The 120,484-nt window shown below is 40.0% G+C and overlaps 7 protein-coding genes across 12 annotated transcripts in view; 4 read left to right on the forward strand and 3 right to left on the reverse strand.

Annotated features, from left to right (window-relative positions):
- The window catches only part of rgmb (repulsive guidance molecule BMP co-receptor b), a 16,308-nt gene extending 14,392 nt beyond the window's left edge, over positions 1-1,916 (forward strand). The window contains exon 3 of the mRNA XM_035435472.1: positions 1-1,916. This exon is cut by the window's left edge and continues 1,843 nt beyond it. The gene's annotated coding sequence lies outside the window, so the exon portion shown is untranslated.
- A 2,751-nt stretch (positions 1,917-4,667) lies between these two features.
- LOC118206710 lies at positions 4,668-7,610 on the reverse strand. Of its 2 annotated transcripts, none has more exons than XM_035379716.1 (2): positions 7,422-7,610; positions 4,668-6,609 (listed from the first exon to the last, which is right to left on the reverse strand). In XM_035379716.1, exon 2 carries the CDS (start codon positions 6,574-6,576, stop codon positions 5,842-5,844), a length of 735 nt encoding a protein of 244 aa, XP_035235607.1. In that variant the 5' UTR covers positions 6,577-6,609; positions 7,422-7,610; the 3' UTR covers positions 4,668-5,841. The 2 variants fall into 2 exon arrangements, with proteins under 2 accessions (XP_035235607.1, XP_035235608.1); XM_035379717.1 differs by having other exon boundaries at positions 4,668-6,612.
- An 865-nt stretch (positions 7,611-8,475) lies between these two features.
- Positions 8,476-12,358, reverse strand: LOC118206711 (pre T-cell antigen receptor alpha-like). Of its 2 annotated transcripts, XM_035379719.1 has the most exons (6): positions 11,977-12,358; positions 11,424-11,588; positions 10,748-11,056; positions 10,461-10,502; positions 10,044-10,149; positions 8,476-9,736 (listed from the first exon to the last, which is right to left on the reverse strand). In XM_035379719.1, coding segments are annotated over exons 2-6 (495 nt in total). In that variant the 5' UTR covers positions 11,461-11,588; positions 11,977-12,358; the 3' UTR covers positions 8,476-9,735. The 2 variants fall into 2 exon arrangements, with proteins under 2 accessions (XP_035235610.1, XP_035235609.1); XM_035379718.1 differs by lacking the exon at positions 11,977-12,358 and having other exon boundaries at positions 11,424-11,647.
- A 350-nt stretch (positions 12,359-12,708) lies between these two features.
- On the forward strand, positions 12,709-23,619 carry LOC118206709 (endoplasmic reticulum aminopeptidase 2-like). Of its 2 annotated transcripts, none has more exons than XM_035379714.1 (19): positions 12,709-13,109; positions 13,532-14,186; positions 14,490-14,628; positions 14,955-15,089; positions 15,298-15,418; positions 15,866-16,020; positions 16,433-16,546; positions 16,793-16,924; positions 17,428-17,559; positions 17,754-17,822; positions 18,162-18,337; positions 18,822-18,901; positions 19,015-19,198; positions 19,562-19,718; positions 21,133-21,317; positions 21,547-21,708; positions 21,882-22,022; positions 22,193-22,274; positions 22,586-23,619. In XM_035379714.1, the coding sequence occupies exons 2-19, from the start codon at positions 13,708-13,710 to the stop codon at positions 22,742-22,744; spliced, it is 2,802 nt and encodes a 933-aa protein (XP_035235605.1). In that variant the 5' UTR covers positions 12,709-13,109; positions 13,532-13,707; the 3' UTR covers positions 22,745-23,619. The 2 variants fall into 2 exon arrangements, with proteins under 2 accessions (XP_035235605.1, XP_035235604.1); XM_035379713.1 differs by having other exon boundaries at positions 12,711-12,906.
- Positions 23,620-24,131: 512 nt separating this feature from the next.
- Positions 24,132-33,716, forward strand: LOC118207036 (endoplasmic reticulum aminopeptidase 2-like). Of its 2 annotated transcripts, XM_035380297.1 has the most exons (19): positions 24,132-24,441; positions 24,718-25,361; positions 25,711-25,849; positions 26,023-26,157; positions 26,723-26,843; positions 26,972-27,126; positions 27,446-27,559; positions 27,667-27,798; positions 28,025-28,156; positions 28,282-28,350; positions 28,552-28,727; positions 28,954-29,033; positions 29,781-29,964; positions 30,229-30,385; positions 30,737-30,921; positions 31,525-31,686; positions 32,095-32,235; positions 33,098-33,179; positions 33,369-33,716. In XM_035380297.1, the coding sequence occupies exons 2-19, from the start codon at positions 24,859-24,861 to the stop codon at positions 33,525-33,527; spliced, it is 2,826 nt and encodes a 941-aa protein (XP_035236188.1). In that variant the 5' UTR covers positions 24,132-24,441; positions 24,718-24,858; the 3' UTR covers positions 33,528-33,716. The 2 variants fall into 2 exon arrangements, with proteins under 2 accessions (XP_035236188.1, XP_035236189.1); XM_035380298.1 differs by lacking the exon at positions 24,718-25,361 and having other exon boundaries at positions 24,135-24,441.
- Positions 33,717-34,413: 697 nt separating this feature from the next.
- Positions 34,414-51,592, forward strand: lnpep (leucyl/cystinyl aminopeptidase). The gene is made up of 18 exons (XM_035378634.1): positions 34,414-34,840; positions 38,049-38,874; positions 39,650-39,788; positions 40,204-40,344; positions 40,688-40,805; positions 41,168-41,319; positions 42,373-42,486; positions 43,764-43,895; positions 44,221-44,352; positions 45,438-45,604; positions 45,713-45,804; positions 45,922-46,102; positions 46,250-46,406; positions 46,644-46,828; positions 47,752-47,913; positions 48,039-48,179; positions 48,447-48,528; positions 48,647-51,592. The coding sequence occupies exons 1-18, from the start codon at positions 34,822-34,824 to the stop codon at positions 48,776-48,778; spliced, it is 3,072 nt and encodes a 1,023-aa protein (XP_035234525.1). The 5' UTR covers positions 34,414-34,821; the 3' UTR covers positions 48,779-51,592.
- A 3,132-nt stretch (positions 51,593-54,724) lies between these two features.
- slc14a2 (solute carrier family 14 member 2) lies at positions 54,725-77,414 on the reverse strand. 2 transcript variants are annotated; one of them, XM_035378636.1, is made up of 9 exons: positions 77,304-77,414; positions 59,332-59,515; positions 58,460-58,649; positions 57,811-57,939; positions 57,175-57,367; positions 56,425-56,572; positions 56,037-56,171; positions 55,655-55,704; positions 54,725-55,439 (listed from the first exon to the last, which is right to left on the reverse strand). In XM_035378636.1, the coding sequence occupies exons 2-9, from the start codon at positions 59,498-59,500 to the stop codon at positions 55,062-55,064; spliced, it is 1,392 nt and encodes a 463-aa protein (XP_035234527.1). In that variant the 5' UTR covers positions 59,501-59,515; positions 77,304-77,414; the 3' UTR covers positions 54,725-55,061. The 2 variants fall into 2 exon arrangements, with proteins under 2 accessions (XP_035234527.1, XP_035234526.1); XM_035378635.1 differs by lacking the exon at positions 77,304-77,414 and adding an exon at positions 61,729-61,795.
- Between the last annotated feature and the right edge of the window lie 43,070 nt (positions 77,415-120,484).

Raw genomic sequence — 120,484 nt, forward strand, 5'->3', positions numbered from 1 at the left:
TTCTTACCTGTGGATATTTTGCCAAAACCTTCCAGTTATATCAATACATCCCACAGGCCTTTTCAGCAGGAGCAGGAAGAATGATAGATGATGGATGAATGACCTGTTTCATGTTTCTGAAATATGAACATGCAGTAATGGGCACGTGTGGCTCGGTATGATTTTGGGCTATCTCTAAAAATAGGACGAGTTCATCTTAATTTCTCAAGGGAACAGAATCACTCTGACAATGTACGTCAGACTAAGGAAGTGGGGGTGGGGGTGGAATGACGTCTATGGTACGTATTTTATACAGCTGAATTGGTCTTTGGGTGTGGCTGGTGCGAAGGTATCTTGTTCATGTTCTATACATCTAATGCAGTTTTTCCCAGTACACAGGGTGCTCTTAATCCAGGTGACAAAAACTTGCGTAGAGGCCAAACAGACGGTTTTATCAGAGTGGACTGTGCCAGGAAGCCCTTCTGCTATTCGCCCAGAGAAGCAAACGGAAACAGAAGACAGTCCTCTTCAGAGCACTCCCATAGATTCTCTGTCCTCGGTGTGTTTGTTTTCTCCAGCGATTTGTGAAGGACTCTTAGACAAATGTACTTCAAGAGCATGCAGAAAATTGACCCTGTAGAGTGGGTGATTTCTGCACTTTCCTGCATTTGCCTCATTCTAGGGCTTCTCTTCTGTCAGACAGGTAGACTACCGTGTTTGTTTCCCTTTATATTTTCAATATTTGATGTCGTTTACAACCAAAGCCATTCTCATCTTCCAGTCCCATTCACAACCGAACAGCCTGAGGACTCTCGCTTCTTAGAGCACCCTTACACCTTTAAAACTCCCCGTCTGTGTTGCTATAGCGCCCGCGCTCATCGAAAGCACAATTAAGGCGGGCGCGTTTGATGTGCTTCGGCGCACGCCGCCCGTTGCGGAGGAGCGAACTTCCTCGGACACGATTCGTCCGTTGAGCGTCGTAGCGGGCTTTCTGTTCGTTTCGCTTAGCGCGCGTTTAACGGCGAGTCCATTTGAAGGAAGGCGACGTGCGGAACGCCGGGGATCCCGGAGAAACGGCACATGAAAGGTTTGCGTCAGACTCGATTCATCATCCCGCGCCGCCGCGCCCCCGCGCCACGGCCCGGCAGAAAATTGAATTTAATTTCAACCTCCGGCTGACATTGAAACCCATTTGCCTGGGGCAGGTAGAAGGCGAAATCCTATGAAATTGCATTACGGGGAATTTGTCCATCGGTTCAGTTCTCTTGTGAAAGCACTCCAGGTCACGAGGCCTTCACGGGTGGCATGTACGTAGTCCTTTCTGTTACGAACAGAACAGCAGAATTTAACACTCCCCGCTCACTCTCTCAACCTTTGAATCTTGCTACTGTAGATTAATTCTTAATTCCTTGCAACTACTGCAATTGCCGAAGAGCTGCTACCATACTGTGACACGTTTTATAGTCCGTAGACAGAACACTGGGAGTTTTTCACAGGCAGTGGTTTGCGGAACCATAGATATCCCATATCCCACAATGCATCTTTGGGTGACATATCTATGGCCAGAACAAGGCCTCCGAGTGCAATTAATGCAAAATAAGCCCTCATCCTGTGTTTTGCCATGTCAGCATTTTACTTTGTGATATTTTTTGTCGTGTATGAATAACCGTTATCTGTTTTGTGAAGAGTGACTGCTCAATGTTTAAATACTTAAATTATTTATAAATGTAGTGTCCTGTTAGAGGATATTAAGCTCCATATTCTTGCTGTTGGAAAAAAATATTTCAGATGTGATTGTACTGCCACCTAGTGGACACCAGTTGTTACGTCAGTGTTTTACTATTTTACTGGATGCGGTAAAAAACATGGAAAAAAAGAGAAAAAAAAAATGTGTGCAAGTGTTTTATTTAAAAACATAATAAATGACAAGAACAACATGTGGGTTTCTTTTTTTGTTTCAGACCTACTTAAACCATTGAATGAGAACTTATTAAAGATTTGGTATAAGAAGAAAACAGGCAACAATCTACTGTAATGGAGGTCCAAAAAGAGTACTATGATGCGCACTACAAAAAAGTAGGTGTGAATGAAGAGTTTATCTGAGAAAAAAAAAGTTATCGAATTCCTAGGCCCTACACTAGATGTCTAACATAAAATTAAGGATTCTGGATTTACTATGTATGCACATTTGACTTTGACCTTTGTTTCTTAGAATTTTCTCTGTTTCTTGCTGTTATTTTTTCAAATGTAATGGTATTTCTATGAAACAGCTGTTCACTGATTATGTAGTGTGCCCCTTCCTCGTCCCTTTTTGAGGTCAAAGTTGATAAATACTGCTAAGTTTTCATAGAAGTCATGAGAAATGGACAAATTCTAGAATGGCTGCCGAATCATAAGATATGCTAGCCAAGCTTTGTTAGACTTTAATGTTTTCATTTGTTTCTGCCAGGCGATCCAAGCCTGATTAGCGTTTTCATACCCTTGACAATGTCTTTAAGAAGGCAGTGAATTTACATTTAATCGCTAGAATTATAATCTTATAATAATTCACCCATTTTAGATATTAAACAGAACTATACATAAAGACTGTATATACACTTACATCTTCTACTTTTCCTGCAAAGTGAGTTTATATACAGGTATAGCCAGCTGAAAAGAAGCTTAATGAAATGCAAGCATTTTTTCCCCCTCTGGTAATGATTGTATGTGGCAATGAAAATATGAATGAATGTAGGTGAATTTCCCAATTTTCCATTGTGGGTCAAAGTTTATTGTATATTTTATATCGGCTGAAAAAAAGCACCACAAGTAAGCAGTTGAGATTTCATTTTTCATATTTGGTCTAGTTTCACTGTTAATAGTTCATACAAATTCACAAAATGCCTGTAGGATGTTCTGCACTTTAAGTTCATGTATTTTGCAGGGTTCGTAGGAAACACAAAGCTCAGCAGCAGCAGTATTGATGAACTGTCAGCCCTTCACATTCCCCCGTGTCATGAAATTTTCATGCGTTTCATTTACTCCTATCCGTTTTCCGTGCCATATCTCGTCTTGTAACTGTAAGCAGTTTGTCACCTGAGGAGACGGCCTGTGTGGTTACAGGCTCCCAGTGACAGTAACCGTGACAATGCAGGTGGTGAATGAAGACTGCAAACCGCAGTCACAGAATGTCTCCTTTACGAGACGCCTCTCCGTTGCAGGCAAACAATGGCTCATTTTTGAGAAAGTACCTATTCAATCAACTGCTTTGCATGAATTAGCATATATAAAAAATACCTTAATGAGTTTTGCAGGTTAAAAAAAATCACAAACACACACACGCGCACACACACGTGCACACGCACGTACACACACACACACTATTTCAAATTTCACAACAAACTGCATTACAAGAGGTCTTTATATCCCATAAAAGCAGATACTATTGTACCATAGATGGCTAGATTTTGATCTACGTCAATGTTGGAAGATATTGTGGAGGGGTGTCTGCGACCTCTACTGCCGCCATTTCTTTCACTAGAAGCTACCTTACAGTTTTCTTGTGCACATGAAAGGGAAAGTTCCAATGATTCGCAATTTATAAAGAGAACGCTGCATTTATTCATAAGCACTGAGTAAGGAGCCTGCCTCATTTCAGAAAACAAAAACATCTGCTTTGTGTTGGTTTGCTTTGATGCTGCCAGCAGATGTTATCACAAAGCAAATAGTGAGCCTGGTTTTGGCAACAACAAAAAAAAATTGTTCTCAGAAACACGACACCTGTTCTATGAACAATTCTTTTTTTTTTTTTTTGGTAATTGTGCACTGCACATTTATTATATTCATATGAACTCATTGTGTATTAAACAAAAAAGATAGGGCTTTTCTCTTCTCTTGCAAAGTAAATAACAAACCCTGTCTTCCATTTTCACCATTTTTTCTGTTTGATTATAAGGAAACATTTGTTTATCGATTTTCACTCAATAATTGTATAAAGCAGAAAGCATTTCTCAGTATTAAAAAAGTTTTTATATGTGTTCATTAGGGCCGCATGTATACTGTATATAGAGTTAAAAATACGCTATCAGACTTACTTTTATACTAAACATTTTTCAGTATTTCACCAAGAACATACACACATATAAAGGTAATTCAGAACACACAGCTCCTCCCAGAAATTGTGAAGATTTATTTATTTTTTTTCTTCAAAAGGACAGCTCATTGCATGCATGAATTCCCTGGTACATTGTTATTGGAACACGTCATGTGTCTTGCCTGAGGTAGGCTCTGTGAGAAATAGACTAGCACCATCTTCAGTGAGCTCTGAAATGATGTTTCCCCTGTGTTATGTTAATGTAGTGAAGAGCGAATACCTCAGTGCATGATCATGTATCCCCCGCAGGTAAATCTTTAGTAAAATTATCCAGCTGCATAAATGTATTATATGTTAAAATGTAATCTGCATGACTTGCTCTGGATAAGAGCGTCACCTAAATGTCAAAATATTAATTAAATGTAAATGAATGTGTGGAGGAAACCCTTACTGCTGTTTCCTCAGTAGGTTTGGTCGGGTTTTGTGAATTCTAGATATGTTGAATTGAAACACGGTCAACACTGAAAGCAAGGATAAGTTCAACCCAGAAGCGCTTTATTGCAGAGTCTGCAGGAGCACAGAGACAGTATGTGCGGACCGACGGGGGAGCCCCACAAACCACAACGAACTCAACATAACAAAGAAAATGCACACTTTTTATACATTTATCTCCTGTTCATGGAATCATCCTAAATCTTTACAAAATTGCATAGAGTATTTCAAGGCACATGTCATTATCTCATGCTTGAGATTTATGCACTTCAATAAAGGGCATGTTCTCTTCTCACGCAAAGGTAATAAAATGGGAGTTAGGCATTATACATGAAAACTGTTAAAAGAATACATTTTTAATCACATATGTTAGGATATATAATGTAAAACACTGGTTTAACAGCATATTCTTCCACATTCCCCCCTTGAGACTTCAAAGTTTCAGTCATACTTCTAGACATAGATCAAACCTTTCACTTGGGTGGGAATCCCAACCTATTACAAAAAAATCGTAAATCATAGTGCGATTGTGAAGATCAATTTGTGTGTTCGTTCATAAAATATGCGATGAATAATAAATCACTTATGTGAACATGCATTACCATTATTATCTGTGTGGTACACTTCTAAACATGTAAATTTCCATAATTACAAGGTGACTGCTTGTAATTATGCTCGTATGCTTGTATGCTCGTTTTGACCAAAACGTCTAAGTACATTGAAGTTTGGGCGGTACCTTCAGCCAATAGACTAAGTAATTTCCATTGTCGCCATCCACTTGACACAGTACCATCTGGGGACTTATTCCAGGAAAGAAGCATACTACACCATCAGCAGAGCAGGAGATTGTTGTGTTTAATTTACATAGCAGATCTTGTCCCAGTAGGTTAACTGGGGTTCTTGGGGTATACGTCAGTTGAGCTGAAGTTTTCAGTCCATCAATAGAGATCAACTGGAGTTGCGTGAGTGGTACAGTTTGGGGTATTCCTGCAAAACCCTTGGTCTTCACACCGAGTGCAGTCAGTGGGAGGTGACTACCATCTTTTCCGATGCTTGAACGTGTGGCTCCTGTGTCAATCCGAAAACTACATTGTTTACCCCTTTTGTTAAAAGGATTTGGGGTTCTTGTTCAGGGGTAGCTGAGGAATACGACAACATACGTTTTTCTTCTTGTCCTTGATTATTTGGACTGTCCTCCCTGGTCTAGTCACCATCTTTAGCTTTGGTTTTGCTGCCCCGGGGGCACCCAGGGAGGTCCTCCATATCCTCGGTCTTGTGGTTGTTCCTGAATCTGGTTTCTACCATTCCAACAGAATTGTGGCGGGGATTTGGTTCCATCCTTTATATTGGGGTGCTAGATCTGGCCAGGGGTTTTGGAGGCAGTTGCGCCTCAGATGACCTGGTTGTTGGCATCCCCAGCACACTCTGGGTTCAACTTTTCCCCCTTGGTCACCTCCGGGGCCTCTGAACGGGCCGCTGCTTCTTCCTGGGCCTCCTCTCTTCCCTCGCCATTGTCCCGGTTGACTTCCATTTCCCACAAAGATCTCGAGTGGCGGCTGAGATTGCTGTTTCCAAGATCGCTGTGCCTCGTATTGGGGCTGTTGCTGCCTCTGGTGTGGCAGCTGTGGCACCATGGGCTGTGGCGTCGGAGTCTGCATGACCACCGCTGCCAGAGTTGCTGTAGATTCCTTACCTTTGTCTTTTTCTTCCATGGCTGCTAACTGTTTAGCAATCGGTTTTTTCTGCATCTTGCTGGCTTTCTTGTCTTTCTCACTGTCTCTATGTCTCCTGACAAAGTGAAGAATATGGGCCCTTATTTCTTCCCATGGCTTGGCGTCTAGGTCTACAATGTCGTTGAGCTTTTTTTGGACATCTTTAGGCAGTCCTTCTCTTATCAGGTCAGTGAAGATCACCATTGATACGCTACTGGTGTTCCAGGGCTCTCCTATCTGTGTCTGCCATTGTTCTTCCTTCTGGCAGATGTAGTCATCAATGTCTTCAGTGTCAGACAGAGATGTTATATCATACCACATTGCTGTATTGCCGTCTTATGAGTTACTCAGCTCCTACTTAAAAGAAAAAAGACAGTTAACACATTTATACATATATATTATATATTTATAAGCAACGGTGAAATAACAGTAAAAGAAAATGCATTTACTTTTTCTTTACTTAACTATGGCGACCTCTGGTGGTAGGAAAAATGTATTAACCTCTGCTTTATTTTACTGTGGCGATCTCTAGTGGTGTGAAAACAATTTTCACCGAATTACTTCATGAAGGGTGTGTTTTTATTCATTTATTTATTTATTTATTTATTTATTTATTTTACTCTACCGTTGTATTATCCGATTCTCGGACATACAACACTCTCCTAATATACTTATTTGATTCAAATTTGGTATATTACTATTTCAACCAATTAGGAGCATGCTTTCTATCTTTACCTTTCTACAATTTCACAAATTACGACATGCGCAATAACAACAAAAACTTTATACACTTTATACACTAATGTCGACTAGTCCAGGTTGCTTTTAGGACTATTTAGTTTTAATTATCTTACAATCTATCAGCCAAGGTACCGCTTATGTCTGTATCTCTGCCCAATCAGTAAATCACAGTACCCTAGTACTCTCAACACCAAATTACATTTATGGTGCAGCCGATCAAAGTCACAGTTATGATCGTCGAGCCATCAACCTGGGCTCAGTACTCAAGGTAACCAATTATGACTACAGCATGCTTCGCTCACTTATTTACAACTTGAATACATTTAGCAGCACTCCTTGGTTTCGGTAGAATTAATCTCCCTCGTCGACGGATGGAGGACAACAATGACTCTAACAGACTTTTCCCATACGAGGCGTCTGCTTACCTTTTACTATTTTGCGCGTTTTTGTCAGGAAGTCCTCTATCCGTCGGCAGAAGCAGGTCACTCTCCCGGGGTACTGCCCTCCTGGCTGGCTCGCCACAATTGTGGATGAAAACCTTGGGAATCTTATCTTTAGGTTCTGTACTTGGCTGCGTACCACACGTACACTTCTCCTACAAAAACATATCCCAGACGTAACCTCTCTTCTTACTTAAATTATAGGCTACTTTTTTCATATGTAACCCGTGGCATCAGGTAAACGGTGACAGTTTACAGGTGTTGGGGATAGACCTGTAATGAGGAAGCTGTAGTTCCATAGCGTATAAAACCCGTGGTAACCGCTAAGGGAACTATAGCTTTCTCCTTAGAGCTAGCAGTGTAGGCCGCCAGCCCACTTGCTTGTACCAGTCTTGACAACGTATTTAGTCTATCCGTGTTTAATGAATTGCTATTTATTGCTCTTTTCACTTTGTAATAATAAAACGATATTTGCATTTTTTCCATCAATCTGTCGTATGTCATTTATTTGACAACTGCCTTGGGGTAACCCCTGTCTATAGTAATGGAGTTCTCTTTAACTCACTAAAGAATGGGGTAGTCAAGTAGCCAAATAGGCGGTGCTACACATAGCAGCCTTGACATTTCAGCATTCCTAAGATAAAATAAGAACCTAGTGCATAATTAATCCTCAGCATGAAGAAAGAGAACGTGGGAGAGAGGGAGCACATCTCCTGTTTATGGAATCGTCCTAAATCTGCACAGAATTGCATTGAGTACTCAGATGTTCAGTTTGGTGATTGCATGAGAATACAACCTTTTCTAGACTATTATTGGTGTGATACCTACACTGATATTGTTCTCTTCCTGTGGTTTGCCTTCCTACACAAAAAGAGACAACGGCTTGTGTAGTAATAATAACAATAATAATGCATTTTATTTCTAAAGCGCTTTTCCCTTGCTCAAAGTGCTGTACAACACTGCAAATACAGTAAAATAACCATAAACATTGGTAAAAGAACTTACATTGAGCAAGAAAAAATTGAGTTTTTTCCACAAGTGGAACACGTTAATTCAGTGACAATGAAAGAGAAAACACAGAAAAAACTTGTTAAAAAAGGTTTTAAAAAATAGTGTACATAAAAGTGTGTAAAACCAGCAGAATATACATTGTTAAACAATCATCTTGCTTCAAAAAATGCTTGAAGAAACTCTTAGGCTCTGGTACAAGTCATAATGCAAAGGAATTTCTCATTCACAATGTCCAATGTGAATGCATACCAATTACAATCTACATTTGGAAATGTACAGTATGGCATTATCCTGAAAGTACATTCCATCACCGTAGTTACTTATCCATGTAAAATCTGGGATAAGAACAATGATGCTTGTAACTGGAAGCAACAGAAGCTGGCAAATATTTCATTTGAAAAACATTTTCAATCTTGCAGCGTGTTGCAATGATGACCTCTAAATAATGTCCCCCCCCCCCCCCCCAGTGCAGTGGGGTGGGATTATGAGTAAGCCCAGTTGTATTTCTGGTGGTGGTAAGCCTGCGGGTCAGCCCAAGCGGAGGATCCGGGGGGAAACTTAATGTAGCAGAACCTTCTTTGCAATCAACAGGAACACATTTGGAAGCGCACAAACCCATGGTGATGGAACATTTTAATGCCTTCCGGCAACATCTAAAGACATCTCGGTTTTCTAATGTTCAGAATAATGGCCTATGATTGGGATTTATGGATATGGTGGAGCAGGAAGTGTGATAAGGCCAAGGTAACCATCAACGCACAATGAGTTTACACTGACTATTTTATGGAAAGTAACACTATAGAAGCTGAAATCAGCTAATACCACATGCACTTTTCGCCTACATTAAGGCTTATAATGATGCGGTGTGAACTTGAGAGACAGAGTTTGGCGAAATGAGTGAAGTCAAGTGAAGCAGAAACCCTGAAAAGCAGATCTCTGCTGACAGACTCTGACTGTCAAAAACTGAGCACTGTCGATCAGGCCTGTTATTAACACTACTCTTCTGCTGTTCAGATCAAGCATCGTGTTCACGGCCATTATGTGTTCAATACAGTTTCCATCATTTTGACGAAAATATTTTCCTTCAACATTAAGGCCTTGGTATTGAAAAGCGAAGCTTCCTGGATGTCATATTAGGAACATCCTTTTGAGGTGAAGCTAAAGACCTGTTCTCCTTCGTCTCCAAGTCCCGTCACTTCTGACATAATGAAGAAGGATCGACATTCCTTCACATCTTCCTTGAGAGTAATTTTTGAAGACCACTGTTTTTCCAAGAGCAATATGACCATCTGGCAACAGGGAAGAAACATCAGTTCTTAATATAAAAAAAATGTATTCAATATGTTTGATTTAAAATATATCCAAATTTGTACTCAAAACTTTCCAGCATAGTCACAACATTCTTCTTATTTGATAACAGCAGCTACTAGTGTTTATAACTATTCAGTGAAAATGGCTATTACTGTGAGGTACCATCCACTGTTACACCAGTATGTAACATAATGGTAAGAGAAGCATGGGCTTACACTTTCAATATGTACAAAAATAAGGAACACAGGTTGTACTGATAATCAAGACTGATCAAGAGTTCCTTACCATTTTATAACAGCACTTGTGGTCATCAGAAGATTGAACATTGTTATTTTAAAAATCAGAATTCTGAGAGCCAAGATGAATACAATGTCAGATTGCATCTGGATACCTGGGGGGAGAAAAGCATAAATTTTGGTTGTTAATGTTTTCACCTTATGGCGGTATAATGCTACAATGGAAGGTATTAGTGTTTCAAATATAAACATGTAATTTTGTTAAATTGTAAAATCAATAAACTATATTAACAATCAATACTGTATTTGTACATATTGTATTTGTAGTAATTTGTACATATTCTTATATGTTCCACCCTTTCCTCATTTAACATCCACAAAAATTCAATGAACATAAAGCATCATACATCTAATACCATACTTCCATTCTGTAGAAAATGTAAGTATTGGATATCTTGTAATTTACCATTAGATCCATCTTCATAACAGCTGCCAGCAAGTTCTTCATCTAAAATAGTTTAAAGTCACTTTAAAGTTTTTTTACACACTGTTTACTTGCTGAATTCACATACACGGTCACAAATGAGGCATACTAAAGATGTCAAACATAGAGAATAAAATATTTTGATGCATTATATTTTATTTAATATGTTTGTCACTATCAAATGCAAAATTAGCCTTTCTTAACTCCAGCTTGCATATGGCTACAAACACAATAGACTGCATCAAAGCGCTACACATTCAGTAGCTCACCCACGAAGTCGATGTAGCGTCGCTGGATAACCATCGCTGGGTTACTGTGAGTGATGAAGCAGGTGTACGAGTCCCATGCGTCGGTCGGCACCGATATGACTGACAGAGCGCTGTGTGTGCCATCCTCTTCCTCGGCCACGCTGTGGGTGATGGGACTGGACCCTTCTCCCTTTGTGGAGAGCCAGGTGATCACCATGTCGCCACGCACAGGGTCACTGACCAGGCACACTAGGATGGTCCTGCTACCCCTCTCCCTGGAGAGGTGGAATGGGGGCGCCAGGGTGGCAAAGACTTCGGCCTCCACTCCCACTTAACACACGCAGGGGAAAAAAAAAAAAAACATCAAATAACAGGACATTAATGACTGATTATGTTAGCAGTGTGGAGTGGCAGTTAGGTGAACGGATTCCTGAGAAGATGATGTTCTCGGGTCCAAATCAGAGGAAAAATTTCAAATAGCTTCATCCCAGACTCTCATTGTTTCTGGGAGTTACACAGAACCACAAACTAGAAACAAAGGCAGTAAAATATATTTTCAAATAGCTTCATCCCAGACTCTCACTGTTTCTGGGAGTTACACAGAACCACAAACTAGAAACAAAGGCAGTTAATTAGATTCGACATCTAATTGTTTGACCCTGTTTGTCTTGTAGGTTAATATGCAGTCCATACTCACTTGCCATGAAATGGATGGTCAGGAAGCTGAGGAGCATTCTGCTGCACTGTGCAGTTTCAATGAGCTGAATGTGGCAGGCCAGGGGATTAGTAGCTTTGGGTCATGTGACTTCACACCCGCGCCCTGAAATCTCCTCTACACTCTGCTCTTACTTTTCTGGGCTCTCTGCCAAGTAACCCACAAGGTGTTTTAGAGAGAGATAGAGAGAGAGAGAGAGAGAGAGAGAGAGAGAGAGAGAGAGAGAGAGAGAGAGAGAGAGAGAGAGAGAGAGAGAGAGAGAGAGAGAGAGAGAGAGAGAGAGAGAGAGAAGAGAGAGAGAATGTTTCACACCACCACTATTATTTAGTAGCATTACTACTTGTTTTGTTCTGTTATATTAGATTTCACATTCAAATGACATAATTAAAAACTTTCATTAAAAATAACTTTAAAGGCTTTGAAATTAGCTCACAGATTAATGTATTTGGTAAAACATTGCCATTTTCAGTGGATGTGTTGTCTTAATGCTTAATTTGAAGGAGTGTAAATGGGAAAAAAATTATGTGTGACACACCTGTCTTTCTCTGGTGAACTCTGAGATAACACACTGATGGTATCACAAATTGCTGTTAGAAGACAGTCCTCTCTAGTGAATAACTCCTTGAAACATCCCACACCTGCTAAAAACTTATACACAAGCTTGTTTATTTGAATCAACACAAATTGTTTGTTGCCCAATTCCCTGTTGAGTTTGACAAAAACCAACAGACATTTATTCTGAATTTAAATTCTATTGAAAAAGCTCCACCATACAGGCATTGATCAATTTAAATAATCGCACCAAAAACAAATGAGGTGCTTATTACTGCTGTCATCACAGCAAAGAGGACTTCAGATTAAGAATAAAAAGGCTAAGTAATCGGTTTAAAAAAATTTTAATCAAATATTTACATCAGCAAGTCGAGAGGACTTTTCTCTGCTACTGTCCTATATCCAATAAATATTAATATGATAAAAAAAAAATATATATATAATAAACCCCCTAATAAAAGTATCTCTCTCTCTCTCTCTCTCTCTCTCTGTTTGCGCGCGCGTGTGTTTACTCTCATAAAATATCAATGAATTTATTATACAGGGTTTAACATTTGCTTAAATGAAAAGCCATAGTGTAAATGTTGTTCTTCTACTTGGTAAAATTAGCAGACAGTTCATCAATTGATAACTGTAGCGAAAAGTACAAAGGTTGTAATAAACAAGTTTTAATGCTGGAATTGCGAAATAACCGAACGTATCAGCATTTCGCTCTGAGCAGCTTTTGTTCAGCGCAAGTGCAGCACGGTTCTATTCAACTGTCATTTGCATACGGGACACAGCGAGTCAGCAGCAACAGACGCGGTAGAGGCAGCTCTACACCGGGGAATTGTGGGTCAGACATATGAAAGAGAAAATGAAAGCTGAGAACAGGGGGAGAATAACAGGCCTGAATGATGCAGCTGAATTGAAGGTAAACGTGCCCAGCGCGCGCCCTCCGATTGCGGCGAAATCGTGTTGTGTCTGAGCGTGTTGTGCCTGTGCTGCCGGGGTCTGTAGTGGGGAGGGGGTGAGAGCTCGCTGGTCGTCGCTGCCAAAATCGGGAGCCGACTTGGCTGGCATTGCGGGGAACGAGCTTCAGTGAACGAGCCCTTCTTCCTGCATGGGTTGCTGTTGGTAGGTCTAATCCACATCACGCACGCTCACACAGACACAACCAGCTCTCTGTTTCTATTGCATGCTGAGGGTAAATCCACAAATGTACTGTACATTCTGACCTTGTACTGTTTGCAGAGAAGATACGGATAATAAGTTCAGTACTCACACACTTCACTCGTCTGTTAGTGTCTGAGCACAGTTCAGCTCGTGTGCTGTTCTTTTATGGTGCACTCATTGTGTTGTTTTTCAAGGAAAGGTCAAATACAAGACAAATGTATTTTTAGAAGAACACTACATCCACATTTGTCAAGTTGAGTCTGTGTATTTATATATACATTTGTGTGTGTGTGTGTGTGTGTGTGAGAGAGAGAGAGGGGGAGAGACAGAGAGGGACAAAGAGAGAGAGATCTAATGTTTCTTTCACCTTTCCCCTCTGATAGGTTGAAATCTGTGTGGGGGAGCATTTCTGGATATTTCTACTCAAACCAGTTGGAATGTAATGAAATCCAAACAGAGGCCCTTTTCATCACAGCCTGATTATCACTGGTGTTAGCGAATTTTAAAAAACTCTTTTTAGATTAGGTTGCGATTATAATTTACTATTCGATTTTAGAATATGTTTCTCCTGATATTAGCCCTGTTGCCCTGTTACTCTGTTGTTGGTATAAGCAGTGATGACTCGCCACATGTGGCCACAAACGGCCTGCCGTTTCCATGGAGCAAAGTCAGGCTTCCAAATTATATAATACCCATCCACTACCACCTCCTCATCCACCCGAACCTGACCGCTCTAAACTTCAGCGGGTCTGTGAGGATTGAGATCGATGTGAAGAACAACACCAACTGGGTAGTCCTGCACAGCAAGAACCTTGAAATCACCACGGCTACAATTCTGGACGAAAGCGAGGCCCTACAATCAGACAAACAACTCCCCGTGCTGGAGTACCCAGCGCATGAACAGATCGCCATTTTCTCTCCTAAAATTTTGATCAGTGGGGAGAAGTACTTCCTTCACCTTGAGTTTGCTGCCCCGTTAGCTGATGGTTTTTATGGCTTCTACAGAAGTACTTACAAAACAAAAAACGGTGAAACAAGGTAAATAAAATTCTTACATTATACAGCTCAGCTAATTGTTTGTGGTGTCCCAGGGATGGTGTTAGAGAGAGAGCTACATTAAATACGTTCAGCCTTGGCCCTCCCACAAGGACAGACTCTTAGTTGTCCAGTTATCTTACACACCTGGAACAAGCTAAGTCAAACATATGATTAGGCTTTAGTAAATATGTGCAGTGCAATATAGACCAGTTAGGTCTGCTAAATAAATTAACCTTGAACTTTAAATGATTATGTGTCCATTCTATTGATTGCTGTTTCTTTGTGTGTTTGTTTTGTGTTCAGGGTGTTGGCATCGACACACTTTGAACCTACCTCTGCACGGATGGCTTTCCCATGCTTTGATGAGCCCAGCTTTAAGGCAAACTACTCCATTAAAATAAGGAGGAGACAGACACACATCGCACTGTCCAACATGCCCATTGTATGGATGCTACTCTGTCTTTTCTACCTGCTAAGGCCTGAAAGTTATGTTTATTTTGGTTGGGTTTCATGGTGTACTTTAAAAATGCCATATTTTTGGGTAATGAGACATATTCATGCTATTTCAAGTGCATAGGAACATTTCAGAAATTCTAGTTAAGTCTGAGAGCAGGTACTATGTTTGTTCAGCAAACACAGAAAGCCTGACTATAGCTTGTTCAACTGTGATGTACATGCATAGTAAAACTCAAAATGAACTATCTTTGCTATTGAGGTACAGGTATAATGATTTGAAAATTTTTTATTCAAATTGTATTCTTTATCTAGGAGCAAACTGTTCCCCTGGAGGACGGTCTATTTGAGGACCACTTTGAAGCTAGCGTGCGGATGAGCACATACCTGGTGGCATTTATTGTCTGTGACTTCAAGTCCGTCTCTGGAAGAACCACATCTGGAATAGACGTATGTGCTACAAACAAAATCCCTTTGACACCAAGTCTTCTTTCACCGAACCCTTAAGATTAGCATTTGGCGCATGGTAGACACATTACGTTCAGAGATGTCCATTGGAATACATTACAAAGCGTACATTCAGAGCGATATTTGTTTGGGGTGTCTCGGGGTTTCTGCTAAAATGTGAGATTCCTTTAACAGTTTCTTCCCACTGCAGGTCTCGATATATGCTGTCCCAGACAAATGGCACCAGACTCATTATGCTCTTGAGGCCGCCGTGAAGATGCTGGAGTTCTACGAAGAGTATTTTAACATCTACTATCCCCTACCGAAACAGGGTAATACTGGCTGTTTTGGGTCCTTCTCCTATACCAAACGCTTATTTATTCAGATTAGTAAGGAGTATGAATACCATTTCTCATTGAAATAAAACTGGCTGCGAGTAACATGGTGACTTTCTTAAAAATTTCTTTAAATTAAAAAATTATTCTTTTTTAAAGCCCAGCAGATAATGATGTTCATGAAAAAAGTAGGTTTCAGAAAGTGATTTGACTGAAAATGTAAAACTGATAGCTATTATTATTATTATTATGTAATTAATCCATGCATTACAAAACAGCCCATATAAATGTTTTTGTGTGTGTGTGAATTTCTCTTCCTGCTTTAGTCATCACACTATATGCGACACAGTGTGAATTATTATGTGAGCGATTTCATCCAACCTCAGGGAACGGAAGCTCTGATCAAATTTCAGCTCCCGCTGTGTGCTTCCTGTTCTCCCTTAGATTTGATCGCCATCCCAGACTTCCAGTCCGGAGCCATGGAGAACTGGGGTCTGACCACCTACAGGGAAACGTCCCTCCTGTTCGATCCCGACACGTCGTCGGCGTCCGACAAGCTGTGGGTCACCATGGTGATCGGACATGAGCTGGCCCATCAGGTGAGTTCAGTGCTGCTGTAAGTTTAGACGTCCAGTTGTACCGCGTGCCAACTGCTTGTTCCTGGGAGCCAGACTCTTTTTTAGAAATGGTTCACATGAGCCAAGTATTTTCCATGTACTGCGTATAAAACCATACGAATAAAGTGTATTGCTCAAGAGTATAAACAAAGTAGATGCCTTTTAAAATCAGGGATAGCTGTTACTAACTTTATGCTTATTGTGTGCAGATGTAGATGTGTGCATAGCCAGAATTTTGAAAAACCCGAATCATAGGTTGCCTGTTGAATAGCCCTATTGTATGCTGAATACTTTAATTCCACTGATACTTTTCTTTAACTGTTTATCATTTCTGCTCCATGCTAAAAGACTTTAATCTTTAAATTTTTTTTATTTTACCCTTTCACTCTTCTAGTGGTTTGGAAACCTTGTGACAATGGAGTGGTGGAATGACATTTGGCTCAATGAAGGATTTGCCCGATACATGGAGTTTGTTTCTGTGGATGCCACCTACCCTGACCTGAGAGTGGTACGTTCCAATTACCCCAGAACACGTCATAAACATATAGCTTGCTGTCGCAATGGCCTGAGCAGTCACTGATCTATTTATGTAATTTTGCTCATAATTATGATTGGCATTATGTTTGTGAAAAATGTTTAGTGATAACTGTGCCTTCTGAAAGAAATAAAGAACAAGGGAAAGATAGTAAAATGGTAAATGGAAAGATAGAACCCTTATAAAAATCAGACTGATGAATACTTTGTGCTCCCATAGGAGGACTATTTGCTTGACACCTGCTTCGCTGCCATTGGTCGGGATTCGCTGAACTCCTCCCGACCAATCTCCAGTGCAGCTGAGAACCCCACACAGATTAAAGAGATGTTTGACACTGTGTCCTATGACAAGGTAATATACTCCAAAACATGTTCAGATGATGATGTTAATAATACATTTTATTTATAAAGCGCTGTTCCAGTGCTCAAAGCACTGTACAGCACTGCAAATACAGTAAAATAACCGCCAGCATTGGTAACAAACCTTAAATGGAACAAGAAATATACAGAAGTATGACACCTTAATTCAGTGACAATGAAAGAGAAAATACAGAAAAAGGGCAGTTAAAACAGATTAAAATATTTGTCCTTAGTTTCACCTTAAAGCTATCTGAAGAGTCAGCTGACCTGATCTCCGCAGGAAGGGCAGTGACTCAGATGGGCTTCAATAGAGTATTTTGTGTGTACCTTGAATTGTTTGGGTGGACAAGCGATGACCGAAACAGCACAGTGTTGATTACATGATTTGAACATATTTTTAAAACGATCATTTAAAACGATCATATTTTTAAAACGATCATTTCGAGCTGCAAGTGTAGTAATTTTTGTCTCACGGACTCATTTGTTTTGTCTTAGGGTGCCTGCATCCTACACATGTTGAGACACTTCCTGACGGATGATGTGTTCCAGAGCGGCATTGTCCGGTATCTGAGGAGGTTCAGCTACAAGAACGCCAAAAACGAAGACCTTTGGGACAGCATAGCCAACGTATTTCTTCTTCTTTTTTTCTTGCTCAGTCCTTCTTTCATGTCACAGAATATTTTACTTTTAAATCCTTTCTTTTCACATATTAATAAGTTAGCTGCCTGAATAGTTATATTTGCTGTGTTTCTCAGCATATATAAATACATAAACATATGTTCAATAGTTGTATATAAAAGTATATAAATATTTGTTTTCAGACCTGCAGTGATGATGATTTTACCTCTGGAGAGTTCTGCTACAGCAGTGGCCAAGCAGCCAAGAATGCAGTGAGTGGATATCACTCTTTACTTTATTTTTTTCTGTTGTGTTTTTACTATTTTAATTCCCTTTTTATCATGATATATTCATGTGTGGTGAATTTCTGTCCGTGTTCTGCCTTGCACTTTTTTACACTTGTTCTTTTGTGGCTGTTATTTAAGGACTTTAACTAAATTGTGAATGTATGAACAAAGCTATACAAAAGTATTATTATTATTATTATTATTATTATTATAAGTTGGGAAACATGTTCCGTTCTTGAATGTCCTTGCGCATTTATTGTACTGAAAAATGCACACCAGGTGGCGCCGTGCTATTAAAGATGGCCCTGTCTTCTTGCTGAACAGTATCGCTACGCGGGAGAGCACCTGGACCTGAAAGTGATGATGAACACGTGGACCCTGCAGAAGGGCATTCCCCTGGTCACTGTGGACCGCCAGGGCTCGGTTCTGAAGATAAGGCAGGAGCGCTTCCTGAAGACCATGCTTCCCAGCGATCCGGCTTGGCTTTCCATGCAGCAGGGGTGAGATTTTCCCCACTGACACAAAAGTTACATTGCTTAAGGAATACCGCCTAATCCATCAGCATTACTGGGCATTAGTGCAGCCATTTTGTAGACATTGTTGCCTGCTGAATTTCCTTAATGCAGTTGCAGACTGTTCATCCTCTATTCTAAATCAGATGTTTGAGACTACTTCCTACATGGTTCCTTGAAACAACATCTGTACATTAGGCTATATATTTATTCATTCTTAAACATTAAATTGTTACAGTTAAGAAAAGGTGAAATTAGAAGGTTAAAGAAAAGGAAATATTTACTATTGGGGTGTACTAGATAATCCTAAAACCCTGTCACTCAAATCCTTTTACCTGGGAGTCAGGTGTGAACACAGTCTTGCCAATCAGTATCACTAATTGTTCAGTTAATTATCTGTGAGAAAAGAAAACCAGGGCTAAATTTGAGCATCCATGCTTTAAGATGTGTGTGCATGGAAACTGTTTTTCAGCTACCTTTGGCATGTTCCTTTGACATACATGACAAGCAACTCCAAGACTATTGTGAGACATCTGCTGGAAACACAATCTGGTATTAATAATTTTCTTGTACTTCTAAATATTTTATTGTATGTCCTGTTTTTACCCACTGTGCTTGTACAATAAATTCATCTCATCACAAATACACTGATGTTCCTGCTCCAGACACCATCAAGATACAAGGAGATGTTAAGTGGGTGAAGTTTAACACCGACATGAATGGATACTACATTGTACATTATGAGGGGGACGGATGGGACACCTTAATTAACCTCATGAAGAAGAACCACACAGCTCTGAGTTACAAGGACAGAGCCAACCTTGTTCACAACGCCTTTCAGTTGGTCACGTAAGCCCACGTTTCACTGTGCCATATCACAACGCCCTTTTTTTATTAGTTAAACTTGGTGAATACGTTTGCTCTGTGCTTATTTCTAAAACACATTAAGGAGTCCTTCATACAGATGTTCATACATTTATTTAAGCAACTAAGGTGAAGGTAGTGGAAAGCATAAAAATTACATCACTCTGTAGAGAGAGAAAAAAACAGTAATCTTTTGTATACTTATAATGAAAATAGAAGGAAATTATGAATCTTAAGATTTTGAAGAGTTAGTTGATGTTGATATTGCGCATAGTGAAAGTTGGTGTGTAGTGTACAGTATATTAGATTCAACTAGATGGGCCTCACTGTAGTGGTTAATGTTTACAGGGCAGGAAGGTTACCGCTGAGCAAAGCTCTTGACTTGACCGGCTACCTGAAGTCTGAGACACACAACGTTCCCCTCCTGCAAGGACTGGGTTACCTGGAGACCTTCTACAAGATGGTGGAAAAAAGGAATATCATTGATGTCACCCAAAACTTAAAGGTACAGCTCTACAGTATGTTAACTGCAACATTATCAAAGTCTTGGGTTTCTAAACCAGGCCTGCTCTGGCTGGCTATGGGATCTTAATGGGTTTTTTTTGGGGGGGGGGGGGGCATTCATTGGCCATCAAGTGGTGACTTGCTGTCCTTACTACACCAGAACACACTGGGGTGTTGTCCTGTAGCTTGATAGCAGAGCCCAGCACTTCTATAACAACATTCCACAGCATGTGGACCAGGAGCCAAGCCTATCAGTGCTGCTTTGGGCTTATTGCTAAACATTTTTTCAACAAAGCACGCTGTGTCATTTTGGATCCTGGTCTCCTCAAAGTATTTTTCTGTAACTTTGTTTACACAGAAAGCTATATAACTCAATATAAAAATGCGCTGACGAGCCAGACGTTAACAACGCAGTACGGTTTGTCAGTAAAGGATCGGTTCATTACGAATTTGGAGAATTTGGACCCTTTCCACACGAGAACCTCAGAACAAAAAGTAGTTGTCTCTTTGGTATGAATAGTGACTCTGTACAGGACCTGAGCACCATTTAAAGCACACAAAGTGTATTTTACTGATGGTGGCCAGACAAAGCCATACAAAGTAATACCAAGCTATTAAAGTCAGTAATGACTAAGAGTCAGAAACACCCAGAGAAATCACAGTTGTCCGTCCGAGCCAGGTAAGACCTCAGCCACATGTATATTGCAATAAGGAGTAGTTGTTACCACTGCAGACCTTTGGCCAAAATCTTGAAATCCTTAGAAGCTCTCAGACCCTTGAGAAGACAGTAATGTACCTCTAAGGGCAAGTAATGCTGGAGACGTTACCTTTTTACATGCGTTCCATTTTGTGCCTGGTGTGGTCCTTGCAATACAGTTATAAGACAACTGTAGGCAACAGAACAACAATATAAATCTTGGGCAACAAGGTAAAAATAATACGGAACAATGCCACCCCTGGCATATACTTGTGATTTGCTAAATGAGGGTGATGTGGATTATCTGATTTTAACAGGGACAGCAAGTTCAGTACTGTGCTATTATCTGTTTACATTGAGCACACTCTGTCTCCTCATTTCTGCATTTGGGATCTATGTCTATATTCAAAGTTCAGTTCTGTACGGTCACGTTTCGGCCTATATCATAACATATTGTAGCATTTTAATCAATTAACAGTACAGTTTTTGTGCCGACAGAGCACTGTAATAATTTTGTCACCAAACCCACTTGCTTTTGGAATTCCAGACATTTTGTGATAAAAGTGAATTCACCTGATTTCATTATATATGTGTGTGCATGTGTGCGATTCTCTTACCATTAAACACAGAGAAAGAGACAGATCCGTACAATAAATTGTGCTTACCCTGAGCTACAATGTCTTGGTGAGTAGTTGGCCATTTCTGTGTTCTGGTACAGGCTTACATCCTGCACTACTTCAAAGCTGTGATTGACAAGCAGACCTGGAGCGACACAGGATCTGTATCTGACAGAAAGCTGCGCTCAGAGGTCGTGTCCCTGGCCTGTGACCTTGGCTACCTTCCTTGTGTCGAAAAGGCAAAGGACCTGTTCAACAGCTGGGTGAAGTCCAAAGGCACAATTAGGTAATTCAACTCTCCGCATCTTCTGTGTGTCTACATATTTTGTTAACCAGGGCAATATGCTAAATGAGTCTATGCTGTCTCTACATTGCATTTCTGGCATCCCCTGCAATTGGCGATAGCATTATGCTACAATGGATACAAGCTGAACATTTTATATGCACAAGAGTATAGTATGCATTCTGTCATTTAGTTATTTTCTAAACCATTCACTGTTTTTCCCTCTCTACAGTCTACCTACCGATGTAACTGAGACCATTTATTCCATCGGGGCCCAAGAAGAGGAAGGCTGGACTTTCCTCCTGGAAAAATATCAAGTTTCCTTCTCTGAGGCGGAGAAATACAAAATCCTGGGAGCATTAACCACCAGCAGAGTTTCTGATAAACTTTTGAGGTGATTGAATGTTCTTTTTGATGACAGAATTTGAAATACTGTTTTGTGCGATTCAAGATCACATTTTTGAATGGTTCAAATGTGGAGGTAGTGGTACTTTCACAATTTGGTTAAAAAAAAATTATAATAAAAAAACTTTATTTGTTTTGATGAGTTTTCTGTGGTTTCCCCAGGCTGCTGAACTTGGGCATGGAAGGAGAGGTGATCAAGACACAGGACCTGTCCTCATTAATCTACAGTGTGGCTAGAAATCCCAAAGGTCACTTTATGGCTTGGAACTTTGTGAAGAAAAACTGGAATACACTGGTGGAAAAGTATGGACATGTTTGTTTTACTTCTTATCACTCTTTTATTTCTTAGATTTAACAAGTCTACCTCATGTTTTTAGATCAACTGTTAAATATTTTGATCTGATTTTAAAGTCTATCTTTAAAAATCTTACTTATCATATGTTTTCACGTTTATCATTGTGTTTCCCCTACAGATTTCAGCTGGGGTCTTTCTGCATTAGAAATATAATAATTGGCACAACCGCACAATTTTCATCTAAGGACGAGCTTGAGGGGGTAATGACATGAACTTTCCTCTATATTACAGGATTTTTATCTTTTTAAATTGTTATGCAATTGTTTTTTTGTTTTTTTTTAATAGTTGTGCTGTAATTTTAATGGTGCAGACACAGCATGTAGCTGACATGGTCTGTGTACCAAGGGTACAATAGTTTGTGCAGCAGCAAAAAAATAAAAATAAAAAAAAAAAAAAAAATAAAGTTTTTTTTTCCAGGCCTAACTGTCTAGAAGTACCCAGTCTCAAATAAATGTATAATATATAAGACATGTCATTTAGAGTGTACTTGTTTTTTTATTTTTTTATTCAGATCAAGGAATTTTTTGAATCCATACAAGAGCAATCATCCCAACTCCGGGTCACCCAGGTAGCTGTGGAGAACGTGCAGAAGAACATTATGTGGCTGGAACGGAACCTGGAACCCTTGCGGATGTGGCTACAGAAAAACTTGCCCCGAGGGACGAATTAGATTACAGCACTGATCCGCCGTCCAATCACAAATGACAATGCTGATGTCAGACTGTAGCCACTCAGTGTGGCAGCCCCTGTGCCAAATGCCACATGACCATTTGCACTAGTAGGTCAGTTCTCTGTGATTGTTGGGAGGAGCAACATTTCCCTGCGAATCTGGGCACAAAGATTCCCCTTTTCCCTTTCACTTTGCTTTGTTACCCTGCATAATTATATCCATAGCCTCTAAAAACATTTTTTTTTTTACTCCAAAACTCTGTTTTTTACAATGTTGTCAATGAATATCAACACCCATCCCATCACCCAACCTGGAAAATCAATGATGACATGTTGGGAATCACAAGCTATTGAACTGCATATCAGATGTTCTCTACAAATCCCTACTGATCTGTAGGATAAAACAGGCCCGTTCTCTTGAGTTTGCACTAGCATTAGCAACATTAGCAACATAAAGGTTATTTAATACATTGAAGGTTATGGAGATGTTTAATTATGAGTTAACTGATAGACAAGAATTCTGACACAAAGCTGGTGTTAAAAGAGAATGTTTTTGAGTTATTATAATAATTATTATTGCAAATATTTTAAATGAATGAGCAACATTGAACATGAATTATTATTATTATTTTTTGTAATGGTTTGATGTTTTTGCACGATATTTCATGAAAAACGTTTTTCTGGTAAATACAATATGAATGTGTGTGCAAATGCTTGATTTTGGGTCGCGGGGGTATAACTTTTAAAATACACATTTGATATTTGTTGAATACATGCTGGGGAACAGAAACTGACACTCCAAAAATATTGCTTTGAAGTGTACACTTTGTCATATTTTTGTAATTAGCATATTAAAAACCTGTCCATAATAATGTATATGAAACAATGTTTTTTTTATATATATAATTTTTTTAGAGACAGATTCTATTCTTCAAGCACTGGTCTCACAAATGAGATAATGCACGCCTGTTCTGGTAGTAAGCGCATGTTAAAACAACAGACAATGCTAGCGGACTCAATTTTGGCTCCTAAGCAATGTGCTAGGCCTACTATGTGTGCAAATTTATGTCCCAGAACGTTCCTCAAAACCTCTCATATATAATTCACACCCAATACAATCTCCCAATATTTGTAAATTTGGAGTGCCTAAATTAGGAATCGCCTTTCAAAACTCCCACTAATATTTATTTTCCGTCTTATAATTCATTTAGAGTAAAATTATATTCTGGCAACCCTTATACTTGAATGGATGGGTAGGCTACTTTTGTAATCATCGACTTTGTCTATTCGTGAACTATTGCAGACAATTTTATGTTACAATTATTTAAAAGACCGGAACTCCCAAAAAATTCCAAGTTCAAGCGTTCTTTCAACACACCACAATGGACTGAGATCTATGTGGCAGGCCAGCGTCAACTGAATTATTGATTCGTTCACCGACAAGTGCAAACAGAAAGTGAAACTTTAACATAGAATCAAATTTAAAACTGACTGTTGAGCTCGTGCCCTACTTGTGTTTCTGTGAATGCAGTCAACGTCGAGCCGAACCGGTTTCACCACGAAATCTAAGTTTGGAGAAAACGGGTGTTGATCATAGGTGCACACTTAAAGCTCACGTAAAAAAGATGAACATAGTTAGATCAACTGTAAACCCTGCCTGCTGCCATCGTGTGAACTGAACTACATGCAGCCGCGAAGGTATGTGAAAAGCATTACTGCTCCTCCTGCGTAGCCTAGCATAGCTGCACTTCCTGATTCAGTTTTACCGTATACGAAAACTCCGAACGTCAGTCAAGTGAGAATCATTCATTTCTAGCGCTAGATTGTAATAAAATTGTTACGCTCATTTTAAAAAAGACGACCTTTCCTCACTTTACCATTTACATTGTTTATGTAACCTGCGTCTTGTTAAACAGCACTCCTGTGTTCGAGTCTCTAAACTGAACTGTACAAACTGTCTTCTACATTCTGCAGCACTCCTTTCAGATGAACCTCTTTCATTGCTTCACAACTTGTCACCTGGAAATCAACAACACCATTCAATAATTACTGAATTAATAGACTATTAACAGTCATATTGCATACTACATACTACAGTTATTCTAGATTTGAAACATGCTAACAAATGAGAAGCATCACCATGTGAGCACACTGAGGCTTGCAGTGTGCTTTCAGTTGGCTTTGGCCTGCACTGCTATCATGAGTGAGACCACTAGCAGACAGCCTTTTCCCTGGGACAGACTGCGACTCCCAACTAATGTTGTTCCAAAGCACTATGACCTCAGCATTCACCCTAACCTCACCAATTTGAACTTCACTGGATCTGTGAGAATCAGCGTCGATGTAGAACAGGACACAAGTTACATTGTCCTGCACAGCAAAGGGCTGGACATCACCACGGCAACAATTTTAGTTGAAGATGACAGGAAGCCAAAAGACAAGGAGCAAAATCTAACCGTCCTTGAGAATCTACATCAGGAGCAGATTGCTTTGCTTCCACCCTACCAGTTACAGAGAGCAAACAAGTATCAGTTGTATATTGAATTCCAAGCAAATTTGGCAGATGGCTTTGATGGCTTCTACAAGAGCACCTATATGACTCGTGATGGTGATAAAAGGTGATTTATTTATTATAGCTAAGACTGTTATACCAATTTGTTCAATCTATTTCAGTTCAGAATCAAAGACTGATGCATTTAATTATTTATCAGTCCTATGTGCTACAATATAGCATTTTCATTGCTATATGATCATCTTCATCTGTTTAAATGGTGAGGTAGCTGCTGAAATTGTAACTAAAACAGATCTATAAATGTCCATTCTGAGATACTGTATATACAGTAAAGAAGACTGGTTTGTTTATATTTAATGGTTTCACAGGAAAGTATTTGTTCTTCATTAAATATATTTATGTGTGGAGTTTGTTTTATGAAGCACTCAAGCATAACGTTCCCATTTTTCCTGTAGAGTATTGGCAGCCACAGACTTTGAACCCACTGCTGCAAGAATGGCTTTTCCCTGCTTTGATGAGCCTTTGTTTAAAGCCACATTTTCCATTAAGATACGAAGAGAAAGACAACATATCGCACTATCCAACATGCCAAGGGTAAATAGTCATTTGTATTACTGGTTCTCTAAATTGTGCTCTGTGTGACTATAGATGCAAAATTTATTTATACACAGGATCTGTTGTCTTCGTTGACCAGGTAGTACTTTAGTGGGTAACTCATGGTCAAATTAATCAGTTTGGTTCTTTTACCTACATCCTGATATATTTAGATCCAGACTGTGGAGCATGAGGATGGTTTGGTGGAAGACATCTTTGACAAGAGCGTCAGGATGAGCACGTACCTGGTGGCCTTTGTAGTTTGTGACTTCAGGTCCGTTAGTGCTACTACATCTTCAGGGATTATGGTGAGTTGCTTTATTTTAGCAGCTAATGTCCAAACTTGTAAAACCTAAAAGCTTTATTCTGTAAAAACTGACAGTGCTGCATGACATAAGGGTTGAATTCAATTCTACTTTTAATGTATTATTGCTGCTAAATTCCAATTCAGTTCTTGAACTGTGATTGGTATTTGTGGATATTGAATTTGAATGAAATAAAGTTAAACTCAATTATTCAACATTACCATTCTTAACATCCCAGTGATCCCATCGTGGAGAAAACTCTGTAACAAGTTGATGTAACACGGTCAAGGCGTTCAGGTACACTGGGTTGAAAAGTGAACGTTTTCTTTACATACTCGGACGTAACCAGGCTGCATCCGAGTAAAATCTGAGCTATATTTGGATTAACCGAGTTGATTTACATCAAAACATCTCTCAACCTAGATTCCCACCACTCTAGATGTCTAGATTTTGCCTTTTGCTTACTGGGATAGATAGAATTGATATTTAAGACTGAACGCCAACTGAGGCTATTTGAGAGCAGTGTCATGGCAAAAGAGCTGCACATCTGTGTATTCTGTATTTACAGGTTTCGGTGTATGCTGTTCCGGAGAAGTGGAATCAAACCCATTACGCGCTTGAAGTAGCGGTTAAATTGCTGGAATTCTATGAAGCCTACTTCAACATCAGCTTCCCTTTGCCAAAACAAGGTTGGCAAATCTTGTGTTTTTTTTTTCTTCCAGTATGAATGTTTTCCCAAATATTTGCTGTTCGGTATTGTTTTTAAATATTTTTCATTTTTTTATGACAACTACCTGTTGTCTTCTTTGTTTTGTAGACCTGATTGCTATACCAGACTTCCAGTCGGGGGCTATGGAGAACTGGGGTTTAATAACCTACCGAGAGACGGCTCTACTTTATGATCCACAAACTTCATCTGCCACAGACAAGCTGTGGATCACCAAGGTCATTAGCCATGAACTGGCTCACCAGGTAGGAACCGGTGCCATCAGGAACAGTGCATGTTCTGATCCAGGGGTGTCCATATCTGAAAAGAGCCGGTGTGGGTGCAAGTTTTTGTTTTAGCTCAGCACTAAGACAGCTGATTCTACTTATCAAAGTCTTGATTGAAGACCATGATTAGTTAAATAGTTAAATTGGGTGTTGTAGTGCTGGGCTAAAACAAAAACCCTGCACCCATACTGGCCCTTTTCGGATAAAATTGGACACCCCTGTTCTGGTCAGTTTTAACCACACAGCAGCCTGACTGTAAAAGCAAGTTTCAAACTGCAATTTCTCTGGCGGTCCTCAGTGGTTCGGCAACCTGGTGACTATGGAGTGGTGGAATGACATCTGGTTGAATGAAGGCTTTGCGCGGTACATGGAGAGGGTGTCGCTCAGTAGTGCCTTTCCGGAGCTTCTGGTGGTACGTGGAATGCATTTCTCTGTGAAATTCCGTTACGGAACCCTGCCTTGGTTTGAGTTCCCCGGTCTGCGCTAATTATCCCAACAAATTAACCCTTTTTTTTACAGGACGATTACTTTATAAATGTGTGTTTTGGAGCCATGTCCAAGGATTGTCTCAACTCCTCACGCCCAATCTCTAACCCGGCTGAAACACCCGTTCAGATTATGGAAATGTTTGACACAGTCTCTTATGATAAGGTAAGTAGCCATTGAGACCTGCCATATGATGTCACCAATTAATAATTATTTCATTGTTTTATGAAATTAATGTCTTGGACCTTACATTCAAATAAACTCTCACTTACTCTGTACTATCAAATCCTGAACAGTAACTCAGTTCTGAAGAGGAAGATGAAGTACTGGTGTAAGGAGTTTCATTTTACACATCAAGCACCATTCCTCTGACTTCCTGTGTCTTATCCAGGGGGCCTGCATTCTGAACATGCTGAGGGACTTCCTGACTGAGGAGGTGTTTCAAAGTGGAATCATTCGCTATCTCGAGAAGTACAGTTATGGCAATGCCAAGAGTGCTGACCTGTGGAACACCGTGGCTAATGTAAGCCTACAAGCTACAAGAGGGAGGATTTTATGTATTTCCTCTTGAGCGCCACAAGTTATAGTTAGCATTAAAAAAGACAACAATCAATTGTTCAGTGGGCCCTCTCTCTCTGCTTCCTGCAGGTTTCTTCTGAGAGGGACTTTTCCACGGGTGGTTTCTGCCCCACCACTTCACAAGACGAAAAAAAAGCTGTAAGTCACAAGCCGAAACAGGATTTCCAAGGATATCTAGGTCACAGATTGCTACAGGCTGTAAATGCGGTATTGCTATCAACCAATGAGAGCAAACAAACAAATAGATATATCGAAAACAATATATCAGGTTGTATACCAGTGCCGTAAAAGCCACATTAATATTAAGCACATTCCTTGAGTGACAGTTCTTTTTCCCAGCATTGGTACACCTGTGAGAACCTGGATATGAGGAAGATGATGGACACGTGGACACAGCAGATGGGTGTTCCTCTGATTACAGTGGAAAGAGCAGGACAGGACATCCAGATTCGCCAGGAAAGGTTTCTGAAAGGCGTTCTGGATGATGATACAGAGTACCCCGCTCTACAGTCAGGGTTGGTGATTACCCATAACACATAAAATGGTTAGGTGCGGTCTTTTTCCGTTATGTGTTCAACGCCTGGATCACTTATTTCTTATTGCTTTCATTTATGCTTAGACTTTAAGAAAAACTTAGGCGTACTTAATGGAATTCTAGAGGGAGATAATGTGTTTGTTTATAGTTTATCATACATCAATGAAAAATATAACATGGTTTTGTGGTGTCCCTTTGCTTAATAGGTACCTGTGGCATATTCCTCTTACGTATTACACCAGCAATTCCAAAGGTGCCCACAGACATTTGTTGAAAACAAAGACTGGTATGTTTGACAAGAATAACTGGTGTTCTGTTGTGGAAACTCCTTTTGGCTATTTCTTCTTCCATTTATAGTCAGTTTAATTCTTTTCTATTTTCCTATATTTTTCTCAGTCAAATACACTATGACCAAAAGTATCTGGAAACCCCTTGGTCTGGGGCTGTTTTTCGTGGTTTAGGCTACGCTCCTTAGTTCCAGTAAAGGCAAATCTTAATGCTACAGCATACAATCACATTCTGGACAATTCTGTGCTTCCCCAAAAGCTTGGGGAAGGCCCTTCCTGTTTCAGCATGACAGTGCCCCCGGGCATATATGGAGGTCCATATAGAAATGGTTTTGTTGAGAACAGTGTGGAAGCACTTGACTGGCCTGCATAGAGCCCTGACCTCAACAACATCCAACACCTTTGTGATCAGCTGGAAGGCTGACTGTGAGCTAGGCCTATTCGCCCAATCAGTGCCTGACCTCAGTAATGCTCTTCTGGCTGAATAGCAGCAAATCCCTGCAGCAATGCTCCAACATCTAGTATAAAGCTTTCCCAGAAGAGTGGAGGTTGTTATAGCAGAAAAGGGTGGACAAACTCCATATTAATGCCTATAATTTTGGATGAGATGTTGGATGTCTGGTGTCCACGTACTTTTGGCCATATAATGTACAACATAATGACTTTGAATTGTGGTTTGCACTGCATGCATATCCATTGTGCTCATGGGCACTGCAGTGTTGTCAGCGAGATTTCTTATTATGCAGACACCATTCACCTAGAGGGAGAAGTCCGTTGGATTAAGGTCAACGTCGACATGAGTGGATATTACCTTGTGCACTATGGAGAAGAAGGATGGGATGCCCTGATTGGCCTGCTAGATCAGGACCATACAGCACTGAGCAGTAAAGACAGAACAAATCTCATCCACAATGCCTTTCAGATTGTCAGGTAATGTAATGGTTTCTCTTTTGTGGCCTGTAAAGAGAAGAAAGAAATGTTATATTTATACCATAGACGCGTGGGATGTGTGTGTGCATGCGTGCATGTGTTTTGAGGGAGAGGATGATGAGTAGCCTATTTACTACAGTTCTTCATGTTTATTGAATATTGGTAATGTGCCAAGGTACAGTTTGGAATCCGTTTGTATTCACACCACATAGAAATATGTCCAGAGCGACTCCCTACAGCGAGTTTTTGATATTTTTTATTCAGCACTGGCAAGATGTCCCTGGACAGAGCTCTTGATCTGACACGGTATCTGAAGCAAGAGACAGACAACCTCCCCCTAATACAGGGGATATCTTACCTCAGTATTTTGTACCACATGATGGAAAGACAGAACATCTCAAACACTGCAGAAAATCTGAAGGTTTGGCTTTTGTTCTTTGTTCTATTGGAAGAGGGCTTTCTAGATGTCTATAAAATTCATCTTTAAAATCAGTCAATACATAATGTCTATTTACATATTTTTGGTACTGTTTTATTACAATATACAGACTAGTGTTCAGAGGATGTTCTTGCAATTCAATTAATCACAAGAACATCTTAACTTTTTTAGCAAATGTATATTCAGGAACTACTTTTAAAAAGTTTATTTTTTTATTTTTTACAAATACCGATACCAAAATGTTTTGGAGTGTTGTATGTATTTTCTTTTTAGACTGCCAAGCACATTCCAAATTGTTTATTTATTTATTTATTTATTTATTTATTTATTCAGAATTATATCCTGCGGTATTTCAAAGATGTGATTGACAAGCAGTCTTGGAGTGACGAGGGCTCTGTATCGGAGAGGAGGCTCCGGGCTGAGCTCCTGGAGTTATCCTGTGACCTGGGCTACCCTCCCAGCGTAGAGAGGGCTTCCCAACTCTTCCGCGATTGGCTCGCTTCAAATGGCACCGAGAGGTATGAAACCGCAAAGCAGGAGGACTTCCAGGAAACAAAGGCTTGTTCTATAAGAAAACTAAAACTTACTTCAGCCACCTGAGAGGGCCCAAATCAGCCAAGAAATGAAAACATTTCTCCCTCATCCCAAGGCCAAATGAAATGTTTTCTGTGGCTACGGCACATTTATACTTGTCCATGGGTAACGTCTCAGATCACATTGTACTCAGTCCTTTTCATAGCAAATAAGTGAAATGTTTAAAAGATCAGCCACCCCAGCAGAACCCAAAGTACTGAATTCTTTATATATTTTAGGTATGACTTTATAGTCTGCATTTTATGGTTTATATTTGAATAGAACATTCATTCCGGCAGCTGAACACTGAAACGTTTCTATATTCGTGTGCCATTTTATTTTGCAAATAAGACCAAAAGATGCCTTGGTCGTTTCAGTTTCTTCTCTATGTTTTTAAATATACTTGGCAATACTTGAGACCAGACATCGACCAGCTATTTGAAACCCGTACCAAACTGTAGCTTCTTACTGTGCTCTGTAGCCCATTGTCCTTCTGCATGTATTACATTCAGCTTTCAGACTGTGCATTTTATTCACTCTTTCCCCAGTGTGCCAACTGATGTTCTGAGGCCAGTTTATCAAGTTGGAGCCCAGGATGCAAGAAACTGGAACTTCCTTCTCAGCGCCTACAAGAGCTCGCTGTCATCAAGTTACAAGAGCAAGATTCTGTATGCGCTGACTAGTAGCAAAGATCCTGGCAAACTTTCCAGGTGTGTGTCGGAGTTAAAATATGGTACCAACCTCTTGCAAAATGTATTCTGTTTTGCATGCCTGGGGAGTATAATTAAACTGAAATGTGGTGTAAATACTAATATATCGGCACTCTTAAATTACCGCACTGGAGATGTACAAGTTATAACTTTGCAAATGTATTTCTTGTGAACAGCATTCTGCAGCAGCATCAGTAAATGCCATTTTGGAACTTTGAGTAAATTGGGTGCTTTCACATGAGTCACAGCATCATTTTGACTTGTAGCATGAATACACTTTGTTCTATGTTATGCATTGTACTATGAATAGACTCAAGGGGCTACGGCTCTTGTTCTCTAGGAGGGTACAGCGTGTGGCTTTAAGTGTGATGAATCCTGATGATTTTACATACGGTGATTGGTGTGCAGGCTGATCGATCTGGGAATGGAAGGAGAGGTGATCAGAACTCAGGATCTGCCTTCCGTCATTGTCACCATCTCCCGGAATCCAGCAGGACAAGCCTTGGCCTGGAACTTCGTCAGAAAAAACTGGAAACGGCTGTTGGAGAAGTAGGTGTTACCCAACTGTGCAAGAAGATTCACTTCCTTAATTCCTAAGGGTTATATTACAGCACATTCACTTACTTGTACAAATATGCCTCGCTCGTATTTACGGATAATGTGCACAGCTGTCATTTTAATAGTGCAATCCGGTACCTTTTTCAGTGTTGTACATACAGCGCACTTACCCTGTTGATAATACTAGGTTTCCGCACACCTCCTCCCCCCTCCCCATATGCTAGCCATAAACTAGAACTGCTCGTTGACAATTGAGGACAGTTGAAGACTGCAAGTCATGATTGAGTGCCAGCTTGCAAGTAAGCGATGATTAGTGGTCAAAGTGTTGTTTGTCATGAGGAAATGTGGATCATGTGATGGCTGGAGTGCTGAACAGGGCAGTTATTCATGTAGTCACAGCAGGCATGTCTGTGTCTGAATTCTAAGGCCACGGCTAGGTTTCATAATACTCTGCAGTCTCTATTGGTTAGCAAGTGTTACATTATTATTATTTTTTTTAGCAACTTGGTTCTTTTTTTACAGCTGGGAAAGCAATGAAGCACTTAGGACTTAAACGTGCATCTTTCTAGTTCCCTACTCACTACATCTAAACATGAGGCTTTTACACACTGTTTTTGTATGTATGTTTGTGTTTATGATGATAATGCTAAGGACTTTAGTAGACATTACACATACACGTTTCATACTCAATTATAAAAAGTTTCATACTCGTTTCATACTCAATTCATACTCAATTATAAAAAGTATCCTCTCTCCTCTCTATTATGGAGGTGTTCTTTATTCTTCCATTTTTATGTGTAATTTACTGGACATTACATTTGCAGTAACAAGGTGAATTGCCTGGTTTACCTAGGTTCCATTTGGGATCATCACCATTCAGAGGAATCTTGAAGGGAACCACTGGACATTTTTCTTCAAAGAGGGAGCTGGAGGAGGTGAGATTTGGTCACGCAATGAAATTAAGTTAAACAGGGTTATAACACATAATGCATTTTTAAAACATTGTTCTTTTTCTTGTTGTAATAATAATAACAACAACAACTATTATTATTAGCTTTGATTTTGTAAGCATGGTTTCTTCTTTTGTCATTTGCAATTAATTTGTTTTTGTTCTTTTCTGGTAGGTAAAGGCATTCTTTGATTCATTAAAATCACATGGACATCAATTAAAGGTTACTGAACTTGCGACAGAAATGATTCAGAAGAATATCCGTTGGCTGGAGAGAAATCTCCATGTGTTGAATAAATGGTTGTCAGAGAATATTCCTTCAGTACCAATGTAACAGTGTTTTTATAACTGAAACTGTAAACTAATGTACAGTACAGTTGCTAGTTTCTATGTACATAATTATGTGAATATTGATTACTTTCATCAGTTTGTTATGTTTACATCAGGATATGGATGCCACAAAAAACTGTATTGTCCTGTGTGGAATTATTAATAAAACACTGATTACTGCTTGAAAATGTAATTAATTAATGGAAATTTGATTTGAATTCCATACACACAAACACAATATTATATATATATATATATATATATATATATATATACGCACGCACGCACGCACACATGTGTATACATAGACATACATACATATTAAGCTAGTATATTTACATTCAGTAGTTTATGGTAAGTTAACATAAAGTCTTACTGTCAGCACTTCATAAAGCACTGTAGATATTGCTCAACATTTACAGATGTACATCCTATTGTGAATGTAATTTGATACAGTATGTTGACATAGTACACCTTTACAAAAAAAAAAAAAACAGCAGCCTTAAGTGTTTTGGTAACAACAGCCATAAGTGCTGTAGGGCGAAAAAGAACATACAAGAACATACAATATAATAAATGCTCCTTACCTCTCTTACACTTGTGCGCAGAGCAGATGATTGATCATTACCAGTGATGCAAATCAAGTCAGCAGGACAAAACATTCATTCGTCAACGTAATTGACTCCACAAAAGGCTAGCTGGCGAATAAAAGACGAACCGTGATACGAATTGCGAAATCAAATGATTTGTTCAAATTGTAACATTAATTTGAGAACGTTATGAGTATACAATATTCCTGATAAGCAGTTTGACCCGCCTTATCAGAATAACAACCAATGGAAATGCAACGATCCTGGATGTCTCTTCGATCCCGGAGATGGGTCTGCATGCAGTTCATTGGTCCGAATACATGTTGGAAAGAGGAAGTATTGCTGTTTAGCTAGCTGGCTGCGCTAAAAAGAATTATCGGATGTCTTGCCTCATGTCAAGAATTTAGAAGTCAGTAAATAATAGAAAAAACTGGGTACTGGTAGATCGTGTTTTAATTGTCTGTGGCTTAAAAACAAAACAAAAAAACTTTTCGAACTTGATGTTTTTTTTTTCTCCGAAGAGCAATGGACTGCGAACTGACAATGCGTGAGAAAGTGATTGTGGTCTCATAAAACACTCAGGCTGGTTGATAAGCCTGCAGAGCAAAGTTTGCCTAGCCAAATTAGGTAACGGTAACTTGTAATTTTGATTGTGACAGAAGCAGACGAGTGGAATTCTGTCACATTGGCAATTCGTGATAATCTCAAATGGAATCGTTTCAAAACGGTAAGTTGGATGCTAGGGTGAGGCACTGTCAGCTAGCATGCAGGCTAACCTGCCAAGTAAGTTTCTGTATATGTTTACTGTCAGCCTAGCTACGCAACGTCAAAAGAGCCAAATTAATATAAATGTTACACCTTGCTAGCCAAGAAACTATAGCGGCTGGGAAACTAACCAAGCGCATACTAAGTTCAACATGTAACTTATGAGCTCTGTTTTAACAGCTCAATGAAAGGTCACATTATTAAGATAATTTTACGTTAGCTTACTGGCTAACGTCAAGTTAGCTAGCCAGCCTAAGTGTTGACAACAGGAAGCAGCCAGGTGATTTCCCCTAACTGGATGTGATGGCTAACTAGATAGTCGCCTTGCTAAATGGCTAACGAAGCTAATGTGTTTCGTAGTAACGGCGTTGTTACTCTTGCTAGCTATTTAGCAAGCAAGCAAGCAGTCAGCTACCTCGGCTAGTGTTTGCTATATTGGCTACAAAAGCGCGACCCAGCTGTGAAAGTAGAAGGCACTTGCTAGCTAAATAGGCTAACGTTAGCTACAATAGATGGCAGGTCAAACAAACGTTAATATACGAAGGTAACGTTAGTGAAGTTGATCAGTTGACTGTTGTTATGTTGATTTAGTTGTAAAGTTAAGTTAGGCATTGTATTTGTTGAACTTGAATCAGCAGGTGTTCGGACAAGCACATGTCAGAACTAACGTTAATAATAGCCAGATCTAGCATGGTGTTGTCGGAACAGTCTGCACCTGCTGGCTTATTGGTTAGCTTGTTCGCTGGCCATCTTTAATTAATGTTAACGTTAGCAGATACGACATCCTGCTTAATGTCATGGCACATTTGTATCATAACGTTACACGGTTTAGCTATCCAAATGCGTTAAAGCACTGCTTTAGGACATTCATGTTTACTATTATTAGAAAGTGAACTCTGTCAGGCACATGCAATGCTTTGTAATGCTCATTAGCTAGACTTGCCAGTACAGACGCCGTAACATGGGTAAAGTTAGCATAATTTGCAAACTAGCATTATCCTTTGCGGAGGCTTACTTTATTTGACAGTACTGATTGAATGTATTGAACAGTTTGGCATATTTGTTCAATCTGCCTTAATTTAATCTCTGATACCATAGATCTGGATATCCATCACTGGACCTGGAGTGCATATATGTTCTTGGTTTTTGCTACCCTAATAATAAATAAATAATTATATATTAGGCTTACTGAGTGCAGGTGATAATGAGTTGAAGGTACACAACCCATTCAACATTCATTTAGTAATCCAAACTCTTGCAATCTTAACACAATTATCAATCTTATGAAATAGCCTATACAGTGCCCTTCTTAATATTTGGGAAGACTTTTCTTGATTTGACTCTGTACTCCACAATTTTAGATTTATAATCAAACACTTCTCAATTTTTATTAGAGGATATTTTTATACATTTTGGTGTAGAAAGTACAGCACTTTATACATAGTCCCCCCATTTCAAGGGAATACCGATGTATACTTGAGGTTACAGTTCGTATGGAAATATTAAAATATTCTTAAAAGACAGTTTAGGAGAAATTATGCTATATCTCAAGGAATAGGCTCTATTTAAGGATGTGTTGGCAATACATGTGCATGGTGTTTAATTCTTCCAGCATACTCATGATTTGCATAGTCTACGTGTCTGAGTTTAGCAAAGCTTTGTATTCCATCCTTAGAGTAATGAAACCCTGCCTCTATATTTAATAGACCACTTCAAAGTTTCTGAACAGTAATGACGTAACAAAGATGCGTGCACGTTTTGGCAACGGAACAATGTTGGAAGGCAAGCTGAGTGACTGCTAAGCAGCTAAACTTCCAGGGCAAGTTATCTTAGAAAATCCTCCAGATCCCTATGGTATAACCGACTGACCGATAGGGCTTAGGTGGTGACTTTATAAAGAGAAAAAGTTATCATCCTTGTTTTGTACCTGTTCCTTTACAGTAGCATGAAAGGAATTTCCAAAATAAAAGCTCTTGGTGTAAATTATACATCAAGGTCTCCACCTACTGTATTGTTTTCTGTGAAGTTCCATCAATGGACTGCATTTATATAGCACTTTTATCCAAAGCGCTTTACAATTGATGCCTCTCATTCGCCAGAGCAGTTAGGGGTTAGGGGTTAGGTGTCTTGCTCAAGGACACTTCGACACGCCCAGGGCGGGGTTTGAACCGGCAACCCTCCGACTGCCAGACAATCGGTCTTACCTCCTGAGCTATGTCGCCAGTACTCACTGCAGACAGACCCAAAGCCCAGTCAGTGTAAAAGATAAAAATAAACTGCTTAGAAAGTTGTCTGTTATTTGCACAATAATGTTTTAGTTCTTCCAGCCTTTTATTTTGAATGTGCCCTGAGTTGGTAATTGTATGTAGTGCTCAGCTCTCTTGCTATTAATAGGCAGTTTCTCCTCTTCGGTAGGATAGATTTGAGTTTAGCATCACTGCATTGCTTGCCCTCAAATGACCTCAATTATTCCTTTTTCTGTGTCAAGCAATTCCGAGAATTGACTACTCCCAGAATTTGCTCACAGGATACACAGTTGCTTTATTTTGTGTGCAGAAACAATGACTGACTCTGGAAGACCAGGCTAGCCACAGGATTGTGGGGAAAATTCAATTTGAAAAGGCACATTATGAACTGTCCCTTGGGAGAGGTTTTATTATAAAGTAAAGGCCATATTGTTACAATGTAAGTGAGTGAGTCTGAGGAACCTCTGCTCTCTGTTTTTTTGTAGTATTGATCTTGATTGCATTTCAATTGAACAATGGTCAGTAGGACAAAGGACATAGATATTTTTAAATTTCTATTTATTTGTTTTGGATTAGGATTGCTTGTTTTGGTTAAATCATTTTCAAAGCATATTTTAAACATCTAAGAACCTATTGACCCAAGCTTTTGAAGTTTTGTTTAGATTAGAGATAAGAACTCCCAAGTCTCTGTGCTTAGAAGTTTTTGAATCTGAAGTCTGTGTCTTATTATTGTAGGGGGTGGGTGGCTAGTGTTCATGGACTGTATACTCAAGTTGAGTGTCTGTTTTAGCAACTTTCATAGCTTTAGATTGCTGATGAAGTTCTTTTTCTGTCGCTTTGACTGATGGCTTTAGCCAAGTCATTTTCTGGAGTTTGAGTTCCGTGTTTTCAGTTGTATCTTTGTGTTTTCAATGCAACCTCCAGACCGGGCCTCACTGCCCAGGAACATGATTGAAAACAGCATGTTTGAAGAGGAGCCGGACGTGGTGGATTTAGCCAAAGACACCCCCGTGTACCCCCTGGATCCCGAAGACGTGGCTTACGAGCCGCGCAGCTCCCGGCTGCTCGTGCGGGGGCTGGGGGAGAACGACCTGGACGAAGAGGAGGAAGACTACGAGTCCTCGGCCCGCCTCCTCGGCATGTCCTTCATGAACCGTAGCGCCAACCTCCGCGGCAACAACTCCCCCTACGTCCGCCAGGACCTCTCGGGGTCCTGCTCCATGCCCTCGGCTCGGACTCTGGTGGTGGGGGTGTTTGTCCTGGTGCTAGTCGCCTCCGTGGCCATGGTCATTTACTTTTTGCCCAAGTGCACGTTCACCAAGGAGGGCTGTCACAAGGGCAACGCCACCATGGAGCTAATCTACCCCATCTCCACCAACGGAGAGCTCTTCCCCTGGACCGAGCTGAGGTTGCCAGCCAAAGTCCGGCCCGTCCATTACGACCTCTTAATCCACCCCAATCTGACGGACATGACATTCCAGGGTAAGGTTTCCATCACAGTTGAAATTGCAGAAGACACCAAGACCGTTGTACTTCATGCTGCTGACATGAAGGTCACCAGGGCCATGTTCCAAGACAAAGAGATCAAGATTCTGGAATACAAGCCTTGGCAGCAGATTGCCATCAAGCTCCCAGAGGACCTTAAGAAGGGAAAATCATATGTTCTTACCCTGGAGTACGATGCAAACCTCTCAACCAGCTACGATGGCTTCTACAACAGCTCCTACAATGACAAGACTGGTGCTACAAGGTAACTTTTCCCCCTTTTCTAGCAGTGTGAAATTAGAATTTTTACATAGGAGAGTACTCTACTGCTGTAGAATTTTTGTGCCCATGTGAATCTGTTGACGGTCAAGACACTCAGCTTGTTTATTTTTGATTACATGAGTCTGGTTAATTTCTAAAAAGATGCAAATTCCGTATTTGTTGAAATCTTTAGATTGTCCAACTGGGTTCTTTGTTTATTGTCCTTGAGCCTGGTTATATCCTAAGGTCAGACCTTCTCTATAGAGTCTGTATGAATCAATTATATTCATTTTTTCCAGCTCAGTGCATTAATTGACCAGAGCTTCTGGCCTGCCAAGAGTGACCTTTGTCTGTGCAGTTTCCATTTGCAAAAGCAGATAAAGAAAGAGGCGGTTCATGTGTACTTCAGTGCGCAGCAACCCATTTATTTGCTTTGCAGATTTCTAGCAGATTATTTTTTTCCACTGCTACTTTATATTTTATGTGTAATTCTATTACGCATCTAGACTATTTTTAAAGTGCCTTGCGCAAGAGTGCAAGAACAGGCTCTCCCGGCATTCGAACTTGCAGCCTTTCGGATCGAAGTCACTACATCAGTAACTACATCAGCACCATAACAGCCAATTAGGCTACTTGCTTTCTAGCAAAGCTTACTTTAGGAATGAATTGTGTTAACGAATGCAGCTTCGATGTGTTGCGTCTGCTCTGATATTCTGGGTCTCTTTTATTTATGTATATATTTTTTAATTTGTTGGTTTCTATGACACTCTCGCACACAGGGTCCTGGCAGCAACGCAGTTTGAGCCTCTCGGTGCCCGGAAGGCTTTCCCGTGCTTCGACGAACCGGCGTTCAAAGCTACTTTCCTAATTAAGATAAAGCGAGATCCTGGATACATCAGCCTTTCAAACATGCCCAGGGTAGCAATTCATTTGCGCTTTATTAACCTCCGCTGATGTCGATATGTAAAGATACATTTATATATCGATCGAAAAAAGCCTTGCCTAAGGACAAGGTTCTGTGTCTGGGCTGACTTCCTTAATGAGACAGGCCTTGTTATTTGTGTATGTTTTGCTAACACAAAATAAGTATTTGTTGTATTATACTATATGTGTATAACTATAGCCTACCAGTGTGATTAAATGTACAGATTTTAAATGGCAGGTCAAAGCATCATAATGCTATATGAAGTAAAAGTGTAGCTATATTTAACCCTTGAAGATTACTGAAAATTTAAAATCTTAAATTGTGACTACCCGGATGCTTGTCTCTTGATTGATATTTTACATGTTAGTCTGGAGAGGACAAAAAAAACAACCTTTTTTTTTTGTTTAGAACAAAACCACAAAATTGCCAGATGGGCTTTTTCAAGACGAATTTGAAAAAAGTGTGATAATGAGCACCTACCTGGTTGCTTTCGTTGTGGCCAACGAAACGCAATTCACGAGCACCAGCACGAATGTTTCTGGTACACTGGTAAGCATTAACATTCTTTCATAATTATACAGCGTTAATATACTTCCATTATTTAAACTGCTGCTATTAGATTTTTGAGTTGAAATTGATAACTCGGGATCATGCGATTTACCCAGAGGTTACCTAACGTGTACTTCCATTATGATCCTTCTCATAATTTTTCAGTCCATAGGGCGGACCTCTTTACCTTTCTAAGCAAACAGGAAAGCAGTTTTCAGGTTTAGAATCGCTTCTTTGTTTGAACACTTTTAACTTTATTGAGAAAGACAGCGTTTAAATTGACCGAACGTGCAGCACATCCTGTACAGTATTTTTATGTCTGCGTTACCCCGTTCTCCCCAAGGTGTCTGTGTATTCGGTTCAAGAGAAGGATCAGATCAAGTACGCCTTGGAAACTGGGGCCAAGCTGCTGGATTTCTACAACACATTTTTTGGCATCAAGTACCCTTTAAACAAATTAGGTAATTCCTTCCCTTCGTGGTCTAAAAATAACTTTTAATGATTGATTGTGCTGAAGTAGCATAGTTGAGAAACTTTAGTTTGCAGTAATGCCGTTGCCCACCAAAAGAAGAGCTGATAAAATGACTGATGACTATTTGATGAAATTAACTGTATATTATAGTAAATCTGGAATTGTTCTGAGGACTGTAGAACATATTATGTTGCATTATGCATACTAATGGTAAAGTTTTTTTTTTTTAATTTTGTATACAGAGCCAAACATTTTATTTGAGAGTGTCTATTTGCCTGTGACCTTAAATTCATAACGCTTCAGTGAGCACAAACATTCCGTATTACATTTTGTGACTGTTTATATTGACAGACCTGGTGGCCATCCCCGACTTCCTGGCGGGAGCCATGGAAAATTGGGGGCTGATCACGTTCCGGGAGACGACTCTGCTCGTCGTGAACGAGTCTTCCATCCTGGACCGCCAGCTGGTCACATCCGTAATCGCCCATGAGCTGGCGCACCAGGTACTGCGGGGACCCCCCTCTTTCTGCCCCACGCTTTAGGGTTCCCCCACAGGAAATGGTCATAGTGGAAAGTGCTCATGGAGGGGGGGGAGATTCACCAAACTACATGCCGGTGTTGTTAATACAGAACTAGATTTTCTTATGGAACTCTCTATCTGCTGTGAATATTGTTGATCACTAGCTAGCTAGTGATGGCTAGTTCGCTAACCTTAGTGCACGGTCCAGTGATTTACATAGATACAGTTAATGTTACACCTATATTTATATAGTTTATGAGATGATTATATTATTAACTAGTCATTCCAAACGAACAAATGTTTTAATAGCTCCACTAATGGCACAGATGACATGTCACTTTCTCTTGAAAATGTCCAATCGGTTCCAAATTAATGTCAGTAACACCATTTTGCGCAGTCAGCATGTGATCTGCCAGCTCCACGGCACATCTAGGATCAGGTGCTTTCACGCTCTTCTCTGTCGGCTCAATAGAAAAGTGAGTCCGACCTGTTCTCAGGCACACACCTCATTCTCCATCGCATTAATCCCAGCGTCGTTCCCTCACCACCAGATGTCGTCGGTGAATTTCTCTTTGAGTTTTTACGGTTATGTAATATGATTTTTTTTTTTCTTTCCTGGTGTCGTGCGCCATAAGGATCGGTTCCTCGTGAATTGATGCTGGCCGTGTCATTCGAAACATTCGCACGTTAGGCGGCGTTTCGCGCTCAATTAGTTTCCCGCGATTGCATCGCGGCACCCACAGGAACGCTAGCTCTTATCGGAGTGGTTCGACTGTGCGGGCGGGAATGGCGACTTTGAAGAATTTCCCGTCAGTGCTTTCATAATGAACACCTGTCGAAAGCAGTCGGATTCACTGGCCTTAATGGCGAACGCTCCCTTAAGCCTTCCCTTTGAGTAGGACCCTCACATACTACTTCACAGACGGACTTTGTATAAATGCGTACTTCCTTTTTTCATCCACAGCAGGCCCTGCAGTTGATTGAATGGATAATTTAACGTTTTAGCTTTTTTTTTGTTTTTGTGTTTGTTTTTCAGTGGTTTGGTAACCTTGTCACCATGAAGTGGTGGAACGACCTTTGGCTAAACGAAGGCTTCGCGACGTACATGCAGTACACCTCCATCACGAAAGTATTCCCAGACCTGAAAATCGTAAGTTTGCATCCTAATTGAATCTTTTTTTTTTTTTAATTTCTGTGGAATGGCCGGTTAGATGGGTTAGCCTGTGCCTTGCAGACAGACTTTGCAGAGTGCTCTGAGCACAATGGCATGTCAGGCGACAGGGTTTACTGTTTGTTTATAATGCTGCTGCATCAGGGGCTTACGCTTAAGAACAGTTCATCTGACCACCAGCCCTGCCTGCAGCTTTTAAACGGAAACATCGCGTGACTGCCGACTGGGGAATAGCAGGGCATTTTCCATTCTCTGTCCTAACTTCCAGAAATAGATTAACCCAGCATGACCGTTGTCCATGTCTGTAACCTTATACTGCATGTAGCTACTTACCTATTACATTAGATGCGCAGGACCTCCCAGAAGCCGTTGTCCTGCCAACAAACCAAAGTTTTTGAATGTTGAAAAAGCATTTTTTTTTTGGGTGTTTTTTTGGTATTTTGTGATTCAGGATTGCACATGACTAGCCTAAACCACACATACTGCCTATATCCATCCATTATCTAACCCGCTTATTCCTGTTCCGGGTCGTGGGGGGATTGGAGGCTATCCCATGGTGCATTATTGGAAGATGTCCCAGGATGCATTGGGCAACAGGCAGGAGTACATCCTGGACAGGGCGCTAATCCATCAGGGCCCTCGCACCAGTCACTCAAACAGTAATTCTTACAGGCAATTTATAGAAACCCACGCGGACACTGGGAGAACACGAAAACTCCACCCAAAAAGGCCCTCGGTCAGGATTCGATTCGGTACCTCCTTGCTCTGAGACGACAGCGCTACTCACTGCACTACCCTGACCCCCCCATTATACCCCATATAACCCTTAATAATTTTGAGAATGTAAACCAGCGGTAGAGCAGACCAGGCCTAGACAGTGTAAATGAGGGACTGCTGTATTCTTCCAGGTGCTGAATGCAAAAGGGCACACCTGCCGTATGGCAGAATGCAGTGGGACGGCTCTGGCTAACGCTTTGTGGCGGTTGAGGGCCGATTGAATCAGATCCGAGGATCACTGCCGCAGCTCCCGCGGGCAGTTATGTGCTCGAGGCCAGCGGGCACAGATAAGAGCGCGGCTGGCATCTGCCGTCCCTTTCACTGTCCTGCCCGCACTGCCGACGGGGTCATGTTCGCTCGTGTCGCGCCAGCGCAGATACCATCTCGGGTTTGCCCGCCGGGGAGATAAGAGGTGTCGTTTGGGCAGAAACTTAATTTATTTATTTATTTTATTTATTTGTTTTGTTGTCTTTCTCCAGGGCGACGAGTTCTTGAGCACACGCTTCAGGGCGCAGGCCAGCGACGCGTTAAATTCATCGCACCCCGTCTCCACCGCCGTGACCACTCCCGAGCAGGTGGAGGAAATGTTCGACTCCGTGTCCTATGAGAAGGTATGCGTTCAGTTGCACTTCTTGACTGTAATCGATACAGTCTTTGCACGCTCAGAGCCGTCTGTGAAACGGCCTAATATTTTATTGACTTCATGCATCTGCTATGGGCTATTGGTAAAAATGTCAAAATGAAATGTGTGACAGAAAAAGGTAGGAAGTCATTTTGGGCTGACTCAGAAAGAGGGACTCACCATGCTTGCTTAAGATACGCTCAAACCAGTGTGCGTGAAATTTGATATAAATGGGCCAATTAAATTTTTTCATGTTGAAGTGTGTTCCGGAAGGGTTGCAATGCTGTCTGTCGTTTTCCTCTCAAAAACTCCAGGGCGCTTCAATTTTGCACATGCTGAATTCAGTACTGTCTGAAGACAAATTCCGGAAAGGGATCATTGCGTATTTAAATACGTACAACAGCAAGAACGCAGGAAGTGAGGACTTATGGAACAGCCTCTCCCAGGTACTGTTGCGTGTTTGCTTGTGGAGAACATGTGTGTATATTATAATACACAAGGAGAATAATTTCCTTAGCCATAATTATTTTTTGGAAGTTTATTCAGCCTATATTCTGTTGCAGAATGCAAAACTACACTCTTTGCCTTGCTAATAAACCCTTTTGAAGAAGGAAGCATGCGTGGCACTGTGTTAAAAATGATTACATTTCATTTTCATTATGTGCGTAATCCAAGTTGCTTACTTCACTGACACTCTTAACACTGTGGTCAATGAAACAGGAACCCTGTGGTTTCTTTCAGTGAAACCGGAAGGGTTATTTCTGTGAAATGCTGAAGGGGCTAAACTTTTGACTCCTAGTCCTAGTTGCTTATATTTGCAGTCGTTAATTTTTCTGCTGCTGCGTAACTTTACACCGTCCTTCTGCTGCTCAGTTTTCAAGACCAGCGTCAACGTCAGTCATCGAGGAGCAGCAGTTAATCGTGCTTGTCCTGATACGCAGGGTTCCCATGCATCATGGGAAAACCTGGAATTTTTAATGCAGTTTTCTAGTCTTGGGAAATGAGGAACTTGCCTAAATGTTCTGAAAAATCTAATCCCCTCCGTGTTTTTGGCGTACACCGATGTGGTACTCATGCGATTGGTCCAGGGTTGGCAAGTCTGCACTTGCATTCTTCAGTAGTGAGATGAGAGCTCTGTGCTTTCAGACGAATTTGTCGCTAAGTTATGTTTTAAATTTATGCTGAACTTTCCGAGCATCCCTGCCAACAGCCCTCATTTCTGGGCCAAGGCGATTGGGGATATAAAGGACTTTTTGCAGTTTCACAGCATTTATTAAAAATGGAAACCAACAGGAAATAGCATAAACGAGTTGTATAAAGGGCTAGTATTCAGCCAGGAGGTATTTACCCAAGTCTGTTTTTGACTAGACCGCAACAGCGAGGCCAGCCTAACAAATGCAAATGTCTGTGACTGACTGAGTGATGAAGTTACACCATTGGTCGGCCCAGTTATGAAGTTACACCATTGGTCGGCCGGATTGTGTGTTAGGTCCAGCCATATACTAGGTTTTGACCTGGTCTCATTTTCCAGGTAGCAGGGCAGTCCTTCAGCGTGGCGGAGATGATGAAGACGTGGACGCAGCAGAAGGGCTTTCCCTTGGTGACGGTGCGGAGGAACGGGACTCGCGTGAGGCTGACGCAGGAGCACTTCCTCCTCACGCCGGACCCCACCAACTCCACGGCCACGCCCGTGTCCGAGTGCGTCCATAGATTTTCCTGCTTCTTCAGTTTAAAATGTCTGCGTTTAAAGTGACATTTTCTCAGTTTAAACGCGGCGAAAGCTGAACTCTCTTCTTCCTCCTGCAGCGCGCTGTGGCACATTCCCCTGACTTACGTCAACGACAGCTGCAGTCTCGACCCGGGGTGCAAGCAAGTGATGTTCCTCACCGAAAAGACGAGTAAGCCCGTCCCCGATTCCGTTAAGACGTGGGTCAGCCGACGCGGCCTTCTGCACCGGCTTCTTCCGATCTGTCTCCGCCTTCCATTCCGAGTCACGCTTCTGTTCTCCTCCGTAGTGACTCTGGACATCCCAGAAGGCGTGGCGTGGCTGAAGTTTAATTTTAAGAACGAGGGGTTCTACATCGTGCACTATGCGGAGGGGTGGAGGGAGCTCACTGACGCCTTAAAGGGCAAACCCGCTGTTCTGACGCCAGAAGACCGAGCTTCCCTCATCAACAACATCTTCGCCCTGTCCAGGTATGCTGGTGTCTGTTATCTGACACCAGAACCAGAAGCCACGAGTGATGCAGGCTTCGCGGTGGCATCCCGATTCTGATTTGTGGGGATAAATGTTATTTTCTGGGTGGCTTGAATCCTCTCCTTTGGTTTGACTGGTTTTTTCAGACTGGGGAAGGTGTCCTTCAGGCAAGTTATCAACCTCCTGGGCTATATCAGGAAAGAGACGGAAACTGCTCCTGTAATGGAGGCTCTGCTCCAGCTGGATCACATCTACAGGCTTCTGGAGAAAAAACAAGATTTGCCACTGATTGCAAGGATGCAGGTACCTTCGAGATGAACGACCTTCTTCCAGGACATTTATGCTCCTTAGCTGCTAGTTATTGTTCACATTTGGGCACTCGGGAGCTTTTTAGGCCTGAGTGAAAGGCAGGGACAGTGACGTCACAGGTAACGCGTATTGCCGCACAAGGCAGAAAGATTTGCTTGCGGTTTTCGTGAAGAACGTTTCTTAAACGGCCAAATCTTTGCTTTTTTGTCCCGCTGCCTCTTTTGGAAACAGGTTTTCATTTTCAACCACTTCGGGGAGTTGATGGACAGTCAGGTTTGGGAGGAGGGGGCTTCCATTTCCCAGGAAAACCTGAGGTCGTCCCTCCTGGAGCTGGCGTGCAATTACAACAGGGAGAACTGCACGGAGAACGCCAAGCGCATCTTCGACAAGTGGGTGGCCTCCAACAGAACAGAGAGGTAAGGAAAGCCGTGGAATGCACGGTAGAGCTAGCCTTATGCCCAGATGAACAGTGGGAAATGCTACAGAGCTCTATGTGCTGTACTGCAAGATAGCCAGTGTAGTTAGTAGCATGCGGGTAATGCTCTGTGCTGTAGCAGGCGGGTAATGCTATGTGCTGTAGCAAGCGGGCAATGCTATGTGCTGTAGCAAGCGGGTAATGCTATGTGCTGTAGCATGCGAATGATGCTATGTGCTGTAGCAAGCGGGTAATGCTATGTGCTGTAGCAAGCGGGCAATGCTATGTGCTGTAGCAGGCGGGTAATGCTATGTGCTGTAGCAAGCGGGCAATGCTATGTGCTGTAGCAGGCGGGTAATGCTATGTGCTGTAGCATGCGGATGATGCTATGTGCTGTAGCAAGCGGGCAATGCTATGTGCTGTAGCAGGCGGGTAATGCTATGTGCTGTAGCAGGCGGGTAATGCTATGTGCTGTAGCAAGCGGGCAATGCTATGTGCTGTAGCAGGCGGGTAATGCTATGTGCTGTAGCAGGCGGGTAATGCTATGTGCTGTAGCAGGCGGGTAATGCTATGTGCTGTAGCAGGCGGGTAATGCTATGTGCTGTAGCAAGCGGGTAATGCTATGTGCTGTAGCAAGCGGGTAATGCTATGTGCTGTAGCATGCGGATGATACTATGTGCAGTAGCAAGTGGGTAATGCTATGTGCTGTAGCATGCGAATGATGCTATGTGCTGTAGCAAGCGGGTAATGCTATGTGCTGTTGCAAGCGGGTAATGCTCTGTGCTGTAGCAGGCGGGTAATGCTATGTGCTGTAGCAAGCGGGTAATGCTATGTGCTGTTGCAAGCGGGTAATGCTATGTGCTGTACTGCAGGATAGCCGGTGTAGTTTCTAGCGTGCGGATGATGCTATGTGCTGTACTGCAGGATACCCGGTGATCTCCGGAGGGTGGTGTACTCAGTGGGCGCTCAGACGGAGCCTGGCTGGCTCACCTTGCTGGAGGCCTACAGGTACTCCCGGGTCGAGGCGGAGAAACGCAAGATCCTGCAAGCGCTGGCCAGCTCGCAGGCCGTGATGCACATCGTGTGGTGAGTCTGGAGCTTTAGCGTTCTCCCCCCCCTCCATTTTAACAGTTATCCTCCTTTTCATCATTTGGGTTCTTATGGAATGGCGGCCTGCCCTGGACTCTGTTGGGTTGGTTTTTCGCCTACAGGTTGATGAAGGCCGCTCTGGAAGGCAGCCTGGTTCAGACGCAGGAGCTCCCGATAATCATCGACACGATATGCCGGAACTTTCCTGGTCACTTGTACGCCTGGGACTTCGTCAAGGAGAACTGGGACGAAATCACTAAGAAGTAGGCGGGGCATGGATAAGATGCGCTTGTACCGATTTGGCTTATGACGTTTCCCAGCAATACTTGCATGATTTTTGTAATGAGCGTAAAATTTCCTTTCTATGGGCCAATCCTGAGCAGTCATTTTTATAAGATCTCTAGTTGCTTCACATTTACATGTATTCTTTATGCATTTTTGCCTGTGTGTTTTTGAGAGAAACTAGTATATTGATCTGTCTCTACCTACTGCGGCATCCTGTTTTTTTTCCCCATCCCTGCTCTGTCTAGGTTTCCCTTGGGGTCATTTTCCTTGCAAAGGATCATAACATCCACGACCTCCCAGTTTTCCTCGAAGGCGCACCTTTTGGAGGTCGGTGGAAAATCTTTTAACTGCTTGTTATTGTTCACATTTGGGCAGCCATTTTTCAGTTCGTCCTGGATTATGCATCCAGCGTGTTCTTGAGCCTTGGAAAATCTCGTTTTTGTAGGTGCAGAACTTTTTCGGATCGCTCAAAGAGAAAGGTGCCCAGCTGAGGAGCGTCCGGGAGGCTACGGAGACGATCAAGTTGAACATGCGGTGGATGGACGACAACCGGGAGACGCTGTGGCTCTGGCTATAGGCCGGTGGTCGGTACGGTCCACACAGTAGCGCCTCAACCGTTTTTTTTTTTAAAACAATTGTTTTAACCCCCTAGTGATGTCATCGAGGCAGAGAGGCTGTTTGCACTATTAGGAGTTCTAGCTAGCTCAGGTCCTCACTTTGTTCGTTTGCGTTCGAGTCGCGTCGGGGCAGAACTCACTGTGAGATCTCTACGTCGTCCCGCTGCAGACCAAACCGTAGATTTTTCGTAAAGGTGTTACCTTGCCTTGTTACTGTGCCCGTCGCAAAAATGAGGCACCCCACCCGGACGTGTGAGACGTGATGTCACCGCGGGAGGCTAATTCAGAGGTTTCACTCCACAAGTTACATTCGCCCAGGAATAATGGTGCACTCCTATTGCGTAATGATTGTATTTAAACGATGGTTTTTACGGATGTTTAGCCTTTGAAATGTGCATAAATTGTCCTTTAGGACTATTAATTTACACTGTGCAATCTATGTGAGAGTCGAGGGTTTTGCGATGCTTGTAAACTTGTAATTTTAATGTATATCGTTCCTTTAAAGCAGATCTGCACCTGAACATCTTCTGCCATTTTGACAGATTACATTCTGTGCTTTTGCTTGAAGGTGTGTGTTCAGTTGTATATATGGCGTGTAAAGATTTTTGAAGGCTTGCACATATGATGCTTTTTTTTTTCATCCTTCAATGCAAAAGCAATGGCTGCAATGTTGGGGGTTTATGGAATGTATGCCAACCTTTCAAGTTGATTTCGTCACCGTTTTTGGCCGGAAATCAATTCCATGAAATCATGGCTCAGATTTATTTGGAATGTCAGTGGTACGGGGAGAGCCAGCTGTAAGCTCTGGCTTCTCTTGTCTTTGTCAGGTGACCACAGCTGTTATTATGGATTCACTGTCCTGCTGGAAGCCTTACTGATTACCCAAAAGAGTTACAGTCCATGGTGTTTTTCTGGGCAGATGCATTAACCATGCACTGTCATTGAAAAAAAATATAATGAACAGAAACCCCCAACAAGATGAGGGAACATCGAAGGCATTTCTAACTTTCCAGTTCTGAAAGCGCACAAGATATTTTGCTGAGATGCACCTCATCGTGACTGTCTTTTGCGAGATTTAAAAACTACTTTAACCGAGCTTTATAAGATTATATATTTTTTTAAATGGTAAGTGGTTTGGTTTTTACACTGTTGGGTTAGCATTAGTAGGAAGTATAATGTTGTGCCCAAAAATGGCCGTTTAACAGCTGCTGAATCACAGGTAAACTGTAGGCCCAGAATTGCTCGTATATGAAAGTACAGCTGTTATCCACTGGCATCTTTCCAGGGCTCTATGAGGAGGAACCTGAGGACCCATAGGCTCATATAAATTCACATTACAGGTCTAAATGCTCAATTACACATTTTTGCTCACACCTGAAAAAACCTGCATGCATTAACAACAACAAAACAAAAAAAAACATAATTTGTGAGACAGTTCGTTATGGAAACAAACAAAATGGCGGTGCTAGCATTGATCGAGATCGTGTTCCGAAACACCTTACTTGCTTACTGAGTATACAAGTTGTATACAGCTTGTACAGTGCAGATACCCAATAGTAGGCAAGTTAGCCGTTTTGCACATGGCCCGAGATTATTTGCTGCGGAGGTTGGCTGAAGCTTCATGAGCTGTTGAGGATCGGGGCGAGAAGGTGGAGTAAGAGTAAGAGTGATAAGGATAGCGATCGGTACCGAGCAGCCAAGTGTGGCGTTAAAAAAAGCACACAAATTCCGATCGTCAGCTCTCGCAGCGGGCGCTTGGTGTCAGGTTGGATGCGTATCTAGGACCGCATCGAACTGGACGTGGCCCAGATCTCGTGTGGGAAGATCAGATTTTTGCCTTCACTCAGCTCAGAATGAAGTCAGATCGGTGACACATTTTGGCAAAAAAAATAAATAGATAAAAATAAAAAATCTGATTTGGGCCACAGCCTGTAATCTGAACGTACTGTAGCCAAATTGGCACCCGAATACCTCAGTGCTTCAACGTTCACAGGTTGAATCATTGTATCAGTTTATTGATAGCTCTCACAAATTGAGTTGTTAAAAGGTCATGTTCTACATTTAAAAAATGATTAAAATGTTTTTCGTTTTCCTATTTCTTTAGCAAAAGGATTATACTTTTCAGTGCTGTTGGATGCAACTTCCTGGTCTCTTCTGCTCAGAAATATTTCTACACATGGAGCATTTTAGATACATTTTGTTTGTGTAGAAAAATTGGGCTTTTGCTTTCCGGTTGACATGTTTTATTTGTTTTTGGTTTTGTGTTACAGTATTGTAATTTTGTAGGCCTTTAAATCACATACGACCTAGGCAGGTCTTATTTTAATTTGTTTTTCATTCTGTTACTTTGGTCACTCACCTATGTGCTGACATTGCTCTACAGGGATCGGTAATCTGCCCTCCAAATCCATGTTTTGCTTAAATGATTAAAATGTTTTAAGTGAAGGTTATTTTGGAAAATCATACAATTAAATGTGTCTTATTGTACAGTACATACCACAGTGGAGAAGTAAGACTGAATCGTAATTGTCCAGTTCTACTTGATGTAAGATAATTATTGTTCTGTATCTGAATTTTTATTATATTTTCCAGTAATCTCCCTAGAAAAGCTTACACTTGGACTTTCTTTTTGAGGTTAAAAAGGAGAATTTGTGCTTCACGGCAGTGTTGAAGGACTGTAAATGCGGCATTTGTGTTCACTAGGCTTTCTTGATGCTAAGATGCTCAGGCCAAACCAAAAAAATAAAAAATAAAGATGAAAAATATTTTTAGGATTTTTTTGGATTCTGGCTTTTGTATTTGTATTTTATTTTATGACAAATAACAATTTCCAATTCCTAGCTATAGCGAATGGCAGGCCTAGCTATAGCGGATGGCTCGCCTAGCTATAGTGAATAGCAGGCCTAGCTATATCAAATGGCAGGCCTAGCTATTTTGGATGGCGCGCCTAGCTATAGTACAGTTCTCGAAACAGTGACAGTGCCTTCTGGGACCTTGACCGTGCACAACTGGCCAGAGTATAAACGAGGTTAATGATACAGTACTATATGAAAGATGAACCCCATCTTAATTGTACTGAACACAGGGAATGGTGTAAATTATTTTAGCCTTGTACATAAATTAAAAATAACTACATTTGATAGTAGCAGTACTGCCACGAGGATACAATTAATTTGGAACTATTTCTTATTACAAGTGATTTGATTAACCAAGATAAACCACAATAGAAGGGAAACTATTAGCCAATGAATAAATAGACCATTGTGCACGTTGTGAAAATGGTGTTTTAGCAGGATGTTCCGTATGGCAGACCTTAGAGGCAACCCAATCTGATTGGCTTCAGTGACAGGAAAAAAAGGCATTGCATGTGATACCCCTCTTTAGGAATGGGGCGAACCATTGCTGGAGAATGTCTCTCCAGTAATGCTGCTTATTTTCTAATGACATTGGGCACCTCACCAAATGTATTGACTCGTAAGACTGGTTAATGCATGATATACCTTTTTTTAATGTGAGAGAAATGAATGCTCCACAAGAGGGCATGAACTCATCACATTCTGAGTCACCCATCGTTTACCACAACCGGGGAACATAAAACGACCACTACAAGGAATTTAGGAGGTCTGCTCTTGCATTGAGAACATAGTGGTTTGCCTTTCCAGGAATACAACCAAGATGCATGACTGGACAGGTGGTGGGCATTTCACTCCACACGTGAGCTGAATCACGGTTTATGCAGGTACAGTATGTTTATTCAGAGACCACACATTAGTTACCTACAGTCAATTAGCCTACGTCACACTCGTGGATTCGTATTCATAAAGCATTCAAAAACTTCAAAACTGTCAGATGCATGATTTAAAATACACTACGTGGCCAGAAGTATGTGGACGCCTGACATCGAACATCTCTTCTAAAATTATGAGCATTAATATGAAGTTGGTCCACCCTTTGCTGCTATAACAACCTCCACTCTTTTGGGAAGGCTTTGTACTAGATGTTGGAGCATTGCTGCTGGGATTTGCTTCCATTCAGCCAGAAGAGCATTAGATGTTGGATGTTGTTGAGGTGAGGGCTCTGTGCATTGTTCAAAACCATTTTTATATGGAACTCGCTGTGTGCCCAGGAGCATATATGATTAAAGTAAAAATGTGGTTCTTTACACTTTTGTCTTGACCAAACATGCTATTATTATTTGGTCCAACAGATGGCAATATAGAGGTTCATTAAATGACTGAAAATCTGTACTTCTACATTACATTACATTGCAGGCATTTGGCAGACGCTCTTATCCAGAGCGACGTACAACAAAGTGTATAACCATAACCAGGAACAAGTATGCCGAGAACCCTAGAGAGAAGTACCGGTCCAAGTGCAGGGAACAACCGCATAGTTCAACTTGGACCCTGAAGGTTAAACTGTTTAACACTAACACAAACGAGAACAGCAACAACACAGTCTATGCAAAAATACAAGCAGTAGTTAAGACAGGTGCATTAACTAAGTCACCTACGAAACAGCTACCTAGTTACAACCCTAAGCTTACAGTCATTTAAGAGATTACAGGGAGGTAAAATTTGGATCTTGTGCAATCTGGATCAGAATTATCCTTTCTGAAAATGTCCAACTTAATCCTGGATTGAAAAAAGGGGGATTTAATTATCTGGACAATTGTGATCCAGATTAAAGGTTTTGAAATACTGGTCCAAGATGAAACTCCCAAGTACAATATCAAAAGCTCCTGTTTGAGTTGAATTTCCCTCCTTTCCCAGCTTTGTTGACTGATAGCCACTTCTTTAAAATACGCAATAACAGACCACTGCTTTCTTCGGTGTTTATTTATTTATGGTTAAAAATTCCCTCTGGTAGATCACTTTCGAACCCTTCTCTGAGTCTTTATCTCTGAATGTTGTCAGTTTTGGCTTGGTGGTTATGTGTAGTGATTATCGTCATCATACGCTGCTTTATGTAACCTTCAGGAATCTCATAATGGAGATGTCTCCTATCGGCAGGTCAGTATCAAGGTCAAATTCTCTCATTGCCTGTATATCTGTGGGATCTTTTCCCCTGGAACGGTCTAGATTTTCAGCCCACAGTACTGCCATGCGTTATCTGAAGACGGAATCTCCCTTTTGAGTAAACGGGCCTTGCCCACCTCCGTCTATTAGCATCACATGACATCGCATTTAGAAAAGTATGTGGCCAGGGAGCCCATTTCCAGCATAAACGCTTTGATGATAGCTTATCAGCGTGGCATGTTTGGCACAGGGGATTCGAATGCATTTAGAGAAGACACAAGCGTAGTCAGATCATTCTGTCAGACCTGCATTCCGCCTGCCCTCATTAGCCCTCACAACCGATCTCGAGGGTCAACCCGGCCTCGTGACTGCAGAAAGACCGTTTTACGCATTCGCTGGTACTCGTGTTGGGGCTGCCATAAGGAAGGACAGGGGCTGAAAAAAAGTTAAAGGGGAGTGCATGGCAGTGGAATTCTGTGCCCTTTTCTGGCCTATAGTATGCGGGCAGGTCAGATGTAAACGTCCCTGATAAGAACAGCACGTCGAGAATGTGAGATGAGCAGTTGCGCGAATTCACGTGGAATAATGAAGTCATGCCAGCTGCAAAGTACACCCACATTAAAACCCCGTGTTATGTCACTGGCTCACTGCATAAGGCCTTAAAGGGATGCTTGCCACTCTGAGGATTTTTGATATTGCTGTTTTACAGCATGTTTTTTATTGGCCCAGACAGTTTTTGGCCCAAACAGTTTTCTATGTGATGAAGGACATTTCTGTTGCCCTGTCTTCTTTACAAATGGCAGATATGGGTCACTTGGGGAGCTGAACAACACACAGGGTCACATTTGAAGACGTTAAAAATGCATAATTTTTCTTACAAAAGGCTTTATTCAAATTACAAATGGGAAAATGCTCATTAAAAGGCAGGCATCAGTTTGAACCAAAGGAGTTACATAACATAATGAGCTCACACATTCCAAGCATACAGATTCATTACAATTTCTCAAGTCACATGTATGTACATTATATACTCAACATTGAAAAATACTCAGTTTCTGTACTGTTGATCAGTGCCAATTGCACTTTTCCCCCTAATCTGTGCCACTCATTATGCAGAACGAAGGCAAGACATGGTGGAAAAAAAAGAATGCTTTTACAGTGTCAGTGTCTTAAAGAAGTAATATTGAAACATGGTGCGCATGAGCTGTCCTCCTGAGTTCACTTTTCACTCGGCATTGTTCAAAATTTTCACTTCTGTTAAGTCATTTGCACTTTGCTCTGAAGCCCCCTCGTACGTGCAGTTCTCCAGATCGCCCGTCTCAGAGTTCTCCTCGCTGTCCTGCGAATCTTGGCCCTCGTGCTCCATTTTGACAAACTCGATTTTCGAGGCTTCTTCCTGCTCCTTTGCACTCAGCTGAACCTCTTTCTCCGTCAGCTGTTTTTCCTTCTCTGCCTTTTTCAAGTTCCAGAAATAGCGGAGGTTCTTCTCCGGGTACGTCACCTTCGCAAGGGGCAATTTGAATATGGTTTTAGTTTCCGTGGTGATCAGCAAGAAGGTCAGCGCTGAGAGGCAGAAGGGCCAGGTACACGCTGGCAATCCAAACTGAAAATGGATGATTAAGAGAGGTGATGAAAGCCTGATCTTCAGCCTGACACTCAAAAAAGTCACATGTTCTTAATGCTAAATTTTTTCTTTTTTTTTTCTTTTCCAAAGACAAGGACAAACATTAATTGTCAGTTGGTCACCAGGGGGTGGAGACATATTGTTGATTCTCCCTTCTGTGAGCGTCATTTGCACCCCTGGATTAAAATACTTACTGTAGACATCACATTGGCGATGGCAGAACCCAGGTATGCACAAAAAAAGGCTGGAGAGAAAATAAAATGGGCATTTATTCAATTTCTGGTGGTCAGTACGAAAGATATAACCACAAACTGTTTCATCCCATTCTGCAGATTAGGATTAGAATACTAAACATCCAAAACAGTGGCAAATTTATAATTTAACCCTTTGAAGAGTAGGCTTTTTTTTTTTATTTAAAAAAAAATGTTTTTCAAAGAAGGTTCTAATTCAGTGTTCTAGAACTCCATTGCTTTCAGTTACCAGTACTGATTGTGACATCATCTTCAGAATGTTTAGAACATTTCAAATCACATATTTCTGACCTTACACCTTAAAGGGTAAAAAAAAAAGACCTACCACAAGCAATGGCCAGCAGATGGGTCTGCCACGTCAGAGCGTAGAACATGCCTCCAACGGCAATGCAGGCGAGGACACAGTTATAACCCCATAGACCGAAGTAGATGGCTTCAAAGGGCGCGGCCAGGGCAAGACCTGCACGCCGAAAGCAATAAAAGTTATTCTCAGAAATGCAAGCCGATGTTTCACAATTCCAGATGGTCTGGGTAGCAACATGTTTCAGATGCAGGTTGTTGCACGTTTTCTTGTAAATCTTTAGCTGGTTGTAAATCCGAGTGTTTTTCAGCTACGTAGCTACATAAATAGCTACATAAAGCTACGTAACCGGAAAATAGTAAAATTTCATTATACCCCCCCCCCCCCCCCCCAACCAATGGGGTATCCTCACCAGAAACCATGCCAACTGCTGATCCAATGGTGGCGTGTGCGAAAGTGATTGGTGAAGAAATAAACAAGGAGATCATGAAGATCCCGCCCGTCCATGGATTGTCACATCCATAAACTTGTCCAATGCCCACGGGTACTGCGCGGAAAAGCTGCAAAAGAATGAGGGACAATTGCATGTAAACTCAGAACCCTGTCCAGCGCAGCCCTGTCCAAAAAGGGCACGGCATGCATGACTGCGTTTCAGTCATTAATAGTGGTTATCACATTTTCCACGGATGACTGCACATGGCCAAAAAAAGAAGAAAAAAAAAATGTGGCACTACCAGCTTAATGGGATTCCTCAATACCACTGTCGGTCACATCTCTGCTCACTGAGCAGGGCCTTTTCTAGAAATTTCTGTCACATGCACCCATACCCATTAGGGGTGCAGCGATCATGAATTCTTATTACCAGTTCCAGTCGTCAGTTTTTTAAAGCCAAATCAGCTCATTACGATAGCCGATTTTGAAAGTTTTTTTTTCATTTTAAATTTTTTTTAAGCAACAGGTAACAAAGAAAACATAAGACTTTTTTTATTTGCTCTATGTTACCAATTTATTCAGATAACTGTATTATTATTATTATTATTATACACCGTATTATTACTATATTGTTGTCCTAGCCACACAGTGAAGGACCTCTGATTCAGTGTGGCTGAATCTTCTCAACTGATCGGTGAACCCCTAACACCCACACTGAGCTCTCACGTACCTTGGCTACATCCACTTCAGACCAGGTGATATTAGGAAGGGAGGATCTGGGTTGAATGAGGACTTGTGGGAAATAATGATTGTAGTGGCCAGTAGCCACCATATGCAAGCAGACCAGGATGTTGAAGGGCAAGGTAAAAACGGGCAGGTCCCACCTGCTGTTAATCGAAGCCAAGGCACTGGAAACTATGGGGCTGCAAGAAAAAAAAGAGAGAGAGTTTTTTCCCCCTTGAGTCAGCTTCTAAAGACACTCAGAATAATACAATGAACACTCCATTTGAGAATTTTACAATCAATTTTGTCAACAAGTTCAACACGTTAAACACATACTGCATTGATTCTTCCTGAATCTCAATTCAGGCCACAACATGCTGATCAGAAGTACAATGCGCCGTGTATCTCTGGATCATTACGGTTTCACAGCCTGATGTTGGAATACAGTATCATACAAGTCTCATCAAGCCGTAAAACTGTAGTGATTTTTCCTGAACATGAGATTGCATTTATGGCTTCATCTACAATTCGGGCAACAATATGCTCATAAAAAGTACATATTGCATATTGTGCTGGTACTTCACTGTGTCACATAATATTAATTGTTCATGTGTAAAGCAATACAAACTTTTTATGGGCTTACCAGGCCATTGACATGAAAATGTTTGGAAGCAGAAGCCACCAATACCAGTCGCCCTTGGCTGAGAACACAGCCATAAGAAGACCGACCAGGATTCCATTGTAGCCATACAGACCAGCAGCGATGGCACCCCTTTTATGAAACATTACCAAAACAGAATACATGCAATTTGAATTACATGTCATATTCTAGTACACTTACTGTAAACAGCAGGGGCCTGTATCACGAAAGATTACCGAGGTAGCTGGATAACTGCACCGACTAAATATGGTCAGATGCAAAAAGAGCTGTTCTGGGTTTTACTCAGTGCAGTTATCCAGCCAACTCGGTAATCCTGCTTCGTGATATTGGCCCCAGGTTTTCTAAAAACAAAACATTTTGGAAACATTCAGAAAAATAGAATTTGGTATGTAAATTCATCAACACAATAAATTATTCATACAAAAAAAAAATTGAAATGTTAAATATGATAGCAGTTTTAAATATAAACAAAATAATAATAATAATAATATATAATAATAATAATAATAATAATAATGCAGTATTATATGTTCGGGCCAGTTTTTTTTTTTTTTTGATCATCTAGCTGGACCAAATTGTTCCGGGAAAGAACTAAATTGATGTAGAGTGCATTAGGGTAGAAGTTGGTTACCTGTTTTGCCTCAGAATTAGGGCAGAGATGGTGGCAAACAGGGTGCCCACAAAGCCATTTAGTGCCCACCATCGGTTCTGGAGGATCAGTCCCCCGAAGATGATGAGCCCGCTGAGGGGATTGTTGACGAACATCACCTGGGCAGCTCCGCGGAGCACCCAATCCAGAATCTGGATCAGGATGAACTGTCCTTGAAGTGTACAAGAAAAGAAAGAAATTAAATTCCCATATTAATGAGGAAAACGTTAAGAATATGCTTAGTACTTTTTTACTACTTTATACTTTTTTATCTGTGGTCACGTGCAGTGACCACTAACTTAATATCCTTAATATCAAAAAGTCGCAGGAACCATGTGAGTGTATGAAAGGATGTTTAACTGAATGTTTGGAGAAACAGTGGGGTGACACACTGCCTTCCATGTGCAGGTAAAATAAAACTGCTCATACTATTGAATCGAGAATTAATAGCTGTGGTCACAATTCAAAACATTTTTTGTGAGTAATGTTACATTTACCTGAGAATGGCCACAGATAATCTTTTTATGTTTTTCTGTTGCCTACAAAACATCTAATAATTTTGTTGTCATTACAACTACCATTTCCCCATTCCTGACCTTTCCCCAAATAGGCATGTGACTTCAAAATTTAAATTTTTCTTTAAAAAAAAAAGATCTGTTAAGGAAAGGGCAAAGAAGGGGGAAGGATAAAGGAAATCAAACCAATATAACAATCAGGGAGTGACGTCCATTTTATTCCATTTAAAAGGATATCACAACGAAGATTTACACATTTAACCTTTCCAATTCCCAAAGCCTACACATATAAAAGTAGCCATGTCCTCAGTATTGAATTTATAGATGACTTGATCTAACCTTTCATCCATTGCCCAAAGACCTCCATGTCTCCTGAGAAGTATGACACCCATCTGAAGAGCTTCTTGGTCTTCTCTAGCCCACATGACCCTTCAGGCTGTTGGTGTTCATTCTGCTGCACTGACTGTTTATTTGTGTCTGTAGCACTCTCTGCAACAGGGCTTTCCATCAGTGTTTGCAGTTCCTGAAAGGTATTTATGCATTAGAAATGGAACCATTTTCTAACAGAACTATTTGCCATATAACTCAGCTAAAGGAAATAAGGGAAGAACCTAAGGGAAATGAAATAGCTGATCAGACTGATTAAAATCCTTGGATTTGAGTTTGGTACAAAAACGCAACGTACAAAAGTTTGCAACGCGTCGGCCTGGCGTTGTCATTTGCGTACTAGCATAGAGTATGTTTCCGGCCTGAAACAGTTCGGGAATGACCTTGCACGACCAAGTTGGGTTCTTCTTTCAACCACTGCATGACTCTTGTCACTAAAGACTAAAGACAATAAATTATTCAAAATGTAAGCAAAATGGAACCGATTCATTTTAAAGAATCAAACTTCCCAACGCTACTGAGGAGGAGTCAAGTGACCATAAACGAGTTGCACATGGTGCCTCATGCTAATTGGTGGGAGCCCACAAGGGTCAGTTGCAGTCCAATAAACCTTCCCAAAGACATCGCTGTAGTGCCTGAGGGGGCAGGCCCAAAGGGTTAGAAAGGTGCCTAACCCAAGGCAGGGGGGAGAGGGTCTCCTGGAAGCAGTCAAACCAGTTCCATCTGGTTATCACAGCACATATACTTCAAACAGCTACTGCTGTTTAAAGGAGATAGACAAGTGACTTAAATAGAAATGTGGTTGGTAACTTGGTAATTTGATTGTAGCCTAACAGGTGCTTTCTACAGCTGTGAATGACCACCCTGTGGCTCCTAGCTATTCCTAGGCAGCGTTACTCTGATCTCAAGGTACTGACACAATCTGAGGTGGAAATTATTCAAGTGCTGATAAATGTTCCCCATCACTTAAAAACCATCCCGGTCAATTATGATTTATGTCTGTGTGTTTATTTATTTATTTATTTTTTATCATGAAATATATGCTAAGAGATCAATGAACGCAAAATTCAGTGAGTAGTAGCCTACAATTACAAGGGGACCGCAACGCGACTTCAAAAACAGCAGTATCTACCAACTCCTGTAGCCACTGACGTGGTGGTCAGCCTTTCACAGCACACAGGCAAAGAAGGTCCTAGGTTTGAAATCTCTTTGGGTGGAGTTTCCCTGTATGTTGTTTCCTCTCACATGTCCAAGTAGGTAGGCTAATTGGAGACTCTAAATTGCATGAGTGAATGGTGTGTGCCCTGCGATAGGTTGGTGGGCTGTTCAGGGTGTATTCCTGCCTCCCACCCAATGCATGCTGGGATAGGACCCTGACCAGAATAAGCATGTATAGATAATGGACGGATGGAAAACACGCACATTGTGGGAGGCTAAAGCGATGCCAGATGATCTCGTCTGACAATATGTGGTAACTCCAAATAAAAGAACCACATGAAACAGGTGAACTGGGTGGAGAGGGGCAGAGTTAAGGTAATGAAATTTACCAATCACATGGAGCAGCAGCATTTTAGTGATAACTAGGTTCTGGTTTTTCTTTTCTGTTTTAGATTATGGTGTGGGGGGAAAAAATCAGAAAAATTTGAACTCCTATTTTCAAATGTTTAAAATGAATCAGACGTGCTAGGGCGCACCACTGCTTTGTGCTGTAGCAAACACCACAGTCAATTCATGATTTTTAGCCACACTTCAGTGCTTTAAACATGATACAATATCTAGATGCTGCTTCAATTGATTCAAATGTTTTAATTTTAAGATATTAAATAGACTCACAACACTGGAAGAAATATTAGCTCGCACTGCCATCACATCGGCTAGCAGCACACCGGTTTCAGCACAGCGCATGCAATCTATCGATAAGCATTGCTAGAAACTCTGGAAACTGCATTGTAAACATTCAAGTCATTTATTTAGTAGTGCCTAATTGGATACTACACAAATATACTACGCAACTTGACATTGCATTTGTACAAACATGTTCTCGTGTTCAGATGATTAATTAATCAGTTGCTGAATGAAAGACGTTGAACTTGTTCGAACCACGTGACACAATTTCTCAACAAGACGAAATTAGCAAGAATACGAGTGTTGAGCAAAATAGTTTTTGCGGCAGAATTATAAATGTGCGATTTGAAATCACTTTTAAGACAATTATTGCAAATGTGAAGGTTTACTAAATTAATGTATATGATTAAATTATCTTCAAAATTATGTGTTAATTAATAATAATAATAATGATAATAATAATACTAATAATAATAATAAAACCGACAAAATAGTCGCAATTACCTCTGCAAGATGCGAATCAGGCATAAATGTGTCCAGAAAACTGAGGTCTGCATGAATATTTGGAGGTATGAACATCATTTCCACAAATTCAAGGGTTTATATAATGTTGCACACTACCCCGCCTCCTCAGCTGTCTGCAAAAAAAAAAAAAAAAATGATACAAGTGATAAAGGCTTATACACACGCAACATTAACCCCAAAACACCACCTAGCACGAGTGCAGCGCTTTTTAGGGACAAATTGTAATGCTTTTTTGCATACTCCCTAGACTGGTTTTCATCGAGTTCTGCAGGTCGGTTCAGACTCACTCACGGAAATCAATCATCACTCAAGTCAGCATATTACCTAGCAGTGTAGTATAAAGCCTAGGTGCAGTATATGACCTACAGTATCTGGACACCACTTGGTGTGGGTCTGTTCTTCATGATTTGGGCAAGGCCCATTTGTTCCAGTGAAGGCAAATCACAGTGCGCAATACAATCACATTCTGGATGCTTCTGTGCTTCCCCAACAGTTATTTGAGTATGGCAATGCCCCGGGCGCACGGAAACAACGGTCTTTGTTTTTTTTCAGAAGTAGCCGTTCATTATAATGTTTGCTTTATTTATGTGGAGTGATTAGTCGCGGGAGCCAATTACTAATCATGGAATACTGGAATTAAAGTTTAGTTTTCCTTTCAAGTGCGCGAGGCTAATTCTGTTGCAGCGTCTGTTGTATTTCACTGTCTCTGGTACACACACCTCAGTTTAGAAAGAGTTGTGTTTTTTGCCATTTCATGTCAACCATATGGGAATTATGAGCAGAGCTCAAAAGTAGGCTCATAATTAGGTTGCTAAACACGTTAAGGTTATTTCATTAAGAATTCAGTTTATTAACCCAATGCAGTTTTGGTTACTTATCTGCGTAGTCTGAGTTGCTAATTCTATACCAGATGACCAAATGGTTAGTTTTTGTGCCATTTGTTCATACTTGAACCAGTTAGCGACGTATAGAGACCCCCAGAAAGCACTCTAAAGCTATATCTCCTCTACAATCAGGAGATCGATACCAGTCACTTTACGCACAAAGCAGCGGAAGCGATGCGCCCTACACCTAGCCATCGGTGGGTTGCCAGACGGTGTTTCATCGCGCTCGTCCGGGTAACAGTTTGTGCTGGGACAAATCTTTCACTTGGGGTTAAGTAGGGATAGGTTAATGTTCACATTCTTATGCGCGCACGATGTAAATCAATATATTCCCCCTCCATCCCTCCCCCCATTTAGTTGTCCTACAATGCAGCCGAGACAGTACCACATGACTGGATAAACAGGACTTTAGATACAGTAGGTGTACATTTTTACAGTAAGACTAGATATATTTAGATGGTATATTTTTGTAAGACACTGAACATCCTGTTTTTAATCAAATGTTCCTCCCAAATTTTGTTTGTACCAGATTCATGTTGTTATTGTCAAAAAAAAAAATATATATATATAGATATAATTCATTATTCAGCAGGCCTGTTTGTGGTTTGGAGGGACGCCTCACTGGTCAGAATAACATCAGGGTACAGGAGGAGTGAACAGCTTAGCCAATAAAATAAGTTTATATCACAAGGAAGGTGCCCAGAACCCCGATTAAAAGTAACCAGACCGTATAAAATCCATTGCCAATTGAAAAAAGATATACATGAAAGAATGTAAAAGTGATCTGCAATTCTTTCCTTACCTTTACATTTTCAGGAGAACTACTAGGCTTCGGGGTTCTAATGCTTGCTTTGTAATTGCTTTCACCTCCAATGATTTTTTCCCCCTCAGAATATCAGTTTTAGTTTCCAAGGAAACCTCTTTAAACAGATGTTTTGTCAGCTCCCTGTCTGGCCAACCACCTTGTATAATATGAAATGGTTTAATTTCCAAGGACCATCTTTGGAGGAAATAGCTAATCCAGCAACAATTGGCCACAGTAGAGGAGGATGTGCAAACATTTGTGTGTGTTGAAAACATCAATATAACTGCAATGCTGACAGAAGAATGCAGACAATGTTCTCATGTTATGTCGGCTGGCTTCAAGTCAACTTCAAGTTGTTTTAATGTACAGCACTGCACATTGGGAACAGTCTCTTCTTAAGGTGAGAACAGACTACTGCATGCGATTTGGCACAATTAGAGAGCTGCATAATCTGTCTCTAGTTGTACATCTGGGTTGTTGTCACAGACATCCAGCCCTTTTTTTCAGAAGGCAGGTGCCCTCTGTGCTTAAGGAAAGGCATACATTGGCATGGTGCATGTGTGACTGCACCTCGGGTCATCTTACAGCAGCTCAACCAGAACTTGTTGCCATGGCTTGGCCTCCAAAAAAAGATTTTCTTTGAGAAAAATGATGGGGCGTTTCCAAGCCTGCTATTTAAAAAAATGTAATATTTTTCATTCTAAAATGTCTCCAACGAACTTGTCACTTAGCAGAGGTGATGATTATATGAAATTACAGCTTTTAAAAGTCACCTCGACCTTAAACTGTCATGGTCAAGCATGTTGTTTGACTTGGATTTCTAGTTAGTTTCCAGAGTAATGGGACATGTTGTTTAATGTTTTGGTATACGTTTTTATTAGATCATCCATAATCAGGCCAGTCATATCTGTGAAAAATGCATTTAGCAAGGATTCTGAAGTTTTTGTTCTAAAAATTCTAAAGAATTTGTTTTCATATTCCGACATTCATTATTCACTGAAAGTGCAACACAGAGCTAACTGAACTATTGTGTTATACATTTATTAATGACATACTGCAGTACTTTCAGGTCAAGATGCTATTTGCTCAAGGTAAAAAGTAATATTTATTTTTATTATATATATATTTTTTTATTATTTATTTATTAAATACCAAAAGATGATATCTAAAGGGACTATTGGGTATTTAAATTAAAGGGCCTTTTCGGCATTTAAAGTAAAACTGACTCCCGTATATTGCTGTCTAATTGTATTCAGAATTATACAACAATGGGGAATAGGGTTGTTTCCATTTCTGAATAAAGTAATAAAACAATACATGTATGTTTTCTAATGTAGTTCTTCAGAGAAACTGATGAAAATTGAGTTTTTAAAACTGACCAACAGGGGTCAGAAGAGTACCATTGTAGGATTGAATGATGAAAATCCAACAGGGATTAATTTATTATTTTCGGATGATACATTTTAATTATTTGTTTTATTCTTCTGCAATTTTAAAAATTGATTTATTTATTTTTTACCAATTATGGCAGTTGGGTGGGTTCAGGTCTAAACTGAGGGTTGATTATATAGGCCTCCAAACACAAATTCATGCAGAACATTGATTTCAAAGTCCTCTGTCCAAACATTGACCATTCAAACCCTGAGCACGCCCTCATCTCCTCAAACTTCTACAGTTTATGTAACAGCATTATTAACTGTCTACTAGCAAAGTAATCTAATGTCTGTATCAACTAAGACTAATCATAGCTATGGTGCACATTTAGTTTGAGAGGACCAAATAGAATGCACCAAGTGAAACCATTAAATAGTGACCTCTTCTAATTGGGGTCAACCTAACACTCCTCCACCTTAAGATGCAGCAATAAAGGCATTCGTGCTCCCTCTTGTGGATGCCTGAACATACTGCAATCTCGTGACCCAACAAAATGTCTTCGAGATCGTTCTCTTTTCTTCCTATTTGAACATTTCCTAGCCATCTCTTGCATAATGTCAATTCACACTGCCTCGTCCTTGATGTGCTGTATATCCATATCACAATCTGAATACAAAATGTCACTCACATTGAATTATTTGATTTATTTAAACAAAATATAAAATAGTCAAAAGCAGCGCATAGTGGATAGTTGATATTCTTATTGTAAAATGTTAATTTTCTTCAATTTAACACAGGTGATCTGTATATAGAGGCATCCTTGTGTGTTTTGAAATTAAAGCCAATGCTGAAACTTTTTTCTTCCCCTTCTCATGAGCTTCCTCGTGTTAAGTCTTCTCTGAGAGTCTTCTTTTCCTTTTACACCCAGACAACAACAGAGTGATGGCCTTCTCCACCTTTTACACCCAGACAACAACTGAGTGATGGCCTTCTCCACCTTTTACACCCAGACAACAACTGAGTGATGGCCTTCTCCACCTTTTACACCCAGACAACACCTGAGTTATGGCCTTCTCCACCCTTTACACCCAGACAACAACGGAGTTATGGCCTTCTCCACCTTTTACACCCAGACAACAACTGAGTGATGGCCTTCTCCACCTTTTACACCCAGACAACAACTGAGTTATGGCCTTCTCCACCTTTTACACCCAGACAACAAGTGAGTTATGGCCTTCTCCACCCTTTACACCCAGACAACAACTGAGTTATAGCCCAGCATGGGCCCACACTTACCTCTTCAACTGTGCCCGCATACCACCATGGAATCAGGGCAATGAACCCATCCTAATCTGGCTGCCAGACCGTAGCCACAACTCAACCTGGATAAGACCATGTATCCATTTGGATCACATTTAGACCAGAATCCAAATGCCGTCATAAACCTTAAATGTGGCTGGTTACAGTCAAGCCACTTTTGGCCCAAAAATTGAAATGCCACACAAACCTTACATGTGGTTGGCAGCATTTGGCCGACAATATACACTCGCCACTTCCATAACGGACCCTCAAGCACCTAAACCCAACCATATTTGGCACAGAATTGTCTGCTATCTTGGCAGCATGTTATAACCACTCAAAGGAGACACAACTGTGCAACAAGAACACGTGGTACGGTATGTTACAGAATTTTCAGAATGTTGCCGTTACATAATGCTTGAAAAGTTCAAGTAAGGACACATTGACTGTGAAATATTTGCTAGAGGACAAAAGCAAATTAAAAGATGCAACATGAACATTAAGCAGAAATACTGTACGACAGGATAAAGCGTCATATATCATTTTGAGATTAATTTCCCAGACGGAGGAACACATCCGGAAACCCCAGTAAAGAGTTACTATAGCTACAACTGGCTTTAACAGCTTGCAGACTATCAAATAGACAAAAAAACAGCAGCATGCTTTAGAATGGTATTTTCTTTAGAATGGTATTTTCTTTTTAAAATTAATGTTAATGACCATAGCAGCTCAATAGAATTCACAGTGTTGTCAAACTTTGTTTAAAATAAAAAAAAATATATAAAAAAAAAACAGTACTGGAGTAGGTTTCTGACAAAAAAAATCTATATGGGACTCATTAAATCCACAGAACCTGGTGCTCCAGAAAAACTGTCAAGGAAACGGTCAGTGACTTGAGCACATGCAGGCTCACATTACTGGACGTCACACTATATGTGTGGTCAATCGTGCATAATAACCTGAAAGTATCATGGTTTTAATAATTAGGTGTCATGGTTTTGGCTGATGCCACCATTTCTTTTCCTTCTGCGCCTTTTCTTCAGTTATTACGGCCATTGGTTTTTTCATGCGCCTTTTCTTCAGTTATTATGGCCATTGAGTTGATTGAATTATACACGTGCAAATTTTCTTTTTACAATTTGCACCTGTTGGCGTTCTATTTAAACCCCAAGCAAGCTGATAAGCTTTGCTTCAGTGTCACTTATGTTGCAGGAGAGCCGGTATTCTGTCAAGCGAGGTAAAGGTAAAGGTAAAGGTAAAGGTAAAGGTAAAGGTAAAGGTAAAGGTAAAGGTAAAGGTAAAGGTAAAGGTAAAGGTAAAGGTAAAGGTAAAGGTAAAGGTAAAGGTAAAGGTAAAGGTAAAGGATTGAGTTGCGATATTGGATTGTTGTGGCTATAAAATTAGCACAACAGTCTTTAGCTTTTTTAGATTGTTGGCAACAAGTTAGTGCCACAATCTAAGCTCAGTTTCTTTCTTTGGGGTTTTACTTTTTCAGCCTCGGTTCGAGGTCTGTTTTCTTTGAGTTGCCCCGTTTTCTGCTCCGGCAGTTGTTTTATTTTCATACTCCTTAAGCTTTAGTTTTTTTTTTTTTTTTACCCAGTACGTGGGTTGTGTAGAGCTTTTCTTTGGGATACTCTCCCTAAGGAGTATTGTTTTCCTTTCCCTTGTCTCTTGAGACTTTGTGGCTATTTTACCCCTGGTTAATAGCTTAAAGAACCCCCTGTTCAGTCGCGGTTGGTCTCCCAAAACTCCCACTCCTTCACATTAGGTGTAGATTTATACACAGATCCAGAATACTCCACATCACTCAAACTCAAGTTAAAGTTTCTTTCTTTACTGTACTACGTGTTCAAATGTGTATGGTCAGACTCTGAGGAGTTTGATTTAGTATTCACAGCTACATCATATTCAATGTTCTGCCTCTTGCACCTTTAATTAGATTGCCCATTATTTTGAATGTCTAGAAAATGTCTTTGAAAGTATAGATTTGGAATTGGGGATCATAGAGAATTTTATGTCAGGATTTTTTGGCTTTATTTGACCTCATTTCAACAGTGCCGGCAAAGCTATCAATGTAAAAGATTAGATGTTGCATCACTACCATTGAGGCAAACAGTGGAAGAAATGTCAGATTAGTGCTTTTGGTCATGATCCTATTAAAATCTGCATTAGGCAGTGGGAATACTTTGGTCCAAGATGCAAGCATTGCCCAAGAGCGCACTATTAACTTTGTGGTGAGATCCATTCATTGGCAGTTGGATACTCTTTATGTGTTACAGACTTAGAAATGGCCCCAAGCTTCTGCATAGTTAAAAGCTTTCGTGTGGATTATTTAAAGGAAACCAATAGGGATTCTATTTATTTATTTTTAAGCTTGTGTATGGTCCTGTATGATAACACTACAAGATTTAATTGAATGGTGCAAATGCCAGAGGCTTCTTCATTTTAAGTGTCCATCATTTGCCATCCGACAAATGGGAAGTAACCAAAGCCTGCCCACATATCCTTATTTGGTCATTTGGTTCGGATTGCCCAAAGATGGTAATCAATTCCGTAATCATTTTGGTTTTGCTTTCCCCAGTAGAATGTTCTGATTGTGCATTTTATTGGTGAGCTATAGCTCTGCCGCTGCAGTTTTAAAAAAATAAAGTGTATAAGGTGTGTGTGCTGGGGAGAAATGTGGAAAGCTCCTGGATGTGCGCAAAATGTTTATTCTTTACTGCATTCATTTAAATTAGACTGTATCCAGAGTTATTTGGGACCTGCACTGGGAATTTACATTTCATTAACTTATTTGTTATTTGTTTGTATATTTTCCCATTGTCACCACAGTACTACAGGTAAGGTGTAGATAGCAACCTGCTGATGCAAAATGGTAAGCTGCTGGTCTGAAGAAATGTGGGCCTGGCCATCGTTCCTCAGCCTTTTGGCTAGGATGAAGTGTAATGTGGTCCTCACCAATGTGAACCCATTCTGCCCCCTAGTGTTACAAAGTAAGGTTGTCCTGCGACTGAAGTCTGAGTCATCGTCTTAAATGTATGGCACAGTCTGTGCCTATGCTCACTTCCTAAGCCACTTGGGTGCCTTTGTACTGGGACTGATTTATAATGGGCACTTTCATCCCTATAATGTCCCACATGTTCCACATCGCTTCTCAGCCTTTTAAAGGCCATAAATGATTTCTTTTGGGAGATAAAAATACATGGTTTGTCCATATCATTCAAAATGATCAATTCTATGTCTGCATATTACAACGGGGGAAGAAAAATCACTTTGTGATTTCCTGTTGTCATGAAAACTTTACATTTCATACTGAATTGACAAAACAAAATAATGGAGTATGACTATGGAGTAGTCGCTAGAATAATTTGTTTATTTTAAGGTTCTATGTTTAGCTTTTGTATGCCAGCGACTCGTTGGTCAGATTATATTCGTCTGTTGAGACTACTTTGTGTTACGGCCCGGGGCCGATGTTCAGTATTTAACTTTTCAGTGGGTCTTCAGTGGAACTTCTGCTTATCTGACGTGACTGAAGACATTTGACCGCATAAACTCTGGCCCTGGCCAAGCCTACCCATCGCCGATAATCAGGCAGTGTGATCCTCATGCATACTCCCACGTCCACTCCATTACTTCGCTAAAGCCACTTACTGCACATTAGAGAAACCATTTCCAGCCTCCAGGAGAAATCTGTGCAAAATATTTAGGCCAAAGGAAATAGGTTAAAACATGAAACCTACAACTCCCACGTTGGGAAAATAGCGAGAAGGATTCCAATTCAAACCCATTTACATTCTAATGGTTCTCATTAAGCCACACATCTTGTGGCACACATTTGACACACCCATCACTATTCTTTAAAAGAGATGATCAAGGTCAAGGATGCAGCTTCTGGCATTCATCTAGCCGTGTGGTTGTGTTAGAGCATGCCCGTTTCATTGCCAGTATCGATCAGCAGTTTACTATTGTCGGTGATGCGGCTTGTGATCCAATTAGGAGTGAGGGCAGGTATTCTTCCTTAGTGACATCACCACAAGACAATCGCCTGATCCGCCATGAATGGCAGACGCTGAAGCGGCCTACTCGGGAGCCGTTGGCGATTTTCCCGCCGTGCGAATTGCCATTGCCGTTCTTGGCCAGCTTCAACATATAAATAAAGGTTTCTGTGACACGAGGTGCCTGGAGGGAGAGGGCAGTGGTAAAACGCTGAACCTGGCCGCACCAGGAGTCATGCCGCTGTGAAAAAAGTTCTCGCCCTCCATCATACACTGAGGCATATATGCTTTAAATGCCAACCACCAATATACAGCGGTGTTGTAAATCCTGATTCGGTTTCCTTTTGGAAGGATAAAAATAAGGGATTTTTTTTTCAGCAGAAGAATAAAGGATAAAGCTCACTGTGGAAAAAATGCATGTTTTCATAAACACATTCGGGCAGTTGAGGTGGGATGGTAATTATTCCTTTGTGAATAGTTAAAGGGTCAGTGAACCCAGGAAAAGTGTCTCCTGTTTCAAGGCCTAATAGGTTATTATGAAGTGGTCCAAGCAGACAAGCACAGCTGGACGGGGAACGCTGGGGGACCGAAAAAAAAAAACCTACATCTGTGTTTTTTAAGGTCCTGCCGAAGTCGATCGAACTTGATACTGCATGACTCCAAATCATAGGAATGTGAGTTTCCTTTTTAAAGGGAACGCTTGGCCCGAAATGCAATGAGATTTCCATATGGAAGCCTTGAGGCTATTATCCAGGATTCGCTATAATAGCTATTACAGTCATATTCAGTCTTGCGTGAAGCCTCACGGAGAACAATAGTGGCCTTTTCATTTTGTTTGATTATTTATTTATTTTCTCGCTTACTTTTTCCAGCCCTTTTCTCTCCTTATCACCTCATCTGTTCTCATTCTCTGTCTCCAACGGCGTGCCTCTTAATCAGAGCAAAGACTCCCATTCATTACATCGCCTCCTAAAATGGCTTCTAGCAGTGAACCGCCACAACAGAATTAATTACGAGTGCATAAGCAGAACAATACTTCAGTGAGCATAGTTACCATGCATCTTGATAATATTATTCTTTGAAAAGATTCTTAGCAAGTGCATTAAATATATTAAACAAGTAAACTTCATAAGTACCAAAAACTTTTTGCTAAGAGTGACTACAATATTGATATTCATTCGCAGGATGCATACATTAAAATGAGTTTGACACCATTTTAATGTACAAGCTGTTGTGTATATATTCTGACCTTCATTTATTGTATATGACTGCACTTTGGCAAAACATGCCCCTTGGGAAGACCCTGTAGGTAGAATATATTAGACAGCATGAAAATACATTGTAAGTATATATGAGTAAACCTATTTAAAAATCATGGTTTGTTATACTTCTGTTTTAATGTAGTAATGATGCACATTATGGCTTGGACTGGAAGTATGGCCAACATTCATCTGTAAAAATATTATTTGAGGCCCAGAGATGTAATTTGTTGCTACTTGAGAGTGTCATTACCATCACTAGTAAAATGGTTGCTTGCAACAACCAAAAAAAAAAAAAAAAAAGAAATTCATACCATTTTCAAAGCTTGGCCCTTGGTGAGAACACACAAATAAATACAGATCTGTAGCCCAAGTGAACTTGAACTGTTTTGCGAAATGAGGAAATACTTTCCACCGAGGCTTGTTTTTGTGGTTTCACCTTATGAAAAATAAGTCTTCAATGCTAGCAGTGAAATTCAATGAAATCTGTGCCAAGGGTTACATACTGTTTCTTTTCTTTAAGTTTCAATAAATGGGACAGCCCAGAATGTCTAATGAAGTCCAGGCCTGGTGTTTTTTTAGCTGCAGGTATGCACACAATGGTCTACTTGTTGGTTTGACCGTTTAATCTTCATTACACCCTCCGTGTGTTTATATTGTACCATTCTCATCAAGGAGCAGCAGGGACTACCAGATTGTCATGAGCAGAGAGAAGGGGTGGGAAAATCAAGCATAACCAACACATCTAAACCGACGCTGAAACAAAGATCATATTTTTTTCAGGTTTCTTTTATTGAAGCTTACCAAAATTCAGCAGAGGTGCAACATTATTTCCAGTACCCTCACCACATCTATGTTTTTTTTTTTCCTGCAGCTCTACATACTGTAGCTATCAGGTTGACCAAATCACCTGTCAAATGTATTCCCCTAATTGCAGAAATTCATATACTGGGTTTTTTGTTTCCCAAATGGTGCAGACATTATTTTTTGTATATATTTTTTTTTAGCTTTAGGCAACACGAATGCAGTCAGACCACACAGGCACCCAAGCAACCGGAGCGCCTCCATTGCGTAATAAGATGGGGAATGCCCTTCCTCCATGGGTGATACGACAGCCAATTAGGAGTTGGCTCGCATGACTCCTGGCCTCATTCAGAGCTGCCACATTATATTTTAATCATATCACCTATTAAAATGAAATTTACTGAGATAGGGAGGGATAGGAGGTGGAGGGAGCCAAATGTCTTTTTTTTTACTGGGGGGGGGGAGGGGGGGTTGGGGGGCATTTGTGAAAGGTATATATAAATGTCACTTGTAATTGTTTGGTATTCAAATAACAAAAAAAACTTTAACAAAATATTAATTTTGTGCACATTAGAACCTTCAATATTATTAGTCACAACCTTTCCTGAATTAAAATCATCAAGAAATAATTATTTCTGACATGGTATATATGTGGCACATCAAATGTTACGCAGGTATAAAAGGATTAATTAACAACTGCATAGCTATTGCTATTACTCACAATACATAAGACAAGCTGATATGAATGCTAACGTTCTGTGGCTGCAATCACAGGTTTCGTCATGCTGCTTAAAACCATAAAGAGCTCTAATGCTTCTTGGGAGGCGACGGTGCTCTGAAGTTAGTTACAGAAAAAACCTTTCGTAATTTAGAGTCCCGGCTCTCTGGGACCATTTGTCAATCAAGCCCCGGGTTGGGTTACAGACGAGGAAGTCGACATGCCCCCTCGTGTTTTTGAAGCTAGGTCCCCCCACAGCACATGGAAGCTAAAGGTCACGGAGGCTAGGATATGTTTTTCAACCTGCGAAACCTGGGTTCTGCAGTAGGCCTGCGTGCACTATGCCCTGAGCCCTGACAGCACACGATAACATTCACTCGCCTCCATTTTATTATCCGTTTTTTTTTTAAATTTTATTTTTCTAAATGGATTGCGTGAGCCGTTATTCAACGTCAAACCCGAACCTGAGTGGTATCCACTCACCACACCGCTGTCCCCGCATTCCAACAGAGATCACTTGACTTTATATGGCTAAGAGCCGCGCTCGCACAGACAGCCCGAACGGCAGAAGTGGTTTCCAGATGTTGACGCAGACAGACAGTAATTGGAGTTCGTGATGGCTTCCAGCTGTCGAGGACCCCGGCCAGCAAATTCTCAAAGGGAGTGAACGTTATGTGCCATAACTCACGCAGAAAAGTTTAGAATAATAATAATAACATACTCCGCTGTCCCGCAAAGAAAAATCGACTTTATGATTGCAATAATTGGCAGCTTTGTTTTTACTAAATCTGTCAGAAAAAAAGTAGGTCATTGGACGATGGCCTTTTTTTTGGGTGGAGGCCCTGAAGAACGAGAAGCAATCAGAGCTGTCATGTGGTTGACGAAAGACCTGCCCTGCTGGGGAAAGTACACAGCTCAACTCACCTTGCAAACTAACCCGTTTATTTAACTTTGCTCTCTCACATATTATTTTCCTTAAGTGGTGAGCATGCTCATTCAACACTAACTTGAAAATGACTTGTGTTTAAGCATCAGTAAGAAATGAGCATATGTCATTTGTTGGTGCTGCTTGTTTCTCTGCTCATTTTTGTATCAAATTAGTAAACGGACAAATTTGTTATTCACTGGCAGAATTCATTGACATATTCAATGATGGATTAATTTATGCTTGCAGGTGGCTGGCATTGTTTCATTTGAGCTCAAAATAGCTCTCATGTTGTATGCAGTATAAACCTAAGGAGAATGTAGAATCTGTAGAGGACAGATGCTACAGAAAGAAGTCATGGTTCTTTCCAGAAATGAGTCTGGGTTGTCTGACCTTCCCAGTACTCAGCTACTGCCAAGTTCCCAAAATTAAATTTCACTTTTCAGGTTCTAGAGCAAGAATAGTTCAATTAAATTAAGATATATGTTTACATGTATACACATCTATTTCTTGAGACATGCTGTATGGCTTAGCACAAGTTATATACGTTGGCCTAACTGAAATTTGTACTACTAAAAATGCATAGTATTTGACTATACTTAGTTTGGTGCTAAATATTTCATTGACATTAAATTGCATTAGTAAAAACAAACCAAGCAAGACGCTGCTCTACAGTAAAATACAAATATTTGAAACGAGCAGGGATTGATGATGCTGTGATAATTTTTTCTAGGGTGGGAAATTAGCAATAGTCAACAGGTCATAAATAACATACTGATATACCAGCTTGTCCAAATCTATTTTCCACACATGGTGAATTACTGTCTTGCTATAAAGACAAATTCTTTTGACAGTAGGCCCCAGAAACGATGACGTTTCAATCCATGGTGTGGATTTAGGAAAAGATCACATGTGACCGGAGATGGGTAGTGTAGTCAAACCTCACCTCACCGCAACTCCTCCAGTGTGATATTTCATCACAAGGAGCATTCAGACAGCTGCTGGCTGTGTTTTTCATTCGCTATACATGGATGAAAAGGCTTTTTTCACCCCCAAACCATGTGAAAACTAGGTCACAGCTCAGGAGAAAGTTTTTTGCATTTATGTTTTATTAATGCCAAAGTACAGTGTCAGAAGGCTGTACATATATCCCTGTTGCTCTGTAGACAACATTGGGACTTCTTTTCATGTAGAAACCTATGGCAAGTGGCTCTCCAAAAATGTTGGATACAAGACAGACTGGGTTAAATTCATATTGTACTTTCAATACAAACAGCTCATTCCTTCACATTCATTATTCATGGAGTTATCCCCTTTCCCTGAATCATATTACACACACACACACATATAGTTATACATGAACTAATTAAAAGACAGCAAGGGAAATCAACTTGATTGATCTTCACTGCATAAGCGTATTGGGAAAAGTGAGAGTCTCTTTCCTATACGTGTGTGTGCTATTCTCTTCATGGCTGATCTGAGAAAATCAGATAGTAGCACAGGGGAAGCTAACGTGGCTATAGATAGATGGTGCTCTTAAATGCTGTACATTTTTGTGAGTGTAAGGACTGCCATTGCGAGAGAGATAGTTGACACTTCTGCAATCCTGGCCTCATTGTGTTGACAAATCTTTCACCTTGGTTGATTGTAAACAGACGAGATTCATACACCATTCCATTTCTCTGAGCGGTTATGTGTTTTCATTATGTTTGACGGCCTACAGTTCATTCCAGTAGTAATTGTTGGCACCACTCTTATGGTGTCCAGCTTTTAAACTCAGATACTTTGCATGACAAAGCAACTTGTACTTTATGTTTTACAAATATGATACTTTATGTTCTGTAAAACATTGACGGCACATTAGTTACACTGTTAAGTACAAATGTATAACTCACCTCACATGACACTGCATGCAGTAAGCAAGTTGTATTACATAGTAAAGGTTGAGAACAACCTTTAACTGGCTTAACTTTCAAATACTAGCTTCAGATGCTGCAGGTGTATTGACATCTGTAAATTTAAGACAGTAAATCAGCATTACACATATAACCTGTTTTTTTTTTTTTTTGTTTATTTGTTTGGTTGTTTTTTGGAAATGTTTTGCACAGTAACTAATGTTCCACAATTGTCTCCTGGAGGAAACCATTGTCAATGATTTCACCATATCATAAGGAAAGGGCACCTGACCACAGAAAATGACATGTGATTACTTTGCCAGTTAAGAGACATACAGTTCAAGGTACATATAGTCAAGGTTTTACACAGGTAAGAATGACTAAAATTTCAAACAAGGAAGGAGTTATTCAATTAGCAACCACTGATGTTACTTGAATGGCTTGCACAACAGTTATTTCAGGTTTGTATTTTTCCCCAATATATTTTATGGAATTTAGAGTGAAAAGCTTGATTTTGATTGTTGATTGTTCATTTGCTTTCAAATTTGGTCTTATCTTGCAGTTTTGAAAATAGACAAAGAATCACACAAATAATTCACCATTTATCGTGTCTGGACGTGACAGATTTTATATCTCGTACCTAAAATGTAAACAAAGAATAAACAGTACCCACAGTCTTCAGGAAGGTAGAATTACTTAGTCGAATGACTGCCTTCTGTGTTTACAGAGGCAAGGATATCGATGAGACAATTTCGACAGATGTCACAAGTTTTAAAATCATGCACATCTGTTCTAGGGACAACAAATTGTGGTGTAGCTCAATTTGAGGTGGCAGTATTCCTGTTGTGACTGACAAGGGGACAGAAGCTCAGTAGCTGTGTGAAGAAACACCTGCATAAATTTCCCTGCTTCCCAATATGGCCTTCTGAGCTTCCTCCTTCATGTGCCCAACTGTTAGCTGTCACCATGCTTCCACACTAATTAAATGTGTGCACAACAAAGGCATGCTCTGCAAAGAGAGGAGTTTTAATTCCCAAATATTCACATCTGTCATTTCAAACAAATAACTGCCAGAACATGCTTTCTGGATTTGTCGTTTATTCCTCGAATTGAACTGCCATTGCTGACTCTGTATCTGGATTAAAATTAATAAAAGGAGGGAACCAAAGATCAACATAATTTTTCATATTCCTGGTTAATGTAATTGATAGAATGCTAGATTATTGTACGTGCATGCTAGTTTTGATATATGATGAATGTATAATGGAACCTGAACCATGCCATGAATATGAGAACCTGTTAATGGAATACTGTTGCTTTCCCATGTTTTGTTTACTACCTGTGCACACATACATTAGTATAAAAGGACAGGTGAGTGCGCACACACAGCGCACAAATGAAACTTTTTAAAAGTAGGATTCGTAGGATAATTTGTGATGAGCAGCTGAGCGGACCTGTGTCTAAAAATGCGAACTAAACCTTGAAGAAACGTTTGTGGATATATAACGGCGCTGTGGACAAATTCAAACTACATCAGACTGGCAACATGAGAAACCGAACATAAATTCCCTTGAGAAGCACTGTATCGATACGTACTCACTCATTTGACAGACATCGACGAGCCTTATAAGCAGCCTCCTTCAATTTCAACTCCCGAGCTGGTAACTTGTCTATCCATCTCTCCTGGTCAGTTTGCTGTTTTCTCTCCTGAGATCCACTTTTTGTGGGTGTAAGGCACTTAGATACGCTTAGGTGTAGCTAGGACTCCTCTTCGGCTACCTATCATAGCTGACCTTACAACTGTTGTGGCAAATAGATACTTAACATTGGACGACAGACATATTTCCCAGCAATCTTTGCTAATCAGTAAATAACAGTAATACCAAAGAAATGAACACTAAGTATTTAATTGAATAGTTTGAACAATATGCTTTCTTCAGAATTGACATGTAGATTAAGTCTGATTTAACCACAGCCTACTATACTGAGAGAGCATGCTAACCATGACCAAGATATCTTTACTTTTTTAATAATATATAAATTAGATAGCACCTGCATTGTAACTATAATGTTTAATGGTAGGTATCTGAGGTGCATTAAAGAGGTCATTTATACATGCAGTTTTTTCCCCCGCCTGTAATACTGCTGCTAGAAAATGTTTGTCATGTTTTTAAATGGAAGTGTTTTTGATGTTGTAGACATGACAGACGTAGTAATTGTTTGTTTGTTGGTAGATAGAGAACAGGGCTAGCTAACATTTATTTAGAAAAGTGAGGTTTGGTGTCAGGTAGCTACAGTTGCCTAGTACATTTTTTTTTAGTTAAACAGTAGAAACGCCACAGTGGTCAGCTGTAGTAACTTTTTAAGAAAATCAATAAATCTGCAGTTATGAAATGCATATGGCTCCCCGACCTTTTTTGAACATTGAGCATTCTTATATAATTTGGATGCCAATATTGTATAAGGGAATAAAGTTATAAACATCTATACTTAGTTAAATGGCCATGAACAGCTTTGTAACTAGTAGACGTTCTTTAATGCCGTCATTTGCTCATGATTTTAAAGTAAGTAGCCCAGTGAGAACAAGCCCAAATATAGATGGAATGTAGACATTTAAAGGAGCTGAAATCAAGGTTGCATGTTTTGACAAAAAAGACTAGGCTAACTCAATTCAGCCTAAATTCATCTCCTGTTTTACTTCAGTATGGCCTAGCTGTATCCTAGCCAGCTAGAAAACTTTCACATTGCAAGCAAACATAGCCGGTTAACCAGCATAATACAGTCTATTCCTTCGGTAAAAGATTTCCATTCATCCCTTCAGTCCGTTAGATACTGTCTGTATGCGGACTTGTGCTCACTGGGAGACAAATGATAGTCATCCATAATTTTCATATGAAATGATAGAGAATGGATTTCTTGAATATAAATGAGTTCCCACAAGGATTATACAGCTGCAAAAGCAATAGTTATAGAGTAAAAGACAATTATTAGTTAGCATTAGCAAATAAGCATTACCAGCGCGCCACCGATTAAATACTTGCAGAAGCCGCAAATGTACATTTTGGTGTGTATGTGATATTTTAATTGGCTGGTGAAGCTTAAATGTCCAATGGTAAGACGTATTGTTTGTGGACCAGGATAATTTGTGATGATGCAATCAGGCAGGAAAAAGAAGGAAAAAACGCAAAATACCCTAAGTGTGGGGCTTTATTGTGTGGATGTGTGAAGTTGTTTGTGAATTCTGTCTGTTGAAATGGGGTCAGAAGGTACAGAAATTAATGTGTTAAAGGGCTGAAAGTTTGTGGTCATTGTGGTTATTTCTGTGGGAAACCCTGAAAAGTGCCAACCTTGGTGCTGTATAGGTATGAGGCATGCCATAACTTGGTTACCAAGCCGTAAATTGGTTTTGTAGCAAAACTCATTTGGAATCAGGATAGTATGTGTGGTGCAGTCACAAATGACTTCAGTGAGTTAAGTTGTGTTCTGATGGTGAGTTTCATATTCTGCTATGTGATGCCTCTTCCCCTTTTGATTCTTTGTTTTGGTTGGTTATATTTAATAAATCAAACATTGGCAGACAGTAATGTTTCAGTGTCTAGTTTGGAAAAAAGTGTTTCTCTTTCTTGGCACACACAGTGCGTTGTGATTTAAACGATTATAAGGATGACATTTGTGTGCCTGTTCTTTGACTAAATGTTGAAATACAATGGAAAAACTGGGGTCAAATTCATACAGATACCTTATTCCTGCCAAAAATATATTTGTGAACATGGACGTGCAAGATCTGCTCATATATTCACCCAAACATTAAATGGAATGGCTAAGAATGAGTAAGAATTTCCTATGCTTAATTTCAAGCATTTGAATTAATTGATGTCTGTAAAAGTAGAATGAAGGAAACAAATACCTTTTAATCCAAATTCAAGTTTTCATCCCTCAGTCATTCATTCAGCAGCACACATCAACAGTTTCAAAACTCCTCAGGCTTCCTACCACATAACATACATTAACAAAATGAGGATGAATTAAAAATAGTTCTACTTTCTGAATCCAACCGTCAATGCCCTTGTCAACCTGTTCAGCACTCTGAATGCTGAAAAAATGATTTAATTGAATAATTCTTCTCTAAAATGGAGGTGGATTGTGGGTTAGGCTCATTTATGACAAGGACTGGTCAATCTAATGGCTTACAGTGTACTTAATTAAAACAGCCTTATGTTATTTAAAACTGAGCTAAGCGTCATGCTGTTATGAATTTCTAACAAGACCAAACTAGAATAGGTTAGGTGGTAATTCAGTTGAGCTATTGCATAGCTCTAAAAAGCATGGAGGTTTACTTCTGTTTCTAACAATAGAGATGATGTTTGTAGACAAAAAGTTGTTTAATCCCACCAATTGTAATCTTCACTTTCAGGTAAAATAGGGGCGACATAGCTCAGGAGGTAAGACCGATTGAGAGAATGCGAATGAGAGGCATCAATTGTAAAGCGCTTTGGATAAAAGCGCTATATAAATGCAGTCCATTTACCATTTACCAAAATACTTTCCATGTAACAACACCAAATTGCACCACGTTGGTTTCCACTTCAAATTAAAACTGCTTCTAAAAATGTAGATTTCTACTGTCTGGCCTCAACAACCATTATCAATACAGACAGGAATATTTTCAATCATTGATTTCAATTAAATGTCACAGATTGCATTCAACTTAAAATCAAAAGGAACGTGATCTTTTTGTGTTCTGTACCCACAATGGGTGTCTGGCATCTGGCTTTGTCTTCTGGTGTCTCTTTTACAGGCATTTAGCAGACGCTCTTATCCAGAGCGACTTACACAACTTTTTACATAGCATTTTACAATGTATCCATTTATACAGCTGGATATATACTGAAGCAATTCCGGTTAAGTACCTTGCTCAAGGGTACAACGGCAGTGTCCCTACCCGGGAATCGAACCTACGACCTTTCGGTTACAAGCCCAGTTCTGTGACAAACTCTGCGGGTGAAGTGGTGGAGGAGGTGAGACCCATAGATCACATACCTAGATTAGGGCATTAGCGTGACTTTTACAGTGTTTACAGACATTTTCTTTGTTGTTTGTGGCAGGAACAACAGGCAGCATTCTTAGAAACAATATATCCAATATTCCAATGTATCCAAATCACTGGCCTAAGGCCATAATCTAAACACTTAATATCTGACGATATTGTTCCGAAGGATCAAATATCCAATAAAATAATAATAAAAATCAAAAAATATGTTTGTCTATATATTAAACGACATTGGCCTCAAGGACTGAAGGTCTTAGATACTGGGCTATTCTCCATCTTATCATTCAATGGTGTGAATGGTGTAGTCCACTAGTGCAACGATTACACAGATCAGCCGGTGAGGTGTGATGGGTTCGGAGGGTTTCTCCTCTGGAAGTAGTGACAGCATACAGTATCAGATGAGATTAAGGGCACAGGTTGTTTATGTACAAAACAGGTGTCATTAGGAAACAAAGAGACCTGCCCCCGCAGATAGGATGGGCATGTGTACCCAGTCGAGGCCCCAGAGGGTATTTAAAGCAGGCTAGAAGACCAGTGCGGGTTGGGTTGCTGTACCGCAAACTTTTATTGCGTTTAAATTACCTTCTCGCTGTCCAGTGTGATTACAGTAAACTTTTACTTTCTTCAGTAAAGTGTCTGCTGTCTTGGTGAGTTCCTGCATCGTCTGCATCATCCTGCATTTAACTCCACGGGAAGAAGCTGGGTCCTAACAGCTGCACCATGAAAAGAAGACCACTGACTGCTTACTGCAGACTGATGTTTGCTAGTGTGTGCTCTGCAAAACAGATGGAGGATGCTACATCTGACAGGCCTGCAAAGACAAGGCATTACAAACGAGGGACAAAGGAATATGGGGAAAAGAACGTTGTAAAAAAAATGTATTAATTGGGATGGCAGGTATGAAACTTTGCAGCCCCACGGCTAGTTCGCTAGTTGCTCACTGGTAACGTGTTAGCCAATGGGAACTCTGGACGAGTAAGAGGCATGGGTTTAAACCCCACCTCGGACACAGGCAAGTGTCTTATTACTTTTCACACTGGCTTACTTGACAACTAAGAATTGCCGAAAAAAATATCTTTTAAACTATTGCTTTTGCAACTGTCTAATCTTTGTAGGAAACTCATTTATATTTTTAAAATTCATTCTCTATCATTTCAACACAATTCAAACCTGAAATGGTCGTCTACCTTTTTTAAAAGAATGAGCAAACAACATTAAAGCATGTTTCTTTTGTTGGAAATTTTGTTTATTTTGTCATATTGTTTGAATTCTTTTGGGTAAAATATCCCCACACTTTAGTTTTGATTTTGGAATTTTGACCATGTTTAACGTTAGCTAGCTTGCTAATGAGTCGACAGAGCTAGTGTATAACGTAAGTGGAGACAGCACGGAAATTAAGCATGGAAATCTGCGTTGCACATACACATTTTCACCATACAAAAATGTCAAGTTACTCATACATTCAAAGCACAGTCTATAAGTCATTAATTCAAACTTGCTCAATTTTGGCCTGCCATTCAAAGTACTGATATCAAAATTTGGCCAAGTTACAAGAATGAATATGAATGAATGAATGAATGAATGAATGAATGAATGAATATCTTAGCTCACACAAATTAAACAAGCTCTGTATTCCAAAACAGTGCTACCCAATGTTTCCTAAATTATTTCAAGTAACTTGGCTCAGTGCTTTTTCATCTTACTGTCTGAAGGGTTGCAAAAATGCAAGAGTTCAATAGATATTGTAGACTTAACTGCTTACACTTCAACTTTTCTATATATGCTAGCAGCACAATCAGGTAGAATACAAGCTTGCAATCCATACATTTGTCTCAAATTTTGAATTCCAGGTTGTCAAAGCAACCCAGAGAGTGCCATTGTTACCCTCTATATTTAGAAAACAGATGACATACACATTTTCAATATCAGCAAATAGAGAAAAGGTCAAACTACACTTGCACAGGCACAAAACTTTCAGTGTCAGCCACCAGATTATTTTTGACAGAGCTGTCATAATGTGTTCAGTCTCTTTCTCTAATGAGGGCTCCCAGTATCATTAAACCATACATCCTTAGACACTGAAAGTACTTTGTGAGGCTGCTGTGCTGAAGCTTCCAATATCTCTTCATTATTTCACATGGAGTTTAACCCGTTATGGGACATATTCTGCAAAACTGAATATTAAAATGAATTCGACAGCAATTGTATGCATCTGGATCCTCAAAAGCTTTTTTTTTTTTTGGTTATCATTACACCTATTACATGTATGAAGTAAAATATTATAGTGATGCACGTTAATAAATGTAGAGGGCATCCAATAAACCTGAATGTAACTTTATAGTTACCACTCTAGTATGTAAATCCAGTTAAGCCTCTTAAATGGCCTTCCACCAATGTCATCTCAGGAAATTTTGTAAAACTAAATCGTACCTAAAATTGTACCTCACTGTCTGTTTTTAAATATCATTGAAAAGTTACTGTTGTTAAAGTTACATTGTTACTGTAGCCTATGTTGTTTGTTTTGCTTGTAACAAATCTTGTGTCCAGTATCCCTCTTTCTTTTAACTCTTTCATCTACTCACTCATACAATGTAAACTTAAATGTATATATTTGGCTGTGTCATCATGTGACTCTTTTTGTATGGTGAGTTCTCATTATACACCCTTTGGGATGGATTTTACCTAACCTGAACCTGTTTTTTGTTTGTTTGTTTGTTTGTTTGTTTGTGTTTTTACATTGTCTTAAAATAAATAAAATGATATATAGCAAATATAGCACTTTTTAAGCACCTCTAATGAATCAAAATGTTAGTTTACTCCGTAAGACCACTTGCACCTTGTGCAGGGTTACGTGAAGTCCAATCATGGCAGTAAATACTACAGCTCCCTCTAGTGGTGACAACGGGACATTCCAAAGGGAGGTGTGGTTTTCGAGTATTATTCCACTCTTCCGATTGCACTTTGCAAATTGCTTGTTGAAATGTGGTTTGTCACTGCCGTGTTTTATCGGAGACTTCAAGTGTACAAATCACAAGACCACATCATTATGTCTTTTTTATCCTCTCATGTGGCAGTTATTAGGTAATCAACTACAAAGTATGACTCCTCTGCATGCATATTTTACTAATAACTCATTTGGAGCTGTTGAGTTGCCAATTTGTTGTGAATAACTGTTATGTGAATGGTAACTCGGTGAACCACATTAAGTAGTGGCACATATTCTACATTATTTTGTCCTGCTTTGATTAAATCTATCATTGCAGTGCTTCTGGCCATATCTCCATCGAGAAAAAAAATGGTCACTGTTCATGTTTTCTCTGATGCTCATTCACAGACAAGGATAATGCACACAAATTAACCCTTGCCATGATGTTTCACTTGGTGTTTTTCTGGTTTCAAATTTGTGAAAAAAGCTTTTATATTTGATCAAAATATAGACATATTTATAATTTGTTTAACCCACATTAATACTGCTAAATATGTTGTAAACCAGCCAGTTTATTATAGATGTACAAAAATTAAATTAGGTGAATTATCTTGTGTTTACTGTAAAAAAGATCCATGGTAGAATCAACATTTTAGAGGGTATTGTCTTACCCTGATGCAATTATTGTTTTTTTTTTTTGTTTTTTTTAATGGCATTTCATCCTCCAGAGCATTTTATTAGGGCAACACGATGGTACACTCGCTTTTCACCAAGGAGGTATCGAGTTTGAATCCTGCCCAAGGGCCGCTCAGTGAGGAATTAGCATGTTCTCCCCGTGTCCGCGTGGGTTTTGTCCAGGTACTCCGGTTTCCTCCCAAAACATGGAGGTTAAGCTAATTGGAGTTTAAATTCCTGGTACTGTGAGTATAAACATGTGAGTGAATGACGTGTGTGTGTGCCCTGTGATGGATTGGTCACCTGTCCTGGGTGTATTCCTGCCCCTCACCCAGTGCCTGCTGGGATAGGATGCAGCCTCTGTGGTAACTTGACCTGAAATACAAAGTTTAGAAAATGGATGGGTGGATGGAAAACATCTATAATCAAAAATCTGTGAATTGTCTATAAAATAGTTATGGGTAAAAAAAAGTCATTAGAAAGTAGTATCAGAAACCTGTGCATCACAGTCCAGCCCACAGCCTTCAAAGAGATTAAAGGAGTGTGACAGTTTGGCTTTTGAGGGGAAGCAGTCTCTGGTGAAACGTACTTCAGGACATGCCCCGGTCTCCTCCCTATCACTCACTGCTGTTACCGTGCCAACTGACTCCTCCCTCAAGGCTCCCTACTTCCTGCGCCAGGATGGTAGGCATCTGGAGACTGTCCTGTCCTTCACAGAAGCTGTTATGCAGTTAGCGTTCTTTTGGAAAATGGCTGCCGTGTGTCACGCAGGAGGCTAACTACACTTTGCTGGTGGTTAAAGTGAACTTCTGTCCTTCAGTGTCATGCATGTAAATATCATGAAAGCTGCTATATAAATTCAATATTTTATTCCATTAATAAGCCTGAGATGTTGCCATGTAGCAATGAACTGCAGGACCTTGACTCTATTTATTTATTTTATTAAAACTCTACTGCATTGAATATAAAAAATATATATATAAAATAATAATAACAATCAACCTGCTCTAATTTAATGATATAGAGAGGATTTCAGTGAGTTCCTCTATTATTTTACTGGACTCATTCTCATGACTGATGCTCAAAAGCGTAGGCTACACTAGGTGAATGCCAAGCATGTTCCCTGGTTCCGTTCCCCTGAGAACTCATGCATTTTAATTGGGCATCACTTAGCCTGGTGGCATTATTCCAGTTGTACGCCAATTCCTGACAAGGTCTGGTGAATAATCAGCGGTAATTATTGCAAGCACCACCTCATACTACTTTAATGGGACTAAACATTGTAAAAATCCAATAATCACATTAATCCAAATGCGAAAATGGCACAGTTTAAGTGTTTCTGCGAAGCAGTAAGAGAATTTGTGATAGGTTATGCTTCAGTGCCCCTTTCAAAGAGTCTATGCCCCAGTGGTTACACACACTAGAATACATGAAATCCATGAACATGGAATTTTTATGTATAAACGCGACACCAATTCATTTTACACTCCTTAAGTGGTGTTATGAAAAGAGTCAATTTACTTACTGCACAAAAGTTATGTGGATATTAAGTAATATACCTTAACACATCTGAAAGTATTTTAAATGTGCAAAAGTACCGTATAAAGCAGCTGAGACAGTAAGAAACTTACAAATAGTTATACTTCTTTTTGTTTGCCTTTTCCTCTAGGGTACCATCCAACAGACGGCTTCACAGAGTGAAGAGAATCCATAAGCTCTTAATATTTAATTGTGTTTCACAGAAGTAAAATAGATTCTGCAAGCAAGTGAAAAAGCATTTATTCACAGGACATTTACACAGCACCTATAACCAGCACACCCCTATCTGATTTCTGAGAAAATCTAAGACCGAGAAATAAAATAGAAAGCCATTTGTTTGACAGAGGAAGCCTGAGTTGCTCCATATATTTTCCACATTGTAGCTGTAATCACAGAGCGGCGTAGCTATAGATATACTACAATAACTCAAGTGTTTTTTGCTCTATTTAAGCCAACTGGAGCTCAGACATGCTTCTCAGTTGAGCAAAGCGATGTTATATTGTGTTATCACAAGAAAGAAAGAGGGAAAAATCAACAGTTGAGTCGCATTAAGGATGCCTCCAGTCAAACAGTGGAATGAAAAGCACAGTGCCGCTCTCCATTTCTAAAATCCGCAAATGAAAATAAACTAGTATGTAGAAAAGAGGATTAGAAAAATAAAATGCTATTTTAAAAAGATGCCAAAAAAATGATTTAACCACATTCGTTGTTGGTGCTGACTTCTCAATGGCCTATAACATGTTCTCTGTAAGTTATTACATCAAAGAAGGGTTGGCAATGACTTCCAAAAAGTATACTCTTCTCAAGTAAACTGATCTGCCAAATCAAACAAGCCAAAGCCTCACAAAATCCATCCAAACTTGGATTAGGTTGGGGTGGCTGGCTTGGAGAGCTCAATAACAGAGTTTAAAATCATTCAAGATGACTGAAACTAGGACAGGGAGCCTTGGCCTCGGTCGCATTATGTCTTGCGGTTACCGCTATACCGCTATATTTCTCCAGAGGGGGAGAAGGATGAGAGGACAATCATTTGTTTTTCGTTTTTTTTTTAGGGTTTTGCTTTCACCTTTCGCTTTAGGAAATATGGCAGATGACAGCAGAATGATTTGTGAGGCTAATGTCAATATATGCCAAGGCTTTGGTTAGCCCACTACAGCAAAGAAACGCATTGTCTTTGTCCTAGTGTGTGAGTGAGTAGAAACTCAGTTGAATGATTCCTGACACATGAGCCAACCTCTAAAATGGGAGCCATGCTTATTTAAATATGTGTTATTTCCACATTCAGGATGCCCAGGAAATGAGTGACTAATGATATCAGCTCAGCTGCTTTTGGTTAAAGCATTTGCATTTCTGATTGGGTGTAATGAGATCAGTTTTTCACACACCATAGTTTGCCTGCAATAAGATAAAACATGTTGAATAATAAAATAATAATGAAATATTAAATAAAATAATATGGAATAAAATATTTAATAAAATATTTAAAGAATAATGCCAATGTTTTGTTTAAACTTTAGTTATTAGTTTGTTTATTTATTTGTTAGATTTTTATTTGTTTTACTGGCTATTGGAGTGCTGCCTTTTCCACAGGGATGTGAGGCGATTGTCTCTTCCGGCTAAGAAGTAAACTGAAACGAGGAGAAGTTTTATACCTAATCCTACCACAGTTAGGTCACAGGGCTGCCTTCTCACCACCATTGCACCTCAATAATAGCCATGATATGAACTCACGTTGCCGAGAGGCTATGAGACAGAGCAGATCTGGGACTGGGCTATGTTCTTTGACTGGGAGTTTGCTAATGATGTGCTGTGGCATCGTAGGCATCGCTCTGCCAAGAGTAGGGTAGGCTTAAGTTGGCCCGGCTGTGTAGTTCTTTCAGACAGGATGCCTGCCTACCGGTTGTCAACAGAGAAGGTTGCACTTCCCCCTTGACCAGCGTTAGCTCACTTTTTTTGTGCCGTATGGCTTGCAGTGAAGACAATAATTACTGGCTCGTGGGTGAGAGAACTGAAAGCAGTGTGCAGGCTTCGAGCTGCGGTTTTGCATGTGTGTGGGTGAGGGTAACCCCTGCCCTTGGGGGGGGGGGCCACAATTGGCAGCTTCAAATTGGGGAGCAAAAGGGGTACTGTCATATGGACGTACTCATATAATTATCTGTTTCTATGGTTAGAAAAAATATCCATTATTTGACACCGCTCCAAGAAAATGTGTCACAAACGCAAAAATAGAAAAATGTAGAAAAAAATAGAAAAATTTTTGATAGGATTTTCAAGCTGCTGCTGAAACTGTTCCTTCTGTTTCACGGTCACATAACTGCGATATGTTACTGAACTCTTTTACACATCGCACTGGCTACAGATAAAATCAGATTAAGCTGATAGAATCACAGCAGGGCAAAGATTATGTTTCAGAGGTTTTGTACTTCATTTTTGTTTTGACTTTCCCGCTTGAAACCAATCATTGATATTGCGTTCCACAGATGCTTGGACATCGTTTTCATTTGAATATTGTATAGGGTGCAGTTGAGTGTGTGTGTGTGTCTGTGTGTGTGTGCCTTTGTGCGTGTTTGTGTGTTTGCTCGTGTGAATTTGTGTTATGGAACAAATCCCCTGCAGCACTGGTTAATTTCTGCTCTTTTATGTCTTGAGAGTCAGAAAGTGTGCAATGCTGAAAAATCTCTTCCACCACATAATATTTATTTCTCCTCGTGTTGAGTGGAGTTTCGTGGAATAAAAACCACTGCAGCTGCCAAGACCCTCAGCACTCCCAATAGGTGTTGTGTAAAGTCACACTTCTCCAAGGGGAAATCTCTAAGGGAACACACGCAGCAAGAAAATAGCCCAGAACCACTTGTGTGTGGATTGTATACCTGTCATTGTGCAGCTGTGTGCTCAAAAGCCCTGTGCAAATGAAACTTTCACAAGGACTGTTTGGATAAGCATTATTTCCCTGCTAAATGAAAAGTGCCGTTTTACTCAACACGTCCTTCAGCTAACAAACGGAAGTGTTATTTGGAAAGCCCTTCCCTGAGAATCTGCCCATCGATGTGAGTTTCCTTTGCGCTCACAAAGTGCCGTGTCTGCATTAATAGGGTAACACTTTCTATTAATGGTCTTTTGTAGGAACTATATATACATTCAAAAATACTTATGTCAATTATAGAGAAAGCTCACTGTTCAGTGCTTTCTCCAGGAGTAGCATCTTTTCCAAACCGAGTAGCAGATTGCTTGTGCTTTTTTTTTTTTGGGGGGGGGGGATGCTGTTGTTCTTCAATGAAAAACAGAGTAAGGCTCTTCTACACTTAGGTATATACCTGAAGTGACAGGGAATGGATAGGGCATGGGGACCTTGCGAATGAAGACTAGGCTAATACCTAGAAATACCTCAGAAATTCCTCATCTGTGAATTCAAAAGGGGTCCCTGCACTCTTGCACATCCATAATCATTGACTTAAGATATATAGTGACCGGCATTGGCGTTTTGAATATACTGTAGGTTGTCATTTAAAAAAGAAATCATTACGATAAATCATTTCTCTGTGGCAGTTTCAGTTTCAGATTCAGATTAACTTGCCATTTAACATAGAAGGTTCCAATTTATCCTAGAACGCTGCGAGGAAGTATCTCATTGAGCTTTTGACAGATATTTTTCTACATTTATGATATTATATCTTGTTTGGAAGAACATTTAACTCTGCACTTTCACAGGCTGTAAATAAATAAATGCATAGAATGCAGTTGAATTCCAAATCTTTTCTACAGCCCTAAATGTATTTGAAAAGGATCTGAATGACAGATAGTGAATTTTATCCACAAGACAGTTGAGATGAACTATTATGAATTAATCAGACCAAAATAATACATTTCCGCTTCACATAGTTCTCCTGACAAATAGCATGAGATCTGGTAACAATTGTGTCATATTAGGTTTGGTAGTCAGTGCTTCTTCAAGAAAATGTCTCATGCTGATAATGAAATCTATATTAAAAGCACAAGGAAGAGATTCATTTATTAACCTGTCCAATTCTGAGAAAAAGAAAAAGATTATTTTGGCGACCTAGGGAAAATCTTCTTGCAAAGCTGAAAATGCAGGCACCATGCAGGAAACCAACTGGTAATTAAGAGCTTTGCAAATCTAAATTGGAAGCAGAAAAAAAAAATCTGTGAAAGAATAACGTCTACATTTCGCTGACGGCTTCCCATTGCATGTGGCTATTTTTTTTAAAATATTTTTTTGTTTGTTCTAATGGTTTGACCGCAAAATGTGCCAGGCTGGTTTGGAATATTATTCCTCCTGTCTGGGATGTTTCCTTTCTCCTGTTAAACCAACACCGAATGCGGCAAACGGGCTGCCTTAAATAAATACCGCCGCGAATCGCCATCGGCCCCACCCTGCAGTGTTCGCCTGACACCGCCTCGCTGCTGAGGCCTCTACCCCAAACGTTAGGCAGACGCTCCCTCTGTACAACATGTTCCCTGCCGTGCAAAACACACAACGTAGCCCATGCCCTCCCCCACAACCACCAACTGAATGATCAATGTTAAAAAAGGAAATAAATAAAAAAAATGAGCAAGATATTTCTGAATTTTGACTCCCCTATTGAAGAAACGACAACAACAGCGAAAACATCGCTCTTTTTAGCTACAGTATGGTGTTCTGAAGTTGCGCACAAACAAAATGTTCAAACGCCAGGCTGATTGAATATTCATCTTTGAACAATAAGATGCACTGTAGTATATAGCGAGGCAGGGGTAGGAAACAGGAAAGAATAAATCTCACGTACGGAAGGCAAGGAACGGTGTCCCTGGGGTCTGTGATTCTTTGTACCGAGGGTAGTACAAGTGTGATCTAAAACCATACATAAATCTCCTTTCTAGTATTGCTGCATGTGCTCAACTGTCTCTCAAAAATGTAGAGAGACACTAGGATTTAATGCCACTGGGGACCACTGGAAATCTCTGAAACACCCTGTAGAGAGAGCGCTCTTAATTTGAAATGTACTGTGCATTCTCTCGCTTTTTTAGGGTAATTGCTACAGTACCTCTACAGGTCAATCATGTTTGTTATATTGTAAATTTACTCACAGCATAGGGATCCTGTACCTACAATTTGTATACCTTTGAAATACATGTATAACAATACTGAAAAATAAGCATTTTTCTTTTTTTAACCTGAGGGCTAATCTGTTAATTGCTCATTTCACTATTGCTGATTACATCAGCAAAGCAGAAGTACTAATTTATGTAATTTCTTAATTGACTTTTGAATCAAATGCGCCTTTTTTGCATATTCATTGTGTTGAGGGCAATGGGGCAAAATGCAAACTGTGTACCGTAGTAGTAACTTAATTTTTAATTTAATGTCTAATCTACATCTCCATAACAGATCATATTTTTGGATTGACATATTTTTTCCTTGGCATTTTCTCTCAGTGACAACCCAAAATAAGTGTCTTAGAAGCTACAAGACAGCAAACCATTTTTATGTCCCTTAAGAGCCTAAGTCTTTTGCAAGTCCATAAAAATCGAAATTGAATGAAAATGGGGTGTAATAGTCAGAAGAGATTTTCACAGAGTTGGGACTAGGGAATTTAAATCATTATCCACATCTGATGGATACTGTATGTGGATACCAAGGCGTATAATGAACAGAAGTGTATCCTGAGTATGGTATTGGTTATGGATTCTTTTAAATCCCCATAAAGCAAGGTATTTAATTTGTTTCCTAATTGTTTTTGCTTAAATTGCACACATAAATTTGAAAATGTGTGAATTGGGGCTCTGTGGACAAAAACTCTTGCATGGAAACACAACACAAGCAGCGTAAACATTATAAAAGCACACAGGGCTCAGAGCATTAGATGAATCAGACGAATCAATCAATCAGAGTTATAAAGGCTTTATAATGTTTAAAAACCCATAACCCTGTTGTATGCCTTCCTTTTCTTTGCCGAGTAGAGAAATAAGGGGATTTTGAAGATGTGCTGTCTGTGCAAATCCACACATAAAGACTTTGACAGCCCTATTAAAATATCCATTCTTTGCGGAAGCCAGAAGTACCTTTCTGCAGATGGGGATTAGCATTGTAAAAGAGAAAATGCAATGTGCAGTAAGTATGTTTCATACTTGAGTCACAGCATGCAATTCAAATAATGCTCAATGTTTTTTGTCCACCTGAATGCACAAATGGATCTTTCAATCATCCATCATGGACTCAATTATTTCTGGGGCAAGAGAACAGAAAGACAAACAAATACATTTAATAGCTAGCATTTGAAGACAAGAAACCCCAATGAATTAAAACTCAGAAATGTGTATTTTTTTAATCCAAAAATAAATGGTTTTCCTGACATTGTGACTGTAAACTAACATGTGCCATAATGTGAAGTTGCAATGCAAGGTCTTGGGTGCAGGTTCTCAATGTGAACACACCAGACCATGCACTAGGACCTCCCCCTAGTGGGCTCTAATCTTCCTGTACGGGCCAGTTCTTTACAAGGTTCACACTGGCAGAATATCCAGACCTCGGGTTTGAGCAAGACCTGGAGCATCAGATACAGTATGCGAACATAATAATGTCTTGCACCAGCTAAGACATTAACCAAGATTCAAGCTAACCTAACAGCAGTTCTGTTGCCTTATATAGGACAGGGCTTAAATGGTTCAAGAAACAATGAAAATAAAAATAAAAAATAAATAAAAAATACTTGATGAAATCAATTGTTCCCTAGTCAGGGACGAATCAGATTGAATCCAGGCCTCGATGCAGTCGGATGGGAACCTTTATGTGTTGTGTGTTCCCTCATCCCATTGAAATGCAGACAGCTATGCCCAATCCCTGCTCGCCACGGAACCTTTTAAGCCCTTGCTTTGGGACATTTTAGGAAAGGGGGGGCCGTTATTAACGCTACACCTTTAATTAATCACAGCAAATCTGCTTTCTTTCCATTCGCTGACAGCTGAGTCGTCTTGAGGAGCAATGGCACGGAACTCTGACTCTGACACAGGCCAGATGTTGGCGAGGCCCTCCCGGTTTTGTTCTAAATGAAAGAAGGGCAATCGGCCAGCAAACTGAACTGCTTCCACCATGAAAAAAAAAAAAAAATTACATGTTTACAATAATGCGCCACAGCTAGGGCACTGAGCGTATGTTTCTTTAAAGCGGCACAAACCCAAGAGAGAGAGAGACAGAAAGAGAGAGAGGGGAGAAAAAGGGGGAGAGAGAGAGAGAGAGAGAGAAGGGGGGAGAGAGAGAGAGAGAGAGAGACTGTTTCATTAACATTACCATTTTTGGAGCATTACTTTTATTACTTATTGTACTTGGGTAGTTTTTCCTTGCCGCAGTTTCTTGACTGGGCCAGAGTACTTTACAAAAAAAGAAGTTATGCACTGAGAGATGGAACTGTTATATAACGTGGTTGCTTAGAAAGATCGTGGAGTTTAAAAGTACAAGGAAAGGAAGAAAGAGAGAAAAAAAGAGAATGGAGGGGGAAATCACAGTACTAATGCCCAACAGAGAAGGGGATCATATTACTCATCTTTGCTTTTCTGGAGGGTTTAAATGCCCCAGACTAATTCAGAATGGTAAACACACTGAGCTGTGTCATCCAGCCTGGAATGTTCCGAAATTACCTGTTACATAAGCCCAGGATGACATCTTACACAATGCTACAGTACAAAAAGTATTGCATGAGCCTAGGACTCCTGAGAAGTGGAAACATAAACCAATCAAACATGGCAACATTATGCACTCCATCTGTAGGATTATTAACATTGGCTAACTTCGGGAGGTGGGGGGGGGGGGGGGGGTAGGTTCTTAGATTCTTTACAAAATTGGAAAGTTGCATTTTTACTTTTAAAAAATCCCTTGGACCACATAATCCCACAACCTGTTCACTATGTACAGCAGACACAGAGGACTGCATAAATCGTACATAAATCTGAGCGTGTCGAATGAGCTCATTTTAATAATGCATCGCATTCTGACACATTATCGTTATGAAAGGATGTCGCTTTGAGCTTCATTTGTTACGAGAACCCCTGGGCATTTTTGACAGGAAGTATGCCATCAGTGTTACTGACTGTCAGTGGAGACACAGACATACACCAAACAGAGAGGTACCATGGAGAACACAGCCAAAGCAACATCTTAATTGTGACACACATGACATGTCTAATATTCAGACTGCGCATCATTAAAAGAAGATAGATAAATGGTGTTAGAACTTTGTTTACTAGATCATAATGACAACAGTGACTATGCTTACAGGCTATTACTTACTGTGCATCGGTTTCAAAATTTGTGAATGAATAGTAGACTAGGCCTGTGAGCCATGAAATCTAAATATATACGTCTGAAGGCAAATGAAGGTTGAAAGAAAGAACAAGACTTCATTTTGCTCTTGAACCATAAATGTATTTGTCGGGTAACTTCATAAGTCTGATGTCACTGGGCACAAAAAGGGGACGGGAACGGCGCTGCAGTTTTTACGACAGTCCAGCTCAGAGCTCCTGCTTTTTATCATCGCGTTCCCACTGCTATTAAGGGCGATGCTGCAAGAAGCCGCTGCATCTGGTCCTGCGTGCCGTTCACTTCGGAACCAGTCCTCATTACAGCCACGAGAGGTGGAGGCAGACACGGGTCTGCTCTCCAGCTGTTTCGGGAGGACAAACAGAATCAGTGGTGAAAAAAGAAAAAAAAAAAAAAAAAGAAGAAACATTAGTGGCTAGCTCGGTCATAAAAGTCAGCCTGCTTATAAAGACGTGTTGAGTAGCAGCCGCACATTTACCGGGATTCGAGATTTATACATGTAATGCCACGCACACTTCGCATTGTGACACATATTATGGAACCCTACACGGTGTATTGTGCTCAAATGGAATTTCATGCGCTTGTTGTTATCTGGTCTAATCAGTGATCTTTGTCTTCATGCTTCAGCATCGAATCCATGCGAGCAATGCAACTTACAGATTTTCCCAAAAACTTCCCAAAAAAAACATTTGTTAATTATAAATTACTGGCAGACTTGTGATGCTGTACTTTTCTAAAAAAGGAGCACCTATTTATGTTCACTACACAATGTTAAGTGCAGAAAAAACTTTAGGATGGATTGAATGGAGGCCATGTTCAGAACAAACTAGAAGTTCTACAGAGAGAAATGGAGACTCATTAATGAAGCACAGTATATGTGTTGCTCAGTTTTTCACTCACTGATGTCAGAATACTCAGTGCGTCAGGTTGTTTACTGAAGACTTGTGGTTCAAGCTGGTGCACAAGTGTGGCATTCTAAGTGGATGCACTAGACTGGTGGTTGGATTGTGTCCTTTGTCAGCATGCTGCTGCTTAGGGTTAAAGCTGATGAAGAATCCCTGGCTAGTCTGCCTCCAATTTATGTCACAGTCCAACTTGGAGTCTTTCATCATGAGTAGAGAAATAAGAGATTTACTTGGCCCGTTGAAATGGCAAATCCCAGTAGCCTATTAGACAATGGCACTTACGAAAGACAAGCCTCATCACATGGACAAGGCCTGGCTTGTTAGAGGAGAGGACTTATGAATCAGTTAAGACCAGGAATTGAGGAGGAGGAGGAGGAGATGTGGCAGAGAATGAAAATAACGTCAAGTGAGAAAGGGCCCATCCCACATTCAATGCCGTTAGTCAGGTCTGACATCGCACATGACAGTTTGATGTCTCGACAGTAATGGCATGACAGCCTTCCTCCATTTTGAAGGTTCGAGTCCCCTTCTTTTGATGAAAGGGAAGATGTCTGGGATCACATTCCATTCCACAACCAGGGTCTGTCTGTTTTGGGTTAATGGTGCCAGGTCTGCTCCCACCAACCTTTACGCTGAGGACACTTTGGTTTGCTGTAGGCAGATGGTGGGATTTTAAGGGGGTGGGGAAATAACTGAGGATTTGAAACCTAGATAGGCCTACCTTTCTAGTATGAAGTGTCAATTTTGCTAGTTATTAACTGGTGGTTTTGGTATGTTTGCCTCTTAATAATTCCTGCTCAAGAGATTCTTGGGCACCTTGAACAAATATACAACAGCCTATAGGAATCAAGCATGTCACCAAATGAGATAACAATTTTTATGAAGCTCACATTTACTTGTGTTAGTTCATTGCAGTTAAATATATAAGTTCTATGTAATTGCAAGTGAGTGTACGAACAATATAGTTTCATATTATTGCAGACATTGTGTAATTAAACAAAGAAGTTCATTGATTAATTTTTATTACTGGGGTAATGTAATGAAATTAAATTAGATAGGGAAAGTTAAGTTTTGTTCAGGGGTAGAGTGGCAAAGGCTAACAAGATAGCTTGGGCAATTCCACAAACATTTGTTATTATTTGGCTGCTATACAATGGTGGGCTATTGCACAGTAGTTACAAAGTAATTACAATATTATTAAGCTGGAATTTGTTCAAATGAATATAAAGCTGTATCTGTCGTGATTGTATGCATAGTTCCTGAACCACTCAGAGCTCAGAGGGTAAACTGCAAATGTAAATCGAATGAGAATGACCTCCAACATAAAGCTATAGCAGTAGTCATCTGCATGATTCATAAAAAATGAAATAAAAAATGAAGGAGCAAATGGCTCACATTTTCCAAAGCTCACACAAAGGTTTTGTCATAAAGTAAAAGGTAATTTCTTTAAATAACAGTTTGCTTGAATCAACCCTAAGCGCAGGCTAAAGAATCAGAAAAGACGCAGAAGTCCTACCATTTTTTAAGTAATACATCTGTCGAATGACTATAGAAAGAGACTTGCAACATGTGAGCACCCGACTGTTACAAGACTGTATGGGGAATATAAGTTCTCTGCACCTTTATGACAGATTTGCTGTCTGCTGTTAAGTATTCAATTTGCTCTTGTGGTTATTGACAGCCCTACAGGCAACAAATCCCAGTCATCTGTCAACAATTATAATACCATTCCGTTTATTCTTCAAGTTGGCTGTGTCATTGTGGCTCAGAGTTTTTATTCAAAAAGGACAGATATCCAAGGATGGTTTACACATCATCGCAGGGTCTGGGGAGGAATACAATAATAAAAATAGCATGATTAAAAGATCTGAAGTGTACCGCACTCAAATCCACTATCGTAAAGAAGAGGCAGAAAAAATACTACTGTCGCCATGGCAACTAGCGCAGTGTGCTCATAAACCTGATGGATTGCAATTGCCCTTGCTGTGTATGCAAAAAAAAAAAAAAGTCTGGAGACATCTTTTATTTGATGGCAGGTTGCTATTTTCAAATGTGATTTCCAGTCCAGAAACTCTCTGGTGGATAGATTGTGAAGTGTTGTTTATTCATGGGCTCTGCTGCAATCCTCTTTGTGATGGCCAAGCCTGCACAACACAAATGAAAATCTACACTTCAGATGTCTGCTGTGATCTAAGTGGACCTTTTCTCAAGTACATACTACATTTTCAAGGGGTATGTTAGTGCGAGGGGTGGGACACTTTTGGAGCATTCGTCACATGTAATGCAGTGTCAATTGGCAATTGTGTTTCTGGGGAAAAAACAAAAACATGTCCTTGTAGAAGCTGACAAAAAGCTGCAAACTTAATGCAAATTCCTGACATTTACCTATGTAAACAAGCAGACTTTATATTTTTTAACAAAATTGGTGAATGCAGTGCCTCATTGCAGTTTTAGCTGAGTGTGGACTTATTACACAGTTTTGGCACAGTACTACAGAGAAGGACCTTATGGACTTTAACTAAGATTTATCACAGTTAGGATTCATGTGTGTCTTGTACACAATTTATATTATTGTCTCAGGTATCGAAAGTAAGTTTACAAAAGCATTTCAGTTTACACTTTTATGGCTGGCACAATTCTTTGATACATATAAGTACATGGAAAAAGCTTCAGTAAGTCATTAAGTGACACTGATTTAAAACATTACTTTCATATTTTTTCAATATCCACAAGGTTTGTAGTTATACGTTTTCATTGGTCCTTGCACCTGTCACTTCTTATAATTGACAAGCTCCACTGGCACTGATCAAATCCACTGATCAACTCAACGGACCACGTATACTGATAAAATGTATTGTGCGCCTTCACTGATCAAATTCATGTATCAGATCAATGTATGTTATTGGTAAAATCCACCAGCCAAATCCACCAAATGAATCAGTTGACATGCCCTGAGGCTACAGCTGTGTTGCTCACAAACATTGAAATTTTTAATGATCCCCATCTGAAATCAATTCTGTAGCCTCAAGCCTAAACTAGGATAACTGGCACGCGTAAACACATTGTTTATCTATTTCTATGCTGAGCCTCATACTGATGGAATTAGTGATATGGTTTACATAAAAAAATAAAGAAATAAAAAATGGTTAATTGGAAACAGGCACTAGAGCCATACAGGCACTGACAAAGATTCTGCTATTTTCTCTTTGTCTCATCTTAAACCTATTGCGTGTTCCCACTGTCAGCTCCTTGTCTCTTCATAAATCTCCGCCAGTCCCCTCTTCCACCATGTCGCTGATGAAATTGTTCTTCCATCTTCCAAGGTCACAATTTTTTGCTTGCCCTGCAAACGAGAGGAAAAATCAGAATAGCTGACAGTAATTGAATTGTGCCTTTTAAAACAAACACATTTCCATGTGCCGAACTGTTCAAACATTACCTTTGAAGTGGGGTGTATTTTTTCAGCAAACATGAATAAGTGATTGTGTGTACTTAGCTTTAGGTCAGAAAAAGAATGGCTGAGACAACACAGGGACACACAGCTGGTGCCCGGCGTGTTTGTGAAAGAAAGCGGGAATACCTGCAGCTCGCAATTTGATATAACCTTTTTTCGTTTTTTAAAAAACGTTTCATAAAAAAACATACAAACTGTTTCTCACATTTAGAAACACAAGCCGTACTGTAGATTTGCTATAGCGGTCGACCATCCAAAAAAAAATAAATACTGACCAGGTAAAAAATATATATATAAAAAATGTTTGCTTAGGATAGCTGACAAGTGACACTGTAATTGAAGTCTCACGTTATGGTGTCTTTAAAAAGCTGGCAGATGGAAAAATGTCTCACTTAAGTGTCAGAAGGTTAACCCCGCGATTCCTCCGCCGTCCCCCCCTCTTGTGTTTGGAGAAGCAGACTTGCGTGCCTGTGCCGAGTCCTGGGTTAGGTTTTCTAATTACCGCGAATAAAAGCGCCTTTTTATTCCGTGGAAACCTGAGAGCTCCTCTGGGAAGGGTTTCCGGTAAGTAGCACTCGGGAACTGCAATCAACTGCACAGGCCTCTGTGGATAGAAAAAAAAAAACTTCTTCCAGGGTACAGACAGGCCTGAAAAGCAGATTTTTATTTTCTTCTCTCTTTTTTTTTTTTGCACAGAGAAGAAGTCTGTTGGGTTCTGTTTCTCTAAAAGAGCCTGATTGTTTGACTTGTACAAATGTACGTAGCTTGCTAGGCAAACTTCCACATGCTGAAAACAACATTTTATTATATCATTTAATTAAAAACGTTGGACAAATGAGCCACTTGGAGCCACTGTCACTTGACAAATGATTTACTCGATGATATTTACTTGTGTTTAATTTGAAGTTGATTTTCAGTAAATTTTTTCCAGCTTCTGGAACATTGCTGTATTGAAAATTAAAGCTTGACTAGAAGAATAGCAATACTAAAAATGTTTGTTCCAGGGTTGACAAATGCACGACTTGTCATGAGAATCCAGGACTCATGGGAATAGAGCCAGAGGTCAATATATTGGTTTATCTGGGAACATTCTGGGAACTAATTATGAACCCAAATAAAATAAACAAAAATAATGTGAATGGGTTTTTAAATAAAAATAATAGTAGAAACATACATAAAGAATACAAGCAAGTCCTTTGAAGTCATGTACTGTAAGAGTCAAAGACTGTTTAAACCCCAGCTTCATCTCTCATCTGTATTTTTTAATGGATGTGTAATATTTAATGTTTATTGCCAAGTTTGTCATTACAGGCTATGGTTATAATTGCACCTCAAATTCAAATGAGTGAATTTAGTACATGACCTGAAGTCTTATATTTGGTTCAATACAAAACATATGGTGTAGTGTGACAGATAGAACAAGGTGAAATTACCATTCAACTAAATCCAACGGTCTGCATTTTATATTTTGGGACAAGTGGTATAGCAATGTTTTATTCTCTACATTTTTGGATGGATATATGTTCTCACTTATCTGGCTGCCATTATAAAATCCATATTGACAAAGGGAGAAGAAAATCTGTTTCCTTGAGTACATCTACATTTTGCTACAATATGTTGTCCTCCCATGTCAAAATGCAGTCCCACACGCCTCTAACAAAAATCTATGAGTAGCTTTTTCACCCCCCAAGTCTGAAAACACTTTATTATTATTATTTCCATCAACTTCAGTAGGAGTTTAACGGTTTTAGAATGACTTCATTTTCCTTTTCCAGCAGATGTAACTCATCTGGGTGTGTCTCAAGAACACAGTCAGTATACTTTAGTAGTGGGCATTATGGTTGTTATTAGATGGCCAACCTACTGTAGAATGGATGGATGTCCCACCCAAGTCCAACCGACATCCTGATCTCCCATTTGGTCAAGTCCTCCAAAGACTCATTTTTAGCTTTCATTAGATTAGGGACATTTAGTCATCTTGAGAATTAATTTAACCCCTTCTGTATTGCCCTCTATAATCCTGGTCTCTTCTGAAAGGTAACCCTTGGGAGTTTCTTTCCCAAGAGTCAGAATTACTGCAAATATTTCTGAAAGACAAGGAAGTTTTTTTCTCACCATTTTAAAAAAATTTCTTTGAGTGGATGCAGTTGCTTGTGGCTGTGTCTGGTGGGCTAAGGAACAGGATGCAGCCATAGTCACAATGCTGGACAAATCCTGGTTCAAATTTGATGACAATACGACCAAAGAAGAGCATTCTGCATTGTTTTTTTTCCTGAGCTATATCCAGGCAGGTTTCCACAAAGGGCATTTGGAGACTCCAAAAGGACACTTGGTAACCAAAAGATATTATGTGTCTTTGGAGGTGTAAAATGATATGTATTGTATACTATATGCTCATGGAAAAAGTATGTTTAAAAGTAGCTTGCTTTTCCTCTGCATGTCACCCTCCCCTTCCCTCTCCCTCTCCACCTCCTTCTTCTTGTCTTCCCCTTGCCAGCTCACATTGTAGAAAATGAACACATTGGCAATCTAGTTTACTAATCCATTGATTAAGATCGACTGATTTAAGTTTTAATCAAATACTCCACCCCATCAACATGTCAAAGTATTCTCGATTCGTAAAATTCTCAATATTCTCAATATGTTTTTATTATTATTAGTATGCCTACTCCTTATTTATTGTTATTACTGAACAATAATGGTTTACTGAACAATATAATAAATATATATATTTCAGAGTTTTTTTAGATACTCATGATATAAAATGGGATTGGGCCCTTCATTGAGCATGTCCTCTACTATGGAGTCAAAGTCGTTTTCACTGTTCTCCTCAGAAATATTCAATCAGATCAGTGATTTCTTCCAAGGCCTCCAAATGCTGTCTTATGAAGTTTTGTTGTAAAACAACCTTTGTAGGTGACCTTAGCATGTATTAAAATAGCTGCCATAGAATTCTCAATGGAAGTCCCTTTCAGAGCCAAAAAGACTGACCACCCAGTAAACCTTGGTCATGACAGAAGATTGAAAATAGAAATGAAGGTCAGACAACCAGCAGATGCCAAAAAAATATAATATATATATATATATATATACATACATATACATGTGTGTGAGATGAAAACCCCTCAAAGTGACATAAAGAACTTGGATATAAAGGCCATAAAAAGGAGGTTTGCCCTCTGCACAAAGTGTCAACCAGCAGCCGTTATATGAAACAAAGCATTAAAACCCTTTAAAAGAGACCATTGTTTTTAATGCGAGGACCTTAAAGGATAAATTCTCCCGGACACCCTGGACCTTTATCGGTCTCCGAAAAGCCAACAAGCAGATGAGTCCCACCCGCCAAATGATTCTCGATTTACAGCATTTAAATTCCATGCATTCTATACCGCCAGACGGAGAACAGTGTATTTTTCCGAGAGAAAGGGAAGAATTGAAACAGTCTTTCCTGCGTTTCCTTGTGATGAATGCACTAATCCTTCTATTCAGAGGTTCTTTCTCTATAATTAACTTGCAGCTGCCATAGGGAGAGGTGTCCTCTTCTTTTTGTCGTTGCCGATAGGGAGGCCTTTTGTGAACTATGTGCAGTCACTTCAACTTGAGGAAATTCTCACAGATTTGTTCTGGAAGCCAGGTCTTGGGTCTTTTCATTGCACTCACACACACACACACACACACAGACAAAACTAGCCTCCATTGTGCTGCAACAGTGGAGCAGTGTGCCAAGTTCGAGCTCCTTTCCCACTTTAGGGTTTTGAGAAAGTGTGTTTTCAGAGGAATGCCATTACACCGAGGACTTCACAGCCGACGAATGAATGAGCTATGCTAATGCATTTGAAAGTGAGACAGAAAATAGAGACAGCTTTTAGTGCCAATTAAAATGAAAATTCCGAGGGGCAGGTGGACCCGTTTCGACAGGGTGACTTGCTGGGAAAGCTACAGTAAACATGGGAAGGGCGATTTCATGTGAAAACTTATCTCCCTGTTTGAGAATATGAATTTCACAAAGACTTTCTCTTTTTTTTGTCTCAGTATTCTGATTTGTTGTCTGTGTACTTTTGCTGTTCTGGAACATGATATTTCTTTCTCCTGATTCTGCAGGTTCGTTTATTCATTGAACAACTTTGTTACAGCCTTCATATGTATCAAGGTTTAAAAGAATCTTTATGCTGATACAACCTTGTATCTCAGACATTTCTGTGCTCCTTAGGGCTTATGGACTTCCCTGGAAATCAGTTACAATACCATGCTTGCATTGATTCTACCTTTCTGGTCCCAGTTTCTTCTCTTTATTGCATTTTTATAGATCTCACAAATACCTCACAGTATAACTTCGGAATAGGGAGCTCCAACCTTTTAATGTGAATTTAAATTCACACATACATGTTTTCCATGTGTAAATATTAGTTCACATAATCTAATACATTGTAGAACTGCTTTTCCAGTTGCTGCGTGTGGATATGCCAACATGGGCGTAGGTACACCAACTGGGAGTGAAGCCAGAATAAACTTTCATTTGTGCATGGGCCATCTTATGGGTTGACCTCTAGGAAATAAGTTCTGAAGGAAAGAGCATTCCCCTCATGTTTCGTTTTGGAGAGGTCGATGACAAGGTCAGTGCTGTACAGTTTTCATTTTTCATTTCGTTCTTGACCACTTTTGTTTCTGCTGATCTGTTTATTATGCAAATTTAATGTGAAGGCATAAAATTAGTTCCAAGAAGTTATGGAGCATTGTAACTGTTAATGCATAAAACTACAATGTGGAGACATTTTGAAATGAGGTTGCCTGCTTTACATTTGAGTAACTAATGTATGCAGTCTTTAGCTGAGTGCCAGGATGTATTGTTCTAATGAATGACTTCCAAAAAACAATTATATACAGAGATTACAGTAAGGTATTTTAGTGCATTGCGCAGTCAAATATTTATTATGCATTATTTGATTGCCAAAATGTTCCAGAAACATTCTTAATGAAATAAAACAGTATCTCCAACCAACAGATCTGCAGCACGGGATAGGATTATGACTCATTTTCCACTCCTTTGATCTGGAAGCAATGCATCAAACATCTATTACAATCGCACGCACAGAATCCATTTTTAGGTCTTGCTCTCCCGCAACAAACAAATAGACTCCATTCAGATATTCATCTTATATTCCAAAGGCGAGCATCTTAAAGTTAATTAGTTGCTAATTGGCTTTTCCACTGTTTTTTTCCCCCTGTAATTATACTGCCTGTAGCCATGCTACTGAAGACAACAGTGATAACACCATGTACTCTCTTCCTGCATAATGACAAAAACCAAACAGAGATGAGACTGGGTGCCTCTTGAAAGAATATACTGTTTTGAAATTAAATATAAGCTACCCGTCTTCAAATGAGGCTTATTTGATCAAACCAATGTATAAACGTCCTAAAATATGTGTGATTTTTTAATGTATTAACTTTACAGGGGCAATGTATAATATCAACATAGAAGTTAGCATAGTACACTGTGCCAGAGATAGCTCCGAGGCTAATTGCTGTACTTATAACATGTACTCTTTTAGCAGGTGAGAAAAAACTATAGTAATGTTCAAAAAGTAAAAAAAAAAAAAAAAACGAAATAGTATTGAACAAAAATCTTGATTGTACGCCAGAAAGCCATTGAAAATATAAAATTTGCTGCAAACAGCAATTTAAGTGGCCAAGTACAAACAAGCACGTCATGTTATTCATTGCTATTTCTATACATACGGTTGAAAAATGCTAATATCTAGTCCAGAATGTTCTACAACATCACAGTTATATGCGCCTTGAAGAAGATTTGATGGATTTACAATGCTACAGTGTTTCCCCTAAAATATTAATGAAGCAAATCTTATGTCTGACAGTCCATCAATAATGCGTACCTTTATTCTGGGCGAACGGAGCATTTCTGAGTTCATTTCACAAATATAGACATTTTTTCAAAATGGTAAAAATCCAGTGTGACAGGTTGCAGGAGTGTCAATTGCAGAAATGTTCACTGCATGTGATCCAAGATTCAAGCATACATGGATTATTAAAATTTTTTGATATGAGAGAACCTGGGGGAAAAAAAAACATTTTACGTATGAGGTCACTATGTATCTATTCCATTAATCTGATCTAATTGGTACATTGCCCTTTTGGGTTTTGACTGTGTGCCAAACCTGGTTTAATTTCTCATATAATTTTCACTTTTGTGCTAATCTCATTTTCAGAATATCTTCCAAATATCATCTGCCAATTTTTGGAGGAAAAATATATCCATACAATGCATTGTCTGTGCATTTCTGAATAAGCTATTCACCCCTAGAACTCTTAGTATTTTAAAATTTCACTGCATACATTGCAAGAAAATATCACATTTTTGAATGTACAGATTCACAATGTCTGAGATTCAAAATTAGAGAACTAAACTTATCAGGAACAATCATGTGAACATTCTTTCCTGAAAGAATGTGCTTCCCACTTCAATTAGACCTGACAGTAACATGTGAAAATGCCAGATGAGTTTAATTACCGAGATAAAGCCAGTGGAGTTTAAATACAGAGAGAAAGCCAGTGGAGTTTAAATACAGAGAGAAAGCCAGTGGAGTTTAAATACAGAGAGAAAGCCAGTGGAGTTTAAATACAGAGAGAAAGCCAGTGGAGTTTAATTACAGAGAGAATGCCAGTGGAGTTTATCCCAGTGGAGTTTAAATACACAGAGAATAACCGTGGAGTTTAATTATGCAGAGAATGCCAGTGGAGTTTAAATACACAGAGCCAAGACGGGAAAGCTGTAACGTGCTGCACATCATACAGTATAAGACCCACATGGTTGAAGCAGGTCTTGTCTCAAAAACCATTGCCATATTTATTAACTTTCTTTGCACAGTGGGTCCAAACACAAATGCACTGTGGCTAAGAACATACCAAACGTTTATAATTTTGCATGTTACTCCCTTAACCTGTAAATCTGAACTAGTTTCAGATAAATTACCCAAAGACACACACGCACAAACACACACACACATATGTATGTATATAATAATATAAAACCCCTCCCCGCTTCACTGAGAGCTTTCAGACAGGGCCTTGTTTCTATGTGAATTACGGCAACCCGTACCTCATTCTGTGTTTTTTATAACGTTTATCTTAAGAGGTGGGGGTGTAAATGGCAAACACCGGCAGACACTGCGCGCTCCAAAGCTCCATCCTCGTATAGCTTCCATTCTCATTATGCGCATTAAACCTCTCAGCTTCTTCGGCTAGGACAATAACGCAGCTCCCCGACTGCCAGCGTCAGCCCCATTTGGAATAAATTAGCTCCGCTGTTGGCACTGGACGAGAGAACGGCAAGGCACAGTGAGCAAAACGCGAAGCATGAAGGCCGAGAGGCAGCTTCGAGCCAAGAACCTCAAGAGTCTGGCCTGAAACACTTGCCTGCATTGTATATGATTGCAATGATTAACTCTTTCTAACGCCATGGTTTGTTGCATCTGTACACATGCACGCAATGGGCTTAGGAAGAAGGATCGACTCCCTTGATTCAGGTTGGTCGTCTGTGGCAAACTAGAATGTTCCAGCTAGATGGGCAGCACAAGGCTGGAACACCCGGAGCAACATAGACCTTGTACAGGTGTGTAAAAATCTCTGTTTGCTTGTGACTAAAACATTTAAACTTGCCATTCAGTCATTCTCAAGTCATTAGATCTAGATAATGAAGGGGTAGAATCCTCCAATAATCATAGTTATGATGGTTACAGTCTTTCAATAGGTAAGGAGTGCAGTTTTCATATAGGCCTACATTTTTGTACATTGGAGTACAACGGACCAAACATGCCTGCTAAAAGTAATGCATATCATGTCGAAAATACAACAGATGCCCATTTTCCTGGCATGGTATATTGGCCCTTAGAGCATGTTTGTGGTGTTATTGTGACATCAAAGGCAACCAAAGCAACGCATCTGGAAGAAAGAGCTGAGTGTAAATATAATTTTGCTGCAAACATAAGAATTTTAATGACCACAGACATGCTGCAGGTTTTCCATTTGTCTTTCCTGTTTCAGAAATCTTTGAGAAAAAAAACATGATTGTTACAACTGCAAACTGTGTGTATCTGTATGTGTGTGTGTGTGTGTGTGTGTGTGCATGCATGTGTGTATGTGCATGCGTGTGTGCCTCTGTGTGTGTGTGTGTGTGTGTGTGTGTTTGAATAAATAGATCATCTGTCTAAAGAAAGAGGAGCTCCCTAAAATCATTGCTTGTTATAGCAAGCAAGATTTACTGTCCAATTACTTTTCTGTAAATGTGCTGTGCATCCTAAATGATAACCTCTATAGTGCTGTGTAAATGTAGCATATGCTAATATGTGATGAATAATTCAGCTAGGTCTAGCTTTGCTGTCTTAATGACTTTCAGTTGTTCAGAGATCAGATTTTTAAAGGAAAAAAACTCCTTTCCTCTACACATTTTTAAATCACCGAGCATGCCTTTGAGTAACCTCTACAACAAGCTCAGCAGATGAAGGGGGTGCATGCCTCTGAGTTAGTCAGCCATCTACAGGTTACCTGGCACACAGTACTACATCAGAGCTTGCGCAAACCTCTCCAAGCTAGAGGCCCATTTCTCACTGATGACAATTGGCACGACTGAATTATTTTGCTGTATTTTCAATAATGGCGATGCTGATAACTGAAATGGACTTTACACACTGCGTGCATGTCAAGACTCAAAGAATTAAACAATCAATGGAATCCTCATTTCTTCAAAAAACGTATCAAAGCAGCACTGCAGTTTAGTCAGATGGAGTTTTGAATCAGTGTTTTCAGTTAGGACCATTTACAGTACATAGTGCTGGCTGAGAACTTTCAACATGTGTTTCATCTTTGGTTAACTGACAACAACAAATGCTTTTATGTGACAAGTGACCAATATATTTACACGCAGGATGACTGCTATTGTAAAAAGTTCTGGTTTAATTTCTCCCCCTTCTTTTCTTCTCCTTTCTTTTTCTTGTCTTTAATATGTTTGTGATCTAATGAACCATAGTGCACCATTTCCAATGGAACCTTGAGTGATGCAACCTGTAATTCCCCTCCGGAGTTGTAGGACGATAGTATATGGTAATGCTCCGTGTAATTATTCCCACATTTCTGTTGATACCATGAGCTTTGCATGCACCCCTCAGAAGATCACTAGAGTACCCTGCTAATGTAATTATTGGATGTTCGTAGTGAACTGAGGCAATTAATAGATCCCCCGAAAGAAAAGAACTATAGTGTAAGATCCAGAGCACTGGTGTTTGCAGTGAAATAGAGCAGCGATCTTGCCATCTCTGCTCAGTTGACTTTCTCATTTAATTAGGTTCAGTTAAAAGCATCTCTCATATCCCCATGCCAGATAATGCCCCTGAAGAAACCCAAAACAGATTTCAGTTGAAGACAGGCATGCCCTGAAAGACATGAAGCAGCAATTGTCTGCAGCATATTTCCTTGAGATGTTTTAAATCACCTTTTTGATGTAATTATTTTCCCTCTCTGCCCAACGTTGCCAACAGAACCAGGGTGAACAACACAAGCAAACGAAGCAACCGACCACACCAAATAAAATTTGTATTTGCTTTCTCAGCTCCACGTGAAAATCAGAAGACAAGGATAACAAGGCTCGGGGTAAAGTTTTGTGACTTGTAATGATGTATTATGTATGATTAACAGCAAAGTTACTGCACACAACTTGCAGTTCTGAAGGACAAATCAATTCCAACTTCAAAAACTGACTGAGAAAAGCATAAGGAATATTTTTAGCAGGAATAATGCAGACCTACTGTCACTGGTTTTGTAATGAAAATGTCATTCAAAAATATTCAGTTCAGGCATAACAACCTAAATTTATTTTAGGCCATTTTATGCATACCTAGAATAATTGGCAAATGGTTTATAAAAATACATTTTATTCAGTGTATCAATTCATCTGCAGTATAATAAATGCGATTTCAATCTTAAATATTTTAACATTTAACCTTTAGTGGAAATATTTTGATTTTGATTTTGATTTTTTGATTGATTTTTTATCTTGGCATAATAGTAGAATCTCTTGCATACCTAAAAAGACTTGACGGAAGGGAAGCAATTAGACGGCACAGGGAAAGAACGATAATTTGATCTCCACAGAATTACAGACCAAAGCCGTTCCTTTCTTTTTGGTTTTATCTCTATTTTTCCATTGGTTTCAGAAAATGTATGTTAACTCCGTGGACAGTGCGCTTTAATCCAGGGATTTGCCATACGTTTAAGCCTTTAACCAGTGAGCATTTGTTCTGCAGTCACGCCTTGATTCTTCTTCTTTAGTCAAATTGGAGTAAAGCTGGCTATATCCATCCAGTCCATTGGGTGATGTGCAGCTAGTATGATTTTTTTGTTGTTGTAATATGTCAAAATTCCATCAAGTTGCTCATTTGCGAAGAAAAATTGACAAGAGTCAAAGTGGGATTTCTAAAAATGAGACTGCTACCCATTTACTTGATAGTGGAAAGCAGCTGTTGGGAGGAATTTGTAACAGGAATATCCAATTGAGTGATATTAATAATACAATACATTCTAGATTAAGTAGTACAAGTTAATTGGTACATACCATTTGAGTGTATTCATAAAGATCTGGTATGTACTGTAGCTATCAAAGTAGTTATATTGCATCAGTTTTTTTCAATGACCAATGCATACAAATAATTCCCTTGTCTTAATGTGAATGGTAGGTAGAATGTCAGTGTGGAAACAAAGTATAAGTACATCATCTTGTCATTCAAATTCAAATGTCAAGTATAGTTTAAATGATGCAACACAATGCCCAGCTCATAATTTTCTCTCTGTGTTTCATATTTGGCTCCAGTGGAAAAGCTAGCCATTATCATGCAGGTGCACAGAAATGCCACCATTTTATATTAGTAAGAGCTTTCATTTAGCAGCTACTTCAAATGTATTTTTTGAAATTGGCAGTTACCCACCATATACACACTAATACTTTGGGCCATGTGAAGGTTTTAAGAGTAATAACTACCTCAGAAATGGAATTGTATTCAGCAGCTTAATATTTTGAAAATCAAAAGAAGGGGCATTTTGATCATTGGCAGGGGAAGCCAGAACAGCCAAAACTTAACAAGATGTTAGTGTTTGTAAAATGTCAGTAAAATGTCAGTACCTGCATTTTAGTCAGGTTTGGATTCATTTTGAATAGAGCCAAAAGAATCTAAATATGTGCAATAAACCCAGATGTGTCTGAATCTCAGTAAGGAAAATGTAAATGCTTTACTAAATGATGGGCACTATCCCTTATCTCCTTTAAACATCACTTTCCTCAAAAAAAAGAAAACACAAAAAAAAAAATGGGTTAACACTGTTTAATTTTGCGGAATGGCTCACAGTCAAATGCATCATTTCGTGGAAGTGCTCTGTGACTTAAAGTGCTAATAATTCCGCTTCCTGACAACACCCACTCTGTGTCAAGCCTCCCAAGGGCTCTCAGCACCTATTTATATCCCTACAGCTGGTAGAATCCATTAATGATTCACTAATTTGCGCTCTAATTTGGCAACACATATTGCCAACTGCAAGCCACGCTAAGCAAAGATGGCGAAGCACACCTGGCACATTAAATAGTTGTATGCCAAAGGGCCTCGAATGCGTCATGAATTTGAATTTGAAGCGGCGTTCTAATTTTCAAGACTAAATGCTCTTTAAAAATGAAATATGTCATTTACAAGCAGATTTTGGCCACATGGAGGGTAGTTTTTTGTTGCAGAGGGGAAAAATGTATTTTTTTGAATGATGCTCAGTTCACAGGAGAAAGCCATTTTTATGCACATGCACGCCTAAAATAGCATATTACTATAAGCTGATAAGCCCACACTTTAGTACACTTCCTGGTTCTTGTTGTGACATTCTAAGGTACTTGGGCATGTTGTTAGTTTGTCCTGTAAACATGTAACATTTTTTAACTAATTCTTCGAATCCTTTTCTTTGGAGAGCTACACCCTAAATATAGCAGGGATGTTTTCATCGCATGGATATATTTCTTAAATTCATTCCCTAATAAAGTGAAGAAGGAAAATTAAACCTCAGTAGGGGAGTGACATTGAGTTGTGATGATGTGTTTCAGCGAAAAGAGATTCCCGGCTTTGGGATTACGTTTTGAATTTGGTGCCATGCCGAGAAAAAACTAACCGGATTACCGCGTATCAACCGCAGCCCATTCCAGATAACTCATCCAATTAGAGCGCATGCAGAGTGGCTGTCGGGCGGCGTATGGCGGAAGACACCGAGGGAACGAGGTCAGGCGGCGCGTTTAAAAACAAGGGCGTTCGCTCGCTCCCGTATTCCGATCCGCCCGTGCCGCCTCGCTCCCGATCCCGAGGTCTGTTTCACTGTACCATTCGAATTCTTGTGGTGCTCCTCGCCATAAACCCCGGGCCGTGAAACACATCCGCAGAGCATCACAATATTCCTCAAGTAGCACATAAAAAAGTAATGAGATGTCGGATTGAAGGCCCCGCAATTGCCTTTAATGAAAAGCTGGGAGAGGGGGCGGCCGCTGACAGGATCCCGGGAAGCCTGCTTTAAAAACCGCATCACGCAGCCCCTGCTCGGCTAACGGCTTCATTCACCCACCAAATTGCCATGAGTCACGCCGTCACCTTGGCAACTGCGGCTCCCGCTCCCCCGTTTATCTCCATAAAAAATAGAATCCTCCACATCTTTAGACATATATATGCAGATTGATGGCTACGGCTTGCACAAATAGTAAGTGGTGCTCTAAGGGCTGAGGGTTGATGGGGCTGGGGGTGGGGGGGGTTAGGGTGCAGGCATGGGGGTGGGCGGTGGGGTGGGGGGGTTGGGGGGGTGGAAAGGGAAGTGGCCGTGGTGGTAATGGATGGTGGGGGAGGGGGCACAAGAGATAATTCAATTTAGAGTTTCACTCTTTCTTAAGCAATTTTCTGTCAGGTGGATTGCTATTTGCATATCAATGTGACTTTGACGGAGGTGACTGTGAAGAAGATGTTTTTTTTTTTTTTTAAAGCAAAGCACTTGAAGTCAATTAGAGGGGGCTTAACTATGTTATAGAATAATTAGTTGTGCCACTGTCAGGTCAGACACTGCTTTAGTGTAATTGGTTGCTTCGTACAGTTGAGGATTTAAAAAAAAATTGTGCTGGAATTCATATTACACGAGGTCCCAGCAGGGGAGCAGCTTAGCTACAGACCTCCATCCCTCCCTCTCTCTATCCCTCCCTCCCTCCCTCTTTCTCTCTCCCCATCCCTCCCTCCCTCCCTCACTCCCTCCTTCTCTTTCCCTCCATCCCTCCCCCTCTCCCTCCCTCTCTCCCTCCTTGTTCATGGAGGTGCAGCGCTGAGCCCTGTGAAAAAAATGCAAAAGATATTTGCAAGTCTAAATAGCGGCATTCAGCCCTCATAAATAATTTTGAATTTTCACTTTAAAATCTGAGCTTTGAGTAACTCAATTTGGATTTAACTTTAAATCTTTTCGGGTGGATTTAATTCCGCCAGGCAATCCGTGTTGGCATCCAAGTAAATGAAGATTAAGCTGTTTTTCTTTCAGTTTGCATTTAAGCGCTCGGATTTCACGTCTTTGGTATTCCTCTGTCATACTTGTTTCTTACAGAAACATTGCATTGTTAAATTTTGTTTAGATGAAAGCGTGTGCACAGCTTTGTTGGATACTCTACTAGTGATGGGGAGTTGACGGAACAAATGAATCTTTTTGAACAAATCTTTCAAAAGAGTGGACAATATACAGATTGATTGTTTCATTACATAATTAGGAATTTTATTAAACAATCAGCCTGTAAATAAATAGCCAGTAAACAATGAACGGACGAACACAGTAGGACTCAGGCATGAACATTCTGGTCTTTATGGAAGTAGTGAACAAATGAACAAGACAAACAAATGAGTCTTTTAGCCAAACATAACCAAAACATAGCTAAAATATGCAGCTCCCCAAAATGAATGAAAATTCCTATTGCTGTACTCTTCTGAATGAAAAAAGCATCCTCCAATGCCCTCTAAAGCTTCAGAGAGCCTCTTAAGTTGTACATCTGTAGATTTGCCTCACTCTTCAGTATGTTTGCTGTAGCTTTGACACCATGGTAGCACTGAAGCATTACATTGCAATCACAGATCATTAGATAACAGGCCATGAACCAGCCTTGGTTTTATCGCAGCCTAATCAATCTCTCACTACTCCAGAATCAATCAGCTTAACGTTCAATGACTCCCAGGATCAGCACATAAACAACCTTCTCAGTGAATTCAGTGCTTTTTGTGAGAGCATGTGTACTTTTATCATGTCCTCCATTAGCTTCAGCATCTTCAAGAGCCAAGGCGGTGGGCTAATATCACCCTCTCTGGTCTGTGGTCATGAGCAGTCTCTTCTGACCGAGAGTGATGCTTGATGACTCACAACAGTAACCGAGATCCTGCGCTTGGGAGCACTTGATATGAAGCCCGTTTCCAATGCGTACCCCGTTATGCTGTCCCTGGATCAGTCTGGTAATCTTTTAAGATCAACCCCCTCACAGATTCTCTTCACTGTCCTGTCCAGTTCTGGCCCATTGGTGCGCTATCCCCAATATATTCAATGAGCAAATTTTCTCATGAGGGGATGTAAACTGAATTGATTAAATCCAGGATAACCATCCGTGAGCACGAGGACGAAAACTTCCCCTTTCCCCCTGACTTGCGAATGTTGATTTTATTCAGCCCGTCAACATTTTTTGACTCTGAGCGTCATGTTTCCAGCCCTGAGGGCAAGAGGCCTAATGCAAACTGTAGTTGTGGATTTTTATTCCATTTTCGCCTAGGCCCACTTCCAAACTCTGGCACGTTGCCTTGGATTAATTCCAGACTCTGCCTGTGCTGTATTTGCAGGCCTCTGTTTGTAGGCCACGGTAATGGTAACATTATGTGTTTCGCTCCTAGTTTCTATCCAAACACTTTGCCTTGGGTATTGCTGGTAATTCTTTGCAGTTCTGAGGGAGTGGGAACGAATAGGTTGTTAACACTGCATGCCATATTCAGGGAGGTGGCAGCTACGGTAATATGTTAGCTAGCTTGTTAGTACACATTATTTAATTTCCTACCACATTAGCATTTAAAGAGCCACTCAAACCAGGCCTCTTTTTGGGTAACCACAGTGATATGCTAATCTGAACACGTGGAGTGGAATATCTGGTCTGTATGCAGAGTATCTGTGGTAGGATCCACCATGTTAAAGTGGCAGTTCCTGCCTGAGATTAACTAGCATTGCTGCTCAGAAGGATAACCTACTTTTCCGGTACACACAAAATAAACTGTGGTCGTAAGGTGCCTCAACAGGTTGACCAGAGGTAGGAGGTATGTTTGCTTTGCTGTATTTACATTTTGCACTCTACTGTTACACAGAGCAGGCCTCTACTGCTCAGCACACAAAGAGCACTTCATCACAATCATGCAAACAGTAAATGTGCCGTAATAAGAATCCTCAATATCTGCCTAAAATAGGACATTAGAGGCGCTTGTAAACCTTGTCATTTAAACTGCTGTTAGAAGTGTTATTCACTGACTCTGCAGCAAAGATTCCTCTCATAACAGTCTACATGAGCCAGGGGATAAATTAACCAAGTCTGACAGCAAAGCAGATTGTTAGCTTTTTTGCCATGATCATCTTAATAATGTCAGTGAAACGTACTGTACATCAATGCTCTCAGTTAAACCCTGAGCTTTTCATTTTGACTTCTTCACAAATGACTTCATTCTTCCTTGGACACCACCCCTGACCTGCGGGTCAGCCTCGTCGATTCTGTATCGCTCTGCGGTCTGTGGTGTCAAGAGGCCGGCATCTCGCATACTCATAAGCTGCTTACGAACAGGCACCTGGACTAGCCTGAGCCAACAAACACAGCAAGGAAAGGAATTAGCAACACAAACAAACAAACAGATTGAGTTTCACCCGATAGCTACTTGGCGATTGCATGTAATTGGTGAATGTAAGTGGTAGGTTAGCGTGGGGGGGCAGTGTCACCTGCTGTTATTAGCAGTTTGTCTTTCATTAGTCTGGTATCATTTAAATCTTTGTATTTTTATCAGCGCTCAAAAGCTATTCCAGTAATGGCTTGTTTTCAGCTTGGCTTCTCCTGTGGTTTTCTGGATAACTATTCTTAGCCTTTTGCCTTTAGTTGGATAAAATCACAGGTTTTCAATGTTTAGAAACAGTAATTGCAGTCAGAACCATACAATTTTAGCACACGTCATAAAGCTTCAAAAACATCATTTGTCCATGCACATAATTAAAATCTGGTTTTAAAATTTTATTTTAGATTTTTACTTAATTATTGTTGCCCCATAGGAAGAGCTACAGAAGTAACGCAAGACAGGTGAAATTATGCTTCCTCAGGGCACATAAAAGTGCAATATATAAGGATGAACATTCTTCGTGGCACAACATTTCTTGGAACATGCGCCACTTTATGTATTGAACATTTAAAGTCATATTTTAGGGCATATATATTTACAGTCACATTATCCTCAATGAGAATCTTTCAGGTTATACCCCCCTCTGACCCACTCCCTGTTTTATAATCTTATTATGTTTTATTTAAATCATTCCAGCTTTTAAATGAGGCGTTGCCTCAGAAGATAAATTTCTTGTTTAAATTGGATTATTGGTAATATTTCATCTTTGTGAACACGAGAAGAATTATCACCGTATCATTGGTGCTTCAATGTATACTGGACAAATGATGTCCATACAGGGAGCTCCATGATGTTTGGGACAAATACACATTTTTTCTGGATTGGGCTCTGCACTCAGTTTTAGACTTGTAATCAAACAACTCTATGCTTTGTATAAAAAGTGCTGTCATTTCTACATGAGGAAACCAAAGTGCATAAAAATGTATATAAAAGCTGAGAATGTACAATTTAACCACACGTCTACTGTTTGAATACAAATCTAAAATTGTGGAGTACAGAGCCAATTTAAGAAAAATATATCTTTGTCCCAAACATTATGGATCTTATTGTATCTATCCCAAGTCCCTAACTACTCAGGATAGCTTATGCGGGTAATGGCCATAAATATGTTAATGACAGGAAGAGCAGCTGAATGAAAAGGCTCTCCATGAAATAACAACAACATTATCAATTGATCATTCAATCATTCCTACCAGGAGCTCATCAGAAACAGTTTTGCAAAAAAATATGGTAGTTTAATGTGACACGGCCCACCCTTAAGCTTCAATCAAAAGCTAAGTTTTTCTTGACACAATTTTATAAGATGTGAACAGGCTTGAATTACGAGGATTTCGCCGTGTTTCTTGAATCAGAAAGCTCAAGAAACAGTGATTAAGGAGATTGTTTTGCATGGCAGCAGGTCCGTATTAGACTTGGACTGGATCCATTGAGCTGATGTATGAGATCTTGGCAGGACGTTTCAGGCCTCAGATGATTGCCAGTAATGGTCACCTCATATATTTAATTTCAGCGCTGCCAATGAGGAGTTACAGGCTCTGATATCGCCAAACAAAATGTGCGAAGTTGGAATTAGGAGGTCAAACCAAGTTAGGAGGACTGGGGATACAGCAGTTTCTGCAGATAGATGGTGCATATATATATATATATATATATATATATATATATAGGGATGGCAGGTATGCCATCTCGCCATGTAACGCCTTGGCGGGGCGGCGTGCCCCATACCTATACAGAACCAAAATTTTGGCACTTTTCAGGGTTTCCTACAGGAATGACCACAGACTGTCAGCCCTTTAAAAAAAAATTTCAGTACCTTCTGACCTCATGTCAACAGACAGAATTCACAAACAACTTCACACATACACACAAGCCCCAAATGCTCCAAGCCCACAAAGAATACATTTCCCCACTGGACATTTAACTACATCAGCAAATAAAAACATTGGATACACACACAAAATTGACATATATAGAAATGCACATGTTTAAAAAAAAAAAAATAGAAAAAAGTTTTACTTTCGGTCCCAGCAGCTACTTCACTAATATCTCACTGGGTAGCGTGTTTGCGAGTGGGACCTTTGGACCTTAACCCCTTAAGTCCCATATTTCAGCCGGAGTGGCATTATTACTGTTCAGTCAGTTTTTTATGGTGAGATTTTCAGTTAGTCTGGTCACACGATATACCATTTGAATGACTTATTAAAACAACACTGGTTCCTTATTTTGTAATATGGGGTGGCAAACACTTGGGGGTCCTCACCTTCTATGGGTTTTGGGGGAAAGCAAGCTAATTTTTGTAGTATTTTACACCTCAAAACACCCATAATACAATTTTGTTACCAAGTGTCATTTAGGAGTCTCCAAATGGCCTTATTAGAAACCTGCCTAGACATAGCCTAGACAATGCAGAACCCTCATTTCTGGTGGCATTGTCGTCAAATTTGAACCAGGATTTTCCAGTGATGTGGCATTTTATTTCAGCAATGCATTTTCAGGCTTGTGTTAAAAAAATGGGTGATACAGAAGGGGTTAATGATTTTCACGGCTTGCATGATAAAGTGTCTCAAGTTCAATCAGCAACTCCTATAACAAAGTAAGCATTGCTGGAGCATTTCTGAAAAGCATTACACATTTTTAGCTCATGTTTGCCTCATCAAATGAACATCACAAATAAAAAGAGATGAGGTTTTGGCAAAGATATGCTTTAATAGCTGCCTTTTCTGACATTAAACGCTGACAGGACTGACACCTGCGAGCAGCGCATCAGTGACACTGCACTTAGCAAACAGACAATTACCGGGGAAAACATACGCAGGATGTATGATGGACATGGGTCACCTCAAATGGAGATCAATACCACCAAGAGGCCTGAAAGTTATTATGGATCTGGACATTAGCCCTCCTCCTTGGGGAGACAGCCTCCAGTCTGCGCTGATGAAGCAAGTGAACCTTCACTTATTAGTGCTGTAATAGCCACTTCACTGATAGCAGCTGAAACCAGTGCCCTTGGGCCGGGCACCAAATAAGTGTTTCTTAGATGCGAGCGGTCTTGGTCAGCTGCATGTTCTTGAGATATAGCACACGGACGTATTGACTGCCTACAAGGGATTCGCCAGGGATTTCTGGAAAGTCGGGTAGTTTTTATTTGGAGACTTGGATGTCAGGCAGTAAAAAAAAAAAGCAAAATAAGCAAAAATGTGAAAGAATATTATAAAAACAATAAAAATAAATAAATAAATACTTTCAATGTTTATGGCGACATTGCCTATTCTGACGAAATAAAAACTAAAAAGAAAAAGTGCATCAATCGAGTGTCGTTATAAAGATTTAATGGAGCATTTGTAATTCATTTAGGTAATGTTTAATTGGAATTTTGTTCATTATGTCTCAATAAAATGAGAACTGATTTAAAATACAGTGGGTTGAGGGTTTTAATGTGCTCTTGACAAGATTAAAATTATTATCTCAAAAAGCAATAATGGCCAAATGAATTCCATCAACTCATGATAAAGTCAATAATGTAATCTCACTGTGGTTAGATTTGATACAGCAGCAGGTGCCAAAATTTATGATTTAGCTAATGACAGTTGGGCTTCCTTATCATTAATGTTGTATTAAAACTGATAAAGCATTGCTGAATCTTATATTGTGCTATGTCCTTGTGTCACATACTATAATCTTATCCTCAGAAATATTAGAGATTACATCTGAACAGTTCATGTAAAGTAGACCATTTGTATTGTAAATCCTTTTGTACAGGTATATTTTAATATGGCAGTTGATGTTACCTGCAGTTATAAACCTCTACGTCCACCAAATACTTATACAAATTGGATATTTTTTAACTTCTCAAACTCACCAGACTGAAGTGTCTTCACTCTGGGCTAAATGCACACCAATTTTTTTAAATCTATCAACATTAAAATACAAGATTATATGGAGGCATGCCATAGCTTTTAATTTAGTATTTTCTAAATAGTATTGATTTAGCACAGAAAACACTCACTAAAGATCTGCTACCATTTTAGATACATAATGCAACACATATTAGAATGCAGTTATTGTGGTTGTCATTACTCAGCATAAATCCATAAATAAATAACTAAAGGTAAATGGAGGCTGGAATGTCAGTTATTGTTTAATATTGCTGTCTGTTAAATTTATACATTCAGTTGTGTACAGGAAGGGTTTGAGGCCACTTTGATATGTGGGTATTCCCTAAGGTAATCAAATTGTTAGCCTGGGGCAAGGATTTATTCCATATTGACATGTTTCTTTACCCTTCCGTTCAGTGAACAGGATATGAAGAAAATGTTGAGGAAAATAAACAGCATGCAGGTATCATGCAAGATACGCATGCATGCCTAATGTAGACTATGTCAGGATCAATTTCCATATGTTTAAGAAGGTGGCACTGCAATATTTCATGCTATCATTATAGCTGAGATAAAGATACAAGGCTTGCAACTGTGACCCAATATAATATGGGAGTCAGTGATAGTTTGAGATGTTTGAGACCACCGATGCCTTTCAAGTTAATCTGTAATGGTATTCTGACACAGAAAGTGTTCAAAAGCACCCATGAGATGAATTTTTAATTTTTATTTATTTTTTTGTGAGAAAAAATTCCAGTTTTTATTCTAATGCTTATGCTGGTTGCTTGATGATTCTCCCTTACCAAGTGTATGAATGAAAACACCATGAAACCCAGGGTGCTTTGAGGTCCTCCCACCACAGAACATGCTGATATGAACACTACATGGCCAATGTACCATGGGAATGATCAGAGAAAACAGGATTAGGATTCAATTAGTATTCAACAAAGGTACAGTGTGGAGAATTGCACCTGTCAGTCATCTTATAGCACCGTAAATTCCACACTACAGTGGAGTTTAGGTTTAAGTAGGTCCAGGGTGATATGTGCTTGCTACTGGCCTACTGGGCCAGCACCACATTGATTTTCTTGTCAAGCCACATCCAGGTCCTGAGCATGCACAGCTTAGCAAAGCTACTGCAGATTTGTAGAGGATAAAGCACGAGTTCCACACTCCTACATAAGTAAATATTTCAAGAAAAGCTCATATCGATCCCTCCTTGTATGGCGTACAATTGTTCATTGTTCCCTTCCTGACTGACGGTTGCTATAAAGACCCCTTATTTGAGATGATTTTCAGTCCCGCCTGTACGGTGCTTCACGAAACATAGAATTTCTCTGAATAGGACTCTGTGGCTCATATCAATGCAAAGCACAGGCTCTCTGCTAACCCTAACCGCCAGAGAGAACACACAGGAGCACATCTTTACAAGAGCACGTCTCAGCGGGTTGATTGAAACGGGCAGCGTATCTGAGCAGAGAAATCGCATCTGCAGAGCCACTGCTCAGGAGCATGTGGGCAGTTCCCTCAGCAGCCATGGCAACAGGATTTTACAGAGGGGCATCAGCCTATAGTAAACCACTTTCCAAATTCCTTCGACCAACCAATGCCAGGGATGCAGTCCAATCCATTTATCACAGCTCCACAGTGTTAGACTAACACGCTGGCTGAGAATATGCAAGGAGAAGGAGCAGAGGGGATTCTGTTCAGTTCATTACATTCCGTGTCTGACTCCACACAACACAGTTTCAGATGTGAGACCATTAGGACAACAAGCTGGACACAAGTACATTTTTTTTTCCCGTCTAATTTGAGCTTTATGTCCATTTATATTTATAATTTGGCAATATTTGTTAGTCTTCGAAAGCAACTTTTGTGATTTAACCAAATATAACATCAAAAAGAAAAATGATTAGGCCACCCATTAAATATGGTTCAAAATAATAAAAAGAACATGACTATGTCATATTTAGTTCCAGGGCATCATTGTAAATAATATTCTAATCTTAATTGACCTACCTGGTAA

The sequence above is a fragment of the Anguilla anguilla genome, chromosome 10 (assembly GCF_013347855.1).
Source record: "Anguilla anguilla isolate fAngAng1 chromosome 10, fAngAng1.pri, whole genome shotgun sequence".
NCBI lineage: Eukaryota > Metazoa > Chordata > Actinopteri > Anguilliformes > Anguillidae > Anguilla > Anguilla anguilla.

Excerpts from the sequence above, each read along its gene's own strand:
- LOC118206710 (XM_035379716.1), bottom strand. The coding sequence starts at position 6,576 with ATGTGGTATGATATAACATCTCTGTCTGACACTGAAGACATTGATGAC.
- LOC118206711 (XM_035379719.1), bottom strand. The coding sequence starts at position 11,460 with ATGCTCCTCAGCTTCCTGACCATCCATTTCATGGCAA. Across the intron at positions 11,057-11,423 it reads GACCATCCATTTCATGGCAA|TGGGAGTGGAGGCCGAAGTC; the intron begins GTGAGTATGGAC and ends GCGTGTGTTAAG. Across the intron at positions 10,150-10,460 it reads TTATGAAGATGGATCTAATG|GTATCCAGATGCAATCTGAC; the intron begins GTAAATTACAAG and ends TTCTCCCCCCAG.
- LOC118206709 (XM_035379714.1), top strand. The coding sequence starts at position 13,708 with ATGTTTCTCCTGATATTAGCCCTGTTGCCCTGTTACTCTGTTGTTGGT. Across the intron at positions 14,187-14,489 it reads ACAAAAAACGGTGAAACAAG|GGTGTTGGCATCGACACACT; the intron begins GTAAATAAAATT and ends TTTTGTGTTCAG. Across the intron at positions 19,199-19,561 it reads AACGCCTTTCAGTTGGTCAC|GGCAGGAAGGTTACCGCTGA; the intron begins GTAAGCCCACGT and ends TAATGTTTACAG.
- LOC118207036 (XM_035380297.1), top strand. The coding sequence starts at position 24,859 with ATGCTAACAAATGAGAAGCATCACCATGTGAGCACACTGAGGCTTGCA. Across the intron at positions 29,034-29,780 it reads TTTGTTGAAAACAAAGACTG|ACACCATTCACCTAGAGGGA; the intron begins GTATGTTTGACA and ends CTTATTATGCAG. Across the intron at positions 29,965-30,228 it reads AATGCCTTTCAGATTGTCAG|CACTGGCAAGATGTCCCTGG; the intron begins GTAATGTAATGG and ends TTTTTTATTCAG.
- lnpep (XM_035378634.1), top strand. Across the intron at positions 39,789-40,203 it reads GCCTTTCAAACATGCCCAGG|AACAAAACCACAAAATTGCC; the intron begins GTAGCAATTCAT and ends TTTTTTGTTTAG. Across the intron at positions 45,805-45,921 it reads GTTCCTCACCGAAAAGACGA|TGACTCTGGACATCCCAGAA; the intron begins GTAAGCCCGTCC and ends TCTCCTCCGTAG.
- slc14a2 (XM_035378635.1), bottom strand. The coding sequence starts at position 61,752 with ATGCCTGATTCGCATCTTGCAGAG. Across the intron at positions 58,650-59,331 it reads CTTTGGGCAATGGATGAAAG|GACAGTTCATCCTGATCCAG; the intron begins GTTAGATCAAGT and ends GTACACTTCAAG. Across the intron at positions 57,940-58,459 it reads CTAATTCTGAGGCAAAACAG|GGGTGCCATCGCTGCTGGTC; the intron begins GTAACCAACTTC and ends GTTTCATAAAAG.